General features: G+C 38.1%; 7 protein-coding genes across 9 annotated transcripts; 3 read left to right on the plus strand and 4 right to left on the minus strand.

Moving 5' to 3' along the window:
- Positions 1 to 45,797: 45,797 nt before the first annotated feature.
- si:ch73-109d9.2 (uncharacterized protein LOC565042 homolog) lies at positions 45,798 to 52,977 on the minus strand. Its single transcript, XM_055221874.1, has 9 exons — positions 52,188 to 52,977; positions 51,994 to 52,097; positions 51,830 to 51,926; positions 50,389 to 51,415; positions 50,279 to 50,285; positions 48,244 to 48,613; positions 47,397 to 47,512; positions 47,197 to 47,302; positions 45,798 to 47,122 (listed from the first exon to the last, which is right to left on the minus strand). Exons 1-9 carry the CDS (start codon positions 52,465 to 52,467, stop codon positions 46,113 to 46,115), a joined length of 3,117 nt encoding a protein of 1,038 aa, XP_055077849.1. The 5' UTR covers positions 52,468 to 52,977; the 3' UTR covers positions 45,798 to 46,112.
- On the plus strand, positions 52,784 to 58,295 carry LOC117392149 (uncharacterized). Its single transcript, XM_033990274.2, has 5 exons — positions 52,784 to 53,882; positions 54,442 to 54,533; positions 54,618 to 54,687; positions 54,770 to 57,384; positions 57,456 to 58,295. The coding sequence occupies exons 1-5, from the start codon at positions 53,618 to 53,620 to the stop codon at positions 58,293 to 58,295; spliced, it is 3,882 nt and encodes a 1,293-aa protein (XP_033846165.2). The 5' UTR covers positions 52,784 to 53,617.
- Positions 58,296 to 58,996: 701 nt separating this feature from the next.
- vwa11 (von Willebrand factor A domain containing 11) lies at positions 58,997 to 81,563 on the minus strand. 2 transcript variants are annotated; one of them, XM_033990393.2, is made up of 18 exons: positions 81,411 to 81,563; positions 71,940 to 72,137; positions 71,488 to 71,624; positions 65,511 to 65,655; positions 64,793 to 64,886; positions 64,289 to 64,417; positions 63,433 to 63,619; positions 63,127 to 63,296; positions 62,929 to 63,041; positions 62,741 to 62,857; positions 61,742 to 61,909; positions 61,312 to 61,444; positions 61,092 to 61,244; positions 60,641 to 60,733; positions 60,289 to 60,557; positions 60,084 to 60,217; positions 59,860 to 60,013; positions 58,997 to 59,434 (listed from the first exon to the last, which is right to left on the minus strand). In XM_033990393.2, the coding sequence occupies exons 2-18, from the start codon at positions 72,117 to 72,119 to the stop codon at positions 59,057 to 59,059; spliced, it is 2,754 nt and encodes a 917-aa protein (XP_033846284.1). In that variant the 5' UTR covers positions 72,120 to 72,137; positions 81,411 to 81,563; the 3' UTR covers positions 58,997 to 59,056. The 2 variants fall into 2 exon arrangements, with proteins under 2 accessions (XP_033846284.1, XP_033846349.1); XM_033990458.2 differs by lacking the exon at positions 81,411 to 81,563 and adding an exon at positions 72,712 to 72,776.
- On the plus strand, positions 74,702 to 79,674 carry LOC117392557 (prostaglandin D2 receptor 2). The gene is made up of 2 exons (XM_033990688.2): positions 74,702 to 74,833; positions 76,727 to 79,674. The coding sequence occupies exon 2, from the start codon at positions 76,734 to 76,736 to the stop codon at positions 77,949 to 77,951; it is 1,218 nt and encodes a 405-aa protein (XP_033846579.1). The 5' UTR covers positions 74,702 to 74,833; positions 76,727 to 76,733; the 3' UTR covers positions 77,952 to 79,674.
- A 2,027-nt stretch (positions 81,564 to 83,590) lies between the features above and the next one.
- Positions 83,591 to 100,895, plus strand: cabp2a (calcium binding protein 2a). Of its 2 annotated transcripts, none has more exons than XM_055226668.1 (7): positions 83,591 to 83,859; positions 84,415 to 84,597; positions 96,077 to 96,107; positions 96,491 to 96,625; positions 98,612 to 98,721; positions 99,232 to 99,379; positions 99,715 to 100,895. In XM_055226668.1, the coding sequence occupies exons 1-7, from the start codon at positions 83,827 to 83,829 to the stop codon at positions 99,738 to 99,740; spliced, it is 666 nt and encodes a 221-aa protein (XP_055082643.1). In that variant the 5' UTR covers positions 83,591 to 83,826; the 3' UTR covers positions 99,741 to 100,895. The 2 variants fall into 2 exon arrangements, with proteins under 2 accessions (XP_055082643.1, XP_055082326.1); XM_055226351.1 differs by lacking the exons at positions 83,591 to 83,859; positions 84,415 to 84,597 and adding exons at positions 91,601 to 91,752; positions 92,622 to 92,804.
- A 1,517-nt stretch (positions 100,896 to 102,412) lies between these two features.
- On the minus strand, positions 102,413 to 107,073 carry LOC117392453 (CD209 antigen-like). The gene is made up of 6 exons (XM_033990577.2): positions 106,925 to 107,073; positions 106,501 to 106,599; positions 104,976 to 105,770; positions 104,089 to 104,231; positions 103,712 to 103,827; positions 102,413 to 102,676 (listed from the first exon to the last, which is right to left on the minus strand). The coding sequence occupies exons 1-6, from the start codon at positions 107,028 to 107,030 to the stop codon at positions 102,538 to 102,540; spliced, it is 1,398 nt and encodes a 465-aa protein (XP_033846468.1). The 5' UTR covers positions 107,031 to 107,073; the 3' UTR covers positions 102,413 to 102,537.
- A 2,570-nt stretch (positions 107,074 to 109,643) lies between these two features.
- LOC117394002 (N-acetylaspartate synthetase-like) lies at positions 109,644 to 113,798 on the minus strand. The gene is made up of 3 exons (XM_033992010.1): positions 113,615 to 113,798; positions 112,331 to 112,495; positions 109,644 to 110,068 (listed from the first exon to the last, which is right to left on the minus strand). The coding sequence occupies exons 1-3, from the start codon at positions 113,796 to 113,798 to the stop codon at positions 109,644 to 109,646; spliced, it is 774 nt and encodes a 257-aa protein (XP_033847901.1).
- Between the last annotated feature and the right edge of the window lie 8,098 nt (positions 113,799 to 121,896).

The following is a 121,896-nucleotide window of genomic DNA, read 5'->3' on the forward strand; positions in this document are numbered from 1 at the left end:
TCTGGTGTACCTTAAACGAGCAAAACCTCCTGTATACACTTTGGTGGACGTGGACAGGACCACAGAGAAATGGATTTACCAGGTACAGCTTACACCTGTAGATAATACTGTGACTGCCAGAGGCTTCAACGCAAAGGATGGTAAAAAGAATGCTGCAGCTCTCATCCTAAATAGGTTTGTTTCAAAGTTTCCTCAGGTTATGAACATCACTTCTGGAACCAAAGATGCACCTTCAGTCACCCAGAAAGACTCAAGTGATGCACCCATGTCTCATCCCCAGTAGAGTCCCAGGCCCTACCAGCAGAGGGTGTTACTGGAAATGCACAGAAGGTGCAAAATGTCACTTTTGTTGTGCAAGAAGATGCCTCTCAGGTTATGGGTATATATGACATGAAAGAAAGAGGAAGACACTACATTATTGACCATATACCACAAGGGCTCCTCTCCATGTTGACTGCAATGGGAGTTTTGGAGAGTTTGAAGGAGTAAGAGGAAAAACCTTCAGAGTCAGCACCAGTATGCCCACTGCCACAACAAGATCCTGTGGATGCAATTATTCAGGAACTCGCACCTAAAATGCATGGCAGCCTTGAGGTTCCCGAGACGGAGACACCGCAGGTACCAGATATTATCAAGGTGGAGACATTGTTGGTTTCTGATGTTACCAAGGTGGAGAAACAGCAGATAAAAGATGTTACTAAGCTCGAGACACCGTTGGTACTCAACGTTACTCAGGTAGAACTGTCCATTATTGACCATATACCACAAGGACTGCTCCGAATCTCTGATGGAAATTTTGGAGAGTGTGATGGAGTTAGAAGTAAAAACAAACCCATCAGAGTCAGTAACAGTGTGCCCATGGTCACAACAAGATGCAGTTTTCCAGGAACTGGCCCTAGAAATGTATGACAGGCCTGAGTTCCCTGAGACAGATACACTGCATGTACCAGATGTTACCAAGGTGGAGAGACCAGAGATACCTGTCAGTACCAAGGTGGAACCACCACTGGTGGTGAAGATTTCAGTAGATGGAGCTCCAAATGAGCTACAGACAAATCCACCAGAAGCTCAGACTAAAAAGAGTAAAACAATATTCACTGTGGTCCTATTGGACAAACCACCATCAGTGAAGAAGTGACACTAAGACAACCAGAGACAAAACAGGCCTATTCAGATGAAAGCAGCAGTTCACCCATGCTTCAGTTTGGGCCCAACATGTCCAGCAGTCTGACCCACACTCTGCTCAAGAAGATATTGAAAAAGAACAAAGTCTCCAGCCAAGATGCATGCCAGGTCATTACCAACAGACTGGACAACAAGATCAAGAACCAGCTTAATATGGGGCCAGATAAAAGCATCAGCGATAACAAACTCATGAGAATTGGCAAAGGAGCTGCCAGATGTCTAGAAGTAGAATATGGTTCACCTGCCAATCTCCTGGAGGCAGCATAAACCTCTGACAATGGAATGTTTGAAGCAAATGTTCTAAAATGTCTCAGCATCAAGCTCAAGGCTTTTCGAAACTGGCCAAAGTCAGTTTGGTCCCGCTTCTTATCTGCTCTGAGGAGGGCCTTCCCCACCACCTGTTAGGCTCCTCACCTCAACCACCAATAAACATTATTTAAGCATCATTCAATGCTCCTCTTATGTGTGTGTGTTTGGGCCACCTCATGGGAATCTTTTGCTTTATGGGGATCAAACATGATGTCTCTATAAGGTAAATCTTTTGTTTGAAATTGCAATATTAGACCAGCAAGATAAAAGACATTGTTTTGTTTTGGTTTTGTTGTTTGTTTGTTTTTTGTTTTGGTTTGTTTTTTTTGTTACAATCAGTGTCCAGGAAATGAATGTCAGTAAAGTGTGGAAACCTAAAAAGAGAAAAACTGAATTTTCTAAATACATTTATATGGACAGTACAAATTAGTTAACTAGAATAATCACAGTTATCACCCAATAATTATATCTAATTGTTGGTGTGTGTTTACATGCCAAACAGAAATTAAAATGTGTCATTTAATAAATGGATTTTTTGTGTAACTGTTGTTTGGAAGACAATTGGAAGATAAAGTACAATACATTTTAAAATGTGTGAAAATAGTTTGGCTTTTTTGTATAATTTTCCTCCTCAGAACATACACTGAACAATCAGGAAGAAATCAGATTACTAATTTCATCTATACCTGTTTATGCGACATTTCAATAATCCAATCACATTATTTTGTCGACATGCAGACATAGCCACAGTTAGATGAACCCAGATAAAGCACATAAATATGAACACTGTGTTTTATTGATGCACTTCAGACTGAATTGTGCACTTGGAAAAACCTGAGCATGTTCCAGTAATGGCCAACTCCATGTGATGCATGTGGTGAAAAATAAAAAGTCATGATTGTTTTGGAGCAGCGTGAGGTCTCCTCTTCATTAATGAATTTGAACAAAAAAAGTGCTCCACAAAAAGAGCCTTCAAAGGGCATTACTTAAGCACACCTGGAAAAGCTCTCACTAACCACTCACTGTTTGTCACTTCTGTCCCTCGGCTGGTACTTAATTAGTTTTCAAACTAATGCTATTATCACCATTAATTACACCTTCAAGGCATTCACGCTTCTGCAGAGAAATATTGTACATGACAGGTTTACACAGAACAACACATGCACAATAGTTAATTGGCTTATCCTCCAGCTAGGTACTCTTGATTAGGTTGTGGCTAAAACTTGTATACAGTGGTCGATTGCAGCTTTAAACAGGTTGCAACAGTGACAATGAAGAATGGATCAAAGGTTGAAGACAAATATTGAGGGCTTCTCAAATTTTCCATACCATCTAAGATAATATCCAGCTTTCTGAGTATCACCAAATCTAATCAAATTTATCAGCTCTAAATTAGGGCTAGGGCATAGAATCATCTTAAAATAATAACATACTTGAACTGGAGAAGGCCCCCAATGTACCAGAGTGTGATAAACACTGTTACCGAGCGACAAGTCGACCATATGTTCTAAAAACAGTGCAAAACTTCTTAGCACACAACTGAACATAAAAGTCATATGAATTTATATCTCTCAAGCAACTGACCTGCAGATATTTTTAACTGAAAACAGTTTAAATAAAAACATGCTGAATTTTTTCACCACACCATGTAAATATTTGTTCAGAATTGTATGTTGTTCCATTATATTGGTGTTATTTCTGTTCTTTTTTTTTTCTTTTGATTACATGCCTGTCCGCTCCACACACACTTGTTTACTATTTCTGACGTTTGCCCATTAAAGAGCTGTAAGCCAGCCTCAGCCCGTTCTCCCTTTTAGAAAGTATTCCAGCTCTATGTACATGTACAATACTTCTGTGCATTGTGTGCAGGCAAAGATTAATGATCCCTGGAACTGTGTTGTTTGGCATCTGTTACCATGTCGATATCAGCACGATGATAGCTTATGTGGTGCCAAAGAAAAGTTCAGAGGCCATTTGTTTATTCTGACATTGAGCTTCAAGGCTAAAGAAGAAATAAACCATGTTCTCTAAAGATCAAAAATGTTTTGGTTGATACGGGGGTTGCCAAAGAAAGACTGTATGGAAATTCTTGACTTTTCTTTATGTGCAGAAATTACCAAAAGCTTTTGAAATATATCCATCCATTCATCCATTTTCTTCCACTTATCTGGGGCCAGGTCACAGGGCGACCTTCCCGCACCCCAGACACGTCCTCCAGCTCCTCCGGTGTTGAAACATATCTTTTGTTACGTATTTGCCTTATTTGTTGCTATTTGCATGCAGCTACAATCACTTTTCCCACCCAGACATGATACTTCCAGGGCTCCCCTGCTGAGTGAGCGTGGGTCACAGTTTGTCCAGAGGAACAAGTGCAGTGTTTCTGGTGCCAATGGACTTTGCCGTGTGCAAAGCCATTTGGTTTTGTTTCACTTGTTTATTTAAGGCATGTGTAAGGCATATCATTGTTTATATTGCAGCTTGCGCAGAAAGCTTGTTTTTTTCATCCATTACTTTGGGTTGTTAGCGGACATGCTAATACATCATCATCCCTTGTAAACAGTTGCCCCGCTCCCCAGCAGCACAGACAGACTCAACATGTGCGCAAATACAAAATACCAAAGTACCACAGACTTCATTGTACATGTATGTACAGCATGGACCTGAAGAGGAGGTGTGAACAGCACCCAGAGATCACCCAGGTGCACTTTGTAAAGGTTTTTACTGTGAGCCAAAAAAGCTATTCCTGATCAGGTCTCCACACGCCAAACTGTGCTAGCTCCCAGATCAGGATTGCTTCAGCAGCATCTGAAACTAGGTCAAATGCAGGTGACTTTCCCTTCAAAGCAACAATGTAGTATAGTACTTTTAACATAATATGACAACAAAAACTATTTGAATATTTAGGCTGAGATCACAAATCAGAGATCATAGGCCAATTCCTGTCTTTTTCCTCCTTTATCTGCTCTCCAAGCAAATAATCTGTTTGAATGCTTCAAAACAGAGCAAAATGGCCAGAGCAAAAACAAAACACATTCCTTTAACTGGATCTCAGTTGGAGATTCAAACAGTTGTGCCTGAGTTTCCAACAACACTGTAAACAGGGGAGGAGCTGGTGCACGCCTGTAAGCTACCACTGTACAGTAAAGATCAGGAAAACACACTGAGATGAAGGGGCTTAAGAGTAAACCATTTGGTCCTTCAGCTTTTGTGTGTGGGTGGATATCTGTGCCATTGTGGGGACTAAATTCTGTACACACACATCATGGGAACAAAGATCAGATCCCCATGACATGATTCCTTTATTACTAGATCAATAAGAGGTTCAGATATGGCTTAAAATAGGTTAAGGTTATGGTTTAAGTTTGGCTAGGATCAGTCTCCAGGAAATGAATGCAATGTAATGTCCGAAAAAGCGTGGAAACCCAATGTGTGTGTTCACTGGAGTTTGTAGCTGGCTCCAATTTGGCATCAGTTAGGTGGTGGGTGGAACTGGAGTAAGATGACAGGATACAAAATAGGAGCAGTATCGTCCATGTGAACACCTGCATGGCTGGATCAACACCCTGTATTGGCCTGTGCACTGACTTCTCCACGGGCTGCCCACGGGCCCAGCTACACAACCATCATTAGCAGACTCTATTTCGAGAAGCCAGGCCACAAGAGTCTCAGAGTGAAGGCTTTACTGTTTTGTTAGAGCCAAATACATTGTTCTTTCCATCCAAAACGTCAGTTGTCCCATTAAGCGCTTTTACTGACACCCCATGTTTCCCAAAGCAGACACTAATTAGTTGGATGCTTGTTATTGTATTTTTAGCCAGGGCTATACATCACGGTAAACCCACAGCACATGGGAATCTTGGCAATTGGTTCAAGACAAATTAATTCTGGTCCAGAATTAAACTGCATTACGACAGACCACATAAACTGAATGCATAACTAAATAAAGTAGAATCTACATGAACATCCATCCTTTATACATTGAAAGGACTAAATGAGTGAGATTCTGAGACAAAGTTAATCAACAACCAACAACAGAAGTTTAAAGTACAAGTATTCAAAAACATTAGCTGTAATGTGAGAATTATTTTCTCTTTTGAATGGTACTATGTGTTCCAGTCTCAAAACAATATTGCTTTTTTCCAGATAAGTGTAACACATATAGTGCCAAGAAGGAAAACAACATGTAAAAGTGTAAATCAACTAAGAGAATTTAAAGCACGTTACTAATCAATATATGTCATTATAACAATTAACGAAAAAATATGACTAATTTTACAAAATAAAATTGCTACTGTGATGGAAGAAGTAGTCAATTTTGTTACTTAAGTGAAAATACAGATAACATAGCTTCAATAGAAACAGCTGAATCCATCATTTCTTTTCTGGCTGTTATTATCTGTATATATTTGTTTGCTCAAATTATGGCCAAGTTAAAAATAAACCCTTTGCAGCAGGTCTCAAACAATAATAAAAGATACTATTCCTTTTCAGTCCTGTTCAAAAATATAGAAAGAGTAGAATAGAAAGTACAGATACATGCTCTCAAATGTATTGTAGAGTAAACAAAAAAAGTATCCACTTTCAAATGTACTTAAGTAAAGTACAGATAGCATTATTTTTTTTTTTACTAAAGTACTGTGCCATTTCAGAAAACACATAAGACACTTCATATTTCTATTTGTACCATGTATTGTTCACAGTTAGAACAATGTCAATCAAAACCTATTTACCTTTTTTTTAATGATTTAGTGGTTTTCATTTGTTTAGTTTTTTTCAGAGTGCATTCAAATGACCGGGAAAAAAATGTGTAAAACAAAATGGCACTTGGTTGTTTTGGTTGCTTGCTGCTTTCTTCTCAGCGGTTCATCTGTTCATGTAAGGGATGGCTGCACTGCATTCATATCTCACTGCATAATCACATCTCCCCGCACGCACCGGCCCCCGTGTCTTCACCATAATTTCTAATCTAAATATTAGGCCACGCGCATAAAACCTCAACCGGAGATAACAGAGTGTGTAGTGCACCACTGTGACCTGGCCTTTTGTTTATGAGCATGTGTTAATATTTGTCAAATTACAATCACAGGCTTGCAGGGTTTAATAATTCACATAAACAGGAAGAGGTGGGGAGGTCCAGGTGGAGAGGAAGAAGGAAGATGAGCTAAATGAACTCACCGTTGGCATGGCGATTGTTGGATGCGGAGAAAATGGCCAATGCATAACCCCATCTGAGCTCCTCCAGGCCTGCCAAGGAGCAAGTGAATAAATGAATATGGTATAAAGCATCAGAGTAATATGGGTAAACACACAGGAGCTGACAAGAAGGAGATTAAGATTAAATATGAAGAGACCATGGTCATGGTCACTGTTGTTGAGCTTGATTAAATCGCACAATGACTAGTATTTATGATGCCTGTGCGATGCAAAAAACTTACATTAAAGCAGAAGTACGTAACATTTTTAACTTATTTAATATCTTTCAAACTCCCTCTAGTGGTTACAAAGGTGATTTGGGGGGTGTTTGAAGGGCCTGCTGGCTCCCCCAGCTGTCTCTGAGCAGAAAAAAACAGACCTGCAACTTGGTTGCCACCGAGTCGCAGTCAACTCTCAGGAGTCTGTTCTCGTTCTATTCTTCGTTTATTGCTTCACGCCACTTCAATATACACACAGGTAACCGAACGAGTGACACACCCCTTTTGTGCTGTCCACAGTTCACTACTAGAATAAATGCCCAGTGTTCATGTGTGAGGTGGTAGCCATGGCACAACCAGCTAAAAGAGGAAGCTAGAGCTCACATGTGAGTCGATCTGGGGAAAGCGTTTGAGGAATGGAGAGAGCTCAAGGAAAGAGAAGGGTGCAAGAGTGACAATCTGGCAATGTTGTTACTGATCACATATGTTTTATATGCATTACTCATGGTCATTGTTCTAGTTATGTAATTGAATAACTGTTTGCATTAGTATACAGTTACATCTACATGCAGAATATGTGCAGCTGGTGTCATTTGTTGTCAATGTGTAAAGAAATATCAAACAGGGTAATGCATTTGTGTGTGATCAATCCTCTTGTCACATTGGGGTTACTTCTGTAATTGACCAGTGTTTCATCTGTATACAGTTATGTTATATGTTTTAGCAGCTACATGTGTTCTTTGTTGGCAATCAGCATTGTCAGTCTGTAAATGTAGCAATAAGCAACTTAAAACCTGATGTAAAGTCAGCCTGAGGCTGTATTTACTTTCAACAACTTTGCGTTCTGGTCATAGTTACAAACTTTGGCAAACCCAAACTGCATCTAAACACCGTCATTTCCAGTGTCATACCTCACAGAGCACATACACAGTATATTTACAAGAGGCTTATGTATAAGATAAAGTAAAATAACATTACCCACCTGGGACATTTTGCTACAGTGTTCACCAGCTTTGTGAAAACAAATGTGAGTGCACAGTTGAGCGGTGGGGGAGGTGGGGAGTGTGGAGTGTTAACGACAGTGTATTCTCACAAGCAATCTGGGGGAGCGCTACTGCTAAAGTTACTTAGTTCTGCTTTAAGGACTGTGTGAATTGTAAGAATTTAGCTGTTGTTTGTTTGTTTTTTGTACCCATGGAGACTATGCATGAAGTTAGCAAAGGACATCTGAAATGCTACATATACTTTTTATACCAAATACAGCTGAATGTGCAGGAAGACTTAGAAGAGAGAAAGCTTTCCTGTGGTGTCTCTGGTGTTCACCTGGCTCCCACTGGAGGGTGACTGTGATGCCCGAGCAGCAGGACACAGAGAAGGGACACTTTTTTCCTGAGGGCTACTCGCCTCAAAGCCTCGACATATGATCTGTTGATCCCATCTGGCTAGTCCTGCCATTAAGCTGAACAGACCTTTGGGAGTTTTAATATTTCCTGTTCCTTAACAATACATCAGTTGCTCCTTGGGGATATAGTTGGTATGTTATGATTTGGTTGATTGATTGATTGGTTGATTGATTGGTTGATTGATTGATTGATTGATTGATTACCTAACTTTAAGATGACTAACTATAGGCCTAGATGTTACAAAGTTTATCTTTGTCATGATTTGATATAATTATATTTCTCAGTAGTTGTGTGTCATTCATGCAACTCTCTATTAACGATTTTATGAGTACCCATAACAGAAACTCCATTCTCCCTGTCTCAGAAGACAGGGGCCAGGCCAATTTAAGCCTTGTTTGATGCCTTTTAAACCAGTACTTTCAAATCAGCATGCACTCTGAATATGTATAAGTATAAGTACTTCCTCATCTTTGTATGTGTGCTCAAGTCACAAACTTTCTCTCCTGATTGAAAGGTTCTATAGGCAGGGTGCTTCTAACCACTTTACCTCACCTCTTGTCTGGATAAGTGGATGTTTTTTTCCCTCTCTATTTTAAGTTACAACTATGGAACTGCTTGGTTGCCCAGGGAACCATTTAAAAGGTAAAGAAAGACAAAGAAAATGCCTCATCAAAACCTCTGCAGGGGCCTTCTAAGCGTCTCCCTCTCACCTCCCTGTCTGCCTCCCAAAAGAGACTCACGAAGGCTGCGTAGTTTTGACTGCTCTTCGTACCTGGTTGTCTTGGAGTTTGGAGATTTTTTTTTTATTTTTTTATCTCAAACAATCAGACAGTAACTTGTTTCTTGTTTGCTATAGTTCAGCTTAAAAATGTGGACTTCTTTGATCTTTTTTTGGGGTGTGTAGTAGTTTGGGTCGTGATTCCCCAAACTTCTAATTGGTTGCTACTAGCATCACTGACCAAATAACAAAAGTTTAAACTGCTACTTTCTAATTAGACTTTTAAGGCACTTTTTTAGGTATGGGTCCAAAAGTTATCGAAAAAAAAACAACTTCCTAATTCCAAAATGCTTTTTCAGTGCTCTGCAAATGTAACGTGATTGACTTTGTCTCCTTGTAATGACAAACTGACTAAAAATAATAAGCACCTGGAGGTTGACTTAAACAGAAAACATACTCGACTCAAGTTTTAATTGAAAGTGAAGGCAAAGGTAGTGTTCAATGTGTGATTACATGGCAACACTTAAGCAGTAATTCCTGGAAGCCATATAGATCAAAGTTTATTTTTTGTTGTTTACGCTTTGTAGATTCTGAAGATGTTTGCCGGCGTGCAAGTCAGATTTTTACCAAATATGGGGCTTTGATGTGGGACTTCCTCTGCTGTACCATATGCTAATACAAGTCTATGGGGATGGAGTCATCAAAATGAGAGCTTCCCATGAGTGCATACATTACCTAAAGTGACACAACATTTACACAGTGGAGAGATCTGGAAGTTTTCTGGTAAAACTTTTCATTAAATGGTGCTGTTGCAATCAAGCATATGACTAATATAAATTACTGTGGTGTCATGTCAGTGCTGTAATTATGTGTAATAAATGAATGTTGGTTACATGTTTTGTTGTTTTCTACTTGTAACATTCTTCTCAAAGATATAATCTAAAATTGTGTAAAAAGGTAAAAAAAAAAAAAAAAAAAAAGATAACATACATAAAAAATGTTTGCTTATATAGAAAATTCCCTGACAGTTGAAAAAAATTCATAACTCTTTTGTTTCTAAATATTTTTATTTTATTTTTTCAAAGCATTTAGAACTACCCTTCCGACATTAATATGAGCAAATATAGCACAGAGGAATGAACCCTCATTGTACGGTGGTACTTAGAGTCACATGGGTCAAATTGAGAAAACCAGTGGCGTTACTGTCGACATTTTAATTCCAGAGAGGCTCTGAGCGTAAATGCCATTAAAGCAATAATAAGTCGGTTTCAAAGACAGGGTGCAGTATGTGATCTCCACAGACCTGACTAGTCCCAATTTCTAAAAATCAGACAATGAACGACTTAAAACGTAATATCAAGGATCAAATAAGAGCCATAAGCCAAAATGCTTTCAAATGTTATGCAGAGTGTGTTGGATCGGGCTATTCAGAGTGAAACCACAACGCTTAAAAAACATAATTTAAAAAAATTTTCATTTTTAGGGATAAGTTCAAGTGTAAGAACAATTATAACCGTATATATATTGCCAAAAAATCCCGGAAGGTTCAATTTACCTACTGCTAAAATTTGGCAAGTAGAACTTAAGAATTATAGAAGCTATTGAAGATTTAAAAGTGTCTTTTGTAGTTGCTAAGTATTTAGAGTAATAGAACAGCATGTGCTCAGTAGCTCAGTGTTTGTCCACTGAGCCAGAGGTTGGCGGTGTTACTCCAGCTCACAGATGAATGCTGTCAAATGTTATGTGCATGAATGGGTGAGTGGTTCCTTGATGTACAGCTCTTTGAGTGTCTAGGTGGTAGAAAAGTGCTATATAAAAATATGACCATTTACCATGTACCTTCATCTCTATTAATTACAAAGACTTCCTTGCATGAGTGGGATATATGTTCTCACTTTGTTGAAATGTAATTAATATTGTTATCAAAACAAATACAACCTCATACGACCTTTTAAAGCTTGTTGTCCCTCTTTTGTGCTTTGAAATCTGTTGTTGATTGTTACCTGAAGGCAGTTAAAAAGTTGAGGGAGCGTTGATGATTGATGGTTTTGGGGGGACGACAATCTCTGTGCTTGTTTACACTTACACTTCAGAGAAATGGCACGAATGACTGAAGCAAACAAGATTGGTATATTGGATGGAAAAGCGGGTAATTGTTGAAGTTGTGTCAAGCTTAACAATAAACAAAGCTTGAAAGGCTCACAACACAGCAGGGGATCCCAAATGACAAGTAAACATGGGCATTGGCTTTTCATTTTATCATGCATGTTCTGGTTTTGGAAATGACGCTCCTTCATAATGGCTAACGGCCACTTTAAACAAGAGACTCTTTGTCAGAGCAAGAAGTCGAGTGTCTGCGTGTGTCTGCGTGTGTGTGTGTGTGTCTGCTAAAATACATTTTCCATTTCATTCCAAACTTTTCCATTATTCTTACATTATTGTTCTTGTAGTTTTTAACAGTAATGTGCCTTTTAGTTCTCTATTATCTCAGTTAATAGTTTATGTACAGTACTATAACATTTTTATGCAATTAGAGTTGTATTTATTGATAAGAACATAACTGAAAAACATGGGAGCAGGGTCACGTCTCCACAGATCTGACCTGAAACTTTGCTGGGTGAAGTCATCTGCAGACTCACCACCAGAAAAGTTACATAGTGCACTTGAAATGATGTGCTCATATTGCACTTTTCTGTTGACTTGTATAAATTACCGTGTATTTTTGAGCAATAAAAGTGTGTGATTGAATTCATTTTTTTATTACTTCACACCTTTTGCCTTCCTTGCCCTATGCTTCACTCGGTATCTTTCACCTGTTACAGTCTTAGTCGACATGTACTGTCACTGAGGCGCCTGACGGCAACTACTGAAGCACTCATCCACTCTGAGGCCTACACAAGCATGTCAGGACCATTTCAAAAGTACTACAAACTTTACACATATACTTAGGTGAGTCATTTCTCACTGAATAAATGGACTGGAGAGCTACCTCACCTCCACAAAGCCTGACACTTGACTGAATGGAGTTAGCAGTGAGAGCAGTGAGTGAATGGAGGAGAGCGGAGGTGGACAGTTGACTTCATACTGATGCTAACAGTGACAGGACAATTGGACAAAAACAGACTTACATAAGCAAATATTTATTTTTCAAGCAGAATTAAGGGCCCTGTACCCAATATCTTTCCATGTATTTGAGTAAAATTTGTCTTGCCCTGTTATATATATTCTATGAGGTAAAAATAAGTCTTCTGTGTTCTGTCTGCTTGTAATTAAGTGTTTTATTTATTTTAATAGATTTTTTTTTCCAGACCAAGACCAAGTTTGTTTTCAGACAGTTTTGACTGCTCACTCTGAGAAAGACCGCAAGTGAGCAGTCCAAACTGTCAGGTATGAAAACAAACTAAACCTTGGTCTGAAAAAGGAAATTAAATTAAAATAAATTATCAGAAGACCAGATTAACCTCATTGGATTTAAGTGTTTTGTTTTTTGTTTTTTTTTCTCTGATAATCAGGAATTTCACTGCTAGCATGCTGCTTTGCTCGCTGAAAGTTGTGAAATTGCTATTAAACTCATTGCAGTGAATATTGCATTAGGTAAATAATTTTAGACTAATGCAAATCATTTAACATGAATGACTTGTGTTTATCACATTGTTAAAGTAGTAAAACGTCTGGTGACTGGACAGTGGGGTAGTGGGTTATCTATCTATCTATCTATCTATCTAGATAGATAGATAGATAGATAGATAGATAGATATCCATCCATCCATCCATTTTCTTCCACTTATCCGGGGCCGGGCAGCAGTCTAAGCAGGGACTCCCAAACTTCCCTCACCCCAGACACGTCCTCTCTCTCTCTCTCTCTCTCTCTCTCTCTCTCTCTCTCTCTCTCTCTCTCTCTCTCTCTCTCTCTCTCTCTCTCTCTCTCTCTCTCTCTCTCTCTCTCTCTCTCTCTCTCTCTCTCTCTCTCTCTCTCTCTCTCTCTCTCTCTCTCTCTCTCTCTCTCTCTCTCTCTCTCTATATATATATATATATATATATATATATATATATATATATATATATATATATATATATATATATATATATATATATATATATATATATATATATATATATATATATATATATAATATTTCGTTTGACCGCCTTTAGCTTTGATTGCGGCACACATTCACTGTGGCATTCATTGTTTGGATAAGCTTCTGCAATGTCACAAGACTTAGTTACATCCACTGTTGCAAAATGTTTCACCAATATCTGACTGCTGCACAAAGCCTTCTCCAGCACTTCCCAAAGATTCTCAGTGAGGTTAAGGTCTGGACTCTGTGGTGGACAATCCATGTGTGAAAATGATGTCTCATGCCGAACCTGAACCACTCTTTCACAATTCGAGCCTGATGAATCCTGGCATTGGCAACTTGGAATATGCCCGTGTCAGTATATTCAGGTGTCAGCTGACCTCATTCTTTGAGCACAGACTGTTGCTGAACCTAGACCTGACCAACTGCAGCAACCCCCACCTATTTGCACAGTTAAATCCAGATGGCGACTTTTTTTTTGGCCAGGCAGTGTATATACATACACACATACTAGACTGTATATATAAAAGGACATAGCTAACCTTCTAACTGTCTCATTCCAAATAGTGGGCCTGGACGAGCTTCTTTTGTCTGAACACTATGGGTGACGTCACATTCCCTTAGTCCTTCTTTATACAGTCTATGGTGTAAAGTTCATGTACCAATTATAGCTCTGCAGATTTTGAAACTCTCCATTTCTTGGCCTATTTTATGTATACATTTTTCCAGACACATTAGTTTCATGTCCTTAGAGAACAGAAACCAAACAACTCTTAAACAGATTTTTCCACCAAAGGAAGTTATTATGGTACTGTATTTGAAGGGCTCAGTGTATTTGGTTGAATAGCTTGTTTTCATGCTCTTGTGTGTGGTTAGTTTACTTTCGTGGTCATTGCCCTGTGCGTTATGTGAAAAGCAAAAAGGGTACCCCCGGTGTCATCTTTCACTCGCCCGCTCACACTTATGGTTATTAGCCCGACACCAAAGAAAAAGCGCTCGCTAGTTGATATTTTTTCCACCTTGCTCACGTTTTAAATTGGTATACTCACTCTTACTGCCTCGCACACAGCCCACAGCAGCCGCGGTGCTCCCCCGGTGTCGACAGCTCCATCTATTGTGTGTGAATAATGTCCAAGGTCACTGTGTACTCAGAGGGTGATCATAAAAACCATACCACAGCTAACCACAGGGTCCAGCGCTGAATTAGACCAGTGCTGGGAGAGAGAAAAGGGAAGCGAGGAGGAGGTCAGTGCAGCATGAACAGGAAAGAATGGACATGGGAAAAAACACAATCTGTCACAGAAATGAACAAAGAATGTAGAAGCATGAATGGCATCTCCGAAGTCCAATAGAAGTTTGAAGGTGCAGTCCATATGGCGCCTTTTCAACAATAACACAAGTGCTCAATGGACCTCATGCACTGTTCTTACTAGAGATTTGGAACCTAGGTGAGAGCATGAAGGTCCTTTTTTTGTTTTGTTTTGGACGACCATGAACTAAATGAAAAAGCACTGTCATAATGTATACTAACAACCAAATATTCTTATAGGGAAGATATTACAGTTGTGTTCTTCTTTCTGCTACTTTATTGATTTTTTATAATGTTATTATTTTATGCATATCTTAACCGAATTAAGCAAAACATAAAATGAAAAATAAAATTGTGGTTTTCATGATACTCAAATTCCTTTACAATGTATTACTCATTTGGACACAACTAAGGACACAACAATAATATGTGTATGTGTGAGTGGGGTTTAAACTGCCAACCTTTAACTAGGTTCACCAAAGCTCTGACTACTGAGCTTTTGTCACCCATATTACATGAACACAGCTCTAACCTGAAATCAAGGAAACCTGCAGCTCTCTCCAAGCCACTACTACAGTACTCCATAGTACGTTGTTTGAAAAGTGAGTTGACATCCTTCTTAACTGGACTCACTGGGTAATTTAGCCTCATATATGTACAGTAATGATGTTATTATTCTTGAATAAAAATGCGGTCAGTCTGTGCACCTTATCTAGACAAAATACAATCCAGTCGCATGTGAAAACTGTGGTACCCAACTTTATTTTTGTAATTTACTACATTTAAAATATTGAAATTGTGAAAGAATACTGTTACAAAACCTTTACCTAATTGTAAAAAAAAAAAAAGTACAATTGCAAACCCGGATAAAAAATATATATATATATATATATATATTGTGTGCATTACTATAACACTTTGAGATGAGAGCCAATTGCCTGCACATGGACAGTTCATCCCTGCTTTGCTTTGTCTTTTGAAGTTAAGCGCGTGCACAAATATGGATCTATGCTAATGCTAGTGACAGGGTTTACAAAGAGGTTGTGAGCTGGGAACTAGTCCTCCTTTCACAGTTTGAAAATTGAGTACCCCATCTTGAAGTTTGTGTGTTCGTCTTATCTTTAAATGTGCAGGGTCTATAAATCTTCTTTGGCATATGTAAATGTAAGATAATTATGCCCATGGACAGAGTCTGGCTGAAGATGTCTCTCCATTTGGATGTGATGTGCAGTGAGCACATTGGTTAGCTTCAGTCTTAATTGGGGTCTGAGTTAAGGTCAGACTGAGCTTCAGAGAGAGACAGTAGGTCAGTCTGGAGTTCTCACTGTGTCAGCTCAAGTGCACTCTCATGGAGGAAATCTCTCCTTTTGGTATAAGGTCATTTGGCAAGATTAACTGGATCCCACTCAAAGAAGTTAGTTAATTTTACTCACGAAATGCACAAGTGAACTATGAGGCGAGTCTGTAGGTTCAAAAGATCATAATGTTAACTCAACCCGTTCCATTTGTGAGTTTGAAGAACTTCAGTTAGCACTAAATTGACAAACTTTTATATTGAGTAACATTTCTATTAAAGAAGATCTATTGTGCTTGTGTCAGCTCTATAGTTATAATCTATGACACCCGTGGGTCATTATGTTATAGTTTGCACATTTTAATGTAATATTCATCTAAAACAACTTCATAAAAGAAACAAGTCTGCTGACTTCCATGTTAGAAAACTGTGGTGCCCAGTGAGAGCTAACGTCACCATAACTGGCATCACAACAAAGAGTTGGCACCTCCAATGAATAGCTGCAGGTCACACTAGTGAACCGCAGCATTTGTTTTTTTCATTTGAACCAAAATGACTATGCAGCGCTGCCAAATCCTGCATGGATTATCAAAGAACGAAGTAAGTACAGAGCAGTGGGCGTATGCTAGTAGCGGTGAAAACGGGTTGATCGCCAATATGGCGCTTATTTTCAATATGTCTTGAAAATAAGTGATTGCTCACATCATGCACAAATCACTCCAAGTACAGTTTTGGTGAGTAAATGTTGAGGGGAAACAACTATAACATGGTTAAAAGCCCTAAAATGTTGATTTTGCATAATAGGTTTGCTTTAAACACATTAGGAATAAATGTTAAGTCATTTACAATGTGGCACAGCTTTTGTAGAGGCCAAACAAGACTAAAAAAAATATGGTTAAAAAGTATAAAAAGTATGATAATGAACTCAATGAAACTCATCAGGCTGTAAATGTCACAGGTGACCTGTTTTTAACTCTCGCCACTATCAAGCCATAATTTCTGCAATTATATATATATATATATATATATATATATATATATATATATATATATATATATATATATATATATATATATATATATATATATATATATATATATATATATATATATACACATATAGTAGGCGAGTTCCATATTTGGAATTCCGACCGCGAGTATCATAGCAACCAAAGAGCCAATCCGAAGCAAGGCTCTTCCCATATGCACTGCTGGTTTAATGCTGCTAAGCGGGTGCTTAGCAATGCTGTCTATCAAACCTTTCGGGAAAGAAGGAGTCTGATTTGTTTGTTTTTAATGTTCATATAGAGTGGGATAATATGAACATTTTAAGAGCCTGACAGCAGCAGTTACGGAGAGGGGGGAGACAGTTTTGTAGTACCAAGTGAATTGCAGCCAGAGTCGATGGAGGCAGAAGCGCACCCATTTGGAAGGCGGTGGTTGGCAGGTTAGCTATGTCCATTTATATAGTATATACAGTTTATGGAGTAACCAAAACTACAGTAAAAACTAATACTGAAAGTGAAACACTGAAATGTCTGGGTTACTATAGGATGTTAAATTTAGCATGTTTCAGCTCAGACTAATCGTGTAAGCTGTCTCTGGTTTCAACTTTAAAAGCAAACTAGATACACATAGTATGTGCTTTTGTATGTCTTCCAGCATGAACTTTTAAATGGTGGAGCCAAAAGTATACCAGTCAAGTTTGTCAAAAGTCACATTTATGCTGCTAAAATCTTTTGAAATCACATCGTCTCCATGTGTTTTAAAGGGCCTGCACCTGATTGCAATTATTCTTGTCAAGGTAAATGCTTTTTACGTCATACATTATATGGTAAAGAAAAAAGAAAAAGAGACTGCAAAATATAATATAATCTCTTCATTTCCCAAAGCATTTTCTTGGGAAATAACTAACAAGCTCCTGACCCACTGGTTTTAAGAATTATGAGAAACCAACTACACGACACTATCCCAGACAGTTGTGTATGTGTCTTGGTGCAATATCATTGTGTCAGAATGGAGTGGGTGAGGTTAAAAGTTCAAACTAAAACATGTACCTGACTCATGGTTTGAAATCAGGTACAGGCCCTGAACATAAACTTGTTTATCTTATCACACCTCACAACTTTGCAGTCGTCTTTGCCTTGCTTCTTACATTTTCCAACTTTTAAATTGTGTTCTATAGACAGAGTGCCATTATAAGTTTGATTTTGAAACCACTGTACATTATAATTCTCTGAATATGTTTCCTATAGTGCCTTCTCTCTGTCTGTTCATGAGCCCTGTACATAATGACAGTGTCTCGTAATGTGCTGTAATGGCTTCGCAGCTTCACTCTGAAATGCTGATGAACATCTGTTTGTCAGGATCCTCCGTTCACACATTTACACATTGTCTCTGTTTACATAATTCACAAATATACGAACAAACAAATCCAGCACGAAATGTTTAGCACCTGTAACTATGCAAAAGTCTTTTGGCAACATTCACAAAGTTTTACTGCCAATTAGCGGTTTTGATGTTCACTTCAACTAAATCTGTGTTTATCTGATAAAAAAAAAAACTGAAATCTGATGTTTGTTTGCAGACGAATTTCAAAATTACTATACATCCAAGTTAATTTACAGTTTCAGTCATTGTTATTACATTATGTATTGTGGAAGTTAGTGTTAGCTTTCTGCTTGTCTCTATAGAGATGTTCTTGCTTTTCCGGAATGTTTTGGAGTTTGACATTAAATGTATTTATCCTCAAGGACATAAGCGGTTTATTATCACTATATTATTATCACTATACTAATTATATATACATTGCAGCTAATATAACAACTATTATTTTTAATTTTATACTTTTAGGTTATGTTTGTACAAATAATCTCATGAATACATTAATTTCTCTTTAAAACAGTAAGCCTGGTCCCAAGCCAGAAATGAGAAAAGAAAAAAGAAATGTTTCTCTACATAAAACACTATTACAACATTTTTTGCCATTTTCTCCAAACAATCTATAAATATGGTCTTGTTACTTTCCACCTTGACTTGGAGCAATGATACCGGAGCAGGTGGCTTGTCAGTGTGCAGTGGTGTGTGCCTGTGTGTGCATATGTGTGTGTATGTGTCTGTGTGTGGCCTTGCTCTTACCAAGGTCAGGACTGCCCCAGTGCACCTTGGGAGGAGACGTGAGCTCCGGTATGAGGTGTGTGGTCAGCTGGCAAACACTGAAGGCACTATCGATGTTGGAGACAGGAGGAATTCTACGTTCTCCTTGTTGTTCATTCACCTGCTAGTGACTGCACACAGCTAGTTTGAACACTGAAACTGTATGTGTAATATGCTATAAATGAGTAAATACATCACAAATCTGCACAATGGAACAATATGTTACAATTATCTTAGTCAAAACTTTATCCATTTGGACCATCGGCATAGCAATTAACAATTTAAAACAAAATATCCTATGTTTTTGAATGATAATAAGCGTCAAAATGTTGCTTATGAATCATTATTGCTGGATTTCAGATGACATCAGATGGAATGGAGCTAAAACTATTCATGATAAAAGGCAGATTTTTTGTTGAAATACAGTGAATTCTTGGGTCTAGGCTTCTTCGGTCTAGAAATGATCAAGTTTAACATTTGTGAATTAACTTTTCGGATATTCCATGACAAAGTACAACATTGTCAAAAGGAAAAACTGACTCTTACCCCCATCTGGGAGTATGGCATCATCACATTCTAGACTATGAAAACCACCAGATGATACTACTACTACTACTACTACTACTACAAGAAGTGCAAATTCTACCGCCATTTTGTCTTAAGTCTTGCCTTTTACATGTTTTTCTATCTTCATTCTTCTCACAAAAGTACTAATTAAAAAAGTGAAAATATCTCAACATTCCAGGAAGTTGGCTGGCATTGAAGGAACACATAAAATACTGCATGTACATCATTTAAAACTTTGCTTCACAAATTTGTACTTTAACTCTGTAATAAACAAGACCTAGAGATAATTATTTCTCTATCATGTCCACATACTGCTTTTCACAAGACAACTTTTCAGAAACATCTATCTCATTTGCAAGGGTGTCACCGGTCGAACAGTTTGCGTTGGCACGGCTATTGCTTCAAAAAGAGCACATTTTCTTGTAACTTCCACATTCTCCTGCTCGGCGACAGTGGGGTGGACACATAAAAAGGGGACCGGCGCGGCGGGCTGATGAAGGAAGATCGAGATGCCAGGAGAGGCAACCATGTGACTGCTCAGACACAGCGCCTAATTGGACACAAGAGGCTTTTGTGAGTTTGTCGGGGGTAAGACTTCAAAAACACTTACCCCTAATACGAAGGCGTGTCAAGAAGAAGATAAGATAAAATGACTATGGATAACTACATAGATTTCTACGTCTGTGGTGATAGACTAAGAATTGGTGGTTTTCAGAGTCTAATTTGATGATCTCATACTGTCAGAAGGGGGGGCAAGAGCCAGACTTCCCTATTGATGACAGTGTACTTCAAAAGGTCATACCATCTTGTCAAAGGTGCCACAGTGGGTGCCAGTGGCAAGAAAAAACAAAAAAACAACTGTTGTTGTGTCCGTAGGCAAGGCACTTCACCCACATTACCTCGTATGAATGTGGTGTGTGAGCGTTGGTGGTGGTCCGAGGGGCTGATGGTGCAGATTGGCAGTCTCGCTTCCATCAGTCTACATCAGGGCAGCTGTGGCTATAACAGTAGCTTACCCTACCAAGTGTGGAGTGAATAAATAATGGTATATAAAGCCCTTTACTTTTATTATTAGAGTCACAAATATTGAATATGATCATTTCTGTCAGTAGCTAAAGTCAAATGCTTTTTAACTATATTCATTTTACCTGTATTGAATATTATTGGTCTATAGAATTGTGATGTCATCTGAAACTACGCAATAGGTTGGTAATCAAGTCCAGCACTCACATAGACATATACAGTGACACTTCTTTTCCCTGGTCCCTTAGATCTCAAAGAAGCTGCATTATTTAACAGAGAAGACCAGGATAGCCTCCAGTCTGAGGGGTGTGTGTTACCGGATATAAATATACCTGCATCTGAGAATCCCCATGATCTGCTCCTCTGTCTCTGCACCATCTGTGCCTCAGCAAGTCCTGTATAGGCTCACAGCCAGTGCTACTGTGTGTTTGACAGGTTAGACTACGAATTTCACTAAACAACTAAACATAATAAGACTTTAGTTTTGTCACTTAAATGAAGTTTATAATTTTACTTTTCTTACTTCTTCTTTACTGATTCTATAACTGTTCTCTAGCCGCTAACGAGGCCCAAAACTTATTTAAACTGCACAATAGTTATGATTAGACCCTTTTCTTCTTGTCTATTTTTCCTTAAGACAGCACTGGACTCATGTAAAACCATTTTTTTTCCAGATACTATCCCACCATGCCAAGTAATAATTAGAAAAACATATCGATTCTAAAACATTAAATAAATGGTTACAAAATGGTGTACATGTATATATATATGTATATATATATATATAAAGGTGTAAATCAAAGTGGACTGACCAGCTGGTCTGCAGCACTGTGCCATATGTGAGGCCTTCCACATAAAGCCTATTTAAAGGGCAGGTAACAGGGTGTAACATCTGCGGATCACAGTCTGTTTTTGTGTCTCCTGTCACAGCCATAGTGTCATTACTATCAAATGGCAAGAGTAAGACCGTCCTGTGCCAGATGGGGTATTTCTGTGTGGAGTCTGTATGTTCTACCTGGGTCTGTGTGGGACTTTTTTAGGTACTCAGGTTTTCACCTTCAACCTAAAAATAAATAAATAAATGAAATGTTTACTCTGCTAATATCTTCTTTTCTTGACTTTTAATGATCATATGTTGATACAAAGCAAACCTTTTTTACTTGATTTCATAATGACTTTTTTTTTCCAGTGCTGTCATCCACTGGTCCTGAAAGATTGCCCCAGCACCATAAATCAGAGGACAAATTTTACCTATGAGGAAAACAATTAACCTTATCAAATCAGTCAACGGAAGTAATGTGAGAGAATTCAAACAGGAAGACTGCACATTCCCTTGTCACACACCCTGCATTCCTGACCATCTGCCCCTCAACCAATTAACTCAAGTTATGCTACCACAGCCCTCCTTCTCCCCATCCTCCATATTTATATATTTATTACTTAGTCGAGAAATATAGAATCAGACTTCATAAGCCAGTATTAGAATGACAAACATTGATGCTTAAATTAACTTCCAGCTGTGACACTTTGATGCTAAGTCTGTCACATGTAATAGACCTATGACCACACATACTGAGTCCTCTCTGTCTGCTCTGTCTGCAGTGACACACACTCACAAACAGCCCATTAGCACGGGAGACCATTTAGGCACTTGGTCATATTGATTTTCTGTTTACTGCTGAAAAATAGAACTGGTCCCATGTGTGTCCCTGTGGTCAGACTATTTTTATAAGATCTGTAACAAATGCACAATGACATTGCCGTCATTTCTGCAAGTCTGAGATACATGAAAAAGAGAACAGCAACCATAAAAAACCCTGAAACCCCTAAAACCCCTGATTCACCCTCGCTGTGTGAAGGAGAGGTTTCACAGGTCTTTCCTTCCTGCTGCTGTCAGACTGTACAATGAACACTGTTAACACTGAACATGTGTCATTCAACCATACCTATGTGCAATACTCAAGTCACTTTACAGAAATGTTATATTAGAGTCTATTTTTAGGTTATTTTTAAGTCTATTTTTAAAATTATTTTTAAGCTATTTATCTATTATCTTGTTTTATTGCATGTGCCATTTTCCTTCTCTTCTTTAACTGTGCGGTGCAATACTGGAATTTCCCCACTGTGGGACTAATAAAGGTATATCTTATCTTATCTTAACTTAATGTTACAGCTGCCATATGGTGTGCAATGTAAATGTCCCACAGTATGGCATTAAACTAGTCTATCTCCACGGAGGCAAGTAGATTAAGTTATGAATCAGCCCTGTGGAGACGCGACCCCAATTACAATAACAATGTATGTTTTTTCTTCAGGCTCATATCGAATGAATCTGAACATCCTACCGTCCCATAAAAACATCTCAAAACATTAAATCACAGACTTAAATATTTTAAACATGGAATGTTTATATTGTATTTTTATTTTATTACAAAAAAAGTAACATTTCAAACTCTCCACGAGGGCCTTTGTATTAACACAGTGGACTTAGAGCTAGGCGGCTTCGCTTGTGTCAGTAAAAATGAATCAAAGACAAGACAGTCTATTGTATTTCACTCCTTTTCCTTCAAATCAAAAGCTGACAGCATGTAGTAGATGTTTGACATAAATCTTATACAAGTTGCTGTCTCCTGCCACTAATTTAACAACGGACTCTTGTCAAAATGGTCCAGACACACACAGCTTTGACTTTCATAGGCTGTTCTTCACTTTGAGCTTTCAAAATAAGTGGGTCCACTGCAAGCTTTGAACAAGGAAATAAAACTTGTGTGTCTTTCTTCTTCTTTGAAAGACCTGTATTCTTTTTTTTTTTCTTTTTATGAGTCCAGAAACCAAATATTTTTCCATTGTTATATTGCTTCAATAATTGCGAGGCTACAAATTAAAGACCCTGTACTGATTTTTTTCCATGTTTTTTTGTGAAAAATTTGAATTTGACCAGCATTGTATAAGCAGCTCTTGAGACCCGTGCAAGCTGTTTACATCTAATTATGTAGTGTTTTGTTGTCCGGTAATCAGGAAGTGCGTGTTAGCATGCTAGTTGTTATTAGGATTACTGTGATGGCAAAACTCCGCTCTGGTCGCTGAAATTTGTGAAAAGTGCTTATAAACTCATTGTGGTGAATAATTAGGATGCTTGGTATGCATAAGGTGCAAAATGAGAAATAATTTTGGATCACTGCAAACTGTTTTAAATGAACTAGTTCTGTTTTCACGCTTTAAGACAGTAAAAATAGATACAGTACCTTTAATGTAAAGGGTTAAATAGATTGAAAATGTAAAAGTTTGGACACACCATCTCATTCAATGTTTTTTTTTTTAGCTTTAACTTTTTTTCTTTACTACATAATCCAGTATATTTTTGCTTCATATATCTGATGCTTTCTGTTTGTATATAAAATGTAGGAAGAAGTAAAAATAAAGAAAATTGAATGAGCGGGTATGTCCAAACTTTTGATTGTTAGTCTATTTCACCCTGAATTGTAGTTATTTTATAGGTGGTATGGTTTGAAGATGTTGTGATGTGGTGTTGTGGTGGTGTAAATGAGTGAAAACAAACTGCGAAACTCAGAGAAGCATAATTTCTTCAATCAGAGAGTTGATATCATTAATGTCTACAATTGTACCAAGGGTAACAAGGAACATTACAATACATACATACTGACTTTGAAATATTCTAAATTGGAGAAAAACTGGTGGAATCCTGATCACAGTTTGAACCCATTGAATATTCATATTCTTCATATTGCCATGGCAACAGTTCCCATACGGCTCAAATGTTATAGATTTGTTAACTGTGATGTCACTCCCGGGTCCATCAGCAGACTGAAAACAATGAACATGTTTACAATTTCCTCTTTTTTAGCAGCAACACATCTCACGTTAAAAAGAGACCGCAATTGGCTAAGCTGGCATTAGTGAGGTTATTATTACTATATTGAAATTATTTACATATTTGATACTATTTGTGGTTAAACATACACTTTTGAAAGGTATTTGTCTCTTGTTTGATGAATAAGGAACAAAAAAATGCTAGACATCAGCTGTGAAGTGATGAAGTTTGACCCATAAGAGATAACATCATTTAACAAGTCTATAGTTTAGGGCTCATACAGATTAGTTTGAGGAAATTACATCGCCTAAATTAGAGGTAGAAGAAATTAGAGGTACAACGTATCCTTTCTGCCACTTGCTTGTCTCCATGGAGATGTTATTGCTTCAAAGTATGGCATTAAACTGATCTATGGAGACAAACCAGTGATACCACCAGGCAAAGTTGCATGTCAGATCTATGAAGAGGTGACTCAGAAACACATGTACTTGAATAAAGACGGGTAGGTCTAATGCCATGCTGTGGAACATTCCAGGCAAACTGCCAGATAAAAAAGCACTTTATTCTCTCAAAAAGTAAATACAGAGTTAACTGAAATGACTTACTTTTGTTTAGATAATTCTTGTGATGATGTTGTTGTTTTTTAGATCCTATGATTACATTTATTCTATGATTATACCTGCATTATCACGATTATCAATTAACCACATTTTGACACCCTTATTTGAAACACCTGTTTTTTCACTTTTTCTTTGAGCTGAGACATCTCTCTGTGTATGAAAATAAAATGAACAAACATTGCAGCTCTTGAGTGTTGTTTATCAGCGGGATACCTGTGGGCTTCATTAATATGTTCAAGGCGACTGGCCCCAGAAGGAACCAGGAGGTGCTGAGGTCAAACAGCCCACAGTGGGGAGTGTCGCCCCCTACAGGGAGCTCCGGATGTCCTACTGATTCCTCTCTGTTGCTCATTTGTGTGTTTACCGGTATTCTTAAGCAAGTTAGTTTTGTTTTCATTCAAAGTTTACCGTTGACATTAAACTTTAGTGTACAAGAAATCAAATAAAGTTAATGGCATGTTGACCAACATTTAATTCAATTCAACTATAAAGTAGGCACTGGTACCAAGAAATGTAAGGCCAGTATCTCGTATTATATGTTGATAATAGAAAGGGTTTCAAAGGTACAGTAGTCATTACGTTTACACCGGTGGGCCCAGAGTAGTGGGGTAAACACACTTAAATACAACAACACAATACTAAAATTTCTACCACAACTATTCAGAACAACTAGAATTTATACTGCTACTACTACAGGGGGAGGGGAGCTAGACTGGTCCTGTCATGCATTAATTATTGTTCAGATATTGACGAATAAAGTTTCTTCACCCAATTTTCATGACTGTTTGAAAACCAACTCATAGCGCATTCTGAAAAATCTTGGAAAAAGCTTGAGCAACATTGACAGACGAGGCATAAATTGATGCTTAGAATAAAAGGAACTGGCTCCTGTCTTCACGGACATTTTTAACACCTCCCTGGAGTCATGTCATGTCCCAGCCTGCTTCAAGCTGTCCACCATTGTCCCCGTCCCCAAGAAGCCCAGGATCACTGGACTTAATGACTACAGACCTGTGGCGCTGACGTCTGTAGTCATGAAGTCATTTGAGCGCCTGGTCCTGCACCACCTCAAGTCCTTCACCTCCCCCCTCCTGGACCCTCTGCAGTTTGCCTACAGAGCCAATCGGTCTGTGGACGACGCCATTAACCTGGCCCTTCACTTCATCCTCCAGCATCTGGACTCCCCGGGAACCTACGCCAGGATCCTGTTTGTGGACTTCAGCTCTGCATTCAACACCATCCTCCCTGCTCTGCTCCAGGACAAGCTCGCTCAGCTCAACGTGCCTGACTCCACCTGCAGGTGGATCACTGACTTCCTGACAGACAGGAGACAGCGCGTGCGGCTGGGGAAGAATGTCTCGGACACTCGGACTATCAGCACAGGATCTCCACAGGGCTGTGTACTTTCTCCCCTGCTCTTCTCCCTGTACACCAACTGCTGCACCTCCAGCCACGACTCCGTCAAACTGGTTAAGTTTGCGGATGACACCACCCTCATCGGACTCATCTCGGACAGCGATGAGTCTGCCTACAGGAGGGAGGTGGACCGGCTGGTGTCCTGGTGCAGCAGCAACAACCTGGAGCTCAACGCCCAGAAGACGGTGGAGATGATCGTGGACTTCAGGAAAGTCACAGCCCCCCTGCCTCCCCTCACCCTGACGGACTCCCCCATCACCACTGTGGACTCTTTCCGCTTCCTGGGCACCTGCATCACCCAGGATCTCAAGTGGGAGCCGACCATCAGCTCCCTCATCAAGAAAGCCCAGCAGAGGATGTTCCACCTGCGGCAGCTGAGGAAACGCAAGCTGCCAGTCCAGATGATGGTGCAGTTTTACACGGCCATCATTGAGTCCATCCTCACCTCCTCCATCACTGTGTGGTTCGCTGGGGCCACTGCCAGGGACAGACAGAGACTGCAGCGCATTGTGCGCTCTGCTGAGAAGGTGATTGGCTGCAGCCTTCCATCTATACAGGACCTGTACGTCTCCAGGACTCGGGGGCGAGCAGGCCGTATAGCAGCTGACACCTCTCACCCTGGACATGGACTATTTGAGCCACTTCCCTCTGGCAGGAGGCTACGGTCCATTGGGACCAGAACCTCTCGCCATAAGAACAGTTTCTTCCCCTCTGCTGTTTGTCTCATGAACACTCTATAATATCGGCACTAAACTGGACACTTTATAACACCGGTCACTTTAATAAGCCACTTTGCACTGTTGTTCTGATGCTGCTATTGTACATATTTTTTCCCTTTAAGTATTTCATTTGATTTTTTTAAGCATATCTTTTTAACTTTGTGCATGCTCTTATTTGTATTTGTATTTATTCAGTGTGTTTATGTTGCACTTTTTCACCGTATCAAGTTCCTAGTTTGTGAACTGTGTTCACAGACTATGGCAATAAAAGTCTTCTGATTCTGATTCTGATTCTGAAAAATGTAATGTCTGACTCTAATCCTTCTAAGGCACATGTGTCAAACTCAAGGCCTGGGGGCCAAATGCGGTCCACCACGTTATTTTATGTGGCCCGCGACAAGGTAAATTAAAATGTATGACTGTCTTAAAATGTCAGTTTATCAGGAGATACGCAGTTGCAGAGTTATATATTTTTTTAACCATTTTGCTGATGTGGCCCTCGGTGAAATAGAGTTTGACGCCCCTGTTCTAAGGGGTTTGAAGGATGCTCATAATTCTACATCACGCAGTTTTACTATGTAGCCTGAAGTAGTTTGGGTCTCTCCAGCGTTTTGTAGAGGCCCAAACATGTTTATGTCAGCACCATATATATATATATAGACAACTATTGGGTTTCAAATGATCACAGACGATCACAACACTCCTGTATATAGGACAATAGTATTTAATACAAATGGCAAGAGCTACAATGTATATAGTATTGTAGTTCAGTGGGTTTTTGGGTCTAGTCACTAATAAAAATGATCAGGTTCAACATTTGTCAATTTACCTTTTAGATATTTCATGGCAAAGTACAAAGTAATCAATAGGAAAAACTGGCTCTTGCCCCCTGTCCGGGAGTATAATCCCATCTATAATCTGAAAAGCACATCTCTGTAATCCACAAGAAACAAGAGATGATAAAGTTTTCTCTTTTCTCTTTTTTTTTTTTTTTTTTTTGTAAAGTAATGGGAAAGTTCTTAAACTGAGCAAGACAGTGTTTAAAGAGTGCGAGAGAGAGTTTTTAAAGGGTGCAAACGAGTGGGTGAGAGAGTTGCAGATTGGGTGATTATTTATGTTTTGATTTGTGTGATTTTAATGTCTTTCTTATTCTATAAAGCACTTTGAATTACCTTGTGTACGAATTGTGCTATACAAATAAACTTGCCTTGCCTTGCCTCTGTCAGTGTAAATAAACAACAGTTAATACGTTTTTTTTCTCACAATAGCTTCAGAAAATGTTGCTATTATCCAAACTAAAAGGCGTGATTGATGTTAATTGAAAAGAACTTGAAGCCATAAAATTAATATGGCAAGTCTGTGGCTCCTACGCAAAACCAAATAATGATAAGGTTCAACATTTATACATCGTACATTTGAGTATTTCTTTCTAAAACTGTAAATCTCCCCTAGAATCCCACCGGTCCATGCTCTCTGAACTTATGACCTTATCAAATTCTACAATTTGAACGCTACCATGCCTGCTCGAATAGAAAGCATCGAGCATCTTTTAATGGTTCACACACATTGAACTTATCGCGCCATGTGAACTATGTTGACTGTATATATCATCTAAATATGACAATCCCTGCTGCGCACTTGTGTTTTCTGTTTGTTAGTGGGCCTCCTCCTGTGCTTGGGTCAGCGCAGTCTATTACCGCGCAGTACGCATGGAGCTAAACAAACCCAGTGGCTCGTAGGCGAAGCAAACAGTACCTCCACTGCACCCCGCTGCCATTTCCAGCACAGCGTGGGGTCTGTCAAGATTTGGATCATAAAAACACAACATTTTTCAGAGACTGTATTGTCATTTGTCGAAGGGAATGTTGTTTTTTGGGTGTACAAGATTGCTTGTCCTTTCCAAAGCTGCCTTGATCAAACGTCACCTCAATTTTGTCCCTATCTGGTTGGTAATTATGTGCATGACCGCAATCACCTCGTTCGAATGGCGAAAGACAAAAAGAAGACAAAGATGCTTGAAAAGTTGGGGTGCACCGCGAATGAGAAGAATGGAGAAATGATGGTGATGAGCGCGGATAGACAGGGAGAATTGAATCTTTTAATCTCCCAAAGTGGGAAGAAAAGCATCCCGAGGCATTTGTGATTGGATTTCCTTTAAGTCCACAAGTAGGTCAATAGAGCCAGCGCTGCTCATTAGTACAGAGGCAGACGAGAGGGAGGAGAAGTTTGGTGTTCGATACAGCGGGCATCACCATTTGTCCTTCTGCTTAGAGAGGGGATAGAGAGATGGAGAGGATAGGAGTGTGGATGTGTGGAGCTTTGTTCACTTCAGGCAGTAAGGAAGAAGAAGAAGAAGACAACTAATTTGGGGAAACTTTGCAGAACCTTGAAACCTTGAAATCAGTGGTATGTGAGCACTTGCCAGCATCTACTTGAATGAATTTTGATCGATTTTGCAGAATAGGTCTGTTTTAAAGAGGGGGTATAATTGACTTTTTGGAGGTTTCTTCCATGCTGTAATATTCCCTCATCAAAAACATGCCTGAAGAGGTTTTAAATGCCATCTATGCATCTCCCTGGCCCTATTCGAACCCTCTTTATCGTTAGCTGTATGATCTGTCCAATGCTCAGCCCACAAGACTACGTCACCCATGCTCCCACGAGACAATTGTCCATAAATATACAAAAGTATGATACAAAACAAACACTACAACTTGACAACCTGATACACTGTGCAGTAGTTTCATTAGCGGATTGCACCAATTGTGTTGTGATAGTGCTCTGAAATGGGAGTGACTTAGTACAGAGAGCAAAAGAACAATAAAAGGTCATCTAAATATAGTGATCTAAATATGTTCTGTGTTAGCAGTTAATACCATAGAATAATGTAATAGACTCTCTTTAAAGAGCCTGTACCCAATTTGAGCAAAGATTGTCTTTCCTCAAAACAGATTTATTGCATAATTAACTCTTGACGTAAAAATAAGTGCGCTGTTTCTTTCTGCATCTAATTATAAATCGTTTTATTGTCCGATAATCAGAAAGTGCACTGCTAGCGTGCTAATGGTTGCTAACTTTACTGTCACACTAAACTCAGCTCATCAAAGTTGTGAAATGTGCTTATAAACTCATCACAGCAAAAAATGAGGATGACTGGAATGCAAAAAGTAAGTGAGGAATAACTTTGGACCACTGAAAATCAACGTTTTAAAAAATCAGGTAGAGCAAAGGTATAAAAAATATAAGGAAAATAAAATATTGACAATTTGCAATGTAGTTAACAGATTTATAATTACTTAAAGCAATTTTTTTCAATGGTTTTGACATTTCTAATCGTAAATTATTTGGTTATTATGGCGCAGATTCAGACTGGAGGAAGAAATGTGACTAAATTTTATGTTAAATTACTTAAACATTTGTATTCTTTATGTTTGGAAACTTAACTTTGATTTGTTTTTAAAGGCAAAATAAAATATAAAATTGTGCTCTATCAATACAATAATTATGATGTCTTTTTTTGTGTCATATCATCCAGCCCTTGTATTCCAATAGCGATAATAGAACAGATATTTCTCAGTAGAAATGTGAATTTGGCACATCAGACCCATTCCAATATGTTTTGTTGTTGGAGTCTAGCAGCATCAATGTCTCCCAAGATATTTTTGGAGATGATTACATTTGAATTTAAATGTCTAAACAGCGTAAATATAACTTTTTCATTTTGATTTGTGAGTTATATCTTCTGGAAGAATGTAACTTGTCAACGATATTTTGGGTAAAAGGTAATGAATGTCTAGACGTAGTGACGGTTGCATCACACCAGAACAGCAGCCATCAATCAGCTTTCTTCAGCACTTTACACGACTCCGTGGTTTTGGCATCTGAGGACGTTATTAATTATTGATGTAGAGACAAATCACTATACAGGAACATCTGGGAAATTATTTTAGGCAAGTATAGTATTATGTATTATAGTATTTTCGGTGGATTTTGTAGTTTAATTAACAGAGCATAAAATGATGAAAGATTCATTGAATTTGATTTATGTGATGAAGAGATTTTTTTTTTTTTTTTGTAAAATTTGAAAATGGGTTTGAACACTGACGTCTAATAAGGTTCATCTAGTCTTCTGGTCATTTATTTTAATAGATTCTTTTTTCAGACCAAGGTTTAGTTTGTTTTCATACCTGTTTCGACTGTGCGTCAGCGGTCTTCCTCAGAACAGGAGCAACTCAAACTGGCCATTTCTGAATAGAGAGAAGAGAAAAACACATTATGGACTGGGACGGAGCAAACATCATTGGGACAGAGGACAATAAATATTGTCACTGGATTTAGGAAGCAATCGAAATACGGAAACATGCCCATGAGACTTTAAACCGGGACGAGGGGGCCTTTTTACTCTCACACACCTGGGATACTCTCCTGAAGAAGTGTGACTGCCATAAATGTTCCACAGTTAAACATGTCTCTTGCATTTATTCAATTACATAATTCAGTTATTGCCAATAAAATACCTTCAAATGATGTATTCTTACAGTGAGTGCAGTTACCTCTCCACATCTGTAATTTGACGTGATGGCATTAACTGCTTATTTTCATGGATATAGATGAGTTTAATGCCATGCTGTGGAACATTTCAAGCAAAGCAATAACATCTTCATTGAGACAAACGGATAGCTGACCCTCCACCAGAAAACCTGGCATAGTGTAGCTTTAAAGTATCTACACAGAGCCTTGGCATTTGTCCTGAATAATAAAGAAGTACTAAAAGCTTGGGCTAATTCTCCTGGTCCTGATTTCTTTCTGCACAATTAGATCTGCGCCACTAAAGCTCGATTAGCAATGCAGTCCTAAACGTAAGCACTGGGCTTAGAGGGAGGCAGACAGCAGAGCACAAGGACGCGGCTACACCAACAAACAGGTTAAGTTTGGCGAACTGTGGGTTGTATGCTAATGTCATGAAGGTTTAAAATATTTAGCGTGGCTCAGCTCGCTCCATCTAAATGTCAGCCTAATATCATCATTTGGACCAGTGAAGCATTTGTGATGATAAACAGTTCTCTTTAATCACAGTAAATATGTTCAGAGGATATATTCAGGCTTATGTGGATTACTGGGTTGTTCGAAGCAAAATGTCACCAAAATGAGTTTAGACTTGATAGCAAAACTTCACACCAATAAGAACATTTATCTACATTATGCAAAACTGTTTTTCTTTAGCCATGTTATAATGTTGTTACTTCATCAAAAACACATCTGGAGTTGTGTTTTGTTTCACTCACACATGTTTGAGCAACTCTTTATTATTTTTATTATTATGTCTGTCTGCATCTCCAAAGCTCAAAATGCTCCGTCCCACTTTGTGATGTCATGTAGTGGTAGTTTTCAAATTAACAGCTACCCTTTACCTTTTGTTTAGTGGAGATTGGCAATTCCGGGGCTGACATCATCCAAATAATTCTAGTGTCAGGTGCGACAGGTGTGAATGAAACAAAATACAACTCCGGGTATGTTTTGATGAGGAAACAACATTATAACATCAGATAATAGCATAGTATGGGCATCTATATTGAGAATCTATATTGTAATAGCACTGTAAAATGCTCCGTGGTCCATATAAGTACATAGATAACCCTTTACAAACATTTGAAATACCTCCTCTGAACCTCATTGTGAATTGTGACTTTGATTCAATCCATTTATTAACCTCAGTACGAGATAACATCCATCTATATTTATCATTTGGTTTCTCTGTTTATATGTTTGCAGTTTATTTGTAGATTGGTTTGTATTGTATGCTCTTGACACAATATTAACCTGGATTTTTGCCCAAAAAGAGCCCCTTTTTTTTAGCCATGGTGTATTTATCAATGAAATGGTACCATTACTTAATATTCTCACAACAGAATTTAAGTAGTACTCAGTGGTGGAACGTAACAAAGTAAAAGTTGTAAAGTACTGTAAATTCTAGGTATCTGTATTTTACTTTTTACTTCTCTGACTGAAAAGTTAAAGTATTTCTATTACTGTTAACCTGTTGAAAATACTGAGTGTTTATTTTTAACATGTTCATTCAAAAAAAAAAAAAGACAGTACACACATACTCACAGAAGAAAGAGCAATGAAAACTTTTACTCGAGTACTATTATATTGTAAAAATATAAGACTCAACTTTTAAAAAAAATATGGTGTCTTAAAGCTCCTTTGTGCAGTACAATTTTACTTCAAAAATGAATCAGTTTAACTAGTAGAGTAAATAAAACTGACTACTCGCCTCTGCATTCAAATCTACTGTAATCTTGATTTAATGTCTGACTGAGCAAACTTGGACAAACGTTTACGTACTGTGGATATAACACAATCAGACCCACACACACCTAAAAACAACACCAAACACACACAGACTCACACAATGCTGATGAAGCGATGTACTTTGAGCCGCGACAGATGATGGATGGGAGGGGTTTGATGACTGTGTTGGGTGACTGCTTATTCCTCTCCTTTCTTTCTCTCCTTTCATTCTTTTTGGCCCCTCCCAGTATCTGTAGCTCCTTATACTACTTCTTCTTCTCCCTGGTTCATTTACATCCAGGTTGTGTCTGGCCACTGTCCCTGCTCCACTGCTCTGGTGACTGATGGAGGGAGGGAGGAAGAGGCCTGCCTCGGCTCAAACTCCCTGCCACTCAACCCAACATCGCCTACATCCTCCACTGTTCAGGAATACAGCAATTTATAGCACCACTGTGGGACAGGAAGAGGAGATATAAACAGGGTTACAAGCAAAAACTACTTTTAAAAAGATACATTTAAGGGAAGGTTTATATAGTTCCAAGAGGACCTGAAATGATCAGTCAGTAATAAGAATGATAATCATTAGCACATTTCACCTGGTTTGGCTTATCTACTTTATAAAAGCATGTTACAATTATCAAGTTAGAAAATAAAGTACACCGAGTCCCTCTTTTATTAACTGCAACAGAAAGAGCCAAATAAGAAGGCACAATCACTCCAAGGAAGCATGTGATGTGACCACACCAGACAGGGAATTTTCAAAAGGATAGAAAAATATTCCAAGATCCAAACGTCAAGTAAGATGTGTTTCCAGATCGATTTCAATGTTTCTTTATGTTTAACTATGGTTACACTACTTTGCGGAAAGGTGGTGAAACAGTTGGAAACCAAACGGTACACTAGTATTTTCGATTTGGAGAACTCACAAATTGCATCAGCCCAAACTGCAAAACTGTCAGATTGTTGAACTATATTTTTGCAGATATAGTTTGTTCCATAACACTGATTTGACATAATATAACATGTAACATTACATCATATATTTAAATAACAAGTTATGTGTATTTGTTTGGAACATTTATGTCAAACTTATACTAATCTGGCTTTAAGTAGTGACGCTGCCATAGGAAACTGGTAAGTGATGAAATTGGAAGAGCATGATGGTTATGAGGTGTAGCACGGGACAATTAAATGTTAATGACTTAATGAAGAACGAGCTCCCAGTCATTCTCATTAGCAAACAGTTGTTAATTGTGCTCAAGAGGAAAGACAGATGAGGCAGGGCAAGTCAGAGAAAGGGCAAGGCATAAAAACACGACGGGTCAAATACAGGCCATCTTGATTATGATTATCTATATCAGTCCCCAAAATAATTTTGGTCTCTTTATGGGTCTGTAGAAACACATTACCTGTTTCATTAGAATCTTGTGTCCAATACAACATGAGAGAAATAATAGATAATAGGTATTTGATATAAAACTGGTGGAGGAAAGCTTCTACCGCACCCACAGCTGCCCTGGGACTAACTGGCAGAGACAAGGCTGCCATCATCATCCTCACCTCCAAAGGATAGATGGATAGATAAATAGATAGATAGCCCTATATTTCTGGCATAGATAAGATAGGCAGCTTATTCATTTTAATGAAAGAATGTGATGTTATCGTGACTGACATTGTGCACAGAGCCAGCACAGGTTGCAGCTGCACTAAACCTTTCTCTCATTTCCTGAACCAGCCCCGAAATCTGAGACAGCAATGATAACAAAAGTACTCTTTTCAAAAAACAGGATTTTAATAGCGGGTTAGGCCCATTTCTTAGAAGCATCTACTATTTTTTTGTGAATAACCCCTTTATTTAATTATTTTCCCTTTTCTTCTCTCTCTTTCACTCTCTCTTTCTCTCTCTCTCTCACTCTCTCTCTCTGCATGTTTCTACGGAATAACCAGAGCGCCCCCATGAGGCGATGAAGCCAACTGCCGGTATTGTCCAAAGGGATGAGCGTCACTTCTGGGAGCTGCCAGGGAAGTGCACTGGAGTAGATTAAGAGGCAAAATAATTTATACATTTCCCATTCAATTATTTATAGGGCAATTCCTTGCAGTGTTTACTCTGGGGTTATTAAATATTATACTGCTAAGCTACTGCAGAAGACAGTGGCGTCAGAGCACAGGACATCCTGGGATACACTTTTTAAAATCCATTTCCTCCTTGGATTCACAGCGCTCCCAGGACCAAATGCAATTAAACATTTTTGTACTTTTTTTTTTTTTTTTACACTTCAGCAAGAAATTTTTGCAGGCTCTGTCCAAACTATGTGACATGGGGCTGTGTATGTGTGTGTGGGTGTGTGTGTGTGTGTGTGTATGTGGGCATTTGGGTGTGTCTAGCAAAGAGGTAATGGAATAAAATGTGATTCAGCTAATCCCGCCTGTCCCCCTCATTCTATCTCCCTCCCTCAGTAGCCCGACAGACACAGGAGCGCTCCGTCAATAGTTTGTCCAGATAGCAGCAGCAGCGAGCTTATAGCGAGCCACAGGAAATGTAGCCTGGGCTTCCAACAACAAGCCATCTTAATAGGTTTTTGGTAAGAGAGAGAGAGAAGGAGGGAGAGGGGAGGAAAGGAGAAGGGGAGAGAGAGAGAGACAGAGAGAGAGAAGGGGGGGAGAGGGGAGGGGGAAGAGCGAGAGAGAGAGAGAGACAGAGAGAGAAAGGGAGGAGAGGGGAGGAGGAAAGAGAGAAAGAAAGAGAGAGAGGAAGAAAGACAGAGAGAGAGAAAGAGAGAAACAGACAGAGAGAGAAAGAAGAAAGAGAAGAGAAAAAGAAGAGAGAGAGTAAGAGAGACAGACAGAGAGAGTGTGAGAGAGAGACAGCAAGAGAGAGAGGCTTGAATAGTAGTGAGAGAAAGAGAGAGAAGAGAGAAAGTGAGAGAGACAGTGTGTGAGAGAGAGAAGAGAGAATGAAGGGAGAGAGACAGAGAGAGATAAGAGAGAGAGTGAGAGATACGAGAGAGAGAGAGGCTTGAACAGTAGTGAGAGAGAGAGACTGACTTGAACAGTAGTGAGAGAGAGAGGAGAGATAAGAGCAAGAGAGTGAGAGACAAGAGAGAGAGGATTGAACAGTAGTGAGAGAGAGAGAAAGAGAGAGAGACTTGAACAGTAGTGAGAAGTGAGAGAGAGAGAGAAGAGAGAGAGAATGAAAGAGGGAAAGAGGGAGAGAGAGGCTTGAACAGTAGTGAGAGAGAGAGGCTTGAAGAGTATTGAGAAAGAGAGCGAGAGAGGCTTGAACAGTAGTGAGAAATAGAGAGAGAGAGAGGCTTGAACAGTAGTGAGAAAGAGAAAGAGGCTTGAACAGTAGTGAGAGACAGAGAGAGAGAGGCTTGAACAGGAGTGAGAAAGAGAGCGAGAGAGACTTGAACAGTAGTGAGAGAGAGAGAGAGAGAGAGAGAGAGAAGAGAGAAAGAGAAGACAGAGAGAGAAAGAGTTAGTGAAAGAGGGAGTGAGAGGCTTGAACAGTAGTGAGAGAGAAAGGGAGAGAGCGAGAGAGAGAGAGACTTGAACAGTAGTGAGAGAGGAAGAGACCGAGAGAGAGAGAAGGAGAAGACAGAGAGTGAGGAAGAGAGAGTGAAAGAGGGAGAGAGAGACTTGAACAGTAGTGTGTGAAGGAGAGAGAGAGAAGAGAGAAGGAGAAGACAGAGAGAGAGAAAGAGAGTGAAAGAGGGAGAGAGGCTTGAACAGTAGTAAGAGAGAGAGATTGAGAAGAGAGGGAGAGAAAGAAAGAGTGAAAGAGGGAGAGAGAGGCTTGAGTAGTAGTAAGAAAAGAGAGAGAGGAGAGAGACAGAGAGAGAAAGAGAGAGTGAAGAAGGAGACAGGCTTGAACAGTAGTGAGAGAGAAAGAGAGAGAGGGAGAGAGAGAGTAAAAGAGGGAGAAAGGCTTGAACAGTAATGAGAGAGTGAGAGAAAGAGAGAGAGAGGCAGTAGTGAATTTACATTAACAGCTGAAAGTCATCCTGGCTCATAGTGATGCGAAGAAATAATCCAATAATAACTTGTATATTTACTGTATAATAATTATAATAATAACAGTAATGGGCGAGGCTGGTAAAGAAACAACGGATTATGCCAAAAATAATTGAGATAATTTCTAAAGTTGTGAAAACAGTTTTTTAAAATATGTTTCAACAGATTGTTTTAAAGCAGTCTGAGTGTATAAAACTGGCTTTAGCTTCTACCCATCTTAGTATTGTTTGACTTTTGGCCCATTTGGAGATTCTTCCACTCTCTCTGATCTATTGTGTGAATAGAAGAAAGGGATTCTGGGAGATTCACTTCACCAAAGGAGAGAGAGAAAGGGAAGAAAGAACCATGTCGCCCTCATACAGTGCCTGCTCTCTGTCAGTATCCAGAGGGTATGTATTGTGAATTAGCAGAAAATCAGTACATTTAAAAAGATGAAATAGCTATGTACAAAGTATGGAATGAAGATGGGATGTTGGATGCTCTATGGCATTATAAATGTTCATATTACCTATATATAAAAATCCACACATCTCTATCAGAAAATAAACGCACTGACATGGGATTTTTGTGGTGCAACACTGACACCTAATGGGAGCTAAGGATTTTTCACACATTTACAAGATCTTAATCTGTTACTATAGAGCTGCATATAATATTTCAGCTCCCATAAATGAATACTAGTGTTGTGTTCTTGGGCAAGACACTTAACTCACCTCACCCCTAGTGTCTTTGTACACAATGTATGAACATGTGTGAATGGGTAAGCGCTTTGAATGCCTTGAAGGTGCAAAAGGGCTATATAAAAATGTGACCACTGACCATTAATCAATAGTAAGTCCATTAGCATATTAGTCAAGCTATATATTTAATCAAATGCATCCCCAAAAACAAATCTAACACTTTTTGGCCACAAACAGTGAAACTAAAATAGCTAAAATCATACACACAAATAGGAAACGAGTCATCGCACCTTATATAATTTTCAGAAAGCTTAATGCAGATTTCAAATACTAACTTTCTAAGAGTACTGTTTACCCAGCTCCCAGTGCAGGGATGGGCCCCTCGCAAAGTCTGTAATGTGCATTTGAACATTAGGGTCTTGTAGTGCGAACACACCAAGATTATTTGTACCCAGGGCCTTGACTTTGGAGCTACACACCTGATTAGGAATGACCCAGCAGCGCCAGGTTGTTTCATTGCTCTTTAGTTAACTTTTTAATACATATTGTTCTGGCCAATGTATGGATATGGATCTCTGGTACATCTAAAGTTTTTGATGTTCAATCCTGAGCTCTATTATATACAATGGTAAGTCAATGCATAGCTGTCAAATAGATGCATTCAGGTAACTATTGAAGAAATATTATCACACCATAATTTGTGTAGGTAACAATACAGAGATGGTGTATGGTGCGGGATAATAAAGCAACCAAGTGATCTTCATTCTTTTAACTCATCATTTCTTTTCAAGCCATTCTCCCTATCTCTCCTTGTTCAGTCTGAGGGCCCATTTTATTTCAGCGTATTGACCTATAAAGAGGTCTGTTCAAAGTAATGATGGTTTACGCAACACTTCTCCTGTGCCACTCAAAGACCTAACTCAAGGTTTGTTCAAATGGCAGACTGGGGATTTGGCTGCATTTTTAGAGCTGATTGAAGACCTAATGTCAACCAATGATTTGATAGGTGTCTGCGAAGATAGGCTGCTTAAACCCAATTGTGAATTTAAGGGAGAGTTACCAAATAATGCATTTAATTTATGTTCAAAGAAGTGAAGTGGGATCAGTGGCAATCTTCAAAGTTCTTAGAAGAGTAGTCACCTTTTGCTTGGTTAAGGCAAAGAGTTTACAAGTCTTAAAAATCTTACAAAGCAGTGTTCTTTATAGTTTGTTTTCTATATCAATAACAATTTAGGCTGGGTGACAATAGTACTCTCTGCATGTTCATTTTCTGCAAATATGTCAAAAAAAAAAACCATGAGAATCAATGATTGTGAAAGTATATATAATAGACTTTAATGCAGCTCTGCTTGTGTACAAATTTCACCATGGCCTAGCAAGTGATTGACCCTTCACCTGCTTTCACCTGCACTTTCCTGAATGAAAATGCCAAAAAAGAATATCTATTATGATTCAGTTATGAATTACTTTACTTCTACATTAGTTTATTTTACCAACTGTGGGTTCTAGGTGGGTTGGCTACTTCTCAGGATATGGCCATTCACTAAAAACTGACACACAGACATTCACTATTCACTCCTACAGTTTTAGAGTTACGCAATTTATAGAAGAGCACATCAGCAGAGAAAGAACTTGCATCCCTGGACATTGTTGTCAGTTGACCCAGGCATCAAACTGACAACCTTCTTGCTCTGTCTCTGTGCATTATAGTAAACACGCTTTGCATAGGTTATCACATGTGAGTTTAAACCAGATAATATGCCCAAGAAGCTGCTTTTCACCGCCTGTATTTGTTGTATATAACCACAGCAGAAGTCAACTACATGTAGACACTGTGATTTCCCCCATTTTTGACAGCGAGAGGCAGAGTCGGTGTTTTAACAGAATAACAAAAGCGGCCTGATTACTGCAGTGACAGGAGCTGTGTGTTTTGGGAGCGTGGGTGGACTGGCGCCTTTGGCTAAACTAGGCAAAATGACAAGTCAAAATGGCACTTTGCAACATCTCTGTGCAGCATAGAAAGGTATATCTCCAAAGCGGGCAATATTACACCACAGGAGTCAATGAAGTGCCATGTAGTCATAATTACTCTTGCATTATTGTTAAAGGTTCTATCTTATGCAAAATTGACTCATGTGAGCTTTAAGCCATGTTATAATGCTGTTACCTCATCAAAAACATATCTGGAGTTGTGTTTTGTTTCATTCACACATGGTTGAGTAATCCTGCATTATTAGTCTGTCTACATCTGCTCTGTTCCACTTTGTGATGTCATGAAGTGGTAGTTTTCAAGTTAACAGCTCCTTTTACCTTTTGTTCAGTAGAGATGGGCAGTTCCAGGGCTAAAATGATTCTAATGAAGCTGCATGGAGTTTAAAAACACAGCAGAGCACTTCCTGTATTACTACATGACATCACAAGGTGGAACAGAGTGCTTTCTGTTTGAGAGAAGAACACAGCCTAAATATGCAGGGTTTGTGTGTTAAACATGTGTGAATGGAACAAAACACAACTCCAGGTCTGTTTGGGATGAGGAAACAACATTATAACATAGATGCAGAAAATATCATAATATGGGCCCTTTAAAGGTGCAGTGCGTAACATTTCTGGTAATGATGGTCGGGGATGATTGCTTTGTCTGGAATGTTCGACTGGCCTTAAATAGAACTATATTGCATTTAATCAATTACAGGTGTTTTAATTGCAAACACAATACATTGAAAAGCATGCATCCTTGCAGTCATTGGGCTTGCTTCTCCACAGATCTGACCCGTAACTTGGCCTCTCTATAGAAACAAGCAGGTGGCATACCTTCTGTCGTTATATATTGAAAGCCTATGTGAAATTTCACTTAGAACTTTGAAAACTCACTCATAGGCGTGGGAGATTTCACACAGAGCACAACTTCAAAGCAAAATCAGACAATTAAAAGAGTTTGAACCAAGCCAAGACTGAAATATTGATTGGTCAAACTTTTCTTAAACAATTACAAAGAGCTCTGTGTGATGAGTATGACCATGACTGCAAAGAGGAATAGCACCAACTAACTATGGTATGTGGTTCACTTTTGTAACAAACTGAGGCTATATGGAGCAACCACATTCATTTATTTATTCTTATAATTTTGCAGGGCTATTTAAGCAGGCATAACAAGAAGTATGGTTAGAAGATTCAACCAGTTAATCATAATTTTAAGCAATTCATTCTTTCAAACGTGTCAGTCTTCCCTATCTATGTTTTTTCAATTACAGGTGTTTTTATTGCTCTTAAAATATAATTAAAAACATACCTTGTTACTCTGTGTGTGTGCTCGCCACTCCACAGATTGTACTTGAAACTTGGCCTGGAAACATCACCTGCTTACCTACATGGAGATATGCCAAGTTTAATGCCATACTATGGAACATCTCAAGCAGTGGTGGAAGAAGTACTCAATTTTGTTATTTAAGTAAAAGTACAGATAGAGTAACAAGTACCTCCTATGTAAAGAGTGAAAAGTATTTTGCACAGATTTTGAGGTTTTTATGGGGCTTCAAATGTAGTGATTTTGATAAAGATTTGTGCTGAGGTTTGTCCAACAGAAACAATTTTTCATTTTGTCCAGTTAACAGAATTTAATTTTTCTTTTAATGTGGATTATACCTGGACAACTGAGGGATTACACAGACAGAATGGTAAATGTCACATTTTTATATAGTGCTTTTCCACCTTCAAGGCACCACACCCATTCACACACACATTCACAGAGTATGCAGACACTGGCAGTGAGATGGGATGAGTGTTTTACACAAGGACACAGTGACAGGATTCATCTGTGGGAGCTGGAATCACCTGCCAACCTGTGGGTCAGTGGATCTGACCACTCAACCAATGATGTTTAATGTTTAAGAGCAGGATTTAAACCGCTAACCTTCAGATCAGTGGACAAACCAACTGAGCTACTGCTGCCCCCCGAACAGAAAGACTTGAAAAAAAAAAAAAATACCCATGAGCCTTTTCAACATTAAAAAAAAGTTTTTACTTTTCAGTCCAGTTTAAAAAAAACAGTGGAGTAAAAAGCACAGATACCTAAAATTTGTACTACAAAGCAGGAACATCTGGACCCTTCATCAGAAAAGTTACAGTGCACCTTTAAGTTCACACTTAATCAAACCTACAAAAAAAAAGAAAAAGAGAAAAGAGGGAATTTGGATACTTGCTACCATGTATATATGACTGATTAATGATGTGCTTTTTAATGAACATATGGACAAAATATATCAATTTTCAGGTCTCTGGATAAAGGCCTCATTATATCGCTTACATATCCTTAAATAAACCACTGCTCTACTTTGGACTAACTGACATGGACAAAATGGGGCCAGTGCGGAATTGGAGTTTGGTCAGTGTGTGTCTGGTCTTCTGTGGGAAGGGAGTCCCCCACACACACTAATGAGCCTGCAGCCCCCCTGAGTGCTAATCAGAACATACTCCAATAATATCTGACGGCTCCAAGCTCCCAATATATAGATATATATACTTTATTAAGTACTTCATTAAAATATTCAACATAGTGAAGAGCATATCATGTCATTAGGCTGAAAAAAAACCCCTGCAGGCTCTTAGGTCCTTTCCAAAGTGCTTGTTAACACGACTGTGGTCTGGCCCTGTGCTGCTCTGGTCAACGCTCTCTGGAGTCTCTCTGGAGTACATCTAATAAATCGGAAATATTCAAAATACTTACATTCACAAGCATTGTTCATAATGTCTATCTGGTGGTAATGTGGACAGTACAAATGCAATGACAAGTCTGGGTTGGCGCAAATTGTAGGAGTGACAGTAGGGTGGAAGGACATGTTTTAGATTAGATTCGTGTATGCATCAGTGTAATGATGGTGGTCGGTGAAACTGCACCAAATAGCTTTGGTGGAATACAGTACCAAATGCAGAGGTGCTTCAAAATATTGTTACTTCAAAATAATGTTATTATAGAAGAAGTATAAAGTTGTAGTCCAGGAAATTACTTCTGTAATTCGAAGTTAAAGTAACTCCATCCATTCCTCCTTCCACTTTATGTGGACGAGGCAGCAGCCTGAGCAGGGAGGCCCAGACTTCCCTCTCCACACACACTTCCTTCCGGGAGGAAATTGAAGCATTTCCCTCCAGCACGTCCTGGGTCTTCCCAGGTTTCCTCCCTGTGGGACATGCCCGGAACACCTCTCCAAGGAGGCGTCCAGGAGCCACCTCAACTGGCTTCGCTCAACGTGGAGGAGCAGCTGCTCTACTCTGAGCTCCTCCTGTGTGACTGAACTCCTTACCCTATTTCTAAGGGAGGGCCCAGCCACCCTGTGGAAGAAACCCATTTTGGCCACTTGTATCTGCGTTCTTGTCCTTTCGGTCATTACCCAAAGCTCATGACCATAGGTGAGGAACATAGATTGACTGGTAAATTGAGAGCTTAGCCTTTCGACTCAGCTCCTTCTTCACCACAACAGACCGATACAGCGACCACATCACTGCAGATGCTGCACCGATCTGCCAGTCAATCTCACGCTCCATCCACCTTATCATGGTGGGGGAGTTACCCAAACAACCCCAGGAGCTATGTTGCCTGAGGCATTATGCCCCTGTTAGGTTCTCCCCTGGCAAACAGGTCCTAGGTGATGTTAAAGTAAGTGGAAGGGCAAAACCACATGCACAACATCTGATATTTTAAAAGGACCAAAAATAAATCCTAGCTGAAGTTTTTGTCACTATACACTAATTCTCCTAGTGGGAAAAGTAATGTTTTAGTCTAATAGTAGCCACCCAGTTGCAGAAGAGCTAGAAGTACAGTGTCTTATTTTAAATCCTGATTACATATTTGACTTTTTATTGGTATCTCCTTCTTTGCAACAATGTTTTTATTGAATGGGTTTCTATAAGCAAAGTAGGACTGTCCCAGAAATATCCACTGGCATCTGAACTCTATCACGGCTACACCGTTAGATCTGATTGTTTGAAATACTACAGTCCAGTCGCTTCTTTTTCCACTTTGTCCAGGTCTGTAGGTGCACCCAGCTACACAGTGAGACAGGTCACGTGATCCAAACACCAGCACCAGACCTGAAGGACAAACTGGATTCACACTGTGCTTCTGTCAGAAGCAGGTCCATTTTGGCTATTATTATCCTTCTCCTCTCCCCCCATTCTCTTTCTCTCTTTCACTTTCCTTCTCTCTTTCTCCCGCTGTGCTGATGAGGGATGTGCTGGTTGTCCATTGATAATGACAGCATGAACCCCACTGGTGCATGTGTGAGAAAAGACAAATGGAAATAAATCCTCTTTTCATAAATAATGTCCAAAGTCATACTGGCGCCCTCTATGCTGTTCCCTGTGTATTAGAGCTGGCACAGTCCTGAGAGATCATCCATAGTCATATTTATTTATCTCAACACACAGACATTAGTGCATGCGATCTGTATTTCTTTCTTTCTTCAGCTTTCTAAAGGGTGTCAATCCAAGGAAAAGGTCTTACAGCAAGAGAATGTTAATAAAAGACTATCCCTCAATAAATGAACAGAAAATAAAATAATCAAACAATTATATAATTGTAAAAAAATATTATATATGAATTTTGTAGTTTTAAGAGTGCTATTGGTGCAGATTGGAAGCCTCGCTTCTATCAGTATACCCCAGGGCAGCTGTGGCTACAGAAGTAGCTTACCACAAAGTATAGCGTGAATGAATACTCATTAGTGCTTTGAGAGGCTTTGCCGAGCCTGTAAAGCGCATTACAAGTGTAACTTAATATTATTACACTGTAAAAAGTTTGCTGTAGATATGACCTTACTGGCAGATGGATGCCAGTCATTTACTGTAGTGCAGTGATACTGTAGACCCACTTTACAATAATTACTGTAAAGTCAGTCTACAGCACATTGAATGATACTGTACATTGAACATACAATATCATTACTGTAATTCTTTTGTACTGTAACTTACTGTAGTGTAGTGGTACAATAATGTAAATGGACTTTGCAGTACTAGTGTACTTTGAACTTGTGTGATGAATATTAGTTCACCTTCACATTAGCTCACGTAGCTGGTTAGCCTCCGTGATGTCTGTGAACTCTTAATATTTGAAATGTTCTAGTCTATGGACTTAAAGGCTTTTCCAAGTGTCTTTACAGTTGTTGTTGTTTTTTTTTTTTTTATTTTAGTGGGCATGTCTGAAAGAGTTCTGTCCATCTAATGACAGGGCTTAGCCTCACATCACAGTACTTGTAGATGGTGTCTAATGAATCAGACAACAAAACTGTGTAATGTATATGGTACTTAATCACGGTTTGAGAACCACTTCAGTAGACTGAGTACATCCGCAACAGGTTGTCTGATGAATCACACCAGAGTTGGCAGTAAAGGCAAAAATGTTTTAATATTCACAGAATACATACTTTTGAATTAACTAGACACAAATCACATTTCATATCAAGCTGACTTTGCCTTTTAAGAGTTATGTTGAAACAAAAACTACATCTCAATACTGAAAAACCACAAGACGTTGTCTTTGATATGTATTAAAAAGGGAGATATATCATATGTATGGTAAAACTGGTAAAAAAAAAAAAAAAAAGAAAAAAAAGAAAAGAAAAACACATAAAAATAAAGCTGTACCAACCTCAACACAAAATCAACTGACTGCAATGAGGTGATTACAGTGTAACTGTACCTAACCCCCGCATACCAACTAGTTTAAGTACCAACAATTTCAAGGCAATTTGCATTCTATGTTCCCAAAAAATCTAAAACACAGTTTAAAAGGTTTTTTAACAGTGTACAATTTTCTAGCTTTCTGCTAACATTTCTGACCATATGCACACAGGCTTTCTTACTACTGATTAAACAAAACCAAAACCAATCAAAAGAAGATTTTGTTTGTAGAAGTGTAAAGCCATGATTGGCCAGAGTTGCAGCGTGTCTATTGTCTACTCCATCTTTGTTGCAGAGGGTGTATATGGAAATGTATTTGGTGTGCAACTCTTCAAAACAAACACAAATACCTGTATAACAATGTCACAAAAATAGCACATTTTCTAAATATACTCTAAATACGCTGTCATGCATCTAGATGAATCCTCTGATGTCGCTTGAGATTACAGTTCTGAGTGAAGCGTTTGCCGCAGGATGCACAGCTGTACGGCCTCTCTCCGGTGTGAACACGGCGGTGAGCTTTAAGGTTACTCAGCTTGGTGAAAGTGCGACCACACAGAGCACAGCAGAAGGGACGCTCCCCTGTGTGTGTCAGCAGGTGGGACTTCAGGTTACTGGGATGAGGGAAGCATTTGCCGCATTGTCCACAGCGAAATATTGGCCTGGGACCATCCAGGTGTGAGTTTAAATTAAGAGAAGGGTTTGTGTGGAGGGAACTTGAAGACTGTTTGATGTTGATCCAGGGGGCACCAGTGCGGCTAACAACGTGTTTGTCCCCTAAATGAGCTCTCTGAACAGACAGGGATAAATGGGAAGGGGCGGGGCTTACACCCTGTGAGTGTGCTACATTGACTGGTGTGGTGCTGCCATTTGCTTGAATGGTTGAAGGTCTTTTAATGGACCGCTGGAGCGCATTCGATCTGAAACTTGAACTTCCTTTAGCCTTTAAAACTTGAACAAATGACTTATGAGAAATGCGGTTTTGTTTTGGCGTTCCTGTTCTGACAATGTGTTGTTTTGGCAAAGTTGAATGCTCAGAGTTGGGCATTGCTTTGTTTACAGTGTCTGTCTGCACCTGCTCCGAATCAACAATGACCTCCTGTTTTATAGCTACACCAAAAACATTACAGCTTGGCTGCAGGGATCCAGGGGTAACCTTTGCATTAGACTCCAACTTTGTTGTTTGTGAACTTTTGGCTTCACAATCATTTTCAGCTGTAGCAGCCATTTTAAGCCAGTTGGTATTCTTGCTACTGTGCGTAGCTGCATTTGTCTCCTGTTGTCCATAAGGAACCACATATGTAGCACATATTTGTGGGTCTATGTTTTGTTGGACAATGTTCCTCAATAACTCTTTATCATTGTCTTGCACCTCAGTCCTTGCACTTGTACTTTGGCAATCTGAACGTACCTCACCTAAAACACATTAAAATGATATTGAATTTTTATGCAATAATTTAAAATTAACAGAAGAAATAATATAAACTCACCAAGAGTAACTCTCCACTCCTCCAAAGTCAAAGACGAACAGGACTTTGGCTCAACTGCTTCTTTCATTATGTTGTCAATTAGTTTTATAGAGTCTGTTGCATTAACCTTAATCAAATATCCAAATATATGCATGTGTAAAACCTGTTTAAAGTCTGCAGAGCACAAGTTCACAAATGTAATATTGTTATTGTTACCTCACCTGTGGTGCCCAAACTGGGCTAAAAGAAGCAGCTGTCTTTTCCAGTTCATGTATTAGCCCAGATTTACTTGCATGGTTGCTTCTGTCATCTACCTCATGGCCTCCATTAAGAAAATCTGAAATAGAACACATGTTTAATAACACGGTCATTAATTATATACAAGTGCCACGTACTAACTAAAATAGATATTGACTCTTATTTCCACAAGAATACCTCTCTGAGATTCATCTCTTTTAAAGGAGTCCTTGCACCAGAGGGACCCTATTATGCATATTTGTATTAACTTGGTTAATGTTGTTGTTGGTAGAGCACAGGAAATTGTAGACCTTTCCTTAGCTCAGGCAGCAACAGTCACAACAAATTACATTTATTAGAGATGGGGCCTGCACATTCATGAAGAGACAAGACAACATTGGTACTGCCATCTTGCTTCACTGAGAGACACAGAAGTCATTCCTGCCTGTCGCCATTAAACTGCTGAACTCTGTGCTGTCACTGTTAAAAAACTGTATGTAAAAATATGTTACTATATTTTTATAATTTCAGTCAAGATGTAAGTTTAGTTTATTTTTTACTGGGGTTTTAGTTGATAAAGGCTTATCGTACTTATTTTCTTTATGTTACTGACATTTAAAATTTCTTAACTGTATGTCTATTTTTCTAATGGTCTGCTGCATGTCTATAAAGAAAACAATCTCCCTTTGGGTATGAATAAAAGTAATTCTCATTCTGATCATTTTAATCGTATTAAACTTAATCCATTCAGCATCATTGTCAAATCAGTCATGTTACTATCACTTAACTCCACTGTCAACATAAGCTCCAGTTATAACACATGCATTTTACCGGTGTGTTCTTTCTGCTTTTCCTCTTCATCCTTTATGGCTTCAGCACACTTCTCAGTCCTCGGTTCTTCCTTGGCTCCTTGACCATTGAGTTGTTTCTCAGTTCTCTGCAGCTGTGCCCTCAGCCTCTCTACCTCCTGGCCCCTCGCCTTCAGCTCCTGTAACAGACTGTCCTCCACCAGCCGGGTCACCTCGTACATGGCCGTCTTCACCACAGTCTCCATCACATCTGACAGCTGAGTCTGGAAACTCACTATGAGGGCGTCTATGTCCGCCATGACACGGTCCCTTTGGTAATAAACGTGCAATAACAAAAACGCGTGGTAGTAGATGAGTACGAGAACGTCTAAATTGTAAACATTTGCTCGATGCTATTTCACGCCTTTCTCGTGCCTACCTCAACACAAAGTCCTGCGTAAACGTTTCACAAAGGTTATCATTCACTTAGCCTTGTGAACCAAACAAGCATCCACCAAACATTACATAGCGTGGCATTGCATCGAACGGGCCATGTTGAAATAAGTAAGTGCCCGCAGGAAATAGATAGCTCGTAGTTCCTGTTTCTGTCTATAAAAGGTACATTTGTGTTGATCCCTTGCAGCGCGATAGCTCCCTTCATGTGTTTTGTATGTTAGCTTACGTCATTTCATTCCAGTACGGTGTCTCCACAGACTCAAAATGATGAGAAAACGCGTTTTTCTTTCTCTTTCTCTGACATCGGTCGCGCAGTTTTTCGCTGAAACTATGTGCTGCCCCCCATAGTCTAGGCCAGGTTGAAAATGCCTCCCTGTCCAGGATTTTTCATTGTTACATGTATTTGTATGGAAATTGTTGAGCTAATTCAATAATGCCTGTACTATTAGAATAATGAGGTCTATTAAATTACAGGTATACTTATATAATCTTTTTCTATAATAATTTATTTTGGTTAATATATTTCAATTATGCATTTAATAATTGATGAGAACAACACTTCAAAGTACATTTGACCGTACATTTAGATAACCCATAACCCTTTTGTTTCATTGAATACAGAATGGTCAGTGAATATAAATACACGACATGACACACTGACACAATTCTATTTTAATTTTTAAAATGGTTTATTTCATAAAGTAAACACAAATTGACAAGAAATAATATAAAATGCTAGATCGATTACTCCAAACACAAAAAACTTAACAATGTATTACAAAAAGCAAACACTATTTAAAATATTTAGAAACATGGAAAATCATTGTATAAAGAGTCAAAACAAATTGTAAAAAAACTTCCCACATTAAAGGTGCACTTTCTGGTGATGGGTTTGCCATCTGCTTGTCTCCATAGAAATTTTGTTGCTTTGCTTGCAATGTTCCAAGCTAAATTAAACTCTTCTATCTTGCATTTATTTTATTTCAGGTGTTTTATTGTTCAAAAACACCTTGAAAAATATGCATTCTTACTATGAGTAGATCCACTTCTTCACACATCTGATATATAAGTTGGCCAGGTAGCAATAGCTCCTAACGTTCCACAGGGAGATGCATTATTGCGATATTTGTAAGTTCACAAACTCATGAGAATCCATCTTGAGATACTTCCATTGTAAGGTTCAAATTCACCTAGCAGCTGGCAGATAAATGACAGAGAAGCATTGATGTTTAGGCAGAAGCCAAACGTGAAGCGCCGAACCAAACCAAAACCAACATGGCAACGACAACGGACGTACTTCAGCCTATTTTAGCGAAAATACTAATATTTTGTTTCTGAAAAATGTGCAGAGGCTATACACTTTGTGCATTTGATGACAGGGAAGATGCCTGTGCTTTTCTCTCAACTGGATGTAACAAAAAATAGAATTTTCTGCTTGTTCCACTTCCACCAATCAGATTCAAATATTTGTCATGACGTTCCGCAATGTCCCGATGGCTTTTGGCGAGAGCCATTACAGATTCCTATAAAGTCCTATAAATAAAAGCATAGTGCTACACATATCAAGCTGGCATAAGCCAGGTTAGCTAGCTTCTTATTTACATGGAGCTAGATGAGTTTACTGTCATACTGTGGAAAATTCCCAGCAGTGCAAAATCTTGTCCATGCAGACAAGCAAGTGGCAGAATCTCCTCCAGAAAATGTACACAGTGCACCTTTAATAAAGCATTACTGATCGGGCACATGTTTTCGCTGATGGGATTTCAGATGGTCAAGCCTTTTAAAGCTGAGTCCACAAACGAGGCAGCAGTATGGCCGTTCTCCTGTGTGTGTTCGCTCGTGTACCTTCAAAATGTCTGCCCGAGTGAAGCTTTTATCACACATAGAGCAATGATGAGGCTTCTCTTGTGTGTGTATTCTCTGATGCAACTTTAGATTCCAAAGACGACTAAACTTGTTCCCACAAACTGCACAACTGTATGGCTTGTCCCCCATATGTTCACATTTGTGTTTCTGTAACTTGAACAAAGATGGAAAAGCCTTACCGCAGTGACCACAAAGATGTGGCCCTTGACTTTTGAGGTTACAGTTGCGGGTGAATGTTTTACGACGCTGGTTGCATAAATATGGAAGGCCTTTCTCTGGCTCTTTGTGCGTCTGCTTGTGTGCCTTCAGAGTAGCTGAGTCAGGGAAAGTAGCAAGGCACAAGTTACACGTATGTAGTCCATTTTCCATTGTCTGTTGTTGCAACATCTCAATCATATGAGATATATCCGTGATGGTATTTGTTTCCTCGAGCATGTCATTTGTTCTATCTGAAGACATATTATCACCACAGTTAAACTCATCCCTTACATTTTGGTCTGAATCCACATGATCACAATTTACATTGTCTGGATTTTGTAGGTGCCCTTCCTCATTTATTAGTAAACAGTCGATGTCTTCAGTAGGGGAAGACCAGGTCCCATCATTTTCTTTGCTTTCATCTGTCTGACATGTTTGAGGGTCATCTGCTTTGTCTTCATATTGGCCCATATATACAAGGTCGTCATCCTCGGCATCTATGCCAGTAGCATTAGTATCTTCATAGCTCGAGTTGTTCAAGTTGTCCATGTCATAACGGTTTTGAAACAAAGGATCAGATGAATAGTCTGTTTCGCCATTTTGTTCAGACTGTTTCTGTTCAAAGTTAGCTTCCCAATTGAGTTGATATTTAGGGTCACTCAACTGGCTGCTTGATCCAGGAATGCTGGGTTCATCTAAATTAATAAAGGGAAAAGTCTGAGTCAAGTTTGAGAAAATAAGGGAATATGATGCATTACTTACAGTATTTCATAACATGTTTAGTATCTGGGAAATTAAAGTTTTATAATCTGGTGAAAAACATTTATAACAACTACACTATTTTTTATGTTTTAAACTGACTTATGGAGTTATTTGTTTTGTTTGTGGATTTTTTCTGTATTTTAAACAGGGCACCCATGAAAAGAAGAGTCTGAGTACTTTCATTGGGCTCTTCCTGTATAAATACAGAGGAATGAAAAAAAACAACAACATTATACTGAGTGCTAAACAGACAGTAGAATGTGAATGGAGGAGTGAAGTACACCTGCAAATTATACAACAAAAAGTAAAGCAATTATCACTTGCGTAGCTCAAAATACTGTGCTTACCATCACTGCTGTCTCTTTTCATAACACACTTTGACACGTCCTGAAGATCGGAGGACCTTTTCCCTCTCTTTAGTTTTTTACTTTGGGCACATGTGGACTGTTACACAGAAAAAATGTCAATAGTACAGTAATAAAGTATGTATTATCAATCTGGTCTGTCCTACCGGGGCAGCTTTGGGAGAGTTTTTTACATCACATTTTACTTCCTCTTCTGCCTGAGGGCTGTTCACGTCTTCTGACATTTCACTTTCCTGTTTGACAAGTGATTCTGCACAAAACAGAGTTTTTGGTTAGTCGTAGATTGACAGACAACCTAAATAGCAGTGACATGATGAATACATATTTGTCATTCTTTTACCTGTCTGCACTTCCGCGGTCTGCTCACTTGACGACTGCTGCCCAGCTCTTGTGCCCCTGCAGTTGGCACATCTCTGGTTGGTGTCTGCCACTCTTTGCTTCCTTCGAGTCTCAGTCAATTTGAGCTTTCTTTGCAGTGTCTTCACCTGTTCTCTGCAGCGGGTGACCTCTTCTAAAAAAGAGTCCTCCACCAAACGAGTGATCTCAAACATTGCAGCTTTAAACACAGCTTCCATCACCCCAGAAAGCTGGGACTGAAAGGCTACAATTGTCCCCGCCATAATATATCATAGGAAACAGCTCACTATAGCTAAACTTTAAAATTGAACCCCAAAACTTAATCCTGAGGCAAAAACGCATGTAATAATTTAGCAATGTAACTATTAGCTTAAGTAGACCTGCGACTTGCCTTGAAACAGGCGCGTCTTCCTAAGAGTTCACACGGAAAAATACAATCTCACATATACAGACAATACTACAAATCAATTACTGGAAGGGTTTTCTATCTAAATTAAGTTTTCCATCTCTATAAAGTGTTTTTACAGCAGGATTTGCGTTCTTCTCAACGATTACTCTCTGAATTCCGTAAACAATCGCACTTCCCGAAAGTACGGCAACTGCATCGGGACAAACCGCAAACCAGACCAACGAATGCAGCAACTCCACTGGCCTGTAAAGTATATATCTTACTAAATATATCATCCCCGTGGACATACCTCGACTCTCAATTTTCCACTTTCATTGTTCTTTTGGATGAACAGAAAACTGGCACAAAGTAGGGCATAAATTATTGGCTATATTTCGTCCAAAAACCACTCGCGCGTGAGAAGTGTGCATTTCTACCCCGCACTGGCAGGGGCAGCATTGGACTGGACACCTGTCGTCCCGGACAGTGTAGAAGGAAAAATAGGAGACGACCAAAAAACGAAAACAAGAAGATGCATGTAGAAATATGAGTATCATGAACACATAACTTGCAAATATCACAGACGGAATTTGCCCACTTTATTGGGCAATGAGTGCGGTGCATCTTCGAGGACAAGCTTTAACAACCTGGAAATGAAGACAATTCCCCAAAGCCCAACAAACGTTTAAGAGATCGCTTTGTTTTGTTATTTTTAAGAAGATTGTATCAATGTACAAAATCTACAATTTCGTGTAGTTGCATTTTCCAGGTTTAGTTTATTTTTCAATTTTTAAATAGATTTTTATTTTATTGTTTGTATTAAACCGTCTTCCAGTCCAGTGCGCGGCGCACTTCCACTGATCCACCAACCGAAACACAAAAGAGCGGCGGCAGCACCTCGTCGTGTCCACGGGGGAAGCAGACATGTTGACCGTGTTCGTAATAATAAATATGTGTATTAAACTGTAGATTGTCTACGCAAAACACGTTATCCTTGGAGTTTACAACTCAGACGAACCTTAAAGATGTCGACAGTTGGCATGAGGAAGAGGTACACTTCTGCAATGGAAAAGATTATAAAAAACGCGGTGTCCGAGAGCGGTAAAGTTTTGGAGACCATCATCGTGGAGCTGAAGGCTGAAATGCTCAGAGTCAAGAGCGAAAACGAGAATCTAAAGATCAGATGTAGCCAGTTTGAAGAAGTGGTGAAAAAACGCAGTGTTTACAGAGAAACTGGGACATCTCCTGAGCCCTATATTATTGAGAAGTGCGACAAATCTGTCCAATGTGGTGAGTCATTTTACTCACTCTTCAGTCCCCCCTGTTTTATATTATCTGATATGGTCTTATTTCTACACATGTAGACTAAGGAAAAATACGTAGATTCACCCTACACATTTAACGATTGATTTAAATGCGTTCTACCAGCTTTTTATTAATACTCGTATGTATCGTTGTAATATTTTGCTTAATATATTATATGCCCTACTGGGTAGTACACACTAGAAAATGTTTACGAAAAATACGTATATTTTGTTCATCTCTATAATTGTAACTTTACTAACAAGAATATAACAAGACTTAATCTCATTCCTGAATGCTAGTTTCATGGCATGTCCTGGAGTCAGCCAGCAGATGGCAGTAGTACGCCATTATCCTCTGCTAAAAGAAGTGGTACTGGTCTGATTTTCATATTTATGTGGGAGAAGTTATATATAATTCATAATAAAATATAGATTTTCAAAATATCAAATTGCACACCATTGCATAACTTTTTTATTACTATTATTGTTATTGTTATTGTTATGTTTTTATTTTATTTATTTTTTTATTATGTCTTTGTTTACAGACCTTTCTTTCCACCAACCTGCAGACATAGATCCAAATCTCTTGGACAATGAAACACAAAGTGAATGTTCATTTGGGCCAAATTATGAAAAGGTAATAATTATCACATTTCAATTTGAAATGCCACAGTTAGTAATATATAAACATGTTAGTATTTTATTTATTTGTTTTTTTCAGGAGGTCTCTAATGACTCTTTTTCATTCATAAAAATGAATGAGTTAGAGCATGATACTAGTGAGTTGCTTGGTAAGTTACACTGTGTTTAACTTTAAGTATTCACTAAATGAAATATTACAATGCACTGATTTAATATTTTTACTGTTTTTAGATATATCAGATGAAACCCCACTAGAAAAGTCTTTTGATCAAGAAACAAATACAAATGACATCAAGTCATGGAAAAATAAGGAAAACGACCAATATGTGGAAACATCTTCCTGCTCATCTGACCAAGGAATTTTAACCACTGTTTTGTCTCCACAAGTTGAACTGTGTGAAGAACATGGACGCTGTTATGAATCTTCTGAAATGGAACTACAGGAAGCCTATCAAGAGGATCTTGGCATTGATTGTGCTGAAACAGATGAATCATTGGAATGCCAAGGAGAATGTCAAAAAGAAGTAAACACGAGAATAACCATTTTTTTGCAAGAGGAAATCTCCACAGAAAAGGATGGTGAAACTGGTGAAAAATACAAACCAGAAGAATGTGAATCCAGTGTCTTGCCTGATCTGTCAAAAGAAGATGCTCAGCAACGGATTGATACAACTGAGATGGAAGTTCAAAGTGATCCACAAAGCAAACTTTCTTCCTCTGAATTGAAACCCGACAATGCTTCTTCAGGTGATACAACAAATATTGACCAGCTAATAACCCCATCCACAGCAGTCACCTCAACAGTTACTCTTACTGGATCAGAAATTGATGGTAGAGCATTTCAATCTTTGTCTACTGAAGGTCCACATGCAAGAAAAGCACAGAAAACTTCACAATCTCTGAAATATCCATATTTTTTGAGAAGGCAGCGGTGCACTTCTGTAACCTTGGAAGATGCCATGCTTTTGCTCGATGCAGTCAACCTACATGAATATAAATCCTCAACCCCAAAGAAAACACAAACAAAACATTCTTTAAGGCATTTGACAACCTCAAAAACAAGCAAGGACCCGGAAGTAACTCAAAGTTTTGTATCAGATACTATAAATTTGGAAGAAACTGCATGTAGACCTGAGACAATTCAGCCACAAATGGCAGAAGCTATAGAAAAAGTTTGTCCTGCTAACATGGGTAAAGAGGGGCAACAGCAGGATCAGGAAATTACTTCACATACCATACCATCACCACTTCAAGCTGCCATAGATCACAAAGTTCTTACAGTAGCTCCCGCAACACTCACGCTAGTCACCAAAGCTGATTCAGTTAGCATGGACATTGAGGACCACCAACATGATCATAAAATATTGTCTTTGTCAACCAAACAGTCACCTACTCCTGCTACAAATAAAACAACTCCCAACACCACACTATCAAAACAAGGTGAAGATATGCAAGCTGTAGACAATGACACAGCTACCGTGTTCATTGATGGCCAAGAACGTGATCAGATAAGTGCTACTACACCTACCAAACCTTTTACTGTTGAACCAGATCATGTTACAATAGTACAACCAAGAATTCCAAGTGTAACAGCCTCAAAACAAGCTGAAACTGTTCAAGAAGTAGATGTCAGTGGAAGCCTGACTGAAAGTGTGGACCCTTGTGGAGATGATCAGACTGTACTTTTGTCAACATCAACTGAACTGATTGAAACGGCAGATGAGACTCAGAATTATATGGTTAACATCACACCTGTTATGTTACCTTCAGAATCATTAATAGAGTCTGGTCAAACAGAAACGCACCCTGATGAAACAGACAGTGTTGCCCAGATCAGTGTGCATTCATCTGTTGACACTCGGGGCCAAGAAAATGACGTTGCATTTCCCCTTGGACTTTTACCTCCAAAACCACCACTTAACCCTGTAACACAACCCACCCTGCTTTTAAAAATGCCAGGGGAAACTGGTGATGAGTGTGGCTCAGTTCATAAAACCATTACCTCTTCGTCAGCTCTGTCTCCTGCTCAGCTCGGTGCTGTTGTGTCAGCTGTTCGTTCAACTCAGAACACAAGTATACCAACGGGACCATTGGGAAGCATACCCAGTGCTAAAAAGGCACTTGTTGCTGTTCCCTTTTCACTTCAGGCTGTAATGAAACCACATCATAAAATTATTGTAATACCAAGACAATGCAAAATCCCACCATCACAGGCAATAGCAAAAGATAAGGCAATTGTACTGAAAAAGAAGCTGTTTCAAACAGATGCAACAACTACTGTCATTTCTACAAGTGATGTTAATCTAGTCCCTTGTACTGGTGATGATAATACTACTCCTGAACTGGACAAACAGCAATCAGCATCAGTAACTACCCAGGCACTTCCTGAATCAGACGGATTAGAGATTGAACAAGAAACATCCCCATGCAAAAACACTGTACAGGTTAAATTGAATAGATTACCATTCCCAGTATCATCTGCACAACCTGTATCTGTCACCAACAAGTCACCTTGTGAATCTTCTACAGTACAGAAATATGCACCAAATAACTCTCCAATAAAAGTAACAATTTCAGAAAATGCTACAAGTCAACCTGAAGCCCAGCCAGCTGAAGATAATTTAACCAGCACTGTAATTGACGCCTCTCCTAATTTGTCAAACAATAAGAGTAAACATGTTCAAACATCTCAGAGATGTAAAATCAAATCCACTAGCCGATCAACTACTATTGTACGGCTTTCACCTGTTGTGTCCAATGATCACTCATACCCTCAGCACCGCATGACCAAATCACAATTCTTGGCTAAGTTGGAAGTTTCACCTGTAACTCAAGATTCAGAAAAGGTCTGTATTGAAATATCCTCTGCAATGTTCCCTGTAGAAAGTAATATCGTAACTTTTGTATTTGTTTACAGACTGACTCAAGTGGGAAGGATGTCCCGAAAGCTTCTCTTGTGGATCGCCTTAGAAGCCACCTCAAAAGTCATAGAAAGACTACCAAAAAAGGGCAAGATCAAGGCTCAAATCTCACAATAGAGACTACAGATTACATGCCCATTACCCAAGAGACTTCTGGTCCTAACCAAGAACAACAGAGTGAAAATGTGAATTTGCCAAACACTTTAGCTTGCGTTGATGAAAATAAATCTGCTAGTCCAATTAAATTAGCCAATCCTATTAAAACCTCCCCAGTTACCAAAAGTGTTTCAGACATAAAGCAGATTAAAAGAAAAAACTGTCCAAAAGCTGATCAAATGACACCAGCTAAGCCTGTCAAGAAACGTAGATTGAAAAAGGGTGGAGCAAGCAGTGAAAATATCCTTTCACGAGGTAATCTATCCCCAATGCGTAACAAACTCATCAATAGTAATGCTCTGTTAAGTTGCGTGAGAAAGGGATTAATGAAGAAGTCATTTTTATGCAAGTTTTGTCGAAAAGAGTTTGTTAAAAAGAAAGACATTGAGGAACATATCCAGGTGCATGTTGGAAAGAAACCGTTTCAGTGCAATATCTGTCATAGAAGGTTTTCACGGACAATGGAGCTTTCGAGACATCTCAAGAGACACAACGCTGAGAAGAAATACCAATGTACATCTTGTGGTAAAGCATTTATTGAGTACAACAATTTAAAAAGGCACACGTATATTCACACAGGAGAGAAACCATATTCATGTCCACACTGCCCTAAGGCCTTTACACAGTCGGGCCACATGAGGACTCATATCAAAAATCACCATAAAGATATTCAATGTTAACTTGTAAAACAATAACAAAGAAAGGCTTCAATTGTTTGCAATAGACCACCAATAAAAGCTGGTGAGATGGAAATCCAAGCTTTTGTTATTGGGCACCAAGGGAATGTTCAGACATGTAAAGTTTCTTTACAGTAATTTCAATCACGTGCCTTTTTTTTTTGCTGCACTCTGCTATCAGAGAAGATGAGGTTTTACAGTACATCTGTGTAATTTTACCAGTTCATTGTAAATGTTTGGCAAAATGGAACTACAGTATTATTTTTGTTTTTGGAATATTATTTTTGTCACTGTAATATGTTAATATTGTAATATATTGTTTATTCTGCAATGAAAAAAAGCTTGAATTAATTCTAATTGATCCAGTATTGTTGGTTTCCGTTATTAGCAGGATTGTTTTGCTTCTTCTCAGAGAGTGGATGTAATTATATGGATTTAGATGTAAGCTTTTTTTCATTTTGAGAGATTTTGTATCATTTAGTCATTTGAATAACCCTGTTAAGGTGTTCAAAGTATAGTAGGCTTATAGCAATTGGAGAAAAAAACATTCCAAATCTCTCATTAGTCAAAATGAGTCCGTGATATTTGAAAGATATTTTTCAAATAATATCTTGATGTCAATATTTTTACTGCTAATGCTTTAATGCCTAGTACAAATAGTCGGCTATTCCAATTAGGCCATTGTGTTTCTGTGTTTTTTGTCTTTGATCCACAGTCTTGCTTCTAAACCTTTACATAGTCTGTGCATTTAATGCTGAAAAGTATTAATTTGGCCTAACAATAAAGACTGAAAACAGAAGCGACAACATCAGCAGAACAGACAGTTTCTCAGCAGGAGCACTTGCGCTGTGCTCGATGGAGTGGACACACTTTCCAACATTTCCAATTTTATCAACAGCTACGATCCATACCACTTGTGAACAGCAGGTGGCGTTGTATCTGTACTGAGCAGGATCTCCGTGGATGAGCTGGGAGAGTGTCCCTTGGCCCTTCTGCAGGCTCACGCTCTCGATGCCGGTGCCGTTTCCGTCGGTGAGGTTCGCGGTGAGTTCCCACACAGAGCTGTGGCACTGGGACTCATCCCGGGGACAATCCTCCTGTATGCTGATGATTTTACACATGGGTGGGTAGAAATCTGTAATCTAGAAAATAACAAAATATGGATTTTACATGAGAATATGTATTTTATTGCCTATGCAAAGCGCAATTATCATACAGCCTAAAGATTTCTTCTGTCTTTCCAGAAAGTAGAGTGTATGTAGTGATTGTAAACACAATCATCATTTGTGATTAATAGCACAGGCTTAAATAGCTCAAAACCAACGGCCCACTGTTAGTGGGGGCTGAAGTGACAGATTTTAAATGATAATTTGGTCAAACTTAATAGAGGAAAAAGAAACTGACTAAGCCAATATCCTCTATGGACCATTAATGTGTCAGAAAGTATTAAAGAACAAACGATAATTACAATTATAAAAATGTATGTATGTATGTTTGTATGTTTGTTTGTTTGTTTGTTTATACTGCATTTCATATCAAATTCTCCAGTTGCTATTTTTGTTTTCACCTTTTCAAGAACAGAGAGTCTCAGAACAACGTAATTGGAGTCAGAGCCAAGAGATGCATCTATTGTCAAGGTGACGTCTGTGCCTGAGGCTGTGCCAGCAGGGGGCGTTATGGTCAATGTGGCGTTGGTGTATTTTCCTGGAGTCAAGTTGAGACTAGAGAAAAAAAACAACAGTGAGCAGGTACATAGTTTACTTTTATATGTTCTAAGAGCGATTCCTTTACCTTTGGGGGAAGTTCATTGGGAAGTTTCTGTCATTTCGAGCATTAATTTTGTATTGTCCACCAGGACCATTTGTAAAGACACTGAAGGGCAGTGTGAATTGTTTACCTGGCTCCACACTGTTGGATACAGTTGCCTAAAACATAGCAAAGGTTTTATTGTGGTGTGCCTAGGCTCTGAAGAGCACTCACAGATTAACAAACCAACCTGAATGTTGACTTTAGAGATAGACATCAGAGTGGTGGATTGCCGCTGAAACTCCGTGTTTGAAACTGTATCTGTTCCTGTCAGAAGAATCACAAACTCTCCTCCGGGCAGGTTAGGGACAGTGGCCAGGATCCCTCCGTTCCCCATGTCAGAGATTGTAGCATTAGTAGAGCCAGAGCTGGACACTGAGATTAGACTGACTTGTTTTATTTTCAGAGAACTGGGGCCTTCTCTACCCATCACAGGCAGCATCAGGTTGGTGGGCTGACCTGAAGCATGCAAGGTAAAGTAAATGTCTGTGATCATTAAAACTGTGAATGATGTTGAATATTGCTTTATTGTCTGATATTACCTTCTTGTGGGCGTCCTGTTAGTACAGCATATCCTGCGTGAGGCCCTTCAAATTTTTCCACAAAATCATAGATGAAGGCAATGGTACTCTGACCTGGCAACACAAGTACACAACAAATCTCAGATCCTATTATGTCAAGTGAATAATAAGGTAGACTATTCAGATTTAATTATTTTTATGTTTTTATTGGCCTTTATTTAACCAGAATAGTCCTGCTAACAGAATTTCTTTTTCAGGGGAGTCCTGGTCCCAGAGGGAACCCTATTGTTTTTTTAGTGGTAGGGGAAACTGGAGTACCCAGAGGAAACCTAAACAGGTACAGGGAGAACAAACTGCACATTGAAATGTCCCACACTGCCCTGAAATTGAGCCCAGGACCTTCGTGCTGTGAGGAAAGAGCTCTAACTGCTGCACTACTGTGTCAACGGGGGACTTAACTGACTTAACTTACCAGTGACTTTGACTGTGTATGGGCTCGTGGATGTGATGCTGATCTGCCAGATTCCTGCAGTTCTGTCAGCATTTAAACTACTGCGCCAAAGATTTCCAACTGTTTTAATGGTGGCCAGGGCACCACTGGTTTGGCTGCTACTTTGGGTCACACCTAAAATACAAAAGTGACATCATCATCTATTTAAGTTTACATATTGACTGTGACTTAGGCTTTTTACCAGCAGGATTTGTCAGTGTAAAACTAAGAGATGTCCCAGTAATGTAGATGGTGATGTTTTTCAGGGAGTCATCCACACTGAATGAGAATGTGTCTGGCTTTCCAGGATTTCTTTCTTGTTGGAGAATGGTCACCTGAAAACAAATAACAGGTAATAGGTTCAATTCATCACAAAGCAGCATGAGTGTGAGTCTATCACTTGTTCAGTTCTGTCTGGCTGGCTGTCTGTCTGTCTGTCTGTGTGTCTGTCTGTCTGTGTGTCTGTCTGTGCATACAGGTTGTAATCAGTCTAGTCCAATGTACCCTACTAAGGTCTCAAATTAATTGTGACATTTAGGTGTGTCGAGTTTAAAAAGTAATTTAAATGGCCATTTGTTTGCAGTAATGTGGAGAAAAAAAGTATTTAATGCCCAATACTGCAGCAGTCTTACAAGAGCAGAGGTGGATGTGTCCAGGATGATAGGAGTGGCCTGTGGTAGCTCGCCCTTGGTCACTTGAATGGCCTGTCCTCCTGAAGCCAGAGCCAGGTCTTTGTAGTCATTGAATTCTCCTCCTGTTGAGCGACGTCGTCTGCTAGACCCTGTCATGAAAAAGTTGACCTGTGGAGGATCAATGTACAGTGTTAAAGGTATCTGATGTAGAGAGCATTATAGCAGGAAGTAGATAGCTTTGTCTCTTGTCTGACCATCGTATGTTCAGGTTCAGGTGACTTTATTTGTACCCGTAGGTAGATTTGTTTGCAGCAGTTTTTAGCTTTGACATCAGACAATACAGAGACATAATCAAACAGTCAAACATTCACTCTGGCTCATAGAGTCACAATGTAATAAATAAAAATATATATTTAAATAATTAACTGCATGAATAAATAAAATAAAAGTCCTTAAAATCGCCAGAAGATTAAAGTACTATGATTTGTTGATAAAGAATGCTGCTGGAAGAACACAGCTGTTCCTGTGACGCTCTGTCCTGCAGCTTGGCACTTGGAACCTGGGTCTCTTTGGTATAATGTATATCAAAAAACAAAAGCAGATGTTGCCAAATTTCTCAAGCTACTAAGTAATTTACTGCTTTTGGTGAGCAGAAAAACTACTTGAAAACTATGGCTCCAACAGTCCAGATTCTTCATCACATGCCTATGAAGTCTATATAGTCCCAAATTGTACTATGTCTATGATGAGTTTACATTTTAATTTATGTTGACCAATCTAGTCCTTCTTTCAATTTTAGTAAGTATTCAAATAACTTATTTAATCTTGATTTTTGAGTCCCATTTTAGTCAATATTTTGTCTTGTTATCTTTATATTTAAATTTAGTTCTTATAGATGGTACTTTGAAAGTACCATCTATAAGAACTAAACTGTCCAAATAACTGACAACTGGTACATTCTACGTTAATTTGTTAGACATGTGTGTTAATTAAATTTACCGTTGACTTGGTTGCACGAATGAGAGCAACAAGTGTGTCTTTGAGGTTGGCATCTTTGGCTGAAGCATCAGTGAAAACGTATATGTTAGAGTATGAAGGGGCAGTTGTCAAGGCCAGCTACAAAACAATCAGTTTATTAGATACATTTACAAGTATAATGAAAGATAAATGTTTTTTATTTTGTGTACCTGAATACCAGAGTAGCACATCTCGGGGTGATCACCGCCTCCATTTGCACTAAGTTTTGAAATTTCTTGTTTCATGATCTCAGGATTTGATGTCTTGGTAACTGGTCCAAATGCTATGTGACAACAAAAGGGTAAGTTAAAAAGGGCAGTTACATCACATATAAATGTCATCACATTAACTTATATGAAAGCTCATACCAGGGTCATTGAAAGGCACCAAAATATACTCAGATGGTTCATCCTGCGTTCCCTTTTTGCTGTCAATGATTTCATATACGACCTTTCGAGCCTCTTCAATATCATCTGACATGCTGCCAGTTGTGTCAATGACAAAGCACACAACAGAAGAACGAGCAATGCCCAACATTCTGTAAGGAAAATAAGCAAATATGAAACAGATTTATTATATGTTACTTAAGGATGGAGTGCAAGACTTAGAGACAGACACACAAAAAGCACTGTATTGGTATGGTAGTTAACAGTAAGTAGGTAAATAAAGCTAACCTCAGGAAGTCATTGTTACCAGCGGCCAGGCGGATGTCCTCCAGCAGTTGTAGTGTTGCTGCTGTGGCAATCTTCACCGCTGTGTCATGGTATTCCTTGTTGTCAGGGCGTCGCTCGTCTTTGTGAATGCCCCCACGAGGAACTACAAGGCTGGTCAGGTCTGATAGCCCACCATGACTACATTTACCTGCACAGAAAAACAGATGATGCATTTCTGTGTATATTAATGCATACATGTGGAAAATGTGAAAGCACTGCAGCTGGCAGTTATTTTATGGCATGAGAAGAGTAACCAAATCTAATGTGCCCCATAATAGCACACTTATGATTAAAACGTTCCTATTAGTCAAGTTGCTTTAGCTCATTATTCTTTAAAGATTTAATTGCCATAGTAAATTATCTGGCATGTAGTGTGGTGAATTTCTCTTGCAATCCTTGATTTTGTTTCTTATTTTGGGAATTCCATTGCCTGGTCAATACAAAAAGATATCTCTCTTTATTTTTATACAGGTTAATGTCAGTCTTGACCCCATGTGCTCTGTTGCATGTCAAGTCGTATCAAACATAATCATGCAATCAGATCGTTTTGTTTTTTTTGTTTTTTTCAGTGACACATGTGACACACCTGTGACCAGACTCACATCTTCATAAAGTATTGAAGAAGTGCGTATCCTGGGTCTCAGGCAAGGAATGCCACAATTAGAATACAATAATTGTAATACTGTATGCCCATTTGAAGACTACAGTGACAGTTGAAAACATATCAAATGTATTAATTTTATTGATGATCCAGTTTGGTGACTATGATATAAATTATGTACTGGTAACAAAATAATAATATGTTTTTCAATGGTACCAGAGGGTTTTTTGTCTGAGAAGAGTCCCATATATCCAGATGTCAGCTTCCCCTCGTTCAGGATGTTGGAAAGGATTGGATTGCCACAACTGCCACTGGCACAGTCTCTGCAGGTAGGAGTGTTCATATCTATGACAACAAAATAACTATTTCACTGTGTGAAAAAACACAATTAGCATATTTTCAGCCATTGCAGTATCTATATGGTAATACAGATAGGGTCTAACTCAGGACTTGTTTTTCTTTTACAACGTTACAGACATCTGTTGTGATAAAAAGTGGTTCCCTAATTTTGCCCCTACTTAATCTGCTGGTTGATTTTGAAACAATTTAGAATGGTAAATTGTAATCCATTATAATTGTTAAAAATGTATTTGGTTATTGCAATATGCAGTTTTAAAATGTCATATGTTATGTAACTTACTTGGCAAGTTTATCAGCAATTTCAAGTGTTTCTTTCATTTCAGTCATTTCCCCTGCTAACTGGAGTACTAAAGTACACACCTGCTATGTTTTCTATAGGAAGATCTTGTCGAATGAGATTGAGATATGGCTCTTTATGACCCAGCTCCACCCAGTTACTGTGGCTGTAGAAGTCCTAGAGGGTCATAGTAACACACATGCCATTAGTCATTAGGTCATTTAGTAAATATATGTAAAGAACAAAAATAAAGTGTTACACCTTTTTTTATTATAAATCGAACCACAGTGTTTGTCACAGGTTTTAGAGAGAAACAGACATTAGACACCACATTAAGTTGAATGTTTTTGCAAAATGCTCAATATACTCTTTTTGCTTTACAGTACATTTTTCTTGATTCATTTATATCGCAATTCATAGTGTAAGTTAGCCTGTGCATACAGTTTGAAGGGCAACAATGGCTCAGCAGTTAGAGCAGCGGTCAACACAACCCAGTGGTTGGAGGATTGTTTTCCGCTCGGACCAAGTTCTGTCTTTGTGTCCTTAGGAAAGGCACTTGACCCACCGTGCTTACTGTGTGATGTGTGTGAATGTTGGTGATGGTCGGAGGGGCCGATAGCGCAGATTGGCATTCTCGCTTCATCAGTCTGCCCCAGAACAGCTGTAGCTACAATAGTAGCTTACCATCACCGAGTGTGGAATTAATAATGACTACAGGGGAGTGCTTTGAGAAACTTTGACAAGTTCATTACAAGTATAAGGCATTACTATTACGATTAGTTTTTTTAGCCTTGATCTCACCTGTAGAGTGTGAAGGACCTTGCCCAAAGCCAGCCTGGCAGCCTGGAAGTTCTCATTTCGAACATTCGCTTTTATGGCCAAGACTCCCTCTGTGATCAGACCCCTCCCCTCAAGGAATGCCTCGGAGTTGAAGTGATGGGGGGCACTGACAAGGTATAACACAAATACATCTCAGCTTTGCTTGTTTTAACATTGCATAAAGGTAGGGTTTTCCAGTATGAAAAAAAAAATCTTGTCACTTGTGTATTTGCAGATCCAAAATATATATATATATATTTTTTTTAAAATTTTTTTATTTTGAAGAACACCCAGTGACATAGAAACACATACAATATTTACAGCTTACTATTTACAGAGAAAGTTGTGTTGATGTGTAAAAGTGTTAGGGGGGGGGGAGTACAGTACGGTACCTGCATTATTCTGTCTTGGTTGGTTTTCTTTGTAAATATGTGTGTGTGTGTGGGGGGGGGGGGGGGGGGGGGGGTGAGTGTATGAGTGTGTGTGCGGAGATAAAGAAGTAATACTAATAATATTAATAATAAAAGTAAAGATAACGATAACAGGTTTTATTATTGCTGTCATACTCAGTGTTGGTCAATATTGCTCTATGTTAGTTTTGTGGTCCTAATGGTGGTATTGGTTATTTAGATTTAAATGTAAAATGTGTGTGCATGCGTGTCCTGTACAATGCATTAAAAGAGGCAAGGTTTTGGTGAGCCCGCACTCAAGGGGCAGTACCCCCTAGCAACGCGCCCATTCCTTGCTAACCCTAATCTTTTTATGTATTTGTTGTCAATTATTATTATTATTGATTAATAATTAATTTATTATGATTAATAATTGTTATTATTGTGTATTTATATATATATATATATATTATATATATTATATATGTGTGTATATTTAAATTATTATTTAATAATTCATGTTCTTTATTTTAATATTTAATATGTGTGTTTATATTCATCCATTTATTTATCTCCATCAGAACCACAAATTAATTCAATAAATAAATTAGTTAATGAATAAGGCAATAATAATGACAATAATAGTAGTGACAGCAACAATAGAAACGTGTACATACAATGAAAACAATAACACAACAATAATAGTGATATACAGCAATAGTAGTGGTATGATTGCAATTATTGTAATAAAGTTTACATAATGTCGTGTGTGTGTGTGTCTTTGTAGGAATGGGGGTGTGTATAGGAGTGTGCGTGGCATTCTCATAATTACTATGTTAATGGTGTTATAATAGTCTATTGGTGGAGTTTATGTTGTTGATATTGATGACTGATTGAAAACAATATTGAAGTGGTTTATGAATGGTGTCCAGGTTTCCATGAAAGATGGTATGTCATCCTCAAAGTATGCTGTCATTTGAGAGGTTGAAATGTGATGGATGAGCGAGTTAGACCAGTGTTTGATATTTATTGACTGTTTTGATTTCCAGTTTTGTAGAATTATTTTCTTGGCGATAGTTAGAGATGTCAACAAACTGTTTTTATATTTAGGTGGTATGGTGAAAGTTGTAATAATGCCAAGTAAACATAGGGATGGGGAGGGAGGAATTCTGCAGCTCAGGATGTCTGTGAGTTTGTGTGTAACTGTGTTCCAAAAACCCTGAACTGGTGAACATTCCCAGAGTGCATGTAAATAAGTGTCTGTGACTCCCATGGTGCATTGTGAACAGGTGTCTGTGTCTGTTAGTCCCATTTTGAATTTCTTGTATTGGGTGATGTGTGTCCTGTGGATAACTTTGTATTGGATAAGTTGTAGATTAGTGTTGGATGTCATTGAGAATGTATTTTTGCAAATTTCTGTCCAGAGTTCGTATGTAGGTGGTGTATCTATATCTGTGTTCCATTTGAGTTGTGGTGCATGTATTATATTGTCTGAATGGATAAGTTTGTATAGTTTGGAAATGAGTTTCTTTGGTTTCTTGATATTCTTTATGTTTTCTAATAGTTGAGGGGGATCCAGGGTATTATTAGTTATATTAATCTTGCTTTGGATAATGGATTTGATTTGTAAGTATTGAAAGCGATTATTGTTGTTGATTTCGAACTGTTCCATAAGTTGTCTAAATGTTATGAATTTATTGTTGTGGAATAAGTGGTGAAGGTGAGTGATGCCTTTTTGTTCCCATGTGCGATAGTGAAGTGGGGTATTATTCATGTGAAAGTCAGGGTTGTGCCAGATGGGGGTGTATTTACAAGGTGCCATGGAAGAATTAGTTAATTTTAAGGCTTTCCACCAGGCTGTCAGAGTTGTTGAAATGACTGTGTTCTTGAAGCAGTTATGTTTTTTGAGAGTAGTATTCATTGAGGGTATGTCTGCCAAAGAAAGATTTTTGAAATATGACTGTTCCAAAGAAATCCATGTGTTATTATTGTATGTTTGTCCTGTCCACTTAACTAGATATTGTAGTTGATTTGCCAAGTGATAGTGGATGAAATTTGGTGCTTCGAGGCCGCCTTGTGCTTTGTTTTTTTGTAATGTTGAGAGTTTGATTTTTGCTTTTTTGTTCTTCCAATAAAAGTGTATCATTAATGAGTCTAGTGTCTGAAACCATTTGTCCGGAGGTGTAGCTGGGATGTTTGCAAATAAGTAATTCAATTTGGGGAGGATTTTCATTTTTACTGATGCTATTCGTCCTATTAGTGAAAGTGGTAAGTTTGTCCATCGTTCAAGGTCGTTTTCTATTGTTTTAAGCAGAGGGTTATGATTAAGTGAGAACAACTCTGACAGCCTGGGGGAAATGTTAATGCCTAAATACTTAATGTTACCTGTGTGCATACCAGGGAATGAATCCTGAGCTGCAGAACTTCCTCCTTCATCTGAGAGAGGGAGTATTGTTGATTTGTTCCAGTTGATAGTGTAGTCTGATATGGATGAGAATGTATTTATAATTTTGAAAGTTTCGTGTAATGATTGCTGTGGTTTTTGTAGGTACAGTAGAATATCATCTGCATATAGGCTGATTTTATGATGTGTGTCCGAGACGTATATTCCTTGTATGTGTTATTTTGGCGTATTGCTACTGCAAGCGGTTCAATGAATAAGGCGAACAGCGAGGGAGAGAGCGGGCATCCTTGTCTAGTGCCCCTGTGCAGTGTGAACGAAGGTGAGGTGATACCATTAGTTGTGACTGTGGCTCTAGGTGAGGTATAGAGTGTCTTAATCCAGTGGATAAATGACTCCCCGAAGCCAAACTGATGGAGTGTGTGGAAAAGAAATGTCCAGTTTACCTTATCAAAAGCTTTTTCTGCATCTAATGAGGTTATGATTGTCCTGATATTTGATTGTTGAGCGATATTGATGAGGTTGAATAATCTACGAAGGTTGTCTGAAGAGTTTCTATTTTTGATAAATCCTGTTTGGTCGGGGTGAATTAATAGTGGTGTAACTTTTTCTAGCCGGAGGGCAAGTGCTTTTGTAATGATTTTTAAATCTGTATTAAGTAATGAAAGAGGTCTATAGCTGGTGGGTTGGGTTGGGTCTTTGTCTGGTTTAAGTAATATTGTTATGGCTGCTGTATTCATATGAAGAGGGATTTGAGATGTATTTTTTATTTCAGTCACTGTCCGGTTGAAAAGTGGTGATAGTAAATTCCAAAAGTGCTTATAAAATTCAGGGGGGTATCCGTCGGGACCGGGGGCTTTGTTGTTGGGCATCTGAAGGAGGGCTTTATGGAGATCTTGCAGTGATAATGGTGCATCTAAGAATTCAGCCATATCGGAGGGTAATTGTGGTAGGTTTATGTTTTGGAAAAATGATTTAATTGCTGTTGGATTGGATTCTTTTTCTGATGAATATAAGTTCTTGTAGAACATACGGAATGTGTTATTAATTTCTTGTGGAGTGATTTGATTTTCAAAGGTCTGTATTGATGGAATTATTGATTTGTCTTTTTTTCTTTGAAGTAAGTTTGCAAGATATTTACCAGATATATTATGTTTTTAAATAAGTTCATATTGGAGTTGTTGCATAATAAAGTTGTTTTTTTCCTGTAAAATTTTGTCTAGTTGTAGTTGTGTGTTTCTCAATTCAGGCATATTTCCATTTTCTGTCAATGTTATTATCTTTTGATGTAATTGTTGTTCTAATTCTATTTGTTTTTTCTTTTTGTAGGTTGAATATGAAATAATTTTCCCTCTTAAATATGCTTTACCGGTTTCCCAGAGTGTTATTGCAGTGGTCTCCGGGGAGTCATTCAGTTCCATGAAGGATGCCCACTCCCTCTCTACCATCATATTGAATACTGAGTCTTTGAGTAGTGAAAGATTGAAGCGCCATCTCAAGGAAGGTTTGGTGTAGTAATGAAATTGTAGTGTTAGACTGACTGGTGCATGGTCACTAATTGAGATAGGATGAATTGTGGTTTCTTTTATATTAGACAAGAGAATATTGCTTATGAGGATATAGTCAATTCTTGAGGAAGAATGATGTACCGCAGAAGAGTGTGTGTATTGTCTTTTGTGTGGGTGTGACAATCTCCAACTATCGCCAAGTCCAAAGTCTGTCATGTATTGTTTTATTGTGTCTGTGGAATGCCAGTGTCTATTATGTCCTGCGATGTGTGAGCGGTCAAGGTTTGAATCCAGTACTGTGTTGAAGTCTCCAGCGATGATTATATTTGAAGCTTCATTTAATTTTGAGAATATACAGTGAAAAAATGAGGGGTCGTCAGTGTTAGGTCCGTATATATTAACTATTGTAAATTTATTGTTGGACATGGTGCCATTGATGATGACATACCGTCCCTCAGGGTCAGTTATTGTCGAGAGATGGTTGAATATAAGTTTGTTGTGTATTAAGATTGATACTCCTCGTTGTCTGCTGTTGTATGTAGATGAATATATACTGTTAAATTCTTTAAATTGTAGTAGATCAAGATCTGAATTTGATAAGTGAGTTTCTTGTAGAAGGCATATGTCTGGTTTTAGTTTATGAAGTTCGCTGAAGATTTTTTTCTTTTTCGCCTGTGTGCGAATGCCACGCACATTCCAAGTGACAAATGTTAATGTGTTTGGTGTCTGTATGCACATGTGTTTGTGTTAGGTGTGCAAAACCAAGACAGAGCAGACAGTAAATGCATCATTTGAATGAACTGATAACAGGAAGAAAATGTTGAAACTTGAAAATAAGAAGTAGATATAAAATAAACAAAATTGGATAGGGGGTTGAGAAAAAGAAAGAAGAGGCATGGCAGTATATGTATGTCTGCAAGTGAGTGCGAGTGTAGGAGAGAGAAAGAGAATGAATAAAGATAAAAGAGAGAGTCATAGTCCAGAGCCATTGGATAGAGTTATTAACTGGGAGTGAGGAGACTAGTGCAGTTCTATATGTCTAAAGTAGTTAGTTGAGACCTGGGTTATATGAATCAGTTTTGTATATGAGAGAGAGAGAGAGAGTGAGAGAGCGAGCAAGAGAAAGAGGGAGAGAGTGCGCGTGTGCATGCGTGTGTGCGTGCGTGTGTATGTCCGTATGTCTGTGTCTGCGTGCGTGTGCGCGTGTCTGTGTATGCATGGGGGGAAGAAGGGATGTATGTATGTGTGTCTGTAGGTTCTGTGTGTTGTTGAGTTATGGAGAGGTTACAGTATTGGAATGTTTAGTAAAGCCAAGGGGTTATTTCTGTATTCCGGTATAGCTGTCCATTTATGTAAAGTTTGTCCGAAACAATGATTGCTTTCTTTCCTTGTTGAATCATGTCCTTGCGAATCGGATAAAGTTTTTGGCGGCGCTGCATTATTTCTTTTGGGTAGACCCAAAATATTTAATGGAGAGGGGTGGGCAGACACAGTTGAATTGTTAATGTGCAGAATTTTGTTGCAAATTGTGATAAAGTAACCTCTAGTCACTAACAAAAATGATTGGTTTCCATTGAATAACTAATACATCTTGTATACCATGTTAGGAATGGTAAAGTGGTACAGATACTAACTATTAAGTGAAGATAATAGTGTCTTACCTATTGACAAAGTCTCGGTCGACTAAGCCGTTTTGCATGTAGATTTCCTGGAGAGCTGAGTGAAACTTGGCCCCAGACACATCACCTGTGGCAGTAGGACCCAGACAGGCCTGTACTATCTCCTCAGGAGAGTTACCCTGTGTTCATAAAAATATTCTCAAAAAGATCATACTAAAACCTTTGTAGAAGATAAGCATCTAGTGAAGCCAAGGCAACAGATGTGCAATTATCTTCAGCAAAATACTTAATAATGTGTGCTAATGTGGTAAGGAATTACACAAGTCAGAATGATCATCAATACTAAGATTGATCTGTGCTCTGCTCTTATTCATAAAATTGATTGTTATTGTCTGTAGTGTACAAAACTATACACATATCTCATGAATCTATTGTTAATAACATTTTTTTTTTTTTCATTAACTCCTGTTTGGTGGTCTCATAGCATAGCTAACCGTAGGGTTGAAGTCGTAACCGTTGTCGTTCGCCACTGCTTTGCATGTCTCCTGTACTTTCTGCAGCAGGGCAGCCCCAGTGATGGAGACATGAGTGGAGGCCCCTCCTCCAATTGGGACAAATGCCAGGGATCCTGACAGAGTTACTGCCAATACAGCGAGGCCCAGCAGAGAAGTCATGGTTAATAGTTAATTAATCTGGAGATAAGGAGACAAGACAGGGAAGGAATCAGATGGACATTAAAAGATCACTAGCAAAATAATAAATATAGATAAAGGAAAAAAATTGTAATCTTAAAAACAAGGTCAGCGTAAGTTAAGAAGTGACAGATTTCTAAAACTAAAATGCAGTGATGATCTAATGCCAGTGTAATATTGCTATGTCTTAGCAATTACATGACCGAGAGCATGAGATAAGATAATCATTAAAGGATACTTAAAACATTTAAGATTGATAAAAATGAAAAAAATAAATAAAAAATCATGAGCTCATGCAGTATTTTTTTAAATACTGCATGAGCTCATGCTCAAATAAAAAAAATTAAAAAAAAACTTATACAAATGAAACTTTGACTGAAGGCAGATAATCTACTGATTACCTAAATACCTGTAAATAAATAGATTAAAGGACAATAAAATGCCTTAAAGTGGCTCATATGAACCAAATTGAGGCAAAATATAATTAGAAAAAAGTAAGATACACAATTGTTAACTTGTGATTGTAATTTATATGCAGGAAATTCATTTTCTTCTTTCAAAAAAATGGCCGTACCTTTGATGTTTGTCCACTGTGATGACTCCAGACTGAGACACAGGTAGCACAGAGCTTATATAGCTTACTGTATATAGGACTTTGTAACTGTCTGTGGAGGGGGGCTCCAAGAAACACGCACACTGAGTTTATGAAGGGTGTGTTTATTTCATGATTCATTTTAATGAACCATCATCTCTGGTAGATACCTGTTTGTTAGAGTCTCTAGCATGGACTGACAGTTATATGACTGCTTATCGTGTCTTGCCCACATGCACAAAAACAGAGCAAAGAGGGAGGGTTTGACTTGGAGCTGCCAACCCTCAGCTCTAGAGGTGCTGTTGACCTCTGACCCGCGGAGTTCGGGCTGGGGCGGAAAAAAACATCTATTTATTGCGGGGCGAGTTCAGACGGGTTATTTTTTCACAGAAGAAAAATCTGTAGGTTATTATTACTGTAGCATATATATATATATATATATATATATATATATATATATATATATATATATATATATATATATATATATATATATATATATATATATATATATATATATATATATATATATATATATATATATATATATATATATAAACTAATATTCATCTACATTTGCCTATGTTTGATTATGTTTGCTAATAAAGTTACTTACGTAACCGTCGCAATTAACTTACGCACCCCAGCGATGCGCCACCCACGCGCGCCACATTACCATAATGGGCTCGACACACGGGGAGCGACAAACTGCAGCGACTAGCGGCAGCTTGTCACGTCGCGCTCTGTTCCAGAGCAGATCGAGCCTCCTACTCGTCTGATTGGCTGTTTATTTGGAGGGAATTTTGAGGTTAATAGCGGTGGATGGGAAAAAGACGCTAAAATGAAATCTCGTAAAGTTTTGCTTCATTTGACTAAAATATTACAATAGTTGCACTCTACAAAACTAAAAAAAAGCGATCCTGGGTCCACCCTATTCTGCAGCTAATTCTGTTTAATGTAAAAACCTTAAATAAATGTATATATTTTAATGTTGAATCAGTCTTTAATACATTTGGTTATTAGCCTCCATAAATGTATCTGAATTAACAAATTTGCGCATGTTAACTTACCACTCATATTCACCCTGGCACCAACGAGTTCCTTTTTTGATATATCTCGGTAGTCTCTTTGAGATATGTCTAATTTTCTCCTCCATGATGTTTCTGAAGTGGACAGTGCATTGGCTCGTCCATCAAACTCTCGCTGATTGGCCGTTGTGCAGCGACAGTGATAAAAGTAGAACATTTTTCAACTTTCATTAGTCGCGTCGCAGGCCCGCGTGTGCACGTCGACATGCACGAGCGCGAGGTTTTCACGTGCACGACTTTCGCGTGTTGCTGAGGTGAGAGAGACGAGCGACTTACACAGTGACGCACAGAGACCATTGAAAATAAATGGAGAGCGAGCGACGTCGCTCCCGTGTGTCGAGCCCATTACCCAGGTCTAAGCATTTGACACAGGAAAGGAGCCGAATAGAAGCGATTTGGAGATGGAAGATTAGGTATTTTATTGTTTTTGAAAGAAAACTGCAGCTGGTTCATCAGACTCAGGGATTCATTCCCATTATGTCTGTTTTTAACTTTTTTTTGCTAAAATAAAGCTGCATTTATTGATGTATTTTTAGTGTATTTAATGGTTGCGGGTCGGGGCGGGTTGTAGAAATAAAGTGTGCTGTGCAGGGCAGGCGGGGACGGGACCTGCACATCTCTACTCTGCTCATAGGAAGTCCACTTCACCGTCTCAGCTTTTGTAAACAGTAGTACACACTACACTACTGTATTCATTTCATAGTAACTAAATGACTTGATGTGATGCCTGTATGACTTGCAATATCACCCCAGAAGACAGTTTATAACTCACTGTGTCATTTATTACTTTCATCTTCTCTATTTTAAACACTTTGCTGTTATTTGCATTGCCATTTCTGCCTATTTGCTGTTCACACTCTGTTATGTACAGTGGAAGGAGGGGCAACAAGAGCAGACTGGTTTCTGTAGCTGTAGCTGACACAACCGGAGAGTCTGAGTGAAGAACACAGGCTAAAACAAGACAAGAATTTGAAACACTAACCTCTCTTCATACGTATATGCTGCCAACTTTTAAGGTCAGTCTTACCTGAACTTACCTTTACACATTAATTTGAATACTTTGCCTTTGTTGAACTTGGGCTTTGGGTTAGTTTAGACCTGCTGCTACATGTTGTTTATGATGACATGTTTAGAATTCAGAAAATGATACTTTATTTACTATCTCAAGGTGTTAAGACATGTTTAAACAATGGAGCTACTACAGGGGAGGGCCAAAATCATCTCAGCCGGATCAACTCAACATCTCTTTCTTTCTTTCATTCAAGTCGTAAATGTACATAGATATGTTTTTACTCATCAACGGTAAATATAATGGATGTTATTGTGTCATCACTATAAACCCTCTAGCCGTTAACTTACAATCATTTTTGTTGTGATTTGCTTGAAACTTTTTTTCAAAAAAGCTAAATTCAAATAATGAAAAATGTTGCTTTTGTGGATCATTAGCAGATGGTTTGCCGTTCAGATTTAAGCAGTGAGATCATTGCAACGGGAATACTGAGTCACTGTTTTCATGTGGAGACAAGGTGTTCGAATGATCTCATCTTATTATATTTATGTTTACAAATATTAGATTATATTAAACAGTATAGCAATAATATCTTTAAAGAGGTCCCATCCATTCATGTTTTGCGCGATACTGGGACTTTACGCCAAGACATTAGCTTCATGTTTCAGCATCAACCTTTGTCATGATGTCTAAAAATTGCAGGATATTTTGGGATATCATGTCATCCTCCCTATGGCAGTTACACCTTCCAAGTCTTAGAGTTGTCTTAGAGAGTCTAAGAGTTGCCTAATGTCAGAAAGACCCACTTAAAATGAAAACAAAACTGGAATGCGGTTGTTCTATTTTAAAGCTATTGAAGCATTTGTGTGGAGCTTAATGGAGTTGCATGGCTGTGAACGTTAGGCATCAATAAATATTACTCTGTTTACACTTGAGATTTATAGCCCTGGCACTGACTCTGTGCTTGTTCTCAACATGATTGTATCTTCCTGTTTTCTCCCACTTTCACTGAGCCATATAAAACCAAATAGTGTGAGGTTGGACCATTATCGAACCAGGCGCTGACATGTTTATCTTGATACAAAACTGAAAAGTACATTCCTGTGTCTTGCGTAAACAAATAAAAACAGAGGTCTTTCAGTTTTATTTTAGCAGGGTTTGTGCAAGTGGATCTTCCAGTTGTCTGCTAATACCCTATCACCACAGGGCTGTATATTGTAAGCCAAGTGATACATGTTTATTACCACAAAAGGCAAGTTGAGTCCCATCTTTGATAATAGCCGTTGGAAAAATATTGCAACACTGAATCATACAGTAACTGCCAATTATCTCTTTGATTATTGTGTATGTGTCTTTATCAAAACGACCTTCGAGGAAAGTATTCTGGGTAGCTACTGGAAACAATAAATGTTAAATTAGTTGTATTAACTGAACGGTTGAATTGGAAGCTTAAGTGTAATTGCTCTCCAGCCATTTTAAAATCAAAATCAATCAAAATCAAATCAATCAAAAAGATTTTCCCAAGGGGAAATCAGATTGTAGGTCTCTTCAAATCTTACATAAACCTTACAGCAAGGACAGTTATAATTGGCTATACTTATTCTGAATTGTTAATTGGTATGGCAACGGTCCTAGCATTCCATCATTCTGAATCAGATGGATATTAATATCTGTTCAAACAATTGAGTTTGGTGTGTTGTTTTTTTTTTTTTTTACCAAACTTTGATAACAGCAAACCTTTTCACCTTGTGTAAATTTTGATTTGAGTTTTGACCCAGCTCAACTAGAGTAAACTTTGACCCTTCCTTCACTTATTTTTCACCTTCAGATTAAACAGCCTTCTTCACACTATAGGCCTGTTGAATGTTATTGCACCAATTTACTATTTCCTTTTTTTCAGATTCCCAATGTCCAACCGCACTAGGGCCCCAGGGGAGGTCCTAGTCTGCCCCCTGTTACAGCTTATGATAGACCACAGTCTCAACAACAACACGAAGGCTAACATAGTGCTGGTCTGCATCCACGGCATTGTCTCTTGTCTGGGGATCCTAGAGAATGCACTCATTATTTGGGTGGTCGGCTTTCGTCTACAACGTCGCACCGTCACCTCCGTGTGGGTGCTCAACCTGGCCATTTCGGATTTTTTGACAACTCTGACCCTGCCTCTTTTTACTTATTATCTTTCCTCCAACCACAGCTGGGAACTAGGACAACCACTTTGTAAAATCCAAGCTTCAATCTTCTTCCTTAACATGTTTGTATCAGCTTTTTTGTTAGCTGCAATTTCCCTGGATCGCTGCCTCCTAGTGGCCAAACCAGTGTGGTGCCACAATTACCGCTCAGTAATCGGCGCATGGAAAGTTTGTATTTTAGGCTGGTTGTGGGCTATAATCAACACTTTTCCATACTTTCTTTTTCGCTCTGTTACTCAGAAAAATGACAAGAGAAAATTGTGCTACCATAATTTCGCCATGTATGTAAATTCTCCTGACACGTTAGAAAGACACTGTAGGATAAGACAAGAAGCTACGGCCTTTTCGAAAACATTTCTCACGTTCCTCATCCCCCTGGTGGTCATCGCTGGAAGTTACATCCAAATAGCAGTAACTCTGAGGAGAAGAAGATTGCGACGGAGGGAAAGTGCAAGTAGATTAGCCAATGCGCTGATTGAGACAACATCACCAACAAGAGCAAACATGTTTCTAAAGGCGTTTGGGTCTGGCCAATCACCCTCTTCGACACCAGTTACTCCCTCTCCTACCACATTGCCCAATCCAAACCAGCTCTCCCAAAGCTTCACCAAAATGGTAACGTTTGTCATTGCAGCTTTTGTGCTTTGCTGGTCTCCATATCACATCTTCTGCATTATCGAAGTAATTGCAGAGTATCGGAGAGACAAATCAGACTTCGTTCAAGTTGGCCTGCCGCTAGCTACAACCTTTGCCTTTTTAAATCCAGTTTTGAACCCCATTTTGTACGCCTTTAGCTGCCCGAATTTTTGTATCCGGATACGCCAAAGCCTCGGAGCTGTCTTTGATGGGTTAGTTGAAGAAGGAGGAGGGATACTGCTTGTGCCAGGGAAAAGTTTAAAAGCGCACATCAACAGGAAAAACAGCAAATGCTAACACCCAGATATCAACCACGTCAATCAATAGATAACCAGTCCTCGAACAATAATAACTATTTTAATCCACATAAACTGACAAAGGAAGAAATGGAAGGGGAAAACAAACTACAAAGCTGAACAATACACTATTTTTCATAGTTTTATAGCCAATGTCCAACATGTATTTTTCAAATGGCTCCATGCAACAAAATATAAATAAATAAATCAGATTACACTCAAAATATGTCTAATGTTGGATATTTTTCTCAAATATTTTTTTATTTTTTCAGCAGTTGTGCCTAAATGTGTCTAAGATTTAGCTGTAGCCTAATTGTAGGTCATTTTAACTTTTTTATGTTATGAAGCAATATTTTTCTTTAACGCTACCAATATTTGGACACTGAGGGATTACACAGACACATTTAAAGCTATCATCTGTAAATGTATTATTTTTTTTATTTTATTTTTTTCACTGACTGACATGAAATCAGACTACTTTTCCTTTTCCTGTTTAAGGTCAATTAGGATTACCAAAATTATTTCTATTTGCTAAATACCAGAATACTGTGAGAAGGATTTTTTTAGATAATTTTTCATTACTTTCTTCAAAATCAGAAGTTTAGATACAGTAAGGTTACTAAGCATTTAAACTATTTGAGGAAATGCAGATGATGATGCCATGTTTTTGGAAGCGTCTGACAGGTTTACTGACAACATTTGGGTTAATTAGAGACACACCTGTGGATGTATTTGAAGCCGCACCTGAAACACACTACTTTTTTTGTTACAACTATTACGACTCTTCTTTGTGCAATATCATGAGAATGTCAAAAGAAGTTAGTCAAGATATCAGGAAGAGAACTGTGGACTCGCACAAGTCTGGTTCATCCTTAGGTGCAAATCCCAGATACCTGAGGGTTCCACATTCATCTGTTCAAACAATTACACACAAGTATTAACATCATTGAGATGTCCAGCCGTCATACCGCTCAGGAAGGAGATGGGTTCTACGTCCCAGAGATGAACGTGCTTTGGTCCGAAATGTGCAGATCAACCCAAGAACAAAAGACCTTGTGAAGATGCTGCTGAAGCTGCTAAGAGTGTGTCATTATCCACAGCGAAATGAGTACTGTACCGACATGGATGAAAGGACACTTGGCCAGGAAGAAGCCATTACTCCAAAAGAAACATTAAAAAGCCACATTACAGTTTGAAAATTCTCTTAAATTTGTAGAGGTGGTCTGACAAAACTAAAATTGAACTGTTTAGCCATAATGAGCATCGTTACTTTTGGAGAATAAAGGGGGCAGCTTGTAAGCCTGAGAAGACCATCCCAACTGTGAAATACAGGGGTGGCAGCATCATGTTGTGGGGTTGTTTTGCTGCAGGAGGGACTGGTGCACTTCATAATACAGATGGCAACATGAGAAAAGGACATTATGTGGAAATACTGGAGCAGCATCTCAAGACATCAGCCAGAAAGTTAAAGCATGGGCACAAATGGGTCTTCCAAATGGACAATGACCTGAAGCATACTGCCAAACTGGTTACAAAGTGGCTTAAGTATAACAAAGTCAATGTTACATCAGTTCTGAATGGGCTAAAATTCCTGCCAACTATTGTGAGAAGCTTGTGGAAGGATATCCAAAACATTTGACCCAAGGCATAGAGTTTAAAAGCAATGGTACCAATACTAATGAAATGTATGTAAACAGTTCACTTTGAAGTAATGAAAAATTTATAAAAAAAAAAAAAAAAATCCTACTGTCATTGTTCTGAAATTTAGTAAATATAAATAATTTTGGTAATCTTAAAAAACATAAAATAAAACATGACTTGTATTGAATAGTTGTAGGTGCTCTGCTGTTTAGACCCAGCAGAGGACACTATTTCACTGATTCTCCAAACAAACATGACAAGATGAGGCGGGATTATGCTTTTGAGGTCCTGTAATCTGGATGCTTTTATCATGGAGCTGTTTGGGCCTGGGCACCTCTCCAACTGATTGGATTTGATCTTATTCATACCAGTGCTTTTGACTGGCTCATAGTTGTCCTATAAACTGTACTAAAAAAAAGTCCTTTTTTAAAAATCAGGGTGAGTTGTAAAGTAGGGCACATCTCAAAAGCAGGATTACCACCACACAGAGGTGTAATTTGGAGGGAATATTAGACAAACTGAGTGGGATAAAATAGAAGACAAATTACCTCCTTCCACTCTCATTTAGTTATGTAACCCTGTTTTTTTGTTTTTTCCATAATGCACCAAAAATGCACCTCCAAAATAGGTGTCATTTCAGCAAAAAATAACTCAATACTATACTCAAAAAATACGGTTTTACTTTCAATTTGAAGATCTGGAGTGGTTAGTCGTTCAGTCAAAAGTATTAAGTATCTTTGTGTTCAGTTTTATGTAACACTATATCTTTTATTTTTACTTAGCAGTTATGGAAATAATTAACAATAAAACAGATTAAAACTTGGCTACCATTTTAGAATAGCCTAAAACCACAGCAATAATGAAAGCAAATTTTAAACAATATTTTAATTCAAAACGGATGAAAAATGATTAAGTAAAAGGAGTTTTCTTGAATAATACATTACTCAAATACATGTTTACTAAATCAATGTAATAAAATGTTTGTCAGTTAATGTCATTCAAGTTTCAACAGTGAATAATTTATTGCACCTTGACATATGGACACGAGCCAACCATAAAAATTATAATAATACATTGCCTTTCAAGACACCCAGAGCACTTTATTCATTCATTCTATACACACACACACACATTTATACTAGGTAATATGGGTAAAGTGTCTTTACCCATATTACTTAGGCACAACAGCAGTTTTTATTAGAGCCACTGCAGCACTTGGTATTCAGTGGTCTGCCACTGAAAAAAAAGCCTGATGCGTCAGTGTTTGCCAAACTGCTGCATTTAAGTTGGTAAAAAAAGGACTCCTGGAGTCCAGCTACTTTTCCACAGCTTTGGACAACGATAAACTTTCCCGGAGTTACTCGAGTCCTGAAGACTGGACAGTGCATAAATGTTGTAAAAGCTTTTTGGCGTTTCCACCTCCCGTTACTTACGCGCACCTTCAAAATGTGCATTAAAAATAAGGTCATGAAACCGCAACTAGTGTGAACAAGCCGTAAGAGGTATATTGTGGAGCCTATAGACCTACATTTATAATTATGTGCTACTATTATATGCTTGTACTCCGTACAAACAGAAGTATGTGCACTAAAGAGCCAAAGGCTGGATGTCCTCATGTGACACACCTCTGTGCCCTGATAGCCCTGTAAACAGAATCACACATTTTCTTGTTCATTCAGTAGAAAACTTAAAAATGTGTCATGGAGACAGTGGAGATGGCACAGGATTCGGGCTGCCAACTTTTAGGCTATCACATGATGGAACATGCAGAATTTATTTATTTATTTTAAGTCAGAAGCTAGTTAAAAACATGTCTTACCTTTGAGGTTCAAAGATCCAGCAGTTTTCTGGTGGTTTATGGACGCTAATCTAATACACAATATTATAAATGGTTGATCCTACTATCTCATCTGACTGAGTTGAGCCTGCAGATGCGTCCACGGTCGTGCACAAAACTTCCATGTACTGAGGCAGTCTGACATTTATGGGAACTCCCAGCAGGAAGTGGGGGTGGTCTGAAACTCCTCTTTGAGAGTTTGAGAGGATCATGGATTTTACGTTTGGACTTGCTGCTGCAGGAACATTGGGTTTTAGAGCCTATTACAACATTATTCACTGTGTGCACTTAATTATTAACGAGCAAATGAGTCTGGATGGAACAATGTGTGACTGTGAACTACTGAGAAGTGAAACTGAAAATTTCAAATTATAGGTCAATTACTTCTGTTTTCTGTCCAGACACATGTCGTAAAGCATTTATTTAGAAATAGTGTATTCTACAGTCTTTTTGTCTTTTTGTTTATTTATTTATTTATTTATTTTTTTTTTACAGAAAGCCAATAATGATCTACACCATAAAGACCTTCTTTTAGTGTATGATACCTGTCTCGGAATAACAGGTTTTAAGGACACAACCTCATTAAAACATTGCATGCTGGATGGGATTGGATGATTTCCAGTGAAGGAGGAGGTAATGTGAGGTGACCACCAAAACCGCTAGCTGTAGGGCGGAATAGAGGGAGCAGTGGTAAACATTTTAAGGTAATAAACATAATCTTCGTAAATGATTATAATTTGTATCTACAACATGGGGCTGGGTGATTTTACTTGAAAATAAAATTGTAGATTTTTTTTCTCTAAAAATGTAATTTCTCTCTCTAATATTTCGTTGGACCATCTTTAGCTTTGATTACATCACACATTCGCTGTGGCGCTGTGTTTCGATAATCTTCTGCAATGTCATAAGATTTATTTCCATCCAGTGTTGCATTTATTTTTCAGGAAGATCTTGCATTGATGATGGCAGAGTCTGACCACTCCACAAAGCTTTCTCCAGCACATCCCAAAGATTCTCAGTGGGGTTAAAGTCTGGACTCTGTGGTGGCCAAACCATGTGACATCATGAAAATTATGTCTCATGCTCCTGAACCACTTTTTCACAATTTGAGCCAGTCCTGGCATTGTCATTTTTGAATATGCCCATGCCATCAGGGAAGAAAAAATCCATTGATGGAATAACCTGGTCATTCAGTATATTCAGGTGTCAGCTGACCTCATTCTTTGAGCACAGACTGTTGCTGAACCTAGATCTGACCAACTGGAGGAGGCTCGTACCTATTTGCTTAGTTAAATCCAGGTGGTGACTTTTTTTGCCAGGCAGTGTATTTAACCCACTGCCCATTGGGGAAAACTTTTATGCATGAGATGAAACAAACTTTTGCCCCCTGCATGGCCCAGTGCATGGCCCTGTGCGTTGCCCTATGTGTGGCCCTGTGCTCACTCTTGGTCCCTGTGACTGCAGTGAGCAGTCTTCCTTGTGTTTCTAATGCAATTTCCAATGCAAGAACTAAACAAATCAATTTGAAATTGAATTAGATTAATTGATTTAATCGATTTTTTGTCCAGCCATACTACAACACAACACCGGCAGCACGGTGATGTAGCACAGGCTCTTTCTGTGTGGAGTTTGCATGTTCTCCATGTGTCTGCGTAGGTTACCTCTGGGTGCTCTAACATGAACAATAGGTTATTATAAGGGGCCAGGACTCCCCAGAAAATGATTTTTCACATTTCACTGGGACTTTCTTGGTTAAAAATGTATTAAAATACAAACAAAATTGTAATCACAAAACCTTTCAGTTATTTTAGTGAGATTTCATCACACTCACACACATTTGGACAGAGCCAGGTCCATATGGTGACTGTAATAAACAATGAGAAGCACATTAAGTGCAGAGGATTGAGGACAAGCCTACATCAGGAGAGATCAGAGACAGAGAGAGGAAATAAATGCCGGATTATGGGACATGTCGCATACATGGACAGAAATACTGTTTGAAAACACAAGACTTTTCATTGATGCAGTTTGACAGAAAATAAACCACACATACAATATAATTGCTCATTCAACAGGTTGGACAAGATGCTGATTTTACAATATTATACTGTAGATTAGACTAACTGATTATAATATTGTTTGTTTTTTTGAGATTTAGGGATTGTGCGTGAATAGTGTGTTCGCAGATGAGAGTGGTGGCTGTAAGTACAGGAGGGGAGATGAAAGCGATAGTGCGGACTCGGGATGAGAGGAGAAGAGGGAGGAGCGACGCCCATGTCAGAGCCTTGTTTAGACAGATAAAGAGGTGGAGTGGACACGGAGGCATTACATCTGTGTGAATGCCAAACGGACTAAACCCAAAACACACCACAACCAGAGCAGCAGCAGCAGCGCGTCCATGGAGGGCTCCGAGGGAAAGCTGTTGAAGAAGGTCAGTCCAAGAACTTGACTAAATTTAAGTGACATGACCTGTTTGTCCTAAAAACTATGTGGTACGTGCAGGGGATGTGAGGCCTACAGCTGGAATCAGTCCACTACAGGAAACACGTGAAGTTATATTTTAATATTCTTTAGTTAATCTGACTGTGAAGAACTGATGAAAAACTGTACCAAATATATGAATGTCAATTTAGTACATCTTGTATGACATTGACCCATAAAATGTATCAGTTAAAGTAATGATACAATAATTTTATAAAAGGGGAATGTATGGCCTTTATCTGGCATTTATGCATTACATTTAATTTTAAGAATAATTCAGAAAAGTTTTGATACAAATTTGGAAAGTTACACATTTAACATATACACTTGTAGGCAGATGATATGCAGTGGTAATAGGAAAGACACATTCTTTTACAGTATAATCAGTTCAGTTCAGTTCAGTTCAATTCAATTCAATTTCAATTTTATTTTTCACAATGGTCAAAGTTTAGTAAGGCACACACACACACGTAGCAACATACACAATTCATGATTTCTTCTTCAGGGTTCCATCAAGAAGAAGATTGAGTCATTCAGGCGATGGAGCTCGGCAAGTATGAAGAGACCCCCGAGACCCAAAGCCAAGACCCTGAGTCTGTCTTCTCCCGTGGGCGACCCAGAGGACCTGTGGCTGCAGGAGGGCAACGGCAGGAAGCTCCGCCCCATCGTGGACTCTGTCTTTGGGCAGGTAAGAGGCACTCTTCATGCAGAGTCCCTTGGGTTTGGACTTTGTAATTAATCACATTTTAATGGAGACTAAGATTCAGTAATTTGTAATCATCATTTACATTCTTGGGTAAACTTGAGTCTTTTTAATCGAGAGGTCTACAGCCAACCGTCTGTTCAGATTTGACTATTTTGGTGTTTAATGACAATGTTTAAAAGTTTGAACTTTTAATGAAACTGAACCAACTAAATAAAATTGAATTGAAAATTGAGATTGAGCAATATAATAGCAAATTGAGCACTAAAATAATCTGAACAGATCTGCTGAACGAAAAAAAAGAAAGAGCTTCCTGGATCACAACCACAGACTGTAGTAGTTGTATGCAACAAGCGATGTGTGACATATGACAATACAACAGCATTATATATTTGCCTTAAAAAAGAGCAGTAATCATCATATAGAACACATTTATTGAAAAGTTACCATGGGAATTAAGTGTAAGTGCTGCTGGTTTGTCTTCTATTGGGTTTGTTGTGATCAGTTTGTTCAAGTCACATTTGAGTACCTGTTGAACTGTGTTCTCTAGAGTCTCGTCCGGTCACTATATGTGCTGTTCTGTCTAAAGTAATTGACAATATTTCAGTGTTTTTGGAGGACTTGGCATTCATACATGAAAAGTGCTACTTGAAATGTACATAGAACAGGCTCAAACTGCCCATTTATTGAGTTATTGTTCATGTCCCATAGTATGGCATTAAACTTAAACCATTTTTCATGTGTTCAATTACAGCTGCTTTATTGCACTCACCTTTCCCCTATACACCCAAAACACAGGTAAACCCCTTCCGCTAAGGTAGTCAGGCTTTCACCAGCAGCTGCCACACATTAAAAGGTGCCCCAGATTGCTACAAGATTCTGTTAGTGAACAGCATGACACATTTGCTCTATGTCGCCACAGTATGTCGTAGTCCTTTGTGACTAAGTTTAGAGACCAGATTGTCTTTTTGAGTTATTGTAATTTGTACATTTTTGTTTTGTTAGCCTTATTAGTTTTGGTTATACATTTTACTACTCTGTTGAGAGCCTCTTTTTGTAAATAGCATTTTTGTTTGAACCATTTCAGCATCTTTTTAAATTCCTTTTAAATAAATTATAAGTTTAGTTTTGGGGGCTCGTCTCAGATAGCAACACTCTATCCCAGTGTTATAAAGCTGCAATAACAATGTAATAGGTTTATATAGGTAAGTGATTCTGTCTATTTCTTCATTTATTTGTTTGCATTTGTTTGTTGTTTAATTGAATTAGTGGTGGTGGAATTAAGTTTTAGTGTTACGCCTGTGGCTACAGTTATCTGGTCTCTTGTGTGTGCTTGTTGAAAGTTGTCTTGTTTTTGTAATGTGCTGAGGATGTGGTGACTAAACAATCTGATAACCCACGTATGTTACCTCGTACAAAGTCCTTTTGCTTCCCAGATTTCCCCAGCTTCAGATCTTGAGTATGCCTATTAAAGGAGCCATCAGTGACAAATGATCTGCAAAAAGAAAAAGAAAAAAAAAATTGTTTCAGGTCTTTTCAGCCTCCTGAAACCACGTCCCACATAATGTCACAGATCAACATGTCAACAGAGGAAATGATGTTTCAGAATATCTTGATTAATGCTTGCCACAATGTCCTCTAGATGTGGCAATGCACAGACATTTACTGTCAGTTTAATGGGTCTGTCTACAATACCTGAGTGGTTATAAACTACTCAAAGAAAGGATTTATATATATATAATAATAATTAATATTAATTAATGAACACTAAGACTTAATCCTCTTCTTCAAATTAGCAAGTTTCAGTGCACACATTTTTATTGTGATGATTTCCAAATGAGCCTATCAGATCTTATTTGTGGGCAATATGGACAAAAGGAATATTTCTGTTATTATTATTATTATTATTGTTGTTGTTGTTGTTGTTGTTGTTGTTGTTGTTGTTGTTGTTGTTGTTGTTGTTGTTGTTGTTGTTGTTGTTGTTGTTGTTGTTGTTGTTGTTGTTGTTGTTGTTGTTGTTGTTAGTAGTAGTAGTAGTAGTAGTAGTAGTAGTAGTAGTAGTAGTAGTAGTAGTAGTAGTAGTAGTAGTAGTAGTAGTAGTAGTAGTAGTAGTAGTAGTAGTAGTAGTATTTCTTTTTTATTTATTTATTTTGTATTACCCTGATAACTGGAACATGATTGATCTGTTTTTCACTTTTTCAGATAGTTAAACAGTTATTGCCATATTAGTGTGGATATGATTGGTCCAATGTGTCTGTGGCAGATGGAGTCATGACAGCAGAGTAGAGAGAGCAGGGTGAGTGCTGCTGAACTATAATGGACGGCTTAATGTCATAAAGAAACTGAGAAGAGTTTGATTGGTACCTAAAGGGCAGATTAAAGCTTTAAACACTAAGAGAAGAGTAGACCAGATGCACATGGACTGTCCAGTCATGACCAGTGACGTTGAAATCCAGTACAGTCTGTTTTGCTTATGTGCATGTAGCATAGGAGAAGCAAGTAAGTTTAAGAAGATCCAGTGTATTTTCTTTTGAATTGTTGATTGCTGTTCCAACTATGTTACATTTTCATCTCTCTGAAACCTGTGGATAAAAATGTAAAAAAAAACTGCACGTGTGAAAGACTTGTTGCATTGTTGTGTTCAGTGTGTACCCTTTGACATGATGAGACATCTTCTTTGAGTCTACCATCTGTTGTCATACGCTCAAATTATATAAGCAGCTTTGTGACGGTTTGCTTTCTATAAATAAACGTTATTCCACAATCTACATTATTGTTCTTATAACCAAATATTTTATTTGCAAATCTGCCATAACCTTGCTACCATGGATTGACGGTCGTATGGTTGGACAAAATGGGAATGTTGCATCACGTGTAGAGCTGAGTACTGTTAGGTTTTACTGAATTATATATAATCAAAAAGAATAGGGACCTTCTCTGTCAGTGTTCTACTATAAAGGTATTTATTATCTAACTGTAGTCAGCCATTATCTGATAAATGTAAATTTAATATATGATTCTAATCATATGCCTGTTGCTTCTGAAGGATTTGTTTTGATGGACCAAGAAAAGGAACAACTAAAACAAATGTAATAACTGCATAGATCCTGAATGCTGGTCTCTCAATGTCTCTAATGTTAACTGTTCAAGGTGTGTGATTTTTTATTTGTGGCAGGAGCGCTCAATCCTTAAGCAAATTCATATATATCCTAATTTTATCCTGTCTGCACAGGTGCAAACGGCATTATCACTGATTTGGGAATTGTTCAGTGTAATAAAGGGAAAGAGGGAGCGAGGGGAAGAAAGGTGAATGTAGGACAGTCCACACAGCCCCAATGTTACATTTTTGTAATTAGACCTAATAGGTTCTTAAACATCTTATTCAAGTTTGTGCAAGCTCAAAATCTATGTTTTGTTAGTTTGTAAACTATTCCTTGAAAGGCCAAACTGAAATAAACAAGCAATCGAAGTGACAAATGTTGTGATTTATCTGATCATTCTTCAGCATGAAGTTATCTGGAGTTATTAGACATTGATGGGGAAACCCATGACTTCATGTGACCATTCCCAAAGTCTGCAGTGCTGCCTGTGGCTCCCCATATTGATACAATAATTCTTATATGGCCCCTCTTAATGTAATTCACACTTAAAATAATATGATAATGTTAATAATCTCTTTTCTCTCTCTTTCATATGCTCAAAGTTTACAATTTTGTGCATTATTCATTCCATTCTCAGTGATAATAAGTTATTTCTGCAGCCACAGCTGCTCTGGGGCAGACTGATGGGAGGGAGGAAGGCAATCTGCACCATCCAACCTCTACTAACCGCTCACTCACTTTTATGCTTGTTTTGTGCATCTGAGGCCCCACAGGAGGCCCCTCACCCAACCTTGGGAATCACTGACTTAATCACATTATAGTTAACTTGTCTTACTGTTGTCATCTTCAGTCATACTGTGCAAACATTATTTCATTTTATTGAATTGAACTGATTTGTATATTACAACTTTATTGTGAAAACACCTTTCCTCTTAACCCTTAAGTTAGAGGAGTTTAATATCTGGCTCTCATGTTCTAGAAATCTATCTGATTGCATTTGGATGATCTGATGGAAACATCTGCCTGGCATCTGTGTTTGTATGTCAGTGTGCATGTCAGCGTGGGCAGCACACATGGGCACAAGTGATTTTGGCCAGAGCACTAGCCCTGACCCTAGGGCAGAGCTATTAGTATGGCAAAAATCCTACATTTGGAAGTGCTCCAGGGGGCTGTTACTGAAGTCTGTGGAGTTGGCCGCGTATTTGGACTCGTCTTTAGGGCAGCTGGTGCATTTTCTGGTGTCAAGGGATGAAGAGTAGACTCACACCCAGAGCTTGGTTTTGGGCTTTAAAGATAGATGAGCTTTTTCACACTGGATAGTTAAGGCTGGATTTGTCTTTGTGTTAACTGTGCAGACATTTAAGGCAATGTATGCAATGGTGAATAGCACATAAAAAGCAAAATTCCCTGAAGAGTGACTACATATACCAAGACACTATGTTGCAATAATAATAATAAACACATTGTTTAAGGGTTTGGTGGCTGCACACAAGCTAAAAGAGCATCATATTTACAAACATTTATTTTTTTTATCACTTGAAATCTAATCAAATGAAAGTTTAATAAAATTATTCATGATGATGCTAAATTTCTTTTTAGACAAAACAGATTTTTTCCCCTTTTTTTTTTCATTTTAAGTTTGTTGTTATCTAATCTCTTTCCAAATCTACCGACTTATTCATTTTTAAAATGAGGCCAAATTTGAATTTAGCAATATCCAATTTATTAAAATAATCCTAAAATCCCCTCTATACATTTTTTTGTAAATAAAATATGTCAACAAAATGAACCAACATTACCATTGGCTCTGACTATTCAGATTTATTCCCTGTACTTTTAACTATTAAATTGCAACAGTTTGCTCCATTAAAATACATCCATTTTCATGCACCTCTGTGCATTACACTCTCCAATGCTACATTCATGCTTTTCTGAAGCCCAGTAAGAAACACGGAAACAGCACGTAGCATGTCCAGGCTTCCCTTTGCTAATCTGAGGGCCACCCAGATGGGTCTGTGGGCTAAGGCACATACCATTATATAACAGAGCAGAGACAGGTGGATGCAAATCCTTTGTTGCAAGTTGTATCGTCACCTTCTGTTCCCCTGTCTGTTAGGATACTTACAACTGAAGCACATGTTAAAAGTCCATCCAAATGTCAAGTTCAGGGGTCACGCCAGGAGTAACAGTCTGCATCACCATTTTCACAATTTGCTTAAAATATTAAATATCTACTGCTTTTATTTTTTATATATAATGATTATTCTTATATTATTTTATGTTATTTATTTGTATGATCATGTTTTTTATCAGCAAAGGGAAAGAGATGATGACAAAGGAGAAATGCACTTTCTGTTTTAAAATTAAAACAACTGATGGTAAAAATGAGAAATTAGTTTGACATCTAGTGGAGACAAATTAATATTGCAAATCGTGGAGGATTAATACCCAACTCGTTGGATTTAAATAAAATGAATTGAGCTTTGCTGCACTCTGGTGGTCAAATATGCTCATATCAATTATTTCTCAAATTGTAATTGTTCTTTCCACGTTATACAGTTAACATGATATTAACATCTTAAGCATTTCTTCTGGTAATCAGAAGTTACTTTAAGAGATAATTGGATAGAGGAGAGGCAACTTAGCAGGAAGTGTGTGATAAACCAAAATGGACGTTTTGAAATTGGAAAAATGATGGAGCCTAAAATGACCCAAAGGATTATTGCAGCATGGGCTCAAACACAAACCAAACTAATCTCTGGCACACTCCTCAAATGACCGGGACAACATGAAGTCAAAGTCCCACTGTGTGCTATTTTAATATCATTTTGTATATGCGTGGTCATTATGATTGATTGAAAGTCTTTTAGTTTTGATGTGTTCAAAAAGTGCTATATAAGTTTGAGATATTATTATTATTATTATTATTATTATTATTATTATTATTATTATTATTATTATTATTATTATTATTATTATTTATTATACAAGAACAATAGTGTAAGGATATTTTTTGAGGAGACAGTGAGCGAGTTTGATACATGTATTTGTTTGTTTATTTTCTTTATTTACCAGTGTAATTTTATACTTTTTATAACAGGACCATGCATTTGTGAGATGACCTCTTTATTAAAATATTTGGCAAATTATTATGCCAGATGCCCTGACTAAAGTGAGCAATATTTCCTTAGCAATTAACTCTTTTTTGAAAATTTTATTGCAAATGAAAAGTATACATAAAAAATATTATTATTGTAGCCCTGAATCAGTTCATATTCCCTATCTGTTTTACATGCGATATATCTGTGCTAGATTGTCTTTCCTTCCTCTAATCTGACATGCCAAGGATTAATCTGACTGCCCTCTCCCTCTATCCCCCCCCCCCCCCCCCCACACACACACCCACACCCCCCCACACACCCACACACCCCCCCACACACACACACACACACGCACAAACACATACACAGGGTCGGAGTGGTCATTTTGACACTATAAACCCCATGTTTGATGAAGGTGGGAGGGGTATGGATTAGGTGAGGTTGGTCCCAATTCAAGAGATCACTCATCCGATACAAAATTGAGATGGAAAAACAAAATGTGTGTGTGGAGAGAGAGAGAGAAAGAGAGAGAAGGAGAGAGACAGACAGAAAGACAGGCAGAGAGATTGAAAATGGTGCAGTCATGCAATCCGGCAGTACACATTTGATCGCCCAATCCCTTCATAAAATCGCTTCAAACTCGCCAAAGGTGGACATGGCGTTTCTCTATAGCTGTGGGGGTTTGTGGGATTTAGTGTGACATCACTGCTCCACCTCGACCAATAGGAGCACAGGTGGAGCCAAGAGAGACTTAGTGATAGTTGTAGTAACAGAGAGTGAGACTAAAGGCGCATTATGGGACGCAGTACAAGAAGCATGGATTTCGGATTTTTATGCAACTTTTGATGAGAGAAAAGAGACAGGAAGAAGTGGTTGAATTGGAACAGGTGATGGGAAATATCAACAAGGCGCCCAAAAAGAACAGTAAAAAGAAGAAGGTAAGGTCAAAATTCATCCGCACAGTTTTGGAAAATATAGGTGACCACTGGAAACTGGATATGTTTAAATGTTTGATATGGAACTGTCTGCTTTAAATGTGCTCACTTTTAATCAGCGTATCATATTATATCGCTTCTAATTTGATTGTGCTTTACTATTGTGTTTACTGGACTTTATAAAAGAGTCCTCTGTCTAATTGTTATGACCTTATTGTATCGAGTTGGTTGGGTTAAGAACATTTAGCACCTTGTTGCTATCACCTGATCATTTTCATTGTTAGTAAATAACGTAGGCTATACATTATCATTTAATCCAACTTTTTTGGGACACAGCCAGATAAAAAAAATATAGAAATTACTATGTACTGGTGATTACTATCTTTGCTATTCTATAAATACAAAAGCTAATAACACTGTACCTCACAATTATAGTAAACCAGCTTTTTCTTGTGGTAGTTTTTATTTGCAGTTTAAAGATAATACACTGCTCTCCTAGTTATAAAACTAAGAACACAGAACACAGTTATATCTAAGAACAAAGACAGATATTTGTATTAAATTGTCTTCATGGAGATGTTGTTTCTTTGCCGGAAATGTTCCACAATGTGGCATTCAACTTTGAGCACTTTACACTTTTATCCTCCATCAAAAAGTGTGCACTTTAAGAAAAAAAAACAACAACTTTATTGTACTTCTTCAGTAGACTTGTTTTAAGTTAGGCTGATCATAAGATGTTCAAGTTTTGTCTTACCAAACTTGCATGTATTAGACTTAAAATAGATACTTTTATAGTGGTCTCTTATGTTTTCCACTGTGTAGAGTCTATACAATTTGTGTTCGCTAACATCCCGGGACCTGCTTGTTTTAAGGTGGTAGAAGGCTTTGGGACCCCTGTGGGCGGGACACTGGAGATGGACACAGAGGAGGAAGACGAGGAGGCCGGTGTGCTGGAGGGGCCTCTCTGTGCTCTGGTCCAAAACGTCAACATGCTGCATAACATCGTGGGACCCGCCTGTATCTTCCTCAGACAAGGGCTCACTCAGAGTCAGCTTGTATGTACTTCATCACCTAACGCAATGGGCAATTAGTGTTGGAATTGCAAAATATGGTTAAACTAAGGTCCCTAGTCATTTCCAGCTCTTACGTGTGCAGAGTCATTGCGCTCCTAGTTACAAATCCTAGACATCACATCTATCATAATAAAACAATGACTTTATAAGCTTTAATTATAGTTATGTGTTATAACGGGGTTCCCTCATCATTATTTTACTCGAATTTGTGTCTCAATTTCAATTTTCACCCACCTCCTATTCCTAATTAAATACACTTCTCTATATTTAATTGTGATTATGCCAAAAGAGGCTGAGCACATCAGTTTTAAACAGGAAAGGAACGGACCTGATTCTGTTATTGGGTTATAATTACCTATGTGTGTTTAGTTTTTAATATTTAAGACCTGGGGTAATAATGTTTGTTTTTTTTGTTTGTTTGTTTGTTTTTTTTTTGTTTTTGTTTTTTAAATTAGAGTTTGTTTTTGTTTTTTTATTAGAGTTTTTTTTAATTTTTTTTTATTAGAGGTTTGTTGTTGTTGTTTTTTTGTTGTTGTTTTTTTTGTTATTACAGTCAACACACACATGCCTATTTTTTCTGCTATTTTACTTAAAGTCACGGTATGAAACTTTTTTGCCATAAAACTGACTAAAATAAAAGCATGTTTTTGGTTTCTATGGAAATATTGTTGCGTTGGATATAATCTTCCTCAGTATGGCATAAAACGTATCTATCTTCATGGAGATTTTATGATTTTAACTTTCTATTTCCATTGAATGATGCAGGTGATATGCCACCTCCTGAAACATACATACTATACCATTAGAGTATCCAAAATGACTCTACTTTGGTGTACGCTCCCTTTTTTTAAATTTCACATCTGAGCAAGGAATATATTGTGACTGGAGGGGTAGAGATAGTCGGTACCTGCTTCATTTGTATCTGAATATTTCTCAGACTTTGCTCTAATTGGATCTAGATGGATAAGTCGTATGCTGATGGAGGTCTTGGTCATAAATCCAGTGTCTCTGTCTGAGGGCAGCAGATGGGTGAGCTCATCTGTGAACTGCAGCTGCTAATTGAAAAGACCCATTATGACCACACTGCACTCACAGACAGTGGTCACAGATGTTGGATTGAAGTCCTTGGGCTGACTTTGTGACATCAGATAGCTGAGGATATGCAACTATTGATATCCTAGCCTAGTATTCAAGTTTATACTTTAAACTAGAGGCATTTAATTAAACAGCTAGAGTAACATTCGATGATAGACTTTCTGATATTTGATCTAGTTTGAGTTGCTATATTCACCAATATTTTTTTTCTGAATTAGCAGTTGACCATGCTACTTTTAAAGGTCCTATTTTACATTAAATTGACTCTTTAAGCTTTATTTTTTAACTTTAAGCCATGTTATAATGCTGTTACCTCATCAAAAACATACCTGGAGTTGTGTTTTGTTTCATTCACACATGTTTGAGTAATCCTGCACTACTAGTCTGTCTACATCTCCAAAGCTCAAAATGTTCTGGTCCACCTTGTGATGTCATGAAGTGATAGTTTTCAAGTTTACAGCTACATTTTATCTCTTCTTTAGTAGAAATTGGCAGTTCCAGGGATCAAATTAACCAAATGATTCTAGTGAAGGTGTATGGAGTTTATAAGCATAATGGAGCACTTTTTGTATTACTAAATGACATCACAAGGTGGAACAGAGTGTTTTCTGTTTGAGAGAACAACTCAGCCTAAACATGCAGGGTTTGTGTGTTAAACATGAGACAAAGAAACAAAACACAACTCTGGGTAGTTGTAGTCTGTTTTTGATGAAGAAACAACATTAAAACATAGTTCAGTAAACAGGGTAATATCGGCCCTTTAAGAAATGTCTCTTTATTTTGTTTGACAATATGTTTTTTTTGCAACCACTCATTCTATTAAGTTTTACACTTTGGTTCCTTATTTATTCACACCTGAGGCAATGCTCATCTTTCTAAGGAGACAAGCAAATGCCACCATGCTAAAATAAAGGTCAGATCTGTGGAGAGGTGACCTTGCTCACTTTAAGAAGAGATAGTCCAGGCAAAGCTTCACCATGGGAATCAGCAGTTAGCATTCCCCTCTCCAGTAAAGTCACATAGTGCAGGTTTTAGTAACAAACACAAAATTCCTAGTGGTGTGCATAAGTATTTCATGTGATGGTGTTTACTTCTCATGTGTCAGCACCAGAAAACTCGACAGTCAGTGAACAAATTAAAAAACTGTTAAGCCTCTGTGATTTGTAATACAATTTAGAGCTGTAATCTCGGTTGTCTCCCTGTGTGCCGTAATCCAGCCGGGTATAATTCATGTTCATAATGTTACAGCGATGTACCACACATACATTAATTCAATTTGAACCACAAGAAGCTGTATGCAACACATTACTTCTGCATTCAGTGTAAGACGGCTTGTATTTGTATATAACTGCTTACAAAATGTATTCTCCATAACTAGCACTTAATACTTTATACAAACTGTTTTGGAATTATTAGTTGTTATTGGCCTTTGCTGCTGGTTAACTTTTCATTCATTTTCATAGAGTTTCTTCTGACAGTTAAAACTCCATTGCATAATGCCTGGATTTGTGATATTCTGCCTAAATACATGTGTTTTGAATTGCAGAGCATATGCACAGCTGTCCGCAAAGTCTGTTGAAACCATGAGACTGGATGATATTATGGGGCAGATCAAATGTTATTATAGGTTTGTCCAGATCAACCAGTTGTGTAATCCACATCAGAGTCTCTGTTGGCCCGCTGAACGATGAATGGCACACAATACACAAGAATACGCCTTTAATATAGTAAAGTACAGTTAAAGCTAAATATTGTTTTGTTCTCCTGTGACAACCTCTCAGTCTTTGTGTGCTGCAGTGGATACAATATGAATGTAAGGCATAATATAAAATGATTAGGATAAAAAAAAAAAGTACATTAAAAAACAGAAGTTTATTTGGATATTTGACATTCTGTTCAAGCAATAAACAAATGATATAAACATGAAAGAAAAGATTTTAAATTTCCAATCAACAACATCGTCTTCAAATCAATAATAAAACTTTATTTTGTATTCTTAATCTTATTAATCTCTTAAGTATTTTTGATGTACCCAATATTCAGATTTAGCATATTTTCAAATATTATCAGTAACTCTATATTGCCCACATCTATTCTGTCCTATCCATGCTACTGTTACTAACATTTATTCTCTGTGTCTTTTCTGTGGTTTCCTGTAGGATCGGGATTTGCGGCCAGAAGAGATGGAAGGTATTTAAGTGTTTGTGCTCTAAGTGAATATTTTCGTCTAAATGTCAAGGGTTGATAAAATGTGCCTAATGAAGAGACTTCAAAGCTGGAGAGATTTGATTTAACAGTTAGAGCAAAGACTTTGATCTGTTCATATCTGCTTTAAATGGTATGTATTGCATTTATTAGAAAGTTATTCTCTTCAGTGAGATAATAAAACACAGAATATAATGTTTGACAAAAGCACTCGCACAAAGCATTATTAAGCACTTGATAAAAACAGAGACAGAACTATTTTTCCTTTTACTATTATCCATTAATATGCGCTCCCTAAATGAAAGTGTTACAAAAAAACACAGAGGTATTAAATGGTTGAATATAGTTTCTGTTTATTTTGTCTGCAGAGCTTCGAGAGGCGTTCAGGGAGTTTGACAAAGACAAAGATGGTTTCATCAGCTGTAAGGACCTGGGCGAGTGCATGAGGACTATGGGATACATGCCCACAGAGATGGAGCTGATTGAACTGAGCCAGCAGATCTGTGAGTACCACACACACAACGGGACAGGCATAAATCGTACTGTATGTAATATCGAGTTACATCGGGCACTGAGTGGAGAATTCTGCCAATTGTTATTAACTGAGCTAAACGCATTAGAAAAATATGGATAATAGATAGATAACATCTGCTGCTACAACTCTGTGGTCTAGACAGTTGCAGACACGTACGCACAAAAACCTGTCCCATTGCTCAATTACTACTTTACATGTAGACTCCCCAATATCTTTTCACACGCCAGCATGGGTCATCGTTCTCTCCTTCCACATTTTCAGTGTAGGAGTATTCACTTCTTTCGATCAGTCCAGTCCGTGTCACTGGGAACACAGGCTTGCTCAGATAAGACACTTGTCTGTTGTCCCCAGCAGACACAATCTTTTTCTATCTTTGTTCAAACTGTGTGTCATATAGAACTAGCCAAATGTATACGCTGAAACTGAAAGCCTTTATAACTTTTAAAACACATCACAGCCCCCATGAATGTCTGTCTTATGTAATTAAAAACCTTCTGGATTTGCCAAACAATTATGAAATGCTTTAATCAATTTGACTTATCCAATTACATAATTAGGTAATTGTTTTATGTTATTAAACAACAGATGGTCCTTTCCCCTAATGAGCAACATCCAGCTGTGACACAAACCATGGTCCAAGTACAAACTCATAAACTGCATCTTCAGTGGAGCACTATGCAACATCTTATGGGGGGTCCGCCACCTACTTGTGTCCATGGAGATGTTATTGCTTTGCCTGGAATGTTACACAATATCTAAACAACGCATTTAGGTATCTTTCATTAATCCAATTACAGATGTTTTAATTGCTCAAAAATACATTGAAAACATGCATTAGAAATCTTACCTCTCCACAGATTTACAGACCTGTAACTTGTCACCTGCTTGTCTCCATGAAGATAAGTTTATTGTCATACTGTGGAACTTTCCAGGCAATACAATAGCATCTCCATGGAGACAAGCAGGCCGAAAGGTACACAGTGCAGCTTTAAAATGTTCATCCCTTTATAGATGTGTCAACACAGATTTTAAATATGTTCTGAATTTAGCTGGTGGTGTGTTATTTGCACTTCTTATAGTTTATGTGACTATGCTTTTTGTAAAACAATAGGATCAGTACAAAAAACAACTGCAGATCTCATGCTAATAGTTGGATTTTGCTCTTTTAGGTCAGTATGCAGAATGTGGCTTATCTCTGCTCCTACGTCCTGTAGTTACTAGGTCAAATGGTGCGGCTAAATTGTCCTCAGACAAGTTTGTGCTCAGTGATTAAGTGGCATTTGTCCAGGGCAAAGTCATTCTCCTAATTTAGCTGGGTTAGCTTCTGCTGCCCTGAATAAGCATTTTGTCACTAACACACCCGTTACGATCCACATAAGTGTTTTGTATTCTGCTTTTGTTTATAGAATAAAAGTGATTTGCAGAAAATTGCTTTTCTAGATAACTAGGCAGAAATAAAACTTTAAAACATTAAGTAACACTTTTTTATAATAACTACACTTTATTCAGCCTCATTAAAACATTAAGAAGAGTAATTTCACAATGAACAGATACATTTTTTAGAATTATTCCGGCTTAGTAACTACTAAATTAATACTCTAACTCCTAACCCCTTGAAATGAATAAGCTGGAATCATTTTTTGATAAAATATTTGTTTATTATAAGTGGTACCAAACATTGTTTTGACTTTTCATGTCATTTGTGAAGTCAAATGCAAAGTAAGGATTAACTGGGGTCAGTCAAGTGTTTCCTTCACTATACTTAAATGAAGTGATCTTTGTGGCAGTTTTTGCTGTATGTTGATTGAAAGTGTTTATGTTGATTAAGCTGAATAAACAGACAATAAAACAGTATTTTATGTGATGTACATTTCTTGTCCTCCTCATGTCTCTCATACTAGGTCCATTTGAAAGTTTTGCCATTATTTGAACACAATCTGCTCTTGTCCTGTAGGTGGCGGTAGAGTGGACTTTGAGGATTTTGTGGAGTTGATGGGTCCTAAAATGTTGGCTGAGACTGCAGACATGATCGGAGTGAAGGAGCTTCGGGACGCCTTCAAAGAGGTATCACAGCTCATACAATGTACGAGTGTCACAGTACTACCAGTTCAAACTCGATTTTGATATTAAGAGAAAATCTTCACGGTCAATCCCAGTTTCGACGCCACAACAGTTTGATATTAGTTTTGATTTGGAGCAGGACAAAAACAGAAAAAGTCATTTTTCCAGTATAGATCATTTCTACTACTGCTGCTAGATTAGGTATTGATCTGTATCTGTATCAATACTTTTGACAACTTTACAGCACTGATGGGTTTTAGAGGATATGCTTTCTATTTTCAATATTATTTAATCCAGATGGGCACAGGTAAATTTGTTTGCAATACAGTGAGGCCTAGGTTCTAGTCACTAATAGAAATGATCAGATTTAACATTTGTGGATTTATCTTTTGAAAATGTCATGTACAGTGTTACCCACAAGCCCCCATCTGGGAGTATGACATCATTGTATTGTAGAATCTAAAAAAAAAAAAAAGATTTGTATTGTTGTTTATTTGTAATGGTGGTGTTCAGTTTGACTCAGATGGTGATGGTCAGATCAGCCTGGCGGAGCTGAGGGAGGCCATGAAGAAGCTAATGGGCGAGCAGCTGCATCACCGTGAGATCGACGAGATCCTGAGAGACGTGGACCTCAACGGGGATGGGGAGGTCGACTTTGAAGGTGAGGAGAGAAATCTACTGCTGCTGTTTTTATGTTATTGATAAAAGTCAAAATCACACAAAAGTAACAGACCTAAAAACATGCTCAAAATATTTCCATTATCAAGTTACTGCATAGGTCTACATTTGTATTTTGCAGATCACAAGTTATAGCTATGTTAGTAGATGTTGTCAGAGAAGTAGCAGTAGTAGGCCTAGTAGAACTACTACTGCTAGCTGTCTGACTTCCACTTCTGCTTTCTATTTGAATGCAGGAACGACTTGATTGATACCTTGCAATTCAGACAATGACCCCCTCCTAATATAAAGAAACTAACGTCACATATATGTTTACAGAGTTTGTGAGGATGATGTCTCGTTGAGTCCTCTCCCAATGCTACTGGAGCTGCACTGATAAACAGTTTCTTGTACAAATTATCTATTTGTGTTTTGTCAAACTATTCCTTTAATGTAATTATAAAATGCTAGTTTGAAGAACATTTACAAATATGAAGCTGAAAGTTTCAGTGAGGAATACCTAGCATCCCACCTCAGATTGCAATGTCTACAGTAACTGTGATTTCAGATAAAATTTCATTATATTTTAGTGTTGTTCTTTAGCATTTGGGGATGTATAGCACTTTGTGGACTGAAGTCTGTGTAGATAGCTAAGTCACTTCTGTATGTTAAATGTTATTTTTATGTTATGAGATTATGTACTTGGAGCAGGTGGGGGGGCTTGAGGGGGCATTAGCCCTAGAATAGCCAGAACTGCCCTAGAATTGCACCGTCAAAGGTTGCCCACAGATTTTTGCCCCATTTTCATGGGACATTCCATCTCATTTAAAATGTTCAAACTACAAAGTGTATAATTAAAAATTATTTCATATTGGTTTTATAAACACCACTACAGGGACTAACTACATTTAAACTTGTTCAAAATAGCGACTCAAACATGGTAGGAGGTGGAAGTGCACTCGTATCCAAAGGATTTAAGTGAACATGGTAAGTGTGCATCCTCATTAAAGAACTCAGCACCCCCACAGCTCCTCCAACCAAAAATGTCTGGAGCCGCCCCAGTCTTGGAGAGACATTATGTTCTCAGGATGTGAGCATTTAGTGCAATATAATGTAAAATTCCACATACATCGAGTGAAACGATTGAAATCCACCAAGGGCTACTCTGTGTTTGAACTTGGTTTAACATTAAAATCTTGCTTGATCCATGTATGTGCACGTTGAATGACTGTAGATATATGTAAAAAGTTTTCCCAACACTGTTTAAAATATGATCAGTGACAATATAGATGTATTTGTTTAGAGTGTCACTGAAAGTTAATTTAGTAAAAGTTAAAAAAGCTCTTAGAAGCCATTGAATTTATTAATTTAATTATGATTGGGTTTTTTTGTTTTTTTTGTTGTTTGTTTTTTTCAATAATAACCTTAAAAAGCTTTGTGCTTTAAGATGTATGTAATTTTGTACAGCATGTATTCATCAATAAAAGCAAATTTGCACTGTAAATAATAAAAAAATATTGGTCAATTTAGTGTTTTTATCTTTCTTTTCTTTGTAATATGCCTTTTTTATTCTTCCCTGAAGTTAACCAGTTGATGAAAGAATGAAGAGCTGCCTTCATTATTGATGCTTACCAGCAGAGGGCGCTTGTGCCACGCGTAAATCAGGCATGATTTCCCAAATGTCCATGTGCGATGCATGACTCTATTTTATGTTTAATCTGATGTAATAATGAAGAAACGCTCCCTCCCAAGAAGATTCATCATCATTACAGGCAAGTTATATTCGGCTCACGGCGTGGATCGTTTCATAATCCACATTTCCCCATCGGTTGCTGGACTTTTTGTGACTTTTTCCACTTTTGAGCAGAGCAGAAGCTAAAAACTATGCATTACATTTAATCCACTGTTAAAGTTAAACTAACTCTTCTGGTCACACCGGCCTTCACCAAAACATAAACCATTTTCATGTAATAAAGTAATAAATGTTGGCCATCAATGTTGAAAACAAATCTTTTACAGGCTGGGACTCAAAGACAGTTCTAAGCATTTTTTTAGGCCACTTAGAAAATTGTCTGTTGGACGTGTACAAGGGAATACCCACACAGTGATAACGTCATGCCTGTAGTACAGGATATACCTCCTTTTGTGGTCCATGCTTTGTTCTGCCGTGGACTGTGTACTGGATCGTCCACTGTAGCGCCCACTCGCACACCAGGGTCTCATCGTCAGACCAGCTTGTGTGGGAAGTACCTTCTCTGGCAAAACATCTCAGCTGACTTGCATTTGTGGGGCCTGTTTCTCTGACTTGAAGCTCAAAGTAATGTTATGATTCCTCTGCTTTGTACAACCTCCTCTGAAAGCCTTGTCCATGGGAGCTGTAGTGGTATTTAATCATGTCCATTACCTCATTCAATACTACTTTCACTTAGGTCTGCTCGTTATCTTGTTATTTCTTTGTTATAGGCTAATAATACTAATGTAAACTCACAATATCTCGAGCTCTCTGTTCTCACTTAGGGTTTCATCTAGATCATTTCTAATGATAAATTTGACTTTGATTACCTTAATAAGTCTTTGGAATTTACTATATCCAACTATTTATGTTTGTGATTTTCAATTGATTCTGGTAAATTCATTTGCCCTACCTGAAAGAAGCTGCAGCATTCATGTGTCAATTTTTTATTTTGTTTAAAGATGCACTATGCAACTTTTCTGGTGGAGAGGCCGTCACCTGCTTATCTCGTGAAATTGCTTTGCCTGGAATGTTCCACAGTATGATAGAAACATATTTATCTTTAATTTATTTAATTGTTGGATTTTTAAAATATTTGTTGGAGTCACCTTCTTGTTGCCATATAGAATGCCCAATTGCGGAACATTCCAAATGATCAACAACATCTCCATGGAGAAAAGAAGTTGCCTCTACCTAAAATGTTGCCTAGTGCCCCTTATAATATATATATATATATATATATAATATTCGACGCATAAAAAATGTATGTTATTATTTATTGTGCAAAATAACATTGCAGACATAAACATCAAAAGCATTTTAATTGGCACAGATTATCAACTTGTTGCTGCACAAAATTCTTCAAACGTTGATATGCATTGAAAAACACAAACCCATTTTAAAATCGCATTCTGTAACATGTATCTGTTCTACATCTCACATATCCAGAACTGCTCGATCTTGCAGCTCTCATCGTTCCACTCTCCGTGTCCCGTGGCCCGGTGCCAGAACTCCACACAGTCCTGGTTACGACCGTCGTAGCTGTTGGGCTGCCCATTACCCCAGAACCTGCAACAAAGTCAAGCAAAACTCAGGTAAGACATCCGATAGTGTTGTCACAATACATTTCAAACTTGATTTTAATACTGAGGAATATACCAGTACCAATTTCAATGCCACAATCATAATAAAACAGTATATTTTTAGACTATAGAATGTACTTGAATTCAAAATAAAAATCCTCTTATACTAGTTCTGAATTACATCAAGACCGTTCTAAAAATACTCAGGAAAGGTCAGACTTTGTCCAATTTATGTGTTTTTAATTTTAATATCAATTAGTATCTGGCTACTGTGATATTTTTGACTACCCTACAGCCAACATTGTGATGCACATGACATTTGTCTGTGATGTCGATATTCTGGGACAATGTTAGGGCATCTCATATAACATCATTCTAATTAGGTTTAATGTCAAAAGTAGTTGTTATTTAACCTGGCTTTGGCTGGATTGATATGTGTGTCACTCTGAATGATCAATCTGGGATGCCTCTCGCTGAAAGTGATCAGAAAACACTGAACCTCATGATGATTATTTGGATCTGATTGGTCGAAGCGTCACAACAGCGGAACAACATGAAAAAATCAAACTCAGTTTCATCCAGTTGAGAGAAAAGCACAGACATCTCTCCTGTCCACAAATGCACAAAGCTCTTACCTTCTGCATTTTTTTCACAAACAGAATAGTCTGATTTAATGCTAAAAAGTAGTACGTCTGTCAGCGTTGCCATGTTTGTTTTGGTTTGCTTGGGCATTTTACCTTTGGCTCCCGCACAACGCTTGATGCTGCTCTGTGATTGGTCTGCCCACACAATTAACCTCACAGTGGGAGCAAGCCAAGGCGGATTCTTGTGAGTTTGTGAACTCACACATATTACGAGATTTTATTGACACATCTGACCAATAATTTGTATATTTTCGAAGTAAAGACATTATGATTTTTTGGTTATTTGTCCTGAAACAACTCTAGGAATCAGAATCTGACTTCTCAAACTCCTAAATACTACTTATAGACATACTGTAGCATTGTTCTAGTTTACTTACGTGGCATTCGGGTTCAGGGGCGTCCCATCCACCCATGTCCAGTGTCCTTCTATGCCGTCATCAGACAGTCCGATCCACACCTCCTTATCACTGGAGTATAGCCCATTAATGAATACCTTTAAAGACATAGGTACAAAATAATGTCTTCAATATTCAACTCTTTCCGTAGTATAAGGATGTATCTGTGTATTTATTTGAATCATCAATTTGTCAGCCAGCAGTTTCCACATAAATATGTAGGAGTTAAATTTAAAGTTATCCTAAGGCTGGTAAAAACTTTAAACATTCAATTAAGAACAGACAAATTAAGACACAGACATAACAACATGACAACACATCTGAGACATTACAAAGAAAATGTAAAAAAATGGACAAACCATTTCTTCCTGAGAGGTTATAACAGCCAGGTCTGCCCCCTTGTTCTTGCAGTACTCCCGACTGTTTTTCCAGTTCTTCTTCGTCTCTGAAGTGTAGTAGCAGCTGTACATGTGCGACCGCCAGCCAGTTGGACATTTCTTTGCTGAAAATAGAACAAAATCATTTGGTTGTTTTTGGCATTTTCCACCAACTAATAAGTCAAATTTGGAAAATGTTTGTCTTTTGGCCTTGGTTTTGGCAAAAATATTACTGCTCATGGTGTTCCTGCTGCTACATTCAGGGTATGTCATTCTTGATTGGTTTTACTGTATTGTATTGATCTCTGAATGACGATTAGTTTAGGCATAAATACTCCTTACACTGTTGAAATACAGTGGGTCAGATGAAGTAAAATTATGATTATGAAAGTCCACAAAATTCATAGCAGGAAAAGTCATGTCTGAGCAAATCATTTAACGAATCACGGGTGCTTAAAGGTGCACTTGATAACTTTTCTGGTGGGGGTCCATCATCTTCATGGCATTACACGTATCTATCCAGCATTGATTTCATTCCTGGTGTCATTATTACCTTGAAAAACCAGCAGTCTTACTGTGTACAGAGCTTATCTGGTGCTAGTCTTCATGGTGATAGATATGTTTAATGCCATACTGTGGAACATTCTAGGCAAAACAAAAACACATCCATGGAGACAAGCAGGTGGTGACCCCTCCTCCAAAAAATGTTCCATCGTGCACCTTTAAACGTTCTTGGACTGAACTGGGATTTGAGTGTTAATTCATTACTTTTTCGTGGATTTATTGCTGATGTTACCTTTTTTTATGCCAACAGTACAATACAACCTCAGTTTAACATGTATTCTGCATCACACTCACTATTCATTCACCTGCGATTATTCCGTTAAGTTTGATGACCTCCAACTGCAGCTCATCCCTCCCCTTTGTCAGGTTTTCGATCTTCTCCATCAGCGAGCTCCTCTCCACCTGGCCTGACCCACAACTTTTCTCCAGCTCTTGCTTTTCCTTCAGCACGCCCATATATGAAGAGTTCAGCTGCTCCGTCGCCTTCAGCAGAATATTATACATATCTTTCAGGGTGTTTCTTGCTGTTGCCGCGTCCATGTGACTTGCTTCTGCTGTGTCTTTTTCAATGGTTGTTAGGTGCAGCCTTTTCTCCAGTGACTCAACATCCATCATCAGACTGTTGTAGCTCAACTGCAGCTGGTCTTTGCGTCTGGTCACGTTGTTGAAACTGTTTTGCAAGTTATTTCTTTCTATAGACAGACTCTTATAGTTTCCCTCAAGTGTGGTTTTAAGTTTAACCGCCTGATCGAGCTTCGCCTGGAGAAGGTCTTTAGCCGTGGAAATGGTTGTTTTGTCGATCTGTAGCTTGACCACTGTGGCATTTGCCTGTTGTAGATCTTTTGTCAGCGCTGCATTGCTGGATTTTAATTTTGTCTCGCTCTGTCTCAGTGTGTATGTCTGTTCAGCCAAAGAGTTGTAGTTTTCTTGAATCTGATCCCTTCTTTTTCTTGTCACCTCCAAGCTTTTCTCCAGCTCTCTTTGTTTCTCGTCTAAGCTCCTCTTCTCTCTCTGAAGACTTGACAAAGATGTCTGGAGGCTGTCTTTTTCAGTGTTGACACTTTGTAGTTTGTTTAAGTTTTCCTGTTGCATATTGCGATCTAAAGAAAAATTTGGGGGGAACAAATAATGAAAAAGTTGTATCACTAGTAGGTCTGTCACGATAACAAATGTTAAAGTACACCATATTACTGAAGAAACACTGAAGTAGTTAGTTTGTATCTATAAAGCATCATAGAAGGTATTTATTCAACTCTCTACTGCTCAAATCTTATTGCAGTACAGAAAAATAACAAAATGTTCCCCACTAGTACTAAGAAAAAGTACAGATGATAAAAATTAACCCCCAAAAATGATTGTTCCATTGAATGATAACTTGATATAGTAATTATTTTGACAGGCCTTAACACTAGTCCACTTTTAAACAGAATGAATAGATCTGCTTATCTACTTTATCTACTTTGTTTTTAAATGGGCACTGAAGTTGTTATTTCTATATCATCTTAATTTGATGACAATAATATATAATATTACAGATGTATAACCCAGGTAAAATAATGTAGTAATACATATCACATACATAGATCATGATATAAAATTGTGTTCATTGTAGTGTATCATTGCAAAATACCAATTAGAGGATGACCAATGACTTTGATCTTGGAAGCTAAGCATTAATAATCTTTCATGCCTCTAGTTGGTTTTGTATCATATCTCTTAAGAAAAAAACCTCTACTTTCAGATTTTTCCCCCACTCTTCCAGGGTTGGGTTCTTTATTGAAAATCCGTATGTGCAACCAGTAGCCTATAAAACCAAATAGTCATACTTACAGCTGACCGATTCCCCGATGAGTCCAATCAACAGGAGAACACACAGGACCCCGAGACACACAGTGGCCAAGCGGAAAGGGTTTTGTTTCAAACTGTGAACTGAAAAAAGTAAAAGCTATTATTTTTCAGAATAATAATCTATTTTAGATGCATCCATTTATGAAACCCCATGATGAAAGTTTAAATGCTTTTTTGTCCAACAATACAAAAGAAAAATGAAAGATGGTGAATAATGGCATGGCGAAACTGGAATTACACCAGGATTAAACAATAAATTAAACCAGCTTTGAACCAGGCCTAAAATGTAAGAAAATTGAAAAGGGTCCTCCTCAATAGCAGAAGTATACCAGGAGTGGTCCCTATGCCACAGTTTGAGAATCACTAAACAAGATGGATATAGCCTACCTGTTTTCAAGTGTTTTACCTGAGAAGCGCAGTTTGTCGGGGTCCATTAGAAGTCTCTTGTAAGCGATTTTGTTGTCATCGATGTCCATGTTGGCCACAGAGGAGTCGTGGTCCTCCTCACTCATCTTTGACTGTCACTAAAGTCTGACAGGAGGTTTGATGGTTTCATGTGCATGTTTCATTTGACTTCCCATTTTTTCTCTTCCATTTTGGTTCCCCTTTTTCAAACTAAACTATGACAATGTTTCATAGGAATCACTTTTAGAAAATTGCAGTGTTGTGTGATTTGTTGCTGCTTGATAAACTAGTTTGCTTTGTAGTTATTTCCACTAAAACACCAATGTAATATGTAGCCCCTGCACATCTCAGTGTGTACAAAGGGGTCATAAACTGAATGTAGGACAAAGAGTGTTTACTTGCACCAGAATAACCTTTTTGTGTGTGTGTGTGTGTGTGTTTAAGAAGAACCCTATACATTTTGACTGCTGCCGATGGGTGCTGATTGCCTTTGTCATATTGAACCACATTTTTACAAGATCAGTGTTGGTAAAAGATGTTCAAATTGGTCCAGCACAATATAAATCACAGTCAAATCAAAATTTCAACCTCAAAATTCTCTGTCTTTTGATGAAAATCTAGTTCAAACCTCATTTCAAATGATCATATGAATGCTGTTCTTGTTTTAGTTTCAGAGTTTATCTCTCAGTGCTCCATCCTCCTGGACATGTTCAAAATGTACACTGTGAACTGATTACAGCTTAGAAAATATAAAAGCATTTAACTGCAATTACAATAAAAAATGTAATTTGATCTTTTTGTCTCCAAATATGTGCAGCCTAAATCACTGCCTTTAGATCCATCAATACAACTACCCCTCTAGCCTTCACCTTTTTCCAGTTAAACAGATATTTTATTTTAACCATTTTTCAGTTCAAGAATTTAAGAAACATTAAAGATTCTCTGTTAAAGTCATGTTTTGCATTCATACTTTCCATCATGTTTAAACTGTTGAATAAACTGGCAGAACAGGAAGCTTTTATTATAGGGTATACATTTCACAACATGAATCACATGGGACACAGGAAGAAACTATTTCAAAACATGAAAATTTGCTGAATGGTCTGTTTCATGTCAGCATATTCAGGTCTTTGCAAACTGACAAAGACCTGAATATTCAGACATTGCAACAAGTATATTGACCTTGTTCCACCTAACCCGCTTTTGCCGTAAATGTGACTAAACCGCACCCACAGCAATTTCTGGAATAAGGTGAACACTTTGACTCACATTAAGCTAACTTATAGGCACTTTCATCGCAGGAATAATATTATTAGCAACTATATGTAAGATTTTTATTTTAAATTCCATAAATATGACCCCAGATATGAGGTACACATGTTATAGCCCACTATGCTTAATTACAAAAACTGGACATGATGGCCATGTTGTTTATGTTGTAGTCAATCACATTTTCACCGAGGGCCACATCAGCAAAATGGCTGTCCTCAAAGGGCCAGATGTAAAATAAATGTAACTACTTTTTTAACTTTGAATTAACTATTTATTTAACATTTTAGTTTCAGAGTTTATCTCTCAGTGCTCCATCCTCCTGGTTCAAAATGTACACTGTGAACTGATTACAAATTAGAAAATATAAAAGCATTTAACTGCAATTGCAATAAAAAACCTAATTTGATCTTTTTGTCTCCAAATATGTGCAGCCTTGAGTTTGACACATGTGTTGTAGTTGAATTTTTTTGGTTCTCAAGACGATTATCCAATCAGAAAGCAGAATGAGCCTCACATAAGTCAATTACCAATTTCAATGCTTAAATCCAGTTAGTTTAGGACTCTCTCAAATTCTCACTACCTAAACATCAGTACCTGCAGCCAATCATTATTCAGTGCTAGTCATAGACTGTATAAAGAAGTGGACTGAGTGAGTGTGACGTCACCCATAGTGTTCGGCTCCAGTCAAATGAAGCTCATGCATCGTAGTAGTTATAGGAGTGAATTTGGAGCCAAGTTCTATATTTGGAATTACAACCGCGAGTATCATAGCAGCCAAAGAACCAATCTGGAGTGAAGCTGCTGAAGGTAACGCCCCCACCGTGGGCCCACTACAAGACCTGTCAATCAGATCTGTTGCTAACCATAAAGGGAACGACCTCAGGAAAAGAAGGCATCTGATTTGTCTCTTATTAATTGATTTACAGACACAATAGGGGGAAAGAAATACCAGGATCATGTAGAGCGGGTTAATGTGAACATTTTCAGACCAAAATGACGAGCCTGACAGCAGCAGTTACAGAGAGAGGCGTTTTCTAATGTAAAGTGAATTGGAGCCAGAGTCAACGGAGCTGGAAGCATGCACCTTGATCACTTCCTATTTGGAACACAGTGCCTAGCAGGTTAGCTAAGTCTATTTATAGATACAGATGGTGCTAGTGCAGCCTCTACAGCTCAGTGAGTGAATTCTGGAGGCTCTGAGCTTTCACATGAGGAATAGTCTGTCTATATACTGAGAATGATAAAAATGTCTATGTGTCTCTACATGCAGGTTAAGGCACTGGCAACTCCGGTTCAGTTGTGATTGTTGAACCTTTTTAAGAGCACAGACTTCATACGGTTCCTTTAGTTACAGTTCCCATAGGTTAACATTGAGCAGTGGGCAACGTTTTGAGCTTTTGAGAGGGACACAAATGGCTTGATATAAGATTACAGCACCACACCAGTATTCAATATATTCTAGATTGTAAAATTTGAGAACAACCATTATAATGGAAATCAATGTGCTTCTGTTGCACTTTTAGTTCATAATGATGATGGCAGACCCTGTAGAAGAGCCATTCTAAGAAAGATGGCCCAGGCCCAGTTGAATCAGCATGGTAACCATTAGTAACACCCACACAGTGAAATCCAAGGCGTCTGTACAGGTTATGAGCGGCTGGTGTGTAGTTCGTAGTTCCCAGAATGACTTTGGAGTACTTCTGAGATGATGCAAATTCCAGAACTTTCTGGCCTAATGCCATGCCAACGCCGCAGCAACGGTATCTTCTGTCCACAGACATCCTCTTCAGCTCCACCACCTCCAGGGACCTCTTCATAGCTGCAACCAATCCCACCACTACACCATCCAGTAGCGCAACCCATAGACATGAGCCTGCACAGACAACACCACCTGGTCATATAGGGATAATACACCCCCAATTTCAATGAAGTTGGAATGCTGTGTAAAACTTAAAAAAAATACAGAATACAATAATTTGCAAATCCTTTTCAACCTATATTGAACTGAATAAACTACAACGACATGATATTAAAACTTTATTGTTTTTATGCAAATATTCACTCATTTTCAATTTGATGCCTGCAACACGTTCCAATAAAGCTGGGACAGGGGCAACAAAAGAACGGGAAAGTTGAGGAATGCTTAAAATACACCTGTTTGGAACATTCCACAGGTGAACAGGTTAATTAGAAACAGGTGAGTGTCATGATTGGGCATAAAAGGAGCATCCCTGAAGGGCTCAGTCATCCACAAGCAAGGATGGGGCGAGGTTCACCACTCTGTGAACAACTGCGTGAGCAAATAGTCCAACAGTCTAAGAACAACGTTTCTCAATGTACAATTCCAAGGAATTTAGGGATTTCATCAACTACGGTCCATAGTATCATCAAAAGATTCAGAAAATCTGGAGAAATCTCTGCATGTAAGCGACAAAGCCAAAAACCAACATAGAATGCCCATAACCTTCGATCCCTCAGGCGGTACTGTCTTAAAAACAGACATGAATGTGTAAAGGTTATTACCACATGAGCTTGGGAAAACTTTAGGAGACCATTGTCAGTTAACACAGTTCATCACTATATCTCCAAGTGCAAGTTAAAACTGTACCATGCAAAGCGAAAGCCATATATCAACAACACCCAGAAATGCCGTCAGCTTTTCTGGGCCCGAGCTCACCTGAGATGGACTGACGCAAAGTGGAAAAGTGTGCTGTGATCTGACGAGTCCACATTTCAAATTCTTTTCTGGAAATCATGGACGTCGTGTCCTGCAGGCAAGAGGAAAAGGACCATCCGCATTGTTATCAGTGTAAAGTTCAAAAGCCTATGTGATAGTCTGGGGGTGTGTTAGGAGCTTGCACATCTGTGAAGGCACCATTAATGCTGAAAGGTACATACAGGTTTTGGAGCAACATACGGTGCCATCCAATTAAAGTCTTTTTCAGGGATGTCTCTGCTCATTTGAGCAAGACAATGCCAAGCCACATTCTGCACATTTTACAACAGCGTGGCTTTGTAGTAAAAGGTAGTAGCCTGCCTGCAGTCCAGACCTGTCTCCCATTGAAAATGTGTGGCGCAACGGAGACCCCGGACTGCTAAGCAACTGAAGTTGTACATTCAGTACGAATGGGAAAGGATTCCTCCTGCTCAGCGTCAGCAATTAGTGTCCTCAGTTCCCAAACGCTTATTGATTGTTGTTAAAAAAAAAAAGGTACCGGTAATGTAAGACAGTGGTAAACATGTCCCTGTCCCAGCTTTATTGGAACGCGTTACCGACATCAAATCAATGAAAATATGCATATATGCAAATATGAATATTTGCATAAAAACAACGTTTATCAGTTTGAACATTAAATATCATGTCTTTGTAGTTTATTCAGTTTAATCGAGGTTGAAAAGGATTTGCAAATCATTGTATTCTGTAATTTTTTTAAGTTTTACACAGCATCCCAACTTCATTGGAATTGAGGTTGTAGTACTACAAGAAAGAAGTAGAACACAATGATTACTTGGCAATCAAAAAGCTAATGCACTTAGGTGCACTATGTATACTATCTGGTTTGGGGTTAGTCACTTGCTGGTCTCCATGGAGATGTCACTGCTTTGCCGGGAATGTTCCAAAGTATGGCATTAAACTTTTCTATGTTGCAGTTGTTCAGTATACCTTGAACAAATACCTTAAAAAATATGTATTCTTACAGTAAGTTCACTCATCTCTCTATCTGACCTGTAACTTGGCCTGGTTTGTCTCCATGGAGATAAACACCTTTAACTAGGTATTAAGTAGAAAAAACATATATTTGCACAATTGGCCCTCAGCAAAAACAACAACAACAAAAATCTATCCATAATGTTTTAAAATGACATTATGAAGTCAAGTCATTCTGTTTCTCTTCCTCTCTCACTCTCCTCCAGTTCTCCCGCCATCGCTCCTCCCCCCTCCCTCTTCCCTTTAGTCCCTCAGTTCAGCAGCTCGTTTGGACTGTGGGTTGGGTTTATGTGTTTAGTCCCACTTTAAGCCCTGAAGAATATCCACATGTAGAGCTCATAGGATATCACCATGTACCGGTTAATCCAGTCCTCTGCAGTCCTATTTCTCTCACACACCTTTAGTCTCTTAGAATCAGTGGTATACCTGGTGCCCTCATATAAAAATGCTCAATATTGGCCATGTCTGTGCTGAGGGTGCGCTTGGTGTAACTGTTGGTTGTTCTCAGACTGTAGAAGTAGCGAGCGCAGAGGATAGCCACTGGGAGGAACACTATCAGCCACGGACACCAGGAGACCCACAGGCATGACACTGTAAGATAACAAGGCACAAAAGTCCAAGGCAGACATAATGAACACCAAACAGAACGTTATGTTGATATACTGATAATGATATTGTAAAGTCTGTATATTGATATTGACATTTTATACTGATTCTGAGGAGCTCTGGTTGTTTTTATGTGGGCATAAAAATAATAATAATTTTCATCTTAATCTTAAAGAAAAGTGCAGGAAATTTAAATGCAGTTTTAATCTTTTGACTAAAATAAGTTTTTGTTTCAGTCACATAGTTACATTAGATTTAGTCAAATGATTATTTTTCATTTTAGTCCAGTTTTAATTGACAACAATGTCATGCTAGTTTTAATCCATAATAGTTTTAGTCAACCATTTCCTTTTTACCTTATATTGCATTGCTTTATGGGACATGCACACACGTTCTTTAGACACTGAGTTTGTAGTCTACATGGTCTTGTTTGGGCCTCTTGCACTGTAAAGTGGAACTTGGTTTTAGTCTCCACTTATTTAGTTTGTATTTTTTAACAAAAAATATCAGAAAAGTTTGTTTTTAGGATACCTATTAGCTGATCTTACAGCGTAACATGTTTTGATGAAAATGCACATATTTTTGTCATAGTTTTAGTCATAATATTTACTTTTTATTTATATTTAGTCATCAAAAATATGACAAATTATTGTAATCAATGAAATTCAGCATAACTGTAAAACTAATGCCTAAACTGCATGTGTTGGCTGTGTAACCAGACGGCTAGCACTGGACACCCTAGGGCTAACCCTAACTCACTGGAATACTATTAAATAATAGATTTTCCCCCATTATCTTCAAGAAAAGAAATAACCCTTGAGGACAATATTAGTCTTAAGCCTTAAAAGTCTTTACTGTGTTATATTGCCAATTCAAGTCCTCCAGTGCTTCCAATGTCCCATCATTTTATTTCTTATGAAGGCAGTTATCCAAAGAGAAATGTCAACAAATACTTGGTAGAACTGTCCCTGCATCTCAACACGAGACCTCTTAATCATTTCCATTTTTATTTACTTTCTTGCATATACCCTTTTTAATGTAGATTTGACTAATGTTAGTTTAATGGAATAATTTGTACAACACCATGTGCAACCATGTTCTTACCTGTTATGGCCAAATACAGTAGCAGACTCTCTGGATGGTGTCTTAACCCTCTGAAGGCTGTGTCTATCACCATCTCCTCCATCCCCTCTGAGAAAATCCTCTGCACCTCCTTCTCATCTCGAACCTCAAATTCACGCACTACAACTTTTTGAATCTGTTCCTGTTTTGTTCCATTTTTCTCCATACCTCATAACAATGCTCATCTAAAGGTAAACTGAACAGAGTTTTTCAGACAAATCTTGCAGACGATACATTCGAGTCCAAAAACAAAAACACTACAATGATGTTCTGCCTCTAATGAATGCATAGATGTTGAGGTTCACCAAAGATAAGACCCTTTCTTATCATAACGCATAGGCAGGGTGTAACGTTTTGGTGGGTTATTTGAAAGTTAAGAATGTATAGTTTTCAGGGTGTGTTTTGTCCATGTTATCTGATTAGTGGGAAGCTTTCATATTATGTTACCTATTAGTATTTTATTACAAGTTTGACTTAGGAGCAGCAGAAGGAGGAGGGGGAATTGTACAAAATGTTATTTCTGTGATGTTGTATTTACTCACATATTAGTAAAATATTGTACATTTGTGAAAGCCTTTCAGTTCTAAACCCTATCAAAGGTGTAACTTTTCTGGCAGACCTGCTTGTTTCCATAAAAATGTCTGTAACTTGGCCTGGTAGCATCACTCTATCTCAATGAAGACTGAATTGTATGTATGCCAGTGCTGTTCCACGCAAAGCAATATCTCCATGGAGACAAGCAGCCCGCAGATCCTCAACCAGAAAAGTTACATAGTTCTCCTGTAATTACCCTCACTTGGGCTGGCCAAATACAGTAGCACACTGTCAGGATGGTGTCTTATCCCTTTGAAGGCTGTGTCTCTCAACATCTCCTCCTTCCCCTCTGAGAAAAACCTCTGCACCTCCTGCTCATCTTAGCCTTCAAATACACGTTTTAGAGCTGTTTAAACTTTCTATTTCCCCAGTGTTCTCCATAGCTCACTGGCCTGGCCGTGGACTCTGGAAGTGTCTACTTATCCCATGTCCCAGCTACCCCTCTCCCATACTGCAACAAATGGGTAGACATGTATACTGCACATACTAGTTTGCTTATGCTTGTGTTAATTTACCACCAAAGCTGCTGAGATAAATGAAGATCAACCTCTACTTCTTAAAGCCACACAGTCACTTTTTCTGATGGACGGGCCCGCCAACAGCTTGTTTCATGGAGATGTTATTGTCTTCTCTGACATGTTCCAAGACTCCACCAGGTCAAGTTACAGACCAAATATTTAAAGGCAACCCCACTCACAGTATGAATGCATGTTCCAGGTTTTGAACAATACAAACACCTGTACTTCGATGAATACAAGATGGAGAATTTTAATGTTTAATGCCATAGAATGTGATGATCAGATGGAGGAGGGCAAATGTAACTTTATGGGAGATTCACTGTTTTTTGAAAGAAACTGAAAATCCACAAACATTTAACTAGATTATTATTTGTTAAGAAATTGTGTCCAAATACTTGGCATAACAAATTTAATGCTCAAAGTGCTCAAAATAACACGAATCAGCTCTGAAGCTTAAGTTTTAGATTACGTTTGTACAGTTTTTAGTCATAGGATCATGTGAGGCTCATGCTGCTATTTGATTGGATTAGACTTCATTGGATCAGCCAAGACAGATGCGCACCTAGTTGACTATATGGTAACTAAATTCTCCTGAAACTACACTTACTTGACCATTTTAAGAGTATCCGTGCTTCAGTGTTCTCACCTGACACCTGCCATTCATTGGAAACAAACCCAAACTAACAATACCATGACGACAGACCACATGTCCAAGGATCACACTATCAAACCTCAGAAGATACAGTTTGTCCAATTGGCACTGGTATGGCCGACATGTCTTCTCGTCACCACATCCACTGTCAAAAATAGATGGAGGACAGCAGACGGCAAAGGGGCTGAAGTGACTCACTTTTACACAGACGATTTGAAAGGGTTTGAGAAAGATCAAAAAGAATCAGATGGGCAGACAGGAGTAAACAAGCCAAAAGTGACATGAGGGTGGGACTGGGCAAGGGCTATATTTAACCACTCTGACGCCATTTGGGTGTGATTCATGGGAAATAATACTGTAACAATCATATATGTGGGAAAAAACGTCTACAGGAAAAAAAAAAAAAAAAATTCATAGTGTTACATTTTCTCATCATTGCTATTTTTGCTTTTTGCTTTTCTAGATCTGCTTTTACTGAACTTACCCTTTTGGGAACAATATTCTAAAAGACAAAACAATATAAATATTGTGCTGCAAAGAAAAAGCAGATTGCTTAAAAATGGGGAAAAAACATGAAGACTACTGCTGAGAAAACAGCAAGATCTCAATGAATCAATGTCTCCAAATGTTGAACTAGGACTCACTAATGAGCCACTTCCCACATAACGCTACATATCAAGAACACATGCCTCCTACACACCATGGCCCGGCTGTACAGTGTTCCCCAATTAGTTTACCCTTTTGCACTGACATAAATAAAATCACGTGAGGTGATTTTATTTATGAGATTACAATGTGTGACTATTCTGCTCATTTCATGGTCCACACTAATTACGATATTAAACTTATCTATCTTGCAACATACATTGCCTTGAAAGTCATATATTTTGTTTATTTGGTTCAATGTTTTTAGCCAGTAATGGGCTGGACACAAGATATGCTCAATATGCAGTCTTTCAAAGTTATACATCCGTCCATTTTCTTCTGCTTGATCAGGGCCCAGGTCGTGGGAGCAGCAGTCTGAGTAGGGAGGTCCAGACTTCCCTTTCCTTGCAGACTTGGTCCAGCTCGTCCAGTCGGATGCCGAGACCAATATAATAACTCACTTCAACAATAATTCATTTATTTTCACTGCTGAATTTTGAACTATTGTCCAGTCCACACTGTTTATTTTGTATGTATAGTCAGTCAGGTCTATTTTTATTATTATACACATTATTTTTTGCTGGCATTTATTTGATCATAATGTACTTTTTATGTTGCACCATTTTGAATTTTGTTCACTGACAATGGCAATAAAACTTCTGTCTGATTCTGAAATTTGAAATTAGTGTAAGAGCTACAGTTATAACTAGAGCTACAGAATGCACATTTTTAAAAGACATTTTACCTAAACTGTAAGTTCATCTGACTAAAGGAGATACATGGTGCATTGTGTAAACAGTCCAGCTGCTAAATTGCAGCATTTGTCTCTCAAATGTGGAAAACGCCTCCTCTCATAATTTTCAAATCAAAATGCATTTATTTTTACCTTAGATAAATAAGACTTTAGTGGTTTGATTGTTTATTCTGCAAAAATCCATGCTATTTCTCTGTTCTTGTTGTTATTTTGTTTTGTTTTGTTTTTTTTACTCATGTTTTGACACTAACAGCCCATGTGTTTCTTTGATTGGTTAATCCGTCTGTCAGTCACATTCATTGGAAATCGGGGTGACAAGATAGCGTTTCAGACCCACACGTTTTGTGAAGTATTGTCAAAGTGTGCCAGGCAATAAGATGAGGGCACTGCACTGTTATACCTTTATTATATACTTATACTTTTATTATGTTGAGCAGTGTCCTGTTGTAAAGTAACTGAGGTAATAGTTATTAGACATCATATCACTGTGGAGAAATCGGCCATATATATCGACCTCAAAATATTGACAGAGCTTATCAGCCATTGGCCTCAAAAAATCCATATTGTTTTTTCTCTAGTATTTGTAATGCATAGCTTAGACCCCATTTAAATCTTGTACTTCTTTAGATTGTCTTACAATACTGCTAGTACTTCTTTGTCACCAATGAATCACTGCTGCCCAAGGATTTCAAACAACAGTGAACAGCAGTCCAAACCAGAGCATTTTATCACAATAGATCTGTGAAACTTTAGTTGAGGCCAGACTGACCTTTTTAGCATCCAACAACTGCGTCATTTCCACTTAACAACTGACATTCAAACTTTTCTGCTGTACTGTTTACAATATCTCCTGCAATTGTGTTATACTTTTGCTTATTTATCTCAATTCTGAACTTGGATGGCTTCTGTTTTACCTGATTTGGCTGCTTAGCCCTCCAACAGGCACCCATAGGAGAAGCCATCATACAGACACATTTTCCATCATGTGTAAAAATGTAACCCAGAGAAATTGTGATGTGTCAAACTTCCCACATACATGGTGGATGTAAATATCTGCCTTATAAGGACTGGCACAACAGATCAAGTAATGAAATCAGGATGTAAGTAAGGCTGTTTTCACATTTGTCCTGACGTGATCCCAGTTTAGTCCTGATCTGTGTTGGCTTTGGTCCTGTTTGTCCTGCAGTCTATAAGATTTGGTATGATCCAGTTTTAGTTCTGTTTATTCGAGCATAGTTTCAGTAAGTATGTGCTGCAGGAGATTAGAAAGTTTTGCAAAGGCCTAATTGTGACAACTGACAACTGGTGTTTAAAGAGTTTTTTCAGCTCTGCATTTGTCTGTCAAACAACTAAAAGTATCATAATAGTTGTACATGCAGGGTAAGATCAAATGACTAAAGAAGTGTGGTTCTGACAGCTTAGGCTACACCTAGCTCTTGGGTGTTGCAGGATTGTGTTATGTATATGAGCAGGTGGTCATGGTATCATCCTTCATTTGTGTATATTTTGCAGGGCCACAAGTGGTACTCAACCTTTTTTTTTTCTTACTCAGGAACTAGGCAAATAAAATCAGTTTATTTTAGAAGTATGTTGTGAATAATTGCAGTGGTATGTTCTTTTAAATTATATTGAACATTATTAGAATGTAACCTTTACTGAAAAACATTAAATTAAAAAAATGAAAAAAAAATAAAATAGGAAATTAAAGGACAAAATTGGAACCTCACTCAATAATTTTTTTTCTTCATTCTTAATTTTCCCTCTTATTTCTTTTTTTCTGTTTTATTACTTGATTACCCATACACACGCACGCATACGCACACACACACTCCCATATAAGAAGAACAGAAGTCATTGTCTCGTCACTCCCTTCAAACCTTGATGTATGTATTCCCTATTCCCTCAAGTCAAAATGTCTAATGTTTTTTTTTTTTTTTTATTGTGTGTATTGCCTCTAATATCACAATAAAACTAGAGAGTAATTCTACATCATAGTGAGAATTGCTTACAAAGATGCAGATTTTCTTTCTTTCATTGTAACAGGGCAATAAGATTATATTTTTATACGCTTCTTTGCAGAATACATAGATACTGTAGAAAGGATAAACTGCTATCATTTTAAGTCAATACTCAAATTGTAGAGTTTTTGACACTGATGCATCCCTGAAGAATTGCTGCTTTTCAAACTATGATTTAATTTCTTTATTCTTGGTGGAGAAGAGGCCTGGATCGCTGCCAGGTTACGCTACAGAGACGAGGGTTTGCTGGAGCACTTCTCCGGTGGATTGTACTTGACTCTATGTGTTGGAGGATGTAACACTGAGTATTTTCTGTGAGTGTTGGGTTTGTGTTAAGTGGGCTTCAGTTTGAGGGCCTATGTTCTGATGCAGCCGAGGTCCAGTTGTTTTCCTGTTCATCAAAAAACCTTCCTTTTGTCTTTGTTTTTTAATACCCACAAGCATTGTTTTTTTTAAAAGACAATGAAAGAATACGTGTCTATCAGGCTGACACAGGAAGAAATTACCACTGATATGTGACACTTCCCCGAGACCAGTGACACTTCTGAGGATGTCTCGCAGTGAAAACATGTCAAGAAGGTAATTACATCTATCCTGCTCTGTTTTTAAAAAGAACCAAAGTTTGTCGGTGTTTTCATGTTTATTCTTGTATCTTGTCGTTAAAAAAGACATATTCTGCTTGTGTCTGTTCAATATTTATAATCTATGACACCCGTGGATCATTATGTTATAATTTGCACATTTTAAATTACAATATTTATCTAAAATGACTTAATAAAAGAAAAAAGTCCACTGACTTCTGTGTTAGAAAGCTGCTACATCATCATAATAAACAGATTTTTTTTTTTTTTTCATTTGTACCAAAAAGACATAACACTCCTGAATCCTATACATATTATGAATTAAGAAAATAAAATTGAAGAACGAAGTGAGCATATGCTGGTGGCGGTGAAAACGTATTGATCTGTAATATGGCGTCTTGAAAAAAAACTATTAAAGATGACTCAAACATAGACGAATCACCACAAAAACATAGGCATAGGACATGGGAATCACAGAGACCCTCGTTTTGATACAGTACAGTAGTAGTAGTACATGGCACGCAATACCGATCACAATGATTTTTTTAAATAATAATCTTTCATTGTTAAACCAGTACCTCTAAAAGCTGTAATATACACTTAATACTTAATAATCAAAACTGTGAATACATCAGTTGTATTTTTTATACCTTTATTCAAGTAAGCAACTATGTAGTGCTGCTACAACTCAGCTCATTTTTGGTGCTTCGTATACTGACTAAGCCACTCTGTGTTTTATTTCTTCAACATATGGTATTTCTCTGTTGTTGTCACCAATTTTAGTGTACCCTGGTCTATGTTAACAAAATATATATATACACAAAAGCTAAAGGCTGGGAAGGACACATTCTCAAAAGTTGTCAAAGTTTGCCTGGCTTTGATTATAATTAATGCTCAACTTAAACAAATGCAGTTAAATAGTTGAATAGCTGCAGTATGTTTTCTGTTATGGTACAGATATACTGACCCTATAGCTGAGTGATGTATACAGAACCATAAGGAAAACAATCATCTCCATCAACCATCAGTCATCAAAAGGTGAATGGGCCAGATGCATTAATCCAGCTTTCAGTTCATAGTAAACACTTGCTAAAAATACCATCTCTTAAATATATGTCTTGGCCTTTGCTTTGTTGTTTGTTGTCTTGACCGTTTGAGCTACAACTGTGACTTCTAGCACATTTCGTGATGACCAATGTGTGGAGCTGTAATAGGCCACTTCATCATTTGACCTATGAAATCATCTCTACAGTTAACTTACAATCACTGCAAAGATACATGTAAGAAAACACAGACAATTCAAGCCGCGTTCAACTCATTTAACTCCAATTGATGCATGCAAAATTATGTAAAAGTGAACTTGATCTAAAATAGAATAGATTGGTTTACTTGCAAGTGTGGTAACGCCATGGTGACACAGCCTGTCATCTGTGGCCAGTACAGGACAGTGCCCACCCACAAGATGCTAGTCACACAAGAAAAAGAAGAATAAAGGGAGGAGTGCTGGCAGGCCGAGCGAAGTAAAGATGTGGGTTGATGTGAACATAAAGTTTTGATCCATTTCTGCACAGTAGGGGGCATGACTGAGCATAATTGGCAGCAGGAGCAGGCATGTGAGACTGAAAAACGTGGATTATGGTAGGACAGAAGCATTATGGGTAAAGCTTTGAGGTGTAAGAAGAGAAATAAGAACACAGGCAAGAGAGGGCAGTGGGAGGAGGGCTGAATTATTAGTTATTGAAGGATTCCACTCCCCATCGTTTCTCGAGATGTTTTGTATGTTTTATTAACTGTATGTATAGGGTTCTCAGGCTTTTTACAATCAAGTAACAGATATGCAAAGATGTGGCTTTCAAAGTACCACAAAGTACCACTAGGTCTAAACCAGATCTGTTATAACTAAGGGTGTGTTCATAAGTGTGAGTGTGTATGTGGACTTGATTTGATTCTGTTATCATCCTGGTTTAGTCCTGCTCTTGTCCAGGTCTAGTTTCAAGGTTTAGTTCTGATTTTAATGTGGTGAACTTACAAGTGTGAATGTTTCCATAGTCTTTTATTTAAGCCCTAATTGAAGTACTATGTCAATTTGTTCAATATGTGAAAGCTGGAACAGTATATTTTGAGACGCAATATTTATCTTGTGTACATTTTCTTTACAATAGTGGAGAGGTTTTGGTTATTTTAGTTGTAATATGATAAGATTTGAGCTGAGGGTTGGTTCACTCTGCTGTTTATTTGTTGCAGCTTATGTCTTTTAGTGATACAGTATATTTAAAAAATGTGTTTACTGGGATTATCCTGCTTTTCGACAGTGGCATAAAGTAGTTTCAATATTATCGTTTATCACAGTTTTTTCTCTGTAGCAATATATCATAATTAAAAATTTGTTATGGTGACAAGCCTTACTATTGTAGTTTTAATCAGGAATTTATCCAAAAGAGACACAAATATGGTTAAAAAAGTGAACTGTGGCAAACTGACATGGGAGTCAGGTCGTGTTGT

The sequence above is a fragment of the Periophthalmus magnuspinnatus genome, chromosome 1 (assembly GCF_009829125.3).
Source record: "Periophthalmus magnuspinnatus isolate fPerMag1 chromosome 1, fPerMag1.2.pri, whole genome shotgun sequence".
Classification (NCBI taxonomy): domain Eukaryota; kingdom Metazoa; phylum Chordata; class Actinopteri; order Gobiiformes; family Gobiidae; genus Periophthalmus; species Periophthalmus magnuspinnatus.

What these genes read in the sequence shown, in the direction of transcription:
- si:ch73-109d9.2 (XM_055221874.1), bottom strand. Translation starts at nt 52,467, where the DNA reads ATGGCGGGGACAATTGTAGCCTTTCAGTCCCAGCTTTCTGGGGTGATG. An exon ending in ACTCTCCCAAAGCTGCCCCG is followed by an intron (nt 51,927 to 51,993) that starts GTAGGACAGACC and finishes TCTGTGTAACAG; the next exon opens with TCCACATGTGCCCAAAGTAA. An exon ending in AAAGCAGAAAGAACACACCG is followed by an intron (nt 47,513 to 48,243) that starts GTAAAATGCATG and finishes GTTCTATTTCAG; the next exon opens with ATTTTCTTAATGGAGGCCAT.
- LOC117392149 (XM_033990274.2), top strand. Translation starts at nt 53,618, where the DNA reads ATGTCGACAGTTGGCATGAGGAAGAGGTACACTTCTGCAATGGAAAAG. An exon ending in TTGGGCCAAATTATGAAAAG is followed by an intron (nt 54,534 to 54,617) that starts GTAATAATTATC and finishes TGTTTTTTTCAG; the next exon opens with GAGGTCTCTAATGACTCTTT. An exon ending in TGATACTAGTGAGTTGCTTG is followed by an intron (nt 54,688 to 54,769) that starts GTAAGTTACACT and finishes TACTGTTTTTAG; the next exon opens with ATATATCAGATGAAACCCCA.
- vwa11 (XM_033990393.2), bottom strand. Translation starts at nt 72,119, where the DNA reads ATGACTTCTCTGCTGGGCCTCGCTGTATTGGCAGTAACTCTGTCAGGA. An exon ending in AGGTCCTTCACACTCTACAG is followed by an intron (nt 64,887 to 65,510) that starts GTGAGATCAAGG and finishes ATGACCCTCTAG; the next exon opens with GACTTCTACAGCCACAGTAA. An exon ending in GACTCTCTGTTCTTGAAAAG is followed by an intron (nt 59,435 to 59,859) that starts GTGAAAACAAAA and finishes GTTATTTTCTAG; the next exon opens with ATTACAGATTTCTACCCACC.
- LOC117392557 (XM_033990688.2), top strand. Translation starts at nt 76,734, where the DNA reads ATGTCCAACCGCACTAGGGCCCCAGGGGAGGTCCTAGTCTGCCCCCTG.
- cabp2a (XM_055226351.1), top strand. Translation starts at nt 91,648, where the DNA reads ATGCAACTTTTGATGAGAGAAAAGAGACAGGAAGAAGTGGTTGAATTG. An exon ending in GGCTCACTCAGAGTCAGCTT is followed by an intron (nt 92,805 to 96,076) that starts GTATGTACTTCA and finishes GGTTTCCTGTAG; the next exon opens with GATCGGGATTTGCGGCCAGA. An exon ending in TTCGGGACGCCTTCAAAGAG is followed by an intron (nt 98,722 to 99,231) that starts GTATCACAGCTC and finishes GGTGGTGTTCAG; the next exon opens with TTTGACTCAGATGGTGATGG.
- LOC117392453 (XM_033990577.2), bottom strand. Translation starts at nt 107,030, where the DNA reads ATGAGTGAGGAGGACCACGACTCCTCTGTGGCCAACATGGACATCGAT. An exon ending in CGACAAACTGCGCTTCTCAG is followed by an intron (nt 106,600 to 106,924) that starts GTAAAACACTTG and finishes TACTTTTTTCAG; the next exon opens with TTCACAGTTTGAAACAAAAC. An exon ending in CCCCTGAACCCGAATGCCAC is followed by an intron (nt 102,677 to 103,711) that starts GTAAGTAAACTA and finishes ACTTTGTTGCAG; the next exon opens with GTTCTGGGGTAATGGGCAGC.
- LOC117394002 (XM_033992010.1), bottom strand. Translation starts at nt 113,798, where the DNA reads ATGGAGAAAAATGGAACAAAACAGGAACAGATTCAAAAAGTTGTAGTG. An exon ending in ACTGTATTTGGCCATAACAG is followed by an intron (nt 112,496 to 113,614) that starts GTAAGAACATGG and finishes GTTATCTTACAG; the next exon opens with TGTCATGCCTGTGGGTCTCC. An exon ending in TTTTTATATGAGGGCACCAG is followed by an intron (nt 110,069 to 112,330) that starts GTATACCACTGA and finishes TTGTCTGTGCAG; the next exon opens with GCTCATGTCTATGGGTTGCG.